Source organism: Barbus barbus, assembly GCF_936440315.1.
Source record: "Barbus barbus genome assembly, chromosome: 15".
Classification (NCBI taxonomy): domain Eukaryota; kingdom Metazoa; phylum Chordata; class Actinopteri; order Cypriniformes; family Cyprinidae; genus Barbus; species Barbus barbus.
Genome location: NC_136743.1, coordinates 30,359,526 through 30,471,110, shown reverse-complemented (window position 1 = coordinate 30,471,110; position 111,585 = coordinate 30,359,526). Strand labels below are relative to the sequence as shown.

Genomic DNA, 111,585 nt, shown 5'->3' with positions numbered 1-111,585 from the left:
AAATGTAAAAAAAAGATGAAAAACTGATTATATATAATATAGCAGCTGCAACTAAATATGACCAAAAAAAAGGTTCATTATATTTAGTGCATTTATTAATGCCGTCTAGTGTTTGTTTTTTGTTTTGTTTTGTTTTTACAACAGCCACTGGGTTCACATCTGGTCTTAATGAACATTTGGTTTAGATAAGTAAATAAATAGATAGATAGTATGCACTACTTTTTATCTATCTATCTATCTATCTATCTATCTATCTATCTATCTATCTATCTATCTATCTATCTATCTATCTATCTATCTATCCATCCATCCATCCATCCATCCATCCATCCATCCATCCATCCATCCATCCATCCATCCATCCATCCATCCATCCATTTTTTTTTTCATATTATATTATATTATATTAATTGTATTATATTATATCATTATTTTTTCCCATTTTTTACTTATTTTAGTACCAATACAATATATGCATTCATTCATTCCAAATGTGTATTACATATTACCAATGGCTGCTGTAAAGGGAGGGGGAGGGGCCTTGCTAGTGCTCGGTCTTATTTAATTAATTAATTGATTTACTTGTTCTTCTTACATCCTCTTCTTCTAAAGTTTAAAGGGGTCATGGGATTTACAGTATACAGTGTCATGAGTATATTTCTAGTCCAATCACTAGATGTCAGTAGGTGCACACTCATCTGTAAGCTGATGAAGTTTCCATGTGCAGACCTAAGATGGAATAAAGACACAGGTGAATTCAGTCAGTTCATCTGTAGCTGAAACACAGATCAGGAGAAGCAACATGAGAAAGAATTGTTGTGTGTGAAATATGAAAACACGGTGAAACTCACAAAACCGTGTCCAGTCTATGGCAAAGTCTGGAAATAAATGGAGTAACAGTGTCACTCAAACTGGACACAGGAGCGAAAGTCAATCTGATCTCTGAGCACGAACCAGACACAGACAAACAATGCTCAAAATGACAAAAAGGCTGTGATGGGGATGATATGTTTCATTGAACAGTTCATACCAAATTAAAAACTGGGAGAAGACCTGTTGTGAAAGACATAACCATATGGGTAACTAGTGCTTATATTTCTCAATATGATATTACAATATATACACTACACATTTGTATGAGTTTGATACACTCAATTAATTTCTCTTTCAAGAATTAATACTTTTACATAATGTTTACATAAAGCTGATCACAAATGATCTCACTTTATTGTTTGCATAGTTACATACTGTATTTCATTTATAAAAATATGTGTGATGGTATATAAGAAAAAAAATGTGTACGCAAACATTAAAATTTTAGATTTTTGGACAATTGGTTGTCTTGATAAAGTCAAGGCGACATGGTGGGTGGAAAATGAGATTTGACATTTATAACTTCATCGACTAAGTGCTTTATGTACCATATATAAATGCATTGATATATATCACAATATACTCCTCATAAATACATTTATTGTACATACATGTTGCCATATAAATATATGTGAGTACATATGTTCAAAAATATTTATATACAAACAGTACCATATTTTAACACGGAAATTAATACTTTCAGCAATAATTAATTAAATGACAGTAAAGACATTTATAATGTTACAAAAGATTTATATTTGATTTAAATGCTGTTCATCAAAGAATCCTGAGGGGGAAAAGTGTACAACTGTTTTCAACACTATATCACCTGTCACAGTTAAAGTATTACTATAGAAAGCATCAAGCAGGGAATCAGATCCCTATTTACTGCTGAATTACTGATTTGATTCTCCTCTCAAGCATGCTTTGTCCCTGCTGAGATCTTAATGCAGGGCTGGGAAACTCTGGCTCTCCAGATCCAATATCCAGCAGAGTTTAGCTCCAACGCTGATCAAACTCACATGCCTGTAGCTTTCTAGTGATCCTGAAGTCCTAGATTAGGATGGGTTTGATTAGGGCTGGACTAAACTCTGCAGGAAATTAGATCTTGAGGGTTAGAGTTGTGAACCCCTGTCTTACAGTTTTTGTTGCTTGCTTTGGTACTAATTTCACAAGTAAGGTGTACTTTTTCAAAACTATTAGTACGAAAATCCAAACTGATCACACTTGTAACACAGCTTGTCATTCTTTCAAAACCTGATGTAATGCTTTTATTCAGTTGCACATTGTCAGTCCACATAATCACCGTTTCAAACACAAGATTAGTGTAATATGCAATGACAACATTTGGTTTAATCATAGAAACACAACAGTATGATCTTTCAGTTTAGTACTTTTAACAATCAGTTCATTTAATAGCAAACAATACAAGATACGCGTTTCAAATCGGCCTTAGTGCTGAAATTAGTAATATGCTACAGTACTGTAAAAGACAGATTACACAGTTTTCACATTAGGCAATACACTTACATTACCCAACTTTTACAGAATCTATCATTTCCATAATATCTATTTTATGTGTAATCAAGTGAAGGATCAATGAAGACATCCTCTCCAATCATTTGGGCAAATTTGTTTTTATTTTTCAGATTGTAACATAGGTTTACCTTCAATAATGAAATGTACACTTAAATAACACAAAATAACTAAATAAAAAGAAAAACCATAACATTTAGTGCACACACATTACATTAATTTGGATCAAGCCTGTCTTGATCATTTGGCCATAGATTCTCGTCCACATCACAATGAATGTCATCATTGTTCATGCACCTTGGAAAAAATCTTCTGGCATGGCGAATCCATTCTTGACATTGGTCTACACTGATGTGATCACATGCCTCATCCATGGCCTGAAGGAGGGTGGTGCGCTCAAGGGGTTGGCGATCATAGACCTTCCACCTCCATGCTGAGAAAAATTCCTCAATAGGGTTGAGGAAAGGAGAATATGGAGGCAGGTAGAGGGTCATGAATCGCGGATGGGCCTGAAACCATGCTTGAACAACCTCTGCATGGTGGAACCTAACATTGTCCCACACAATTACATATGTGACCCCTTCACCTTGACAGGCCGGCTCAATTTCATTGAGAAACTCAATGTGCCTTGGATTTATGAGTTTTTTGATGATACGAAAAAATCCCGCATCCAAAGAGCACCGATTAATGGATTTTTTACACCCCAGCAGCAACTTTTTTGCATAATTGTGAATTTTTAAAAAGTAATTTACGCTTTCCTTTCATCTAGGCTGGACTACTGCTACTACTTTATTTTGGGATTAGCCAGACAGCTTTATCCCATTTGCAGCTTGTTCAAAATGCTGCGGCTCAACTCTTGAGTGGGGTTAAAAACAGGGAGCATATTACTCCTATCTTACACTCACTACACTGGTTGCCTGTTCGTTTTAGAGTGGATTTTAAAACGTTGCTCCTTGTTTACAAAGCTCTAAATGATTTGGCCCCTACATATCTCTGTGAGTTATTGATTGAGTATCAACCCACTAGATCCCTTCGGTCTTCCAACCAGGATCTATCGTTTACCCCTAAGTCGAGGCTTAAGTGTTGGGGTGATCGTGCTTTCTGTATTGCTGCCCTCAGGCTTTGAAACGCCTTGCCATTATCCATTAGACAAGCCTCTTCTCGTAATATTTTTAAGTCCAGGCTAAAGACATACAGTATTTATTTTCTAAAGCGTATGGCTGATGGGATATCTGCATGGTTTTAATACTTTTCTGTTTGTCTGTTGTATGTTTTTTTTTTTTTGATGACTTGCTGGAAAGTTCAAGTTGTAATTAATTGTGCTATATAAATAAATTGTCATTGTCATGAACTGAGAATCAGAAGAACCTGAAAGAGAGATAAAACTTACATTGTCAGGACAGAGGATGGTCAAATCAGATCAAGTCTTTTGAAGATATAATTAGCATATAATAATGAATTAATGTTGTAGAGTAGCCTATCTTAACACTGCTACTGTCAGTCACAGTCATTCACAGTGAACAGAAAAGAACAAGAAAAACAAAAAAGAGGAATTTTGAATCTGTTCATTATTACTGTGACTGAAATTTAAATAAAGACTGTAATTTTGAACAAAAAGTTTGATTTTTTTTTCAATGTTTGCATGGTATTAGTCGTTTGTGATCTTGAATAATTAGTTGTAATAACTTGTTTGTTCACATCCTTTACATCAGTGTTTTTAGTCTATCCACTAGATGTCAGCAGAGAAAAGTGAATTATAACAGTTTCTTCAATGGGACAAGAAATATTAGCCTACAATTCAATTCTTTCTTTCTCTGCTTCCTTCTGAGGGTTTTCTCTCTAGTCACCAGCCTTCCTTTATGCAAAGAAAAGATATTACCTCATATTTTAATCAGTATTTAAACTTAATGTATATTGAAAATATACTGAACGATATATTGTGTTAATATATTACAACATAAGGAATTGCTACATTTCATATTGAAAAATATGTGACAATGTATTTAATGTATGTAATTGTATATTCATAATATATAGATTTACATAAAATAGTGTACTGTGTGTTTTAGGATATTTGAACATATATGCAATATATGAGTATATACAGTATGTGGAAGAAAATATATATATTGTGATATAATATTGCAGTCAGTATATTAACTCTCGTTTTCCATCCACCATAGGAATGTTGAGCCGCTTACTGTATTACTGAGCTCACATCTCCAAAAACATTGAAGCAAATTTACAGCAAACGTTAACTTTATTAACAAACCACATATTTGAGGTCTAAACAAGTATATTCTCGCCTAAAAACTGTTAAAACTACATTTCATGACACAAAAACTGTATTATTCATACAATTATAGTGAATTTGGGTGTCTTTGCCACCAGCTACTGCCGGTTTTAGTTTCATATTTAAAAACACATTTCCCTCCCATCATTTTATATTTCTATGTTCAAAATGTTATGTTTAATACGTTAATCTCATAACATTATTTATGCATTTATAATTGTTATAAATGCATTCATGCCACCCAGTTTTATTTAGAGGTGGTTAATATAAAACAACACAAGTTAATATGCCTGTGATGGCCGAACCCGAGGCCACACATTGATAAGGGTAACTCTGCACTCATGCATCCATATAGGAAATGATGACAGTAGCTCTGCTGGTGGTCCGGAAATGGAAGATGATTCGTGTAGCAGGTTGGCAGGAGGGAATGAATGGAGGAAAGTAGACAGTCGGAAAAGAAAGAAAACTAATAGTCCACGATCATTTACGGATAGTGGAAAGGATGATCACGTGAGTAGGAAAAATACAGAAGAATATAAAGTAATGATGAAATTTGCAGAGCCTGGTATGACGATAAACCCAATTAAACTGACTAAATGTCTAAATAAAGCGTTAGGAGAAATAAATAGTGCAAAGACTCTGAGAGATGGAAACTTGATTATCATGTGTAAGGATGGAAAACCACAAAAGAAGGCACTAAGTATAAATTCGATGCTTGGATTCTCGGTATCATGCACATTGATGAAGATGAAGCCTTTAGAGGCGTAATAACTGGAATTCCTACTGATGTACATCCTGATAAAATTAAAGTTGTGTTGAAAGGGGGAAGGCAATTGGAGCAAAACGGCTACAATATGTGAAAAATAAAGAAAAGTTGGACAGTCTATCGGTTATGCTTCAGTTTGAGGAAGAAAGAATGCCAGAGAGGGTAAAAATAGGCTAAGTTGCCCAGTAAGACCATACGTACCTCCTCCACTTTTAAGTGCCAGAAATATGGACATGTTAGTGCAGTTTGTGCAAGATGTGGGGGTGATCATGCATATGGTAAATGTGGCGAAGGAGCGAAGGCAAAATGCTGCAATTGCGGAGGTGAGCATAGTGCTGGATTTGGAGGATGCATTGTTCACAAACATGCTGTCAAAATTCAAAATGTAAGAATTACTGAGGGGTTGACTTATGCTGAAGCAGCCCAAAGAGCAAAACAAAACGAGCAGATTCAGAGAGAGATACAAATGCAAGAATGGACTGGGAATACTTTGGCTCAGAGAAAGATAAAAGAGGATAGTTTGATGATCGGGAAAATTGAATTTGTTTCATTTATGGCTGAAGTGGTAAATTGCTCTGTTCAAACAGAAAGCAGAACGGAGAGAATTAAAATCATCATAAGAGCAGCTGAGAGATACTTGAAGGTAGCATGTGTGATGTTGGAAAAAATAAATGACATGCGAAAGACTCAATCTAGTTCTCAAACAACATGTGGAAGTGCATATAATAATGGTTTTAACGATTTTGCATTGGAATGCCAGAAGTCTTATTGCAAATGGACCAGAATTTTAAAAAAATGACCTACTAAATAAGAAACCTAACATAATTTGTGTACAAGAAACATGGTTAAAACCTAAATTAAATTTTGTCCTGCAAGGATATATTTATGGGGAAGTACTAATGATGATCAGAATGGGGATGTTGTAGAAGAAATAATAGACAGTAATGGGTTAGTTTGTTTAAATGATGGTAGAAATATAAAAATAGATTTGGTACGTGGTATTGGGTCAGCTATAGATTTAACATTGGTTTCTGAAGATATAGCTAGTAAATGTGAATGGGACGTTTGGGATGATAATAATATGGGTAGTGATCACTATATAATTGTATGTAAGGTGAGTGTATTAGAACATAAGGTGATTTTAGCTCCAAGGTGGAGATTTATAAAATAAGAATGAATTATTGGGTCAGTTTAAAGGGACATAAAGAGACTCATCCAGTAAAGGGAGTGATTGAAGAATGCTGGGAGCATGGAAATGAAAATATTAAAAGCTTTGGATGGGTTGTTAAAAGGGAAGCACAAGTAGTTGGTATTGCAGATTGTGAGGTGAGCCCAACTGTGATATTATCCAGTGTTCCACCATGGATCTTTCCAATACCAAAAGTAGATTTTCAAATACAAATAATAATTAAGAATGAGAAAGATACCCCTAAGAACATTATTGCACAGCAGTATTTAGATCAGTCTTATCCAGCATGGTTACATATATTTACTGATAGTTCTATAGACCCTATCTCTGGTAGAACAGCTGCTGCAGTATTTATTCCAAAGTTTCAAACTCGTATTAAGAAGAGAATAACTGTGTTATATGTATCCGTGTATAATGCAGAATTAATTGCCATGGTGGTAGCACTCCAGAGGGTGGAGGACGTAAAACCAAGGTTCTAGTTTAAATCAGTCTCTTTTTAATATAGGAAAACATGAAACAGGTCAGTGCATTTATTGTAATCAGGCTGAAACTATAGAGCATGTTTTAATAAATTGTAAAAAATATGAAAAAGAAAGGAATCAGGAAGTAAGAAATATAGGTGTTGAATCATTTAATTTGACAAGTCTTTTGATAAAGCATGCAAGGTCAAATATATGGTGCTATTATAAAATATATTAAAGAAATAGGACTAATCCGGAGAATTTATAATTATAATTTACTAATTACATTATTATTTTTTTTTTTTATTGTTGTTTTATTTATTGCCATCCGCTTTATATTGAGTTAAAATTTGTTTGACCTCAGTTACTCCAGTCTAGCTAGATTGTTTATTAGACCCAGTTGATTTACTTTTGTATTTTTTGAGACTTTTTCTTATTTTTTTTGGATAAAATAAAATTCCTTTTTGTTTGAATCCTGCGTGCTTCTGCCTATCTTCCTGGCATATGGTGGATTCCTCACAATACCCCTTATTTACCTTAAGTATCAAAATACATTTTAAAAGTAACCTTCCCAACCCTGTATACACACACACACACACACACACACACAGCTATACATATAGTATGTAATATATAGCCATACATGGTCCATGCGTACATTGCAATATACTGAAAAATATAAGCATAATACTAGTTTCCATATGGATATGTATTATGTAATATATCACACTATATTTTCTAGTATATTCCCATGTATTTTTGTTCTGTCTGCTGGTGTCTGACCTTCCTGCCTGCATCTGAATATTGCGTCTCAACCCCTCTTGTATTAGGTGCTGCTTCTGATTGATCTCCTGGTGCTGACTTCTGCCTAACTTTGACTCGTCTGGAGTTCATCCTGGGATTTGGTGGCCCGCCGACAGTTTGTATTCCCCACTTGGATATGGTTTATGGCTTATGTCTGGTCATTCTATCCCATAGCCCAGACATACGAAGACTGCAGGATATCATTGTCATACGCAGCAAGCTCATTTAAAGTTACTGTAAGTCTTTTGGCAGCTTCCTTGACAAGATTCCGTCTTGTTTTTTACATCAGCTTTTGACAGGTGCCCTGTTCTCTGGAACATTATTGTGGAGCCCCTTTGTTTCCACTTGTTGATAATGGCTTTCACAATAGCTGCAAAAAGAGGCTTTGGAAACATCTACAGTTTTCAAACCATCCTTTGTCCAGAAATTCTTCCCAGTTTTTCTGTAAAATTTTTATTGTAAAAAGGGTTTTCTGTACTAACATTACATCCATATTTTGTTGCGTTACTTGAAAGACAAATGCCCTTTTCTGGATATCCCTTGCCATATTTAGATTTAAACACCCACAGTAATTCTACTTACAGAAGCAAGAAAATTGCCTAGACAGACAAAAGACACCCCCCTCCCCCCAAAAAAATAAAATAAATGTAAATTTAATACCATTTCATATTCTTCGTTAAGTGTATTTTATTTGATCTTATGCACTTTATTTTTTTCTTCAACATAAAGATTTCTTGACCTGTGAATCCACCCTCTCCTGTCAACACAATCTAAAAATGTGGAGAGAAAAAAACGTATTTGTCCCTTTCATTCATTTAGATTTTCCTGATCTCCATACACCAACACAGCTCACAGGGTACATTCACATGAAAACTACTACTAAAAACTGGCATGTTTTTCCTTTTGCGTTTTTGAAAAATTCCACATACATACAATAACGTTGTCAAAAAGATCACTGTTCACACCAATCCACGAAAATAACCAAAAGCACTGTATTATGCATGCCAGGCCAGTAGATGGCGATGCCACTTTTTAAAGAAACACTACTCACCTGCACACATACTGTACCTGTGGACTGAACACATAATACACATGCGTATGATGTCACTATTTTGACACCGAGATGATAACGGTATAATATTCAAATCTTGCACTCTGAAGCCTGTTTTCAAAAGTTTGCATTTTCAGACCCCCAAAATGGTGTTGTCAAGTAAATGAACGGCCACAATGCACAAAAAGTTTTTAGTTGAACCTGCTGTTGTGTAAACACCCCACTCACTCTCACTTTAGGGAGATGATTAATCAAAAATCATTAATGTCTTCTTTTGCCTTGATATCATTACATCTGTGATGTTTGAAGGTCATCTCCTCCAAACTCAGCCACAACAGCAACTGCAACCGTCGCAGCAGTGACTAGAGATTTTTAAGCACTTTATATACAACGGATTCAGACATTGCTCCATATAATTCATGCATTTTCTCACCTGCAGAACTCCCGTTTGTCTTGTGTCAGTGTCGCAAGAGTCTGATGGCTGTAAGATGAATGGCACAGAGGATGGACCATAGATGCTTCTGAAAACTGACAGTCCATTAATATTGAATGATATTTATAGTGTTATTCTTTCTGTTCTCTCCCTCAGTTGGTGCTGCAGCTGCTCTCCTAAGTTAAAATGAACACACACTCCATCCTTGACTTCACAACTGTTTTGATATGTGTTGGAGTTTGCGGTAAAGGGGTGCCGGAAGAGATCAGGCAGTGGTGTTGAATGGATGGTGTTTAACCTATCACAAATCATTTACTGTCAGATAAATCTAGACCTTAAAGGAATAGCTCACCTAAAAACAAAAATTCTATCATTTACTGTTGTTCCAAAGGTTTGTTTAGTTTAGTTTTGTTTCAGTGTCCATGTGCACTGTGTTGAAGTAGTTTTCTATAAATGTGAAAACGTTGATTTAAAAGTAACCGTTAGTGTAGTGTTGGGGAAATACCCAAAAAGCAATCCAAGACAGAATACTGCATGCAAAAATTTAATATTATTTATTTCTTTCAGTCCAAATAATTGTTCTACATGAAAGACAAAGGACAGCAATGTGTGTAATTACATTTGATGTTTTCTTTTGATTAGAGTCTCGACTAGCTCTGAGGCCACGACTGAGCAACTGGCTTTGGTCCACAAACCTTGATGATGACACAGTTTTGGATTTGGTTTTGGTTGTTAGTCATTTATCTCCATCATTACATGACACCAAATTAAGCGTGTGGAAAGCAGAGCTGAGAGGAGAGGTAAATGTAAATTATCCATCTGACTCGGAGGACAATAATTGGCTAAATGTCACAGCGTTAATCCAATGGCCTGTCATCAAGGAAGCTTTTACTATTACAAGTCCAAATGTCTCCAATGAGACATATGCTAAAACTCAAATGTCTTTTAAAGTTCAGACGTCATGTCAGCAGAGTGTGGGATTACAAATTTCAGAATCTGAATCTTAACAATCCTTTCCAGTATACTCACCTATCTCACCATTCCTCCGAGTAGGCTGATTAATTAAGGATTACAATGTTGGTTGTGTGAACAATCTCTCTATGGAATATCGCTTTTCTATCTCGGGCATAAACTTTGATAATGGAAAGTCATGAATACCTTCCTCCTGTGAGCTTTGTTCCCTCTCCAACAGCTTTCTTGCAGCTTCTAGCTCTTACTCATCACTCAAAAAAGAACAAAATAATTTATCTTTAAATTTGCCCGACATCTGGACGTCTTCTCCTTTCTGCTATTCAACAGTAATTTGCAGTGCCTTTCAGTAAGGGAAGAAAAATTACAGTAGTACCTCTGAATCACAAAGAGGCGGAATGATAAAATATTCCTCAAAATGCTCAGCAAAAGCAGCTGGGTCATGCTCTTTCACAATGCAAAATTGCAGAAACCCTTCTTTCACAGGTAGGGCTTCGATAAGGAAGGTTGACTTGGTTGTACATGACAGGTTTTACTCCTAAATCAGAACAAAGAGAAAAAGAGGATGCACTGGGGTTGACATCAGAGTTTTAATTTGTTAATCTGGATATAAACAATCCACTACAGATTTTCCCAATTTCTGCAAATGTTTTGGGCTCGTTCACACTATTTCAATACGGAAAGTCAGCTTTTCTTCTGCTGACTCAGACTTGTCATCCACCTCTATCTGAAAGCAACAATGGAGCGTCAACAAAGAAATTACTGGTCACCAAGTATTTAGTGTCTTTAATACACTCTCTACAAACAAACAAAACAATTGTTTTATACAAGAAAATGTAGAGCTTTTAGGGGAAGCATTTACAAGGAAATCAGAAGAGGGCCTAAAACAGATCCTTGCGGTACTCCTTTGTGAGATGAGAGCACTGTGATAAGATGATCTCAACTTTTCAGGGTTTTCAACCTCTTTGTCCATTTCTGAAAATTAATAATTCTTTTCCACAAGGATTTTATTTAGAGTTGGCTGAGAACCTGGAACAAGCCATGCTTTTCTCACTGTCTCTATTACACGTCTGAATACTTTGGGCACTATAATACTCCGTAATAGTAAAGAAGAACACTGAACACTGTCTAGCCTTGTAACAGGCTTGCATTCCAGATCATTGTGTCCTAATTTATCTGCTGATGCACTGGTTCACAATCAAATTGATTTGCATAGACAAACACATTTTAAGCCTACAAAAATGTCCTAAAACTGAAACTGTGTAAAAAAGTTATTTCTCCGAACCAATAAGTTTGTGCTGCATAACAACAAGTGATACTAATGATTACTTCTTTATGCAAGCTACACATTTCAAGATGGAGAATGATTATATCAAACAAACAGCAACCTTAGAACTTCTTCAGAAATCATTCCATACTTAACAGTCCCTGACAACAACCACCCACTGTCAAAATTGTTGTAATCAGGATGTGCATAAAACACTAACACTGTCATCATGCAAAATGGATAAGACGACAACATTGTCAGCAGTTTGCATCCAGCGGTTAATTTGCCATCTGCTCCACCTGAAGGGTGATAATTACATAGAAATAGGATGAGATGGCTGCTTTTCCAAGTAAGAATGAGGCAATATATATGCATAAAACCCCGCAAAGCTTTTTGAAGGTGTTTAAGAATTTCATTAAACCTGGTGTTATGTCTTAAAAACATGCTGATAAAAGAGCACTGATGCTGGTTGCTTGTTTATAGGTCTCTTTTATGCATCTCATTCGGCTGATGTTCATACAGGCAGATTGTTTTGTTGCAGTTAGTACTGTCGCATTGGTGCACACCTGGGACAAAAGTTTTATGGATGTCCCATAAATTGGATAGTTAGGAACTCCACAAAATTGTGCTTTTAACCGACTATTTTTTTAGGGCTCTTGAGAGCATGAACCTGATTAAGTTACATGACAGATGTTCTAGGAACCAGATCCTGATTCAAGAAGTCTTGTCCTTGAAGGAAGTGATAGAGATGTCTTTGGCTGCTGCTTTGTCTTTTTAGGCATCTCTTCCTGAAAGCTTCTCTATGCAGACATACTCAAGAGTTTGGGACAGGGACTGTCTATAAGAGGCAGTTGCCTTGGCTCAAAATACCTGGTGCAAGTTGTCATGGTGGATAAATCACTACTTTTGCAGTATCTAACGAGGGCACATATATATATATATATATGTTTATTTATTTATTTTTACAGTCGTGGTCAGAATTATTGGCACCCTTGGTAAATATGACCAAAGAAGGCTGTGAAAATTAATCTGCATTGTTAATCCTTTTGATCTTTTATTTACAAAATTCACAAAAATCTAACCTTTCATTGGAGAATAAGATTTTAAAATGGGAGGAAATATCATTATGAAATAAATGTTTTTCTCTAATGCACATTGGCCACAATTAACGACACCCTTTTATTCAATACTCTTTGAAACCTCCATTTGCCAGTTTAACAGCTCTAAATGTTCTCCTATAATGTCTGATGAGGTTAGAGAACACCTGACAAGAGATCAGAGACCATTCCTTCATCCAGAATCACTCCAGATCCTTCAGATTCCCAGCTCCATGATGGTGCTTCTTCTCTTCAGTTCACCTCACTCATTTTCTACAGGGTTCAGGTCAGAGGACTGGAATGGCCAGCAGAAGCTTGGTTTTGTGATCAGTGACCCATGTTTGTGTTGTTTTTGAGGTTTGTGTTTGGATTATTGTACGGTTGGAAGATCCAAACATGGCCCATTATAAGATTTCTAACAGAGTCAGTCACTTGTTGATTTTTTATCTGTTGGTATTTGATAGAATCCATGATGCCATGTGTCTAAACAAGATGTCCAGGACCTCCAGCAGAAATATAGGCCCACAACATCAAAAACACAGCAGTATATTTCATTGTACACATGGGGTACTTTTTATCCCTGTGTTCACCAAACCCATCTTGAGTGTTTGCTGCTAAAAAGCAAATTTTTTAGTTTCATCTGACCATAGAAGCCAGTCCCATTTGAAGTTCCAGTCGTGTCTGATAACTAAATACGCTGGAGACTGTTTTTGGATGAGTGAGGAGAATTTATCTTGAAACCCTCCCAAACAACATGTGCTGATGTAGATGCTGTTTGACAATTTTTTTTTAAGGTTTTCTGATCCCGAAACTCAACCTTTCTCTGCAATTCTCCAGCGGTGGTCCTTAGAGAGTCTTTAGCCACTCAAACTCTCCTTCTCACCGTGCATTAGGACAATATAGACACACGTCCTCTTCCAGGCAGTTTCGTAACATTTTATGTTGATTGGGCATTCTTAAGTATTGCCCTGATGGTGGAAATGGGAATTTTTTACTTTTCTTAAAGCCACTTCACTAATTTGTGAATCTCAATTATCTTTTGCTGCACATCAGAAATATATTATTATTTTTTTCTCATTGTGATGGATGATTAAGGGAATTTTGATTTTGTTTTCCCTTCTATTTATATTTCTGTGAAACAGGAAGACATGGCTGGATAATTTCATGTTCATAATCCCCTTGGAGTGCTCAAAATTGTAAATATGAATGGGAATATACTTCACAGATATTTTACTCATAAGAATTTCTAGGGTTACCAATAATTGCGTCAAACGTGTATTTGAGAAAATACATTTATTTCATAATGAGATTTTCCCCCATTTTCAATTGTTTTAGTTCAATGAAAGGTTAGATCAAAATAATTAATAATGGATGTTTATTTTCAGAGCCTTCTTTGATCATATTTACAAAGGGTGCCAATAATTCTGACCACGACTACTGTATATAATTGGAAACCTGTGGCATATAAATGCTCACATCAACCAATCACTTTATTTGGCATTCACGTAAACACTATGCTCAAATTCATCAATTAGAATGATTTCATTCAGACTGAAGCAAAGAGTGTCCATGTAAACGTAGCTACTGGTTCCCAAACGTGTTCCTGGAATACCCTGGAGTACCTGCACATTTTGCATGTCTCCATCTGACAACCATTTCAGGTCTTGGATTCTCAACTAATGAGCTGATGACCTGTTTGATTAAGGAAAAATGCTAAATGTGCTGTGTTGGAGTACTCCAGGAACGTGGTTGGGAACCACTGGTCTACAATCATCAGGGAATGCACTCATATCCAACTTTAGATCTGGCACAGAATGTTGCTATCCATTTGTGCTGTGCACAAACCAGGTCACATGAATTGTTGTACAGATTTCCTCTTGCATCAGGGAGTCATGCTTGAAGAATGTAGGCTGCATCCTCAGGTGGTGTCGAGGGTTTGGTAAGTGTTTGTGGAAGCACAAGTGGATTTAAGGCTTAGAAACACTTAATTTTCCACATTCCACTCCATCTTGTGCACAGTCAAGCATACAGGCCTTTTAAAGTACACTCCACCATGAAAGGCAGACCTTTCTTTTTAAGCTCTCATTCAATACGTGGACATCAGCTGATGACAAAAATCCTGAAGCTGGAAAGGAATGTGGACAAATGAAATATACTTTTGGCTTTACCTGCATCAGCCAAGTAAACACATTATCTGCTTTGGTTCTCCCTGAAATTCCAAACTCCCCACAGCGGGGTTGAGGCTTTGACCTAAATGGCTTGAGTTGGAGAGTCATATGTTTTCTTGGCATTTCACCCTTAGCTTCCAGCTGTTGTGAGGAAAGGTTTAACTAATCCCTCAAAAACTGAATGATTCCATTTGGAATTCTGGGCTTTTCAGTACAAAGTAGCAGCTACTGACACAGTGTCTCAATACTTCATTCCTATTTAAGTTCAGCTGCACTTGCAATGTGTCTGCCAATATTTCACATATTTGCATTAAGTATGTTTATGTCCTTAGGGTTAGTAACGATAAAAGGCATTTGTTAACCTACGCACAACATGCAGGAACAAACAAGGTCATTTTGTTTAATATGTGGTCACAATTTTACTAAATTAATTCTTAATTTGTGACCACAATATATGTTTTTCCCCGATGTTATTTACATAACTCTGTTGTTAACACTAATTATAATATGGTGTAAAATATATAGAGCCTGGTTTATCCGTTTTAAGCACTGGCACTTAATGTGAACAAATCTTTTTTTTTTTTTTTTTTTAGTAAAAACTGAACAAATGAAGTAGATAAGAGTACATACAAGGTTACAGAATTACCTTATAATATTCAAAACGTTCTGGACATGAGGGATGCAAGTACATACGCTGACAAGCAGCTAGAACAGCCTATTGTAGTCCTCGGACCGAGGAATATGATTGTTTGAAGATGTTATGGTCCTACGCCTTCCACAGGTGATATAAATGCATGTAAATATGGGATGTGAAGAGACTTTCAACCAGCATAAGAAAAAATGTTTTTGAAACAAATCACCTACCCTGCCTTTAAACGTTACATGTTCTTAAGATAGTAATAACAGCAAATTATGCATAATTACATGCAATTACCCTAAACCAAACCCTAATCCTAATTCTAACCATATAGTAAGTACATACTGTTTATTTATTTTAGCAACACATACAAAAAAATAATAATAATACAAATAATAACTAGCAACAATTTATTTATATTGTAAATAATTCATGAGGCAAGTTATGAAGAGAGCTTAGGATATTTTTGATTTTGACATCTAATAAAATAGTTTGGCTAGTTTGATGCTTCACTGAATGAGAATGATATATCTGCAAACAACAAAAAAATCATCACATTTATTCAATATCAAACAAGAGTTGAATGTACATCTGCAACGACAATGGGGTCTTAAAAAAGACTGAAGTGAATATCAACAGCGTTACATCACACCCACTTTCGCTCCAACCCTTTTTATTTCATACTTCATATAATAAATTATTTAGTGCCAAATACTGAGATATGTTCTTAAGACATCGTGTTGACACGCATGAATGTTATTGATCCCTGACAAAGTCAAAGCATTTTTTTTTTTTTAAGTAAAACAAATGACATATTAGTCCAATTCACTCCAAATTTGTGCAAGACACAACTTCCGTTAAGCTAAAAAAATAAGGAAGCTCCTTTTTGTACATTTATGTTGGCAGAATACAACTTCCATGATAAAATCCATAACTGAACACATCATTCACAAGTGGAGATGTGGTGATTACGGGTTGAACTGGCTTCCTTTACACCTGGTACTGCAAAATATATTTTCTTTAGTTGTCATTCGTACAACAGTTATTTGTGCAATAGAGAAAATATAAGGCCTGAGTCTGGGATTTGAATTCATTCTTTTCATTTTCTGTATCACAGTCTTTCCAAGAAGGGAAGATTCACCTGCGAACTGGCTGGGAGAGTTTTCAAAAGTCCTACAAAAATCAGACATTGGCATGTTTATATTTTTATATATATACTGTACAAAGCTTTTGGCAGACGTAGATGATGCCAGTCTTGACACTTTCTGCTCACGTCGAGCAGTTTGATCAGTACGACAGAAAGAAGAGTTTGACCAGACCGTCAGAGTTCTGTTACTAAAAAACAATGCATTGTGCCGTTGACTTGCTGTCGTCTGTGGATGGGAGAAGCTAAAGAAGAAAACAAAGGAAAGCGAACATTCTTGGCTCAGAGGCTGGTGATTAGCTGCATCTGTCCGTCGCTAGCGGGGTCGCCCTCGGGGAGCCCGGGGCCAATGCAGCCCTCGCTAGTGCCTTGGCGGCTGAACTGATAGTAGGAAAGCGGTTGAGTCCCGTCTCCCAGGTCGGGCAAGCTCTTGTAGCACTGTTCCTCAGTTTCACTTTGGGCGGATGAGCAAGGAGAACCATCGCCGACAAGGTCGGGGGATTCGGAGGATTGAGAGTCTCTGAGATTGGGCATGCTTGTGTACAACGAGTCCCTGTTATTCGGTGAGGGCGCGTCGTCTAACACTTTCGCGCTTTCCTCATCTTCTTCTGCCTTTCTGCTGTCCTTCTGCGGCCTGGGGGCCTTTTGAGCGCTGTAAAGGAGAGAGTGAGTTCGTTGGGGCAAAAGCGGGGCCTCAAGGGCCCCCCGGTCGTTGGGGTGGAGGAGGAGCAGCTCCAGCGCCGGGTGGCTGGAGGACGGCGGCAAAGCGGAGGTGTCGGCAACTGTGGCATCATCTTCACTCTGGTTTCTATTCCCGACACCCCCGTCGAAGGTCTCCTGCGGACCCCGGTGGCTGCTGTCGGACGCCAGTTGGCATTTTGAGCTGGACAGGGTTTGCAGCGGCCGGCGAGGCCTCAGGTTGTTGTGAACCAGCTCAGAGATGATCATCTTCTCAAAGGCAGGGTCATCCAGATTCAAAGCGTCAGCAGGCGGGCAGCACAACGCGGGGTCTTCGTAGTCATCCTCTCGCTGTGAGTAGCTGTTGTTGAAGTTGTCGTTGAGAGGGAGCGTGTCCATGGTGCTGACGTCACGGCTGTGGGTTAACGAGTGCTGGCCTGAAATAACAACAAACATTCAGTACCGCAAAATTGTTGGAACTAGTAAGTGGTAGGACAGACGATACAAGGTATTTGTTACCATTAAGGACACGGGATTTCTCATCACACTCATTACATGCCATATGCCAACTAAAAATAATGTATTAAAACTACTGCTGTCAAACAATTAATCGCATCCATAATAAAAGTTTTTGTTTACATAATATACGTGTGTGTACTGTTTATTTATTATATATATATATAAATACACACACATGCAGTATATAATTTGAAAATAATTACATGCATTTTCATGTATATATTTACATAATTTATATTATATGTGACCCTGGACCATAAAAGCAGTCTTAAGTCGCTGGGGTATATTTATAGTAAAAGCCAAAAATACACTGTATGAGTCAAAATTATTGATTTTTCTTTTATGCCAAAAATCATTAGAACATTAAGTAAAGATCATGTTCCATGAAGATATTTTGTAAATTTCCTACCATAAATATATAAAAACTTAATTTTTGATTAGTAACATGCATTGCTAAGAACTTCATTTGAACAACTTTAAAGGAGATTTTCTCAATATTTAGATTTTTTTGCACCCTCAGATTCCAGATATTCAAATAGTTGTATCTCAGACAAATATTGTCCTATCATAACAAACCATACATCAATGGAAAGATTATTTATTCAGCTTTAATGTATAAATGTACAAATCTAGAAAATTTTGACAAATTGACACTTATGACTGGGTTTGTGGTCCAGGGTCACATATATAAATATATTTAATATACAAATTTAACCTATTTTTCTTAAATATATACATGCATGTGTGTGTGTTTATCTATACATAATAAATATACACAGTACACACACATATTATGTAAACAAAATCTTTTTAATGTAATTAATCACGATTAATTGTTTGACAGCACTAATTAAAACTAGGGCTGTCGATTTAATTTGGTACAATTAATTATGGAAAAATAATGTGTTAAAATTATTAATACAGCTCAGATCTGTACTGTCATCTTTCAGTTCATCTTTCTGTATGGGTTTGTCGTTTATATGATATAGTTTAGTAATATAACACGAGCAAGAGTGCTGTATTTTTTCCCGATCTGCATGATTGTGAATGTGACACTGATTATATACAGTAGTTCAATAAACAAGTTTCATTTTAGATACAATATTGTCTGTCTTTCCAAACAAAGAGCAGTAGACAGCAGTGTTTCGTTACTGAATGAATCGAGTGAGTCAATGATTCAATGACTCGTTCATCATTCTTGAATTAATCAGTGAATGGACTCACTCATTAAGACAGTGACTTGCTGCCACCTACTAGTGGTTAAGCTAAAACAAAAACTCATTTATTTTATCACTTTTTCCATTATTTCAGTAATATAATTTTAAAAGACAATACTGAATTATTATCATTATTTATGCAATGCGGAAACAAAATATTTCATATAACACAACAATGATTTTTGGAGGGTAATTTCTCAGCCCAAAACTTGTGATTAATTCGATTAATTAATCGGCACATCATATAACAAATTAGATTAAAAATTGTAATTGCTTGACAGCCCTAATTAAAACCTAAAATATTAAATTAAACGAGTAGAGATGCATGTTGCCAAACAGATACTGTTCAAACGAAATGTTCAATGTTTCATAAACTGATGTTTTAACACTAATAGCAAGGCAGACAAAGAACCTCTTGCAAAAACACAAAACAATCACTCTTTTTTTTTCCACAGAAATAGCATGAGCATAAACACAAAACATGCTGTTAATGTCTGCATCGAACACAACAGAGATGAAAGCGTGTTTATGGAGCGCACAGATGCCAGTGCACAGATCACAGAGCGAAGGCGAAGGGTGCAAACACTCACATCATGTGTGTCTGCTCAGGCTAGCTGACCTGAGAACTGCCCATGTGCCAAAAGAAAAAGAGTGAAAACGGCTTTTTTTAAAAATTGCAGCGAAGACAGAAAAGTGAGAAATCATCAAGCAGAAAGCTTACAAACTTCAAAAGGTCTGAATTCAGTCCATCGAGATCCACCACGCATATTTCATTTCACTCACAATTTGATCAAATAAATAACACGAATAAAGAAATATGCAAGAGTCTTTTTTAGAGTTTATAATTATGACAGCCTGCATTTCCCTAATCATTTAAGAAAGAATGAATATATATATTTTTTTTCTTTCTTGCACATCCCTATTTTTGCATCTTCCCAACTTCAATACAAATTCTATTCAGATTTCAATGTGTAAGCTTTTTAAATCCTTTTTTTTGTTGTTTTTGGTGAGCGAATCTATCAGAAGGCTGAATGCAGGATATGGCAGGAGTAACAGGTTTAGCACTCCATCTTTAAAAGAAAGAAAGAAATATTGGTCACACTTTATTTTGACTATACACTTTAGACATTCCACTAACTAGGTAGTGCACTAACTTAGCACAGCTACATGTCAACTAACTCTCATTACAGTATTAGTAGACTGTAAGGGTTAGGGTTAGTAGAATAAGTTGACATGATCTTGCAAAGTGTAGTCAGTAGAATGTGTTGGGAGCATCAAAATAAAGTGTTAGCAGATATTACAATCTACTAATACTCTAATGACTGCTAGTTGACATGCAACATTACTTATGTATAATTAATGGAAAATATAAATAATCAAAATAAAGTGTTACCTAATTTTCTGCTTAGGCCTACAGTATATGAACATCTCAAGTCATAATTACAAAGCAGTATGAAACAGCAGTATTTCTTGACTAATACAAATAAATTGGTGATAGAACTGAAAATCATACGTTTAATGAAATGCTGTTTCATGTGGAGCATATAGGATGGATTTAAAGTTCTGTAGTTTGAAATAAACATAAGGGATGTGAAAAACACGTCTGTGTTCTGCTGTGAAACAGGCATCAAAGAGTTGAACGGGAGGAGAGAGGGACCGAGGGGAGAAATGAAGGACAAAAATAAAGCAAACAACCATAAAACATCATCTCAGCCCAGATGATTTGCATTTGTTTATGCGCTGGCGATGGGTTTCATCCAGTCAGGTAGCCTACTGTCTGGAGAAGCAAACCGAATGCTGTCGGTCAAGCTGGAAAGCAGCAATTCTGGGAGAAAAGCCAGGCCAGATCTTTGATTGCTCAGCGTCGCAAATCTACAAATGCTTTTCCTGCTGCTGTTTGTCTAGAGCGAAGGCCTCAGTCTGAGCGAGCTGTTCAGATGCAATTAGAAGCATTTCTTTCGTTTACTTCTGCTTCAAGCATCATGCAGAGCGTTCATGCTGCAGTCAGCCCTGAGACACAACTATGAAGACATTACACTGCCACAATAAACCAAATATTTACATTCTATTACAGTGAAAACATCTGTATATATGCCTGTAAACAGCACTGAAACTGTCAGCGGTTCTATACTATTTGAGAGACTGACAATCATACAGTGATTATTCAATTTATTTGATTAAATTATGTGAATTTACATACTCTACCGTACTTCAACGTACATAAATAAAGGGAAAGCGGAAAGAGAAGGGAAGTGGTGTGTGGCCAGGTATGGTGACCCATACTCGGAATTTGTGCTCTGCGTTTAACCCATCCAAGTGTACACTCAGTAGTGAACATACACCCGGAGCAGTGGGCAGCTAATGCTGCAGCGCCTGGGGAGCAGTTGGGGGTTCGGTGCCTTGCTCAAGGGTCTCCCCTCAGTCGTGGTATTGGTATTGCTACAATATTTGTACAATTTATTAAATTCGGGTCTCCTTATTCTATAGTAATTCCACCATGCACTTGTTTTATGCTTGAAGTCACTTAAAATGTTGATTTTTAAAAAAAATATATAATACAGTTTAAAATGTCAAATGCTGACCGAGTCTACCCAAATTAATGAAAAAAGGCAATATAAAAATTATTACAATGAAAAGTTTTATCATGTGTGATTTGGTAAGATGGCTTGTTTCCTCGTTGTACATAACACAAAGATTATTGGAGTACATTTTACAAGAGCATACTATCTCAGTCTTTGTACTTCGAAATTTCACTTTTAATGTGTTGCTGTTGTTTCTTTTTATATTTTTTGAAAATATTTCCTACTACATTATTTTTCAGTGTACGCTCTTGATGAAAATGCATGCATGGTGATCGCTGGCTGTTCTCCTTTAATTTTAGGTGGATCATTAAGATATGTATACATTAAATTGAGATTAGGGTTATGCAACTTATGTCCACAAATAAATAAATACATGAGAGGAATAAATATAGCACTGATAATAAAATATAAGGCTAAAAATGAAATTAAAATAATAGATAACACTGATATAATGCTATAATTACAGGCATCCCCATGAACAATATACAGCAGGAAAAAAATAAAATAAATAAATGCTTGAATGAATGAATGAAAAAAAAAATGAACGTAAAAAGTATAAAAAGTGTTTGTGCCACCTTAAAATGTAAAGTTTGGTCAACTTAGTTATATTATTAATACAAGTTGTATAAAGTGACAACTTGGATATCTGTTATCTCAACAAATTAAATCTGGGAAAGTTCTTCTAATATATCATTCTCAAAAAGTCAAAAAAAAAAAAAAAAATTAAAAGGGTTAATAAATAAATTTCGAGGTAATGGTATAAAAAAGCAAGAGATTCATGCAGCTGAAAGGGAGAAAGGCTGCAGTAATTTCATTACAGATTCTGTCCTGTGTTAATTCCCAAACGACAGAAAGAGACCTGCCCCATAAAGCACCTGGAGAGTGGAAAGCTGGAGAAGCAGCGGTGTTGCAGACGATGGTTTCGGCGAGAAGGTTGTTATAGCGGGTGTTAGTGTCGTGAGGCCTGAGGAGAGGGTTAGTGAGCAGATAGTTGCCCGTCATTCCTGTTGAACAAATAAAGAGGAGAATGAGCGTGAACAAGAGAGGTTTAGAAAAGCAGAATTACGTTTGGTGCGACTGCTAAAGTGAACGGAAACAGCCACTCAGATGACATTGCTATGCGTGTGAAAAGCTGCTCTGAGTGGATAGAAGAACAAAATGTTGACCGATCACATATTTCAGATATGTGAACAGAATGGCCCACCAAGCAAATGTTTTACTTGGACACAAAAATATCTCTTATCTCACAAGACCTGATAAGACGTTCGACTTTCAGACACTAATATTTATAAATATGACTCCGTTTACAGCATGCATCTGTCCTGATACCAGATCACAGCTTTCAACACGTTTACATGAAAACTATTACTTTCAGTTCCCAATTTTAAGTGTACCAAAGCACACTGGGTAAGGCAAACTAGTCCTGCATCACACCTGAGCATGTTACGTTAGTATGACTCAAACTCACTCTTCCTCTCGCTCGGTCACGTCTAACGGCTCAAACTGAACACCAAACTCTCATCAGCAACACTCGTGCAAAGCCTAAATAATGAATCTTTTTTAAAAAGCATCCTGGTCGCTCCCTAACCTAAGCCAAAGACCAGTTTTATAGTGCTAAAATCAATATTTTCTTTGCATTTATATTTGTTTGTATATGCAATTTTCACAGATGCATGCATACATGCATTTTTAACATGTACATACTGTATGCATGAATATACACATAATTGCTTAATTTTTGGATGTAGTTATATAAATGTCTAAATGTCTTTCGTTTTCTTTATAATTCTGTGAAAACTTTATACCGTTTAGGTGGAGGCTTTAAATAAGCCATTTTGGGGTTTTTTCCTCTCCCTGCACTTTATATAAATTGCATTCTCTTGTTATTTTTTTGTACATTTTAAATAAAAAGAAGAAAAAGAAGGATTTCATGTAGAGTCCTAATGAAAAAAAGACAAAGAGGCTATTTGCACACAGATCCAACAGAACAGACCAAACAGCTCAACAGAAAAAAAGAAAATGATAGAGACGAAATAATACAATATCTGGCTATGCATTTGAAGCTACATGTTCTATTACTGATTTGTGCTTCTATATAAGAGTTAAACCTGTATGTAGTGTATGATGGAGAAAACCTAAAAAAAGCAGTGCTATATATATTATAGATCGATAAAATGGCTAGTAAGATGCATTAATGCAATGCATCATGGTCCACACAGCAGGACGAGATGCCACGGACAAACTGTGTATCACAACGTTTAAGAAAGAGGCATTGGTACACCAAATATGTCTTCATTACTTGTAACAATATATACAGTACAAATAATTTAATTCATATTTTAATTGAAAAAAATAAAATTGACATTTATTTTTATAAGACAACGCGTTCTCGCTGTGGATCTATATAAAACTATTTTATTTGCATTCCTATTATGAGCTATTTTTATATTAGATTCATCTTATTTTCTTCCTTTAGCGTGTAAGTCTGTGTAAATTGGTCATAGTTTCTTAATAATCTCCTGTATTGTTTAAATGTGTCCATCATTTTTCCATGCTCAGCTCAGGACTATATGAATATCAAGCTTTCCTGTACATGCGCTTGTGAACTACACTAAACGCAACAGATTCAATCCTGTGACACAGTAAGTTTATATTGAGTGTAGTGGCATCACTTGAACTGAATTCATCAAACTGAAACAGATCCCGAGTTTGTTCAATGCACTTTGTGACCACAGGCTGACCAACTAATAAATAAACAAATAAATCATGAATGCATCCAAAGGCAAACAGAATTTGTTACTATTTACGCTCATTTAAATGAAGACAGAAGGAGATCAAATAATTATAACTTTCACATAAACATCTCTGGAACAAGTAGAAAACCCCCATAGCATATAAACCCAGAGTAGCGTGTGCGAGAGCCCGGCATTTGATCTGTTACCTTGGTTTAGAGTGGAAGTGCTGTTGATATCTCCGGAGATGAAGGACGACTCTGACTGTTTCCTCACAGTGTCGTTCCACATCCTCCTGATGCGGCTCTGCAGCGACACACAGACACGTTCACTGATTAATGCGGCTAATATTCATGCAGCACCAGCTAACAGACTTGCAGTGTACTATTAACACCACATGTGGAATAAAAACGGCAAGAGAAAACATCTAAACAACACATCTGCTGCAAATTCATAAATCCCTCACGATAATTACAATAAAAATCCATGGAAAGCGCAAACAGTATTCTTCAATACTTACCAAATTATTACACTATTAGTATTAACGGAAAGTTGTAGTTTCAGTACAGGTTAAGCTCTATTAATAATTATTTGAGGTGTTTGTTTGTGGTGTAATGTTGACTACAATAGAAAATTGTGTTGAACTCTTCAGTTTTAATTTTCTGTAAAACTGCTTTAAATAATAGGCATTGTAAAAAGAGGCAAACAAATAAAAGTGAACTGAAGGGATTCGAAAAGCAGATGCTGTTACAGTAATGAACTTATCTGGAGCAAGACATCGTGGAAGGATTTATGATGACGCTTTATTTTTGTTAAAACACTAACAGTATAGCAACTATTTAGTTATTATTTGAGCTTAAAGTTGTATAAATCATCACTTTGAGATACTTTTCTAAGTGGATGAACATCTGGTTATGGATTGAAACATGTTAAGAATGAAATAATATACTTATATTATTTCATTCATTTTGAAAAATTTAGAAATAATTAATTTTAAATTAATAATTTTGAAAACATTTTATGGATTTAATCTCACTTTATTTACCAGCGTTTAAAAAATAAAAAAACAAAACAGCAAATCAATTTGGCATATGTCTGTGCTTCATTTTTCATGCTTTTTGCTAAATTTGAGTATTAAACATGCCTTTACATTATATTATATATATATGGTGAGTTTGTGGTGTGTCCTTTCAAAACATAATATCATACTTTTCTCTGCACTACATTTCATAAAAATGGTTATTCATTATTTAGCTGCGAGTAAATAGACATCCATTCAAGACACATAATCGATTTCTGATTCATGAGCGAGCTAATTCTTTTCACTGAATCTGTTGAAGTGGCTCAAATGTGACCGATACAACAGCAGCTGTCAGCTCATGTCAACAATCACTGATTTAATGATCTGTTCGGGACGAGTCTTCAGTTAACGACTCGCTGAATTGTTCATTTGTGGCTCAAAATGAACAGGAAGCTCCTCAGAGCTTTCTAAACAGATGATGGATTCTTTAACTTGTCCGTTTAAGGGAATCAATCATGAGCAGACAGCGAAGAGCAAACCTTGTTTACAATCAGACAAGAGAGAGACCATATCAATAAAGAAGAGAAAACATTCAGATTTCATAAGTTCATTCAGATGTACCTGTGTAGCAGATGAATATCGAGCGGTGGACCTGGAGGCGGAGGATTTGTTGGCGCCGTGAGGTCCTTCAGAGGGAAGAGCAGTGCAGCACTGAGACTGCCGCAGACACTTGCTGTACTCTTTACGCACCTGAAGACACAATCCAACAGCAGCTCCATTAACAGCCACAAACAATACACTATTCACACCAAAGGAAAGGCTAGGAGACATACAGTATATAACATATCATAAAACTCATTTGTAGGTTTTCTAATCAGGCACCCATTAAAAGTCTTTCAGCCGATGACATTGCTAGACAGTAATGAAATGTGACGGCCAAATTGATCAGAGCCTTTTGTGGCAATAACACAATTTGAAGACTTGTCCTCCACATCTGAGCATAAACCCAAGAATTAGTCCAGTAAAGCTTGCAGATTTACGAATACAGGCATAACCCTTTATTAGCAAGGTGTTTGCATAAAATATTCTTCAAATATTTATACTTTTGCCTTGTGTGAGATTTGCAATTTATCGTATTCATTTGTGGACATACTGTATTTACACTTAAGATAAGTACGGATTTAAAAAAAACTGTGTGATTTGATTAAATGATTCTTTTGGATTAGACTCATGCACTGCTTAAATACAGACAGATGCTGATTCTGCAACAGATGTTATTCGCTTATCTCACTAGCACAAAAACAAGATTTAATATTCCTTGAAATTAATAAAAACCCAGGAAGTACAAACACAGAACATCATGCATACCTGCAATAATGAAATGTTGCGTAATACAAATACACTTTATGGATTTAATCTCACTTTATTTACTAGCATCTTCACAGCTGGCCTTCGATTATAAAATTCAAACAAACAACAAATGTCTTTAAGGTCAAACTTTATTTTAAGGACCGATTCTCACTATTAATTAACTGTATTAACTATGACTTTTGCCTCAATAAACTAACTTGCTGTTAATTAATACTTAGTAAGGTAGTTGTTAAGTTTAGGTATGGGGTGGATCAAAGCATCTAAAATATGATTATGCAGAATAAAACATTAATATGTGCTTTATAAGTACTAATAAACAGCCAATGCTAATGATATGCATGCTAATAAGCAACAAATTAATAGTGAGAATTGGGACTTTAAAGTGTTACTGTCTTTATATTAGTTGAATATTTCATTTTTTTTATGTTTTTGCTGAAATTAGAGAGTTGAACTTGCTTCTCCAGTTTATTTTAATATCTGTAAAGGCATCCTCTATTGTACAAGTGTTAATTTGAAATTCGTTTTATTAATTTCGTACTGTGTATGGCATTAAAATGCCTGAAAAGTTATTTTTTATGTACATATTTTAGTGATTTATATGTAAATATTTTCAAAATATATATTGGATATGTGTGTATTTATATATACATAATAAATAAACAGTACACATACATATATTTTGTAAACAAAAACATTTATTTTGGATGCAATTAATCGTGATTAATCGTTTGACAGCAGTAATATATTTAAATTAAAAGCTAACTCCTCACATGTAATGCATTCTGTGTTTGTGTAAATAAATGACCTTGTGTGTGTGTGTGTGTGTGTGTGTGAGTGTGTGTGTGAGTGAGTGTGTGTGTGAGAGTGTGTGTGTGTGTGTGTGTGTGTGTGTGAGTGTGTGTGTGTGAGTGTGTGTGTGTGTGTGAGTGTGAGTGTGTGAGTGTGTGTGTGTGTGTGTGTGTGTGTGTGTGTGTGTGTGTGTGTGTGTGTGAGTGTGAGTGTGTGTGTGTGTGTGTGTGTGTGTGTGTGTGTGTGAGTGTGTGTGAGAACATATTTGGCAATAAAGCTCTTTCTGACTTCTGTTTAAAAGTATAATATAAATAACATATTCATATTAAATATGATAAATAATCATCAGCAAAAGCTGGCCAATTGTGTGTCTCACTGTGAATCACTTTAAATTGGAGCAAGAGAAGGTGAGCGATGTTATTTATGAAAACATTTTAAGAAATGCCTTTTTATGTACATTAAATGACCTTTCACTCACAGATGGGCCTGAAATAAAATTGCAAACTGCAACCACTGTTTCGTGTTCATTTTTATATTTTATAGCTATATTAAAACATGTAACACATATTTAAGGGTAATAACCTCTTAAAACAGGCATTTGAAAAAGTCAACCTTGAAATTGTCTCCCGACTTGACAAAAACAAAATCATCGGGCATAAGCTCAAAAGATTTGAGTTTAATTAAATACGACAAATAAACTTTGCAGCCAGAAAATGCATTATGAGCCAACACTTAGCACATCCAGCAGCCATCAATAATAAAGAATGTGGTGTCTGACAAACCGATTCCTTCAGTATGGCATGGGTTTACCTTCTTCTGCAGAAGACAGTGGAAGATGAAGATGAACATCCCTTGTAAGGTGTTGAAGATAGTGAAGAGGTACGCCATGATTACTGAAGAGTCGTTCAAGAAAAACAGGCTGAAGGACCACGTCAGGCAAACAAGACACAGCAATGCAAAAGCACCAAACACCCAGGACCTGAAAACCACAGGATTACAGTTATACATACATTTCATAGCCTTTTTTTAATATATCTACCCAGGCTCACTCTACCTACATTTCTGCAAAACTAAAAAATGTACCTAAACGTATGAATCACTGCAGTTTCCAGTTGAAATGAACACTAGAGGCAGTAAAGCTCACACAAAGTATCATTTACAGGGCCGGTTAATAGAATCTAAATAGAAATGTAGTTTCTATTTATAAAGCCACATTTTCACACAATTCCTTGCAGAATATGAAGTTATCCGAAACTATTTTAACATGCTGTGTGATTTGAAAACTGATACTGTTGAACGTTAGTGTCACATATTATGCAGCTTAATATGTATGTGTTTTCTAATTCGGTAGATTTCCTCTGTAATACTGCACTTGTGAGCTGAAGCCTGTCTGTAAGAGAAACTAAAATAGCGCAAATGCATCACTTTTGCTTTCGTTAACTTGTCATGGCACTTGCTTATTATTGCTCTTTTGTTGGATTTGATTGCTTCTATTGTCCTCATTTGTAAGTCGCTTTGGATAAAAGATGACTAAATGTGATGTAAATGTAAATGTTAACACTCTCGGGTAGGTTTAGGGTAGAGTTTGGCGTAGAGGGTTTGTTATTTTCCAACACGATAGAGCATTAACCTTTTAGCGACACTCACCAGACATTTGAATCCTGAACAATACGTACCAGAAACAACGTAATAAAAATGCAGAAATTGACGTCACACCCTTATAGAAACGAAGCTTTGCTCCACTGACCGCCAGTTATTTTTACGCAGATTGGATCAAGTAATAATGTAGTAAAACGCAGATATTAAAAGGCGAGATTCAGTGGACACCTTATTGATGATGTATATTTTGTACAGGCAAGAGGATGAAGTCAGAATATAAACACAATGTGCAAAGTTTCACATTAAATGGCTTCCCAGAAAACCATTAGAAGGAAAACAGTGAACCGTTAAGCGGATTGCGTTCATGTTCCGGCCTCATCTGCTTGCCTGTGTAAACTATGCATCATTAATGTGGTGATTACTGAATTTGATCTTTCAATATTACTGTTTTAAATATATTAAGGCACTATTAAGTGTTTGTACAACGTTTTGTTCAATACTATCAATACGTGCCTGTACCAACATAATAAAAACACCACAATAAGTGCCTGTACTAACGTAATAAAAACACGTCAAGGTAACGTATTGAATGCATGTTTTAATGCCACTCACTGGATATCTCACTTAGAAACTGCCACAATAAGGTACGTAATATCCGTGCAGCAGAAATGTCGCTACAATATCAATATCAGCAATATCAAACAATATCTGTTTATAAATGGCAGACTCTCAGGAAAGCCTGTCGTAATGGTTCTAAAGACAAATAAATACATGTTTACTTCTCTGTTAAAGGGGACCTATTATACAAAAATTTGAACACAGTTGTGTGGCCGCAGTGTGTGAAAACAACCAGCCTATAATGGTAGAAATCCACCCACTCATTTTTTTTATAATCTAAAAAACTCATAAACAGTCTCTCAGAACGAGCGGTTTCAGATTGTCCCTCTGTTCACGTCACCGAGGGCAAAAAGTCCCACCCATTTGTGACGCTGCCCTATAAGCATAGACACAGCCCTGAGTGAGAAGCAGCAGTCCGACTGAATACTTGCTGTAGCTGCTGGAGATATACAATGTCAACACCAAAGAGGCTTTTCAAGTGTTTAGGGATGCACTAACAAACATAGGGGTCTCCATAGACTCCCTCCACCTGAGCCGCTGAGGACACTGTGGTTAAGTTTCATTGTCTAAGTAAATGTCCCGGAAAAAAATCGGTAAAGGAAAGATCAATCAACATGTCAGCTCCAGACAAAGTAAGTATCACGTGTTTGTTTTCCAAATTGCCTTTCTGAAAGAGCTTCTTGGCACTCTGTAAGGCTAATGATGCTAAAGCTACCATCGTCTCTGTCTGTTTTCACTGATGCTGCCTTCATGAATGATCGTGAATAGGAATGTGGAGTCGATCATTTGAGTTTGTTGAGCTCATAATCGCGATCGAGTCTTATAAAGTTTGTGATAGAATGCCATGCACTATGAGACCAGCTATGTTGTTATTTTTATCCCGTCTGTGTAATTCATTAATGTGAATTTATTATGCACAGTATAATCAGATGACTGACTTTGAAACAGAGTAGCTTTCTGTAAAGATAACAGGCTTGTATTAATAGTGGATGTTTATTTGCAAAGGAAGCTCCGCCCTCTTCTCCGGGAGCACCAGCTCACTCGCATTTAAAGCAATATACTCAAATACAGAGCGTTTTGGCTCACACCCTAAAAGTGCCAATTTTAAACTATAAAAAAATTATCTGTCAGGTATTTTGAGCTAAAACTTCACATACGCACTCTGGATACATCAGAGACTTATTTTACATCTTGTAAAAAGGAGCATAATAGGTCCCCTTTAACATTTATCATCATAGCATAGAATATAATACTATGTAAGTCAATGGGTACCAGGAACTTTTTGGTTACCCACATACTTTAACATATGTTCAGCAAAATAAACTCATACAGGTTTGGAAAGACTTGAAGGTGAATAAATTATGTCAGTTTACATTTACTATCCCTTTAATGTCAATTAACAGAAGTTAGATTGCATTAGCGTTGTGTGTTTCTAAATTAGTTTATAGCTGTTTTATGCATTTATTAATCACATTGACATCATTGTTGATTATAATGACTGCATTGAGTCGGTGAGGTCATGCTGAGCAAAACGCTGCTGATTTGAGTGCTATTGAGCTTATTTCCTCTCCGTCAGTGAGTCAATTAATTGTCTCTGATTGGCTATTGCATTCATGTGCTGTGTTTTACTCCCAATACACAAACACAAATTAATCATTAAAGATAACCTACTCAAAATAATAATTTGTTTGAGAACAGGACATTCATTTACAAAGCAGACTGATAAAAAAAAACCACTAAACACTTTTATAAATTCAAGCCATTCCTACGATTAGACCACCCAGATACACACACAGCAGTGTATCACTGGACTCTTTCCCAATAGAGAGTCCAGCAGCTATTTCTGTGGCTCAAATGTCCTGAACGGACGATCCCTTCAAATGGACACGACAAGAGGAGATTTCAGGGCCCCCAGATGCAAGTTTAAAAGTAATTACGACTTTGGGTCCAATAAAACATCTTGCTTATACCATTGCACGGCCCATCTGGAAATATGCATCAAGGACAATGTTTATAAGAGGGTCAGACTGTGCTCTCACATTGCAGGAAGCAAACGAATTAGTTAATAATACAGTGCTTGAAAAGTTAATGTTTTCTGTAATTATTCCCATAAACCCCAATTAGCTGTATTTGAGTATTTACAGGTCCAGCTCCAGATGCAACCTCTACCTCGTGAAATGCAACGGCCACGCTGTTGTTATTAGCATCTTGCCACTTTGAATAAAGCAATCAAGATGATAAGTTGCGACAACAAAATAGCTGAGTTCTAAACATGAAAGAAAACGTCAGAACGTAAAGTTGCACAGCTGCTAAGTGTGTACGACAGTATTGGAGACCGAGCTTACCGTATGCTCTCCAGTCGGCTGGAATCAGGTTTCATAGACGTTGAGTGTTTTACCATCTTGTACATAGTCATCACCAGAAAGATGAGATTGAGCTGTCGGAAAATATAAAAGATGTTGAGAAGACCACACAGTCCTTGGAAATCACGTTTGCAATTCATCATTCAGATGGCAAATTTGTCAAACATCATTTCATATTTACATTCACATTCCTAAAAGCAGCGTGCAATGATCTTTCTTGGGATCTGTGATCACCAGGCTATTAGACGACTATCAATGGAATTCAAAAATAAAGCACCTTTTATGTTATAAAGCATAGCTTTCAATAATTCAAAAAGCAGACAGCAACCAAAAAAAAAACCCGTCAAAATGCAATAATGCATGAAATCTGCTGGGAGTTTCCAAGACGTCTTATAAACTGTGGTATTATGCATGGACCATTTGAAAAGGTCTTGACAATTTTCTATTTTTAATCATTCTTAACATGACAATTAAAATAGATCTTGGATGAAGATGTGATTCAAGTCAGTACAGAAGCTTGTAAGAATGTTGATATTTCTCGAGACATAAACTATCACCCAGAAAATAAAGTGCTACCATTTGTTCCTAATTCTGATCATAAAGATTATCGGAGACAAACTGCGCGTAGGCGCCATCGCAGACGAGTGTAAGTCATAACTTTGGCCCTGAAAATGTCTGCTTGCTGGCAAGAGCTTGTGTTTTTCTTCACCGCCCTGAACATGGGAATGTAATTCAGGCTGACCAGAGAAGACCTCTTAAAGAAACATACTTCAGGAAACAAAAAATGAGTATCATCTATATTAAATGTTTGGAACAAGAATAGAGCACCTCTATTAAAAGAAGCTCGTCTTTATTCAGTTGGTGGTGACAAAAGTTATTTTTTCCAAATTTCCCCCTGTATATAACAACAATATCCTGACTTTCTAACAAACTCTCAAAAACACAAGTCTAAAAGAGCATAAAAGTGGAAAAGTATTTTTAAACTATATATTTTTAAAACTGTTTTATTCCAAAATGTGGATCACATACTGAAAATGTAGCATTCAAGCACTGACTGTGTATAGGTTAGTAAAGCACGTGTTGTTAGCTTAGTATATTGTGTTTGACTTCAATCCAAAACGAGAAAACGTAAATTACAAATAAGCGAGTACATTTAGCTTTGCATACAAGAGAATGAAAAACACACATCTGGTTTATTTCTTGGAGGCACACACACATACACATACAGAATGCAGCTAGAGAGAGAAAAAGAATATGCTTTTTGAAAAGAAAGGCACTGAATTCTTTGCTTCGTCAATCATCAACACAAACCACATGTAAACACCAAAGAATTCAACTCAATTTTTTAAAGCCTTTCAAATAAGGAGCACCCGCTCAAAAACAGAAAGAATTACAGAAAGAGCAGAACTGGGGGAGATGAAAGGCAAAAGGCAAGAAAAAAGAAAAAATTTTTTTTAACAATTGCAAATTATTTGTTTAATACAGGTACATCTAAAACAATTGGAATATTGTGAAAAACTGCATTTTTTGCAACTTATTCCAAAAAGTGAAACTTTCATATATATTTTACATTCATTACATGTAAAGTAAGACATTTCAAAAGTTTTTTTGTTTTAATTTTGATGATTAGAGCTTACAGCTCATGAAAGGAAATTAGAATATTTCCTAAGATCAATCAAAAAAAAGGATTTGCAAAGCAGAAAAGTTCAAGTTCTTTAAAGTATGTTCATTTCTGATTTAAGGTTATTCCCCTGGACTACATGGTCTCTCGTGCTTCAGTCACGTCTCACTCTTTTCTGCATGGGACTTGTTCAGATAAACGTTTATTTTCCTCTTTTCTTTCACTTTTAATCCTTATTTTCAAATCCAATATGGCTAAAAAGAAAAACACAGTAGACCAGATATATTTTTACTTGTTAAAATGGCAGAAATCATTATGTTTTTCTAGTTCAGTAAATAACTTGTCGGTGAATTAGAGATTAATGGTCTGAGCGTTTGTACAGAAATGTTTTGTTGTGGATTTCAGTTTTTATCTCCTCACATTCAGCTTTAATGGTTTGTTTTTCTTAGGCAAGGTAAGGCATGTGAAGTTAATTTAGCGCATTTCCCACACACCAGTTACTCTGTTCGTTTTATATTTCTTTAGCCTTGGTGTTTGTAATAAATGATGCTTGTAGTGAATGCCACGGTAATTTGTTTATTTTATACTCATATTCTTCGTTCTTGTTTTGTATACAATATACATACAACCCATGTGATTTATCAGTGTGGTTTTTTTTCCCCTCAAAAATGCAATTTTGACTCGGTGCAGCTTATATTCAGATGAAAATATTGTAAACGTGCATATTTTATCAGCACATGCATTCCTTGTGATTCAAATTTATTGTTCCCTTGGTATTGCTAGCACCATGCTGTACTGTTAACAGTTATTTTGATTTAACCCAATTTTTGATTTCTATTATTAATTATTTCTTTGATAAGAAATTTAATTAAATTTTCAGTATATAGTGAAAACAAACATGGTTTTCCACATCTCTGAACTCTATTTGGTGCAGGTCCCTCATTTAATATTGGCTTTTTCACCCGTTTTTTTTTACCGCAGGGCAAAAATTGTATGTCTGAAATGAAATAGCACACCTCTCTTTATGACTTAAGGTATAATTCATGCATGCAGCATCCAAAAGTGGTATTAAAAACCGGCAATAGGAGATTAGAAAGGAGAAACTGGTCAACTGACACAAGGAAAAGACATGGGAGGATTCATGGAGCGAGAGAGAGAGAGAGGTCATGTATGTTAGATCATTGATTATGGCGCTGTTGAGTGTTGCTGCTGAGCCACCAGGAGCCGCTTTGCTCTGGGATGGGTGGAGAGGCCAGGAATACATTTATAACACAGCTGGGAGTGATGACACAGATCTGATGAGACGGCCAGGCACGGCACAAGACCAGCCGAAGCACCTCTGGGCCTCCAGCTCACCCTTCCATTCCCCAAAATAGACCCACAAGCACAAGTTTAATATAAACCAGTTTGTGTTCAGAGACATGTTTCCTTGCTAGCTGACTGAGCCTGTTGAAGTACATCTTAGCATTTCCTGTTGAAAGGTACAGGGGAGGATCTGCTTAAATGTCAAGACGGTCCTACACAAAGGGTTTTAGCTTTGCTTCTGGGGGTAAAATGTGACCTAAATATGCGATGCACCCATTTGTGTTAAATTCCAGGTTACAGAACGAGATCTCTCGGAGACAGGAGGAACATGGATGTATTAGGTGTAACCGTTTCTTGTTCTGAAAAGCCGCTGCATGCACATTTAAAGTAAGTGCATGTATAAATTAAACAGCACTGACTGCGCACTTCAGTATCTCTGCATTTCAGAGCATTTCATTTTAGACAATAGTGTGGATTTTTTTCTACCTTTCATTGTGAAGACATTCTCACCAAGCAAAATTATGCCATAATTCGTATAATTATAGTTACAACTTCATCTATCCACAGCTGTACTGTAAGTTCCTGTAGTCCCTACTTGTGACAGTGGAGAGCACTCCTTTCATTTTTCCACATTTTGTTATATTGCAACCTTAAAAGGCTAATTTAAAATGCTACTTTAAAATTATTACTGTATTTTACCCAATAACGATGAAGCAAAAAGCAGATGTGTGGTAACTTAATTAAAAGGCAAAAACTAAAATATGATATTGATATGAAGTTTACTTGATGTTTAGCTCAGGTGAATGCCATTTCTCTGGTTCATGTTGTTTTTACCCTTTGATTCCAGTCCACGTGTAGCAAATTCAATTGATTGGACATGATTTTGAAAAGCCCACACCTGTCTAAATAAGGTCTAACATCTGTAAATCAGCACATTAGAGCAAAAACCAAGCCATGAGGTCAAAGAAAATGCCTGCAGAGCTCAGAGACGGGATTGGGTCTAGGTACAGATCTGGTGAAGGTCACACATCTGCTGAATTGACTGATTCCAAGAGCACAGCAGCCTCAATAATTATTAAATGGAAGACGTTTCAATCTATGAATGAAATCTCACCAATGGTGGTGGTTGAGGAGAGACCCCCACATGATGGTAAAGCGCTTTGGGTGTATGGCAATACACAATAAATGCGCTATATTAATGCATCATTCATTCATTCAATGGGAGCACAGTAATCATAACGGGCCAACCAAAATAAAACAGCATTAATCATCAACCAATGGGAAGAAAGCATATAATACTGAGATATTTGAATGCAACATACATTACCAAGACATGCAAACAAAACATACATTCAGTTGGAACTGTACTAAAGAAGACACAATTCAACACATCCCAATGAACCACAACACCATGAAAATATGGCAATTGCATTAAAATTCCATACATTTAAATAAAGGTGTTCGTGGGAAATGTGAAAAACTTACCATAATGATGAACGTTACAGGGCCAATGAAACTCCAAATGAAATGATTATCAACCCTCAACCAACAGCTGGAAAGAGGAAAAAAAGAAAGAAAGAACCAGCATAGAAGCAATTACTTAAAGCAATGAACACACTGCAAAGTTTTGAGTGACAACCACTTTCATTGGAGGGAATGAATTCCCTAAATCAGTGTTTCCCAACCATGTTTCCAGAGGCACTTCACATTTTGGATGTCTCCCTTTTCTAACCCATCAATTTCAGGTCTTACTAACGAACTGATGAGTTGAATCAGGTGTGTTTGATTAGTAAGAGGTCGAAATATGCACTGTTGGTGTGCCTCCAGAAGCAGTGTTGGGAAACCCTGCCATAAATTATTGTTTTTTTTCTCATGGAAAGAAGACACTCCGGCTGCTCCAAAACTTGTGATGTTTGACAGTGATGACCACCGTAATATTCTGGAACTTTATTCAGAGATTTCATTGTTTAGAGAGATCTACCATTGGAGAAAGTGTTAACGGTCAACTTGGATGGTATGACCAAAATACTGCATTATCATAATGCAAGTAATTTTATTTTACAGTGACAGTATATATACCAAAATGTATTGATGAATTTAATACAATTTTGCTACCATAGCAAAAACAAGTAATTTAAGGACAAAACTCAAGTTTTCAATAAAGCAAAGGTACAAATAAATTAAACAGTGAAGCTTATCGGGAACCTAACAGTATCAAGTAACCAAGCAAATATTCAGAAAAAGGCTACACTTTATTTGAACTATTAATGATGACTTTTGCCTCAAAAAACTCCTTATTTGCTGCTCATTAATAAGGTAGTTGTTAAGTTTAGGTATAAGGCATATTGTCATGCTGAATAATGCATTAATATGTGATTTATAAGTACTAATAAGCAGCCAATATGCTAGCTAATAAGCAAGTAATTAACAGTGAGAATTGGCCCCTAAACTAAAGTGTTAACCCAGAAAAATTAATTAGAATTAACACTTTAATACTTATTAAAGCTGGTTTTCTATTGTCAACATTGTTTAATATTAACATCATTAATGGAGAGAGGCAGGTCTGTATCTGCATTTAAACTGCAAGCCGATATCAATAAACAACTTTACTCACGCTTTCCTCGTCCCGTAGCTCTTATAGTCGATGGCTGCCGAAATGCCAACCACCACACAGGGGAACAGGTAGCCAGATGCGTAATAGTATTTTCGTCTGGAGAATTCGCTCTCAAAGACCTCCACAAGCATGAGGAACAACTGAACGGCCTCCAAACAAATCCAAGCAAATGTGGCAAGAAAGAAGAAATGCAGAACTCCAGCAATCACAGAGCACACAATCTGAGCAGGAAGAAATAAGACGGGAAGAATCAAACAAACCTGCCTATGGTTTGATGCCTAAATATATAGGCAGCTCACTAGGGTTGAAATAAGCCCTCTTCACACCAATACCTGACACCCCAGAGTGCAAAAATGTACCCACCGGAGGTTCGGTCATGTTGATGCCCACAAGAAACAGAAGCTCTGCAATGAAGAGGTTGATGCAGAGGTTCTTGTGGATGGTGTTGCGATCACTCTGGAGGCCGCGGAAGAAGCAGAAGGTGAAGATGCTAATGGCAAGGCAGACAAGTGAAACGGCGATGCCCATTCGTGTGATGACTGTCAACAGGAGCTCGTGAACGCTTCCCGCACCCTTGAAAAATAAACATTAGCATTAACAGTTACTTAACCCGAACATGTTACTGGTCAGAATTTAATCCTTTTTGGTTTTTGAATGTGTAGAGACCATAAACAATGCAAAAAAAGCAAAAACGCATGCTAATCACACATACAGCATCTATCTTTTATAGGCTTTTCTATTATTTACATATTAACAACAAAATACTGTTAAATCTGTAATGTCAATGCACCGCAGTGATCACTTCCAGTAGAGAAAATTATTGACTCCAATGGAAGCTCATGTCTAGTATAGTCCAAGTTTTTGACAGCAGACGTCTTAAATCATGATATCTTAACTTCCTAGAGTTTGAATAATCTATCGTATGTCTTTGTTTACACATGGCACCAATACAGAAGCTAAAGATGTTTTAACACACATCCCCTGAACAAGAATAACAACAACAACAAAATGATACATTTACTGAAAGGCTGTATGCATGAAAGCAATATCCCTGTGGATCAGCATTGCATTCATTTAATGATGTCCTGATGCTGGGCAGAAGCTTTAAGGATTATATTGAGACACATCATCAGTTGTGTACCTCAGCATCCTTTACCAGTTTATCATAATACACCCTAGAGTTGTGCCGATAGATGATAGTATTGTGCATCAACGATAGTCAGAGATATCACCTGTAGCTGATGCCTTTGACAATAGTAAGATGATGATGATGATTATTATTATAATTATCTAATTAATATTAGGGCTTATTTGTTCCATTTTATTTATTTTTCCGCGTTTTTACAGTGTTGCACATTATAACCAATCACACACGATTCTGTTGAGTTTATGAATGCAATGGCCAATCAAAGGCATTCAGATGAGTCAATATACCCTCTCATGAGGTTTTCCCACCATGGGCTCTTTAGACCCTGATGTATGTCCTACAGCCAATCGTTCTTGATATCTAGTTGATCAATGCGACTTGATGTTTAACTGTTTCTGTGAGCAGCTGTGAGCTGTGAGCAGCAACACCTAATTTAGCAAGCAGTGGGCTGATCAGGGTAGTTTCCCAAAATCATTGTAAGTCTAAATGTATTTATCTGTATTTATATATTCTGTGGAAGGTGTAGGACCAAGAAATGTTCGTCCAATCAAAACGCTCTGTCTGAGCATTTTAATTGACTTTCCTACCTGCCTGTCAACGTATGTATTTGCATACCTCTGCGCACCCTGTTCACACAGACAGGATACGTCATCAGCACGTTCACGAACGCTGTGCAGACAGAGCGGGAATGGCAGGCAAACATCAACAACCCGATCTTCCTTCCTGGTATTGTAGTACTTTTACTAACTGTGCTATGAAGTTTTCTCGCCGGTGAATGACACATGATGTAGCCCAGCAGTTCCCAATTCCAGTCCTCGCGCTCCCCGCTCTGCATATTTTGCATGTCTTGCTTAGTTAACACACCTGAATCAGATAACCAGCTCGTTAGAAGAGAGCTACGTGCATGAACTGTGTTCCGATTGACATGCTCCCTACACAGTGTTCTTTGCTCCCTACTCCCTGAGCAGGGGAAATCCGTTGAAGTTTAGCTAGGACTGGAATTGGGAACCGCTGATGTAGTAATGAGCGTATGCGTTCAGGGGGCGTAGCTTTGGACGGCGATTGCAGGGAGGGTGCAATCAATTGCTTTCAGAGCTATCAGGCTAAAGTTAACATTTTCCAAGATCTCCTACTGCACCTTTAAGCAAAGATATCAGAAATGGATGGGTTGACTGGGCATTCTGAGGCATAGCACTAGTTGTTGTTCTTTGTGCTCAAGTCCAATTTAGATTTATAGGACAAGGAAAGACCTCATTTGTGGCACAGATGAGAAAACTCATTCTTCCACCATATTCCACGGGTCTTTGCAGGTAGTTATTTTCTTATCAATACCCTCCCATTTCACCCAGCTGTCTTGCTTGGTTTGAGATATGGCTTTAGTGATTGTAGACTTGTTCTTGATTGGCGCATCTCTTCCACCACAAGTTGGAGGCTGATGCTGCCATTTTACAAGGTGGGCTTGGCTCCCCAATACCCTTTCTTCCATGTTGTACTTGGCCAGCATTATCCCAGTGTCTAGGGGGTGACTTTGCATCCACTGAAGGTGGATTGCATTTCCGTCCATTACTAGGGTCTCTCTCACAATATCTTCGGACTGTTTGAGTACCATGTCTAACCTAGATTTAGCACATTTGTATTCCTTCATAAGGCTCGTAATTGGGAGTGAAAGAGCCCTCTTACCACACAGTCCTATCCGGCTGGCATATCTTGGTAATCCAAGCCACTTCTCATATGTGAGCTAATCAAATACCCCAAGCTTGCTGACCTGTGAAAGGGCAACTTCGAACAAGGTAATTGGCCAGAGAGACAGGCAGCTGAAACTCTGGTGCCTCCAATTTGGGCTGTTGCCTTTTCTTTCCTAGGAGAGCAGTACTGATTGATATGCTTGAGGCTAGTGATTATATCCTCCTTTATTTGTTGTACTTGCCTGTTGTTTAGGTTTACATCAGACGAGCATCCAAGGCTTTAAATTGGCTCCTCCAGCACTGCAGGCACTGGTTCAATCATTGGTTTGTTGAAAATAATGTGATATTTACTTGGCTTGATTTCCATTTGTGAAATCAATTATTTCCATTTCTACCTTACTAACAACACAACTTTTACAATCTTGTAAGTAGTTCAAGATTAGTTCATTTTTTTTTTTCAGGAGCACAGCAAATTGTGTGCATCATAATAATATTGTTTAAAGAAAAAGCTTTAGTAGAAAGGGAATCTTTTTTGTAATATTCGTGATTCAACAGGACAAAACACAATATCTATGTAATATGCAGGCAGAAAATAAGATTCTGCTGTCATAATGGTTATATATCTATCCACAGTTGCAGCAATTTGGTAAATTTGTGGACCAGGACCATGTAAACAGTTGCACAACAAAACCCATGATTTCCATATTCATTACCGCTTAAATGACAGTTATGCTATCATATCATATAATGTTTGGTGCTATCAGACAACTACTATTGATATGCCATATTGACAATTGCATTGTTCCCAGAAACCTACAAGTGACGCATTCAAAGTAGATTAAGAATTATATTAAGAAAGTGCTGCAATATATTAATTTGTTCTCTTGTAGAGATAAGCTGCTGTTGCTGTGATGAACACAAATGATGTCCAATGAATGTATCAGCAGAAGAAAATGACATTTTGGAAACTCAAGAGACTCAATACTCAACAATACCATGGTTATTTGAAAAGCAGAAAGCAGAAAATGAGTTTTGAAGAGTATCTGTTGACCTATAGTTACTAACTGAAGCATTATGTTGATTTCCTCTACCGGATGCCCCACCACAGGGCTGGACTGGGACCAGTTGATACTCACCGCATGTGCATCTCGATGAGCCATCAGGATAGCAAAGTTAGTCAGGTGACTGCAGGCGCAAGTGGTGTGAGTCTTGTTTGTGGCGAGGAGTTTGCAGCCTTGTGTTGACCAGTATCCTGTCATGCTCCGCTCAGAATAGTTCCAAAATGAGCAGTTTGGATTGAAGTAGTTCTCAGTCTGATAAACAGAGAAACATGTCATTTTATTTGATTGTGACAGCTGACATCTGCAAGGTTTAGAGGTTTAGACCTTTTATACCCACACATTGTTTTCCTTGATCAACAATCTCTATTAATAAACCAGGCAAATTGACAATAATGTTCTTTGATTTTGTTTAAGCATGGCTCTAATTTTAACTCAATCCTAGAATCAGAAGGCACTGATTACGTAATTATTCAAAATAACACGCCCCATGTTTTATGTTGCAACAAGATACATTCCAGGTACCAGTAATGCATTTTGATGGGAAAGGATGATGAATATGGAAAAAAACTAAAAAACGCATGCGAAAATTTCAGACTCCGTGTGCAAGGACCTTAAGACTAAGACTGAATTAAAGAGCTGGCAAAATTAACACTACTTTTAAACAACTTCATGCCATTTAAAAAGATCAGGTCTGGTCTAGTCCAGCTTAACCCCATTATTAATGGAGCATATACCTTTTCAAACAGGCTCTGTTGTTATCTTCTTTTTTGCATTAACAAATAACAATAACTTTTTTAAAACTGTATTTTGTGCTTACTCAGGTTGCCTTTCTGTTATGTTTTATGTTAGATTTTGTTTTTATTTCTGAATCAATTTAGTATGAGGCATACACAAAAACAGAAGAAATCAGGACGCTTACAAACCCTTTTTCACAACACTGTATTGAAAAAGAAACAAATACCAAAATATTAAATTGAAAAGAAGGAGAAACGTGTCTTTAATTAAGCTTTTAAATTCTTACATCCAAATGCGCCAGAGTGAAGACGAGTGGCTCGGACACAAACACGCGGCTGGATTCTTTGTTGATGGAGGCGGAGAGGATGTGGGAGTTGACAGTCAGGGTGTGGTTTCTGACTCCGCCCTCTCCCATCAGCCTCACTGTGGTGTTCTCCGTACTAAGGAAATGCCCCAAGTGCTTATAAAGGACAAAAACCAACTTGGCAACACCTTGAGTAAATAAATGATAGGAGAAGACCATTAGCACTTGCTGGATTTCGATAGAAAAATAAACTGATGTTATCGTTAAATGGCCTTAGGGTCATAAAATATCTATATATTATTCTTATTTTGAATTTTCTCTTTCAGGTTAACAGGTGTCAAAGTGAAGCAGCAGACTGAAGAGAACACTTTAGATCTTACAAGCATGTTTTTACTAGCAACCAGAATAACATCATGTGTCCTTGAGTACTGACATTTGTTCCAGCTACAGAAATGCAAGAAAGCATGTAACGTATGTAAAGCTTGCAATGCACTGACTAAGTACTTGAGCAGAGTGTTTATGTCCTACAGATCAGGAAAATCATTGACTTGATTAACTAAGCATCTGAAGTCCTTGCATTAAAGCATTTGAAATGACTACAAGCTTGCTTTTAATTACCGTTTTTACTGTTTAGTTTGACCATGTTTGCTGAGAGTTGAATCGTGGCTCCTCTTTTGCTGCTCTGTGGAAACCTGAAGTCCTGAATTTGGCCATCGGTGCTCAACACGTACACGTCCAACACTGAATGAAGAAAGAAAAGCAGAAAGATATGGATTCCTGTGCGGCATTTGGTGTCTTTTTAAACAAAACACGAGACAATGGCAGTTGCATAAATTGCTTCTCACATTCAGGTTCTCGCGTTCTTCTGGAACTGAAGGACTGGTTTCATTAAGCCAATGCGAGGTAATTTAATTAAAACGAGACATTGCATATAAAAGAGAGTGAATTGAGAAGATGGTTTCAAAGTTTTCTAATGCACCTCAGGCCAACAAACTCTGCAAAGCTGCATTTGAACCGCATCATATAATTTCCAAATGAGAGGCAGAGAATAATGTGTATTGTCTAATGTAATCACAAAATGTTTTCTCTTTAACAATGAACACTTTTCTCAAGAAAATGAACTTGTGCCATTAAAAAAAAAGAGAAAAGCTTATTCATTACCTTATACTAAAATAGGCACTTTTAAGTGAAACATGAGACGTCCTTTCCTACAGACGCCGCATTGAGTGTTGTGATTTCTGACATTCATTTCCCTTTTGATGTGAAAGCAAGAAATCTGAGAGCTAAAGCTTGACAGACTGCATCACTATTTGTTATCAAGCAGCCTCACATGTTATATAAGAACAAATATTAGAACTAAAAACAACATAACACACTCATGGGCATCAACTGCTTCACTAAGTACTTGTCGTCAGCTAAGACATAAATAATTGTTACCTTACGAACCATCGGTTTTCAAATCTACATCAATGTCTGTCAAAAAAATAACATGCACAATACAGTACAAAACCCACACTACTGGATGTTTTGACTGCATCACTTTCTGAAAAACAGGACAAAATTGCAACCTGAGTGGCTTCAACAAGCTGTCAGTCAGAGATGATAACATACATAATATATAATGCACATTAGCATTAATTTGTTCTCTAAAATTGACAGGTGATTTTAATAAAATCTTGGAAACACTTTACAGTAAGGTTCCATTTGTTAGCATAAGATAACATGAACTAACAATTAAGTTTCACTAGCGCATTAAAATCCAAAGTTACATCTGTTAATGTTAATTAATAGTCATGCATTAACATGAATTAACAATAAACAGTTTTATTAAATCACATTAACAAAGATTGATATATACTGTAACACATGTATTATTCATTGTTAGTTAATGCATTAATTAACAGTAACTAATGAACCTTACTGTAAAGTGTTACCAAAATATTTTCAGTTGTTTAAAAGATTAAGGCAATGACCAAAGTTTGATGAAATAAAAAACTTTTTTTGTTGTTACATATAATTAGCCCTTTGCAGATTTTGATCCATATACTACAAGGCATCTTTTTTCATATATGAGTTTGGAAAGAGTCAAAGATAATCAAAGGAATTTGTAAATTTTAGAAAAAAAAAATTCATTTTAAAATCACCAAAAATTAGAGCTATACTACGCAATTTAGAAATGATTCACGCTAAACAATACGACTGAGAACAATGAAAAATAGCTACACAAAAAGATTGAGAAGAAAATAAAGGGAGTCAAAAAGCACTGAGCCAAGGTTAAAAGGAAAAAGCCTGCAGTAACCCAGAGGCCTGTACGGTGAAATGACAGATGAGCGCACAAAGCTGACTTATATGAATGAGATCACATTACTAATAAATTCCACTGGCAGGGGCCTGGGCTCGATCCTCTCACCATTTGAATGGTTAAAGTCGCCACATGCTGAGACCGGAACTAAGTCTATTTGGTTTCAGCCCTTTCACAGTAATGAATGCATTCATAAAAAATTGCAGAACTGAACAATATCCACCTATTTACATGCACCCGAGACAACAGCTGTATCTAAATCATAACATTTTTGATTACGCTATGGATTCCACTCCTGATTCCTAAAAGCCATTCTAATTGTTGGTGAATCTAAAATTAAACCTGTCTTCTGATTTACAAATCAACCACTCTTGCTATTTAGAATAACATAGTAAGTAAACTCGCTCACAATAGTCGCCTCCAGATATACAAATTCAATCCATTTGCCAACACCCAAAATATTTCACTCTATCCACAGACAAGATGGACACGAGTACATTTCATTTATAATTTTGCAATCGCCTATAATGCTATTTTTTTGGTATCTCACAAATTGTACATGACCAAACCAAAATGCACATCCTAAATCCACTCTGCATGTCATCAATTTGCACAAGACTTGAATTTAAAACGGTATTTCACTCAACTTAAGATAAAGTCTCCTATTAAAAGTAAAGATAGAAAAACTAAATTGGTGGCATCTCAGTTTTCTTTTAAAGAACAGGTCTGTGATTGGCTTCAATCAGAACATGTTTAATAACTAGTAGTTATGAAATCTCTCATGTTTAGCATGACTTCAATCATGACTGGACATATCGACTGTTTATCCATCAATCCTGCTGCAGTAACATGAACATTTTTGATAAAAGACTTCATTTTTATGGCCATGCCAGAAGGGCTTAAAGAGGCATCATATGCACAAAGTCTTGCACATGTTAGGTTCTTCACTTACAGCATTTTTTATAGTGCTTATAACTTTTCACACTACTGTAGCTTTGCAGGTAGATTCTCCAAATGTCACAGCTCTCATGGATTTAGTCTGTCTTAGCCTTTTCTAGTCTCGTCATTTATTCCCAGCTGGACTGAAATCAGATCTCTGTGTGGATCATACCGTCTGTTGTCGGATTCCTCGTGCACACAAAAATCCCATTAGATTACTGCAATTAACGGCAGAAGGAATGTTTGGAAATGTAAACTGATATTTCCTACTGGCATGCTGTCTTAAAACTGTTTGCAGGTGAAAATCTAACATGCCTAAGACAGTACTGAATATGAAACTAAAAACCTTCCACTTCAACATACAGCAAAAAGATTTATGAATATTACATTTTATTTTCGCTTGTTCCAGTGAGGAGATACTTTTAGTATACTTCTGAACTAACTAGAATATTACGTAGAACTGAATAGGATTCATTAGTACCATATTAATATTAAAATACAATGAGAATCTATTCCATGGATTCTGTAAATCTAGTGGTCAAATGCTGTGTGGCCGCTCAGTTTTCTGTGTAATTTACTCTGTGTGTGCAATATTGAGTCTTTCCGAATGTATACAAGCAGGATGATTATTTAGAGTGGAAAATTAAATAATACATTTAGGAGAATAAATAATTTATGAAAATTATGCACTTTATTTTAAGGACCAATTTTCACTATCGACTTGTTTATTAGCATGCATATTGGCTGTTTATTAGTATTTGTAAACCACATATTAATGTCTTATTTTGCATGACCATATCATACATCATACCTAAATTTAACAACTACATAACGAACTATTAATAAGCAGCAAATTAGGAGTTTATTAAGGCAAAAGCTGTACTTAATAGTTAATTAATAGTAAGAATTGGGCCTTAAAATAAAGTATGATCAAATTATGAATGTTTTACATGTCTGAATACTATTTAATAATTAAAGAAATGAACTGTATTCTGACTGAGTATATTACAATTTTAAAAACTTTATTTTAAGGTGTCCTTGTTACACGTTACATGTACTTACTATTGTAATAACAATAAATTCTTCATAATTACATGCAATTAACCCTAAACCAAACACTAATCCTAACCATATAGTAAAGAACCTTAAAATGTAATATAATTTAATTACAAGTACATAATTTTTGGAATCTCAATACGTAATCCAGATTACACACAGTATACAGTGTTTTTGTAGAAACTAATTATACGTCGATTTTTATAGCTTGTGAACTGAATGAATGCTAAACCCTATAGCAAACTCAAGAAGGGCAGATTGCTACATTCAACAACCTGACTAATGCAACCGGAGATTGGACTCGTTCGCTGTAAACTCTTACACAGCCGTCAACGGCTCAGATTCCTGGGAGATTCTCATATCTGTGGCTGTAAATAGCAATCAGCACAATGATTTCTCGAGCCCAGATCGAATCTGCCGGGAAAGGTTCTCTAAATTAAGCAGCACGACGTTAGTGTTGTGTAGGATCGCGTTGTCTTTTCTTCTCTTTCCACGGACTCACCAGGAAAGCTGATATCTGTAGAGATGGACGTGTGTGGCAGCAAAAGCAGTGTTGGTTACTCTCATTTAAAGCACTGTTATAACCCACAGGGAAGTCAGACTGCCCACAAACACACATTCATTGAGACCTTGCTTAGTTATGATAACACGTCTGATGAACAATATATTCAATAAACCCGCAATAACCTTCATCATCTAAGCATGTACAAAATCGAGAGCTTTATGAGGGACAAAATGCCTTTTTATGAGCCAAGAACATCTATTGATTGAATAGCATACTGTTGCAGAGCTCTCCAGCTGTAGATGGGCACAGAAAGTCAGTAAAAAAAAATTATCCTGTGCCATTTAAATTCATACATAATTATACTCAAAAGCTCAGCGCTGAAAAAAGGTACATGAAACAGTAACTGGAGCGAATCTGCTACTGCAAGACCTGCTGAAGTTCTTCTGCTGCTTCAGTGTGTTGGATTTGCATACTGTCTTATATGATAGTTGCCTGATTAATTAATCATTTATCTGCTCTCTATAATATTTCGTTAGGATCTGCAGCTGAATATTTCAAATACTTAACTCTTCCAGCCGCAATGCAGCAATGTGCAAAAGACTACATCAATTTGCCAAATGTCCTACCTTCACCACAATGTCAAAGAAGCACGACTGTCAACAAGGCTGAAAAAATTTATATTTTTTCACTTCAATATTTCTAAATCTCAAAAGGCATTATTTCAGTAGTGGACATCTGATTTTTTATTATGGTCCACAAGAGAGTGCAATAATAAATATAAACCCAACAGCATCGTGTCAAAGTGTATTTATTATTACAAAGAAAAAAATGCATTTCTTCACCTAAACTCTCAGGCCAGTTCCAGGGATAATTTCACAAAGCTGTTAGATTGTCTTTAATGAAATTCTCGTATAAGTTTAGTCAATACTTAACATGTAATTTTTAAACTCTTGTTGTTATGGAAAAAGCGCAATAAGAACATGTTTTACACATTCTAATTAACTAGATTTTTCTTTATATATATATATATATATATATATATATATATATATATATATATATATATATATTTATTTATTTTTTATTTTTTTTCTCATGTATGTTTTAGTTAAAGCTGCAGTCCGTAAGTTTTGCCTCTTTGTCGCCATCTCTGTTTGAAAACCTGGAATTGCAGCTGTTTGCGGAATCATCTTCCATGCGAGGGGTTGTGATCCGGCACGGCTTCAGCGAGGATGAATCTAATGTTTTGAGGTGAATGTGTTGCAGTCACTCACTGCACCGGTGTGGATATTTACTGTGCATCGGAATGACAGATTCTAGCCTACGCCTTGGAATATATGACCAAAAAAATTATTTAACAAGTCTGCCAAAAAAGCATTAAAATAATTTGCTCTACCAATGGTGATTTAATCTAACGATCAGTTAGCTCATATCACATCAAACCGTGCAAATTAATGTTAACAACATCAGCATTGCGTGACTATGAGTATAGTGTGTATTAGCGTGTAGATTTCAATTTCTGTACAGTCTCATCTCTAATTGTCATTCCATTCAAATTTCATATTAAGAAATTATTTTAACCCAAAAGGCAAACTATGCTCCCTTCGAACTGGTTTTCTTTAAAATGCAAATCTTGTGTAATCCCATGCAGGCTATCTATAATCAGAACCATATTTAAAACTGGAATATAATTTAATTTCATTCACATGTTTCATAAACACAATCCTTTCTGGATTACAATCCGCCATCAAAATGATACATTTAATTATTCTAGCTGCTGTGAGAAAAGGCTATAAACGATCCGTCACCTGGAGGATACTAACATGCGATATAGCCTACTAGCCGGGACAACTTCTTTATGTTTACTTCTTTATGGTGACGTAATGACGCAGTGCCATGCTCGAATTTCCCACAAAAACCTACCCGTACCACTCAAATTAGAAAACATTATCATAAGCTTACCGTTGTGAATCGGGCTGAAGTAAGGCGATGGTTTTGAACACTGGCTGATTATGTATTTGCTCAAATATTAATTTCAGATAATTTTTAATCATGAAAAAGTTAAGGACTGCAGCTTTAAAATCAGTGAGAAGCAGTGCTTGCCATGTAAAATACGCAAGATAAAAAAAAAGATGAATTCAACTGGACAAAGCATGGCATTTATACCACAAACGTTTATATCACATTTCATCACTTACTAAGCAATAGATGTTCTGCAGTGAATGGGTGCCGTCAGAATGAGAGTCCAAACAGCTGATAAAAACATCACAATAATCCAAAAGTAATCCACAACACTCCAGTCCATCAGTTAACTTCTTGAGAAAAAGAAACAAATCCATCATTAAGGCATTTTAACTTCAAACTGTTGCTTCTGGCTAAAATGCAAGTCCATAATCCATAATAATGCTTCCTCCAGTGAAAAAGTCCAACTCCTGTTGTCTCTCACATCAAAAATCGAGCCACGTATTTGTTTAGAGCTGTTTTGGCTTGTAAATGCTGCTTGATCTGTGCAGATCTCTCTCCTGATTAAGACCAGATTTTGATGTGAGAGATAACAGGAGTTGGACTTTTTCACTGGAGGAAGCGTTATTATGGATAATGGACTCGTATTTTAGCCAGAAGCAATGGTTTAAAGTTAAAACTGTCTTGATGGATTTGTTTCTTACAAACATGCAGCTTTTGTCATCTCAAGATGTTAACTGATGGACTGGAGTGGTGTGGATTATTTTGATGTTTTTATCAGCTGTTTGGACTCTCATCCTGACGGCACCCATTCATTGCAGAGGACGCATTGGTGAGCAAGTGATGCAATGCTCTGATGAAGAAATAAACTCATCTACATCTTGGATGGCCCAAGGATGAGTAAATGTTCAGCAAACTTTCATTTGTGGGTGAACTAGTCCATTATCCTGGCATTGGTTTGAATTTGTGTGAACTGACCTTTCTACCTCTTCCAAGCATTCTTGCCAATTCGGTTTCTCTCTGCTTTGGTTTTCATACACAAACATTAGTCCTGGAAAACTCCATCAATCATAAGCGGCCGGTCAGACACGTGGCTCAAATCGAAACTTCATCATTTCCATCAAAATTTGCCGGCTAAGATGAAAGCACTTACTGATGTTCTCGGCAGGCACTCGGACGACAGCGGGCTCGATCAGGTTGTCTGCAAGGACAAAGGCTCCTTCCTCCAGGGTATCGAGTAACATAGTGGCGGCATGTGTTTGCTCTGTGGAATTCATGTCCTCCCAGGATTTAAGGGCTTCTGGCCTCAGGAGGTTGTCAACCGTGTCCACAATGGCCTGTAACCATGGAAACAAGAGAAATGACAGGCGGTTGATATTTTTCCTTTGCTTTCCCTGGGAAAAAAAGGATCCAGCACATGGAATACACTGGAGAGAAGAGAACCGAATGAGACTTGTGACACGAGACAACTAGAATGGGAAATTAAGCACTGTACAACTAGTGTAATTCCTGAAAAAATGTGTGTTGGGTGTGTTTCTGCCACCTTTCATTAGAGATCATCAGGACTGTAAACACATTTTGTTCAAACACATCAGGAATCAAAATAGCAAGATGCAATAGAGATTTGCGTTTGTTACATTTAAATTGACATTAACTTGATCTAGTTGTAAAGTTTAAGGCCTGGTTAAGATACTGACAAACAATAGAGTATCACTGGACTCTGACTCGATTGGTTAAAGACTTAAGTGGACTCGAACCCAACACTAGTTCTTACCCAGTTCCATTACCAATTATTCACCATTTCAAAACAGTGTCTGTAGTTCTCCAAAGATCAAGTTTCTCTGCTTACGAAAACTGCCTTCACTACTGGACATAAGAGTCAACTGGATTTCCCACAATCTACTTGATTGTCATATTAAATTTCCTGCTAGGGATCAATATTGTATGCGTTCCTATCTGTAATAGGATCTAACGGCCGTGCTGTCACAAAAAAAAATCTTTCTGTAAAGTAAAAAGCATTATCGGACTGGAAGTAGTTTGCAGATTACAAAGACTCCAGAAAACGGGATGTTCTCATTGGTATCCATTTCATTTGCATTGGCCTAAACCAGTATGCATTTCAATTAACCAATCCCAAGGCGACTGAGGTGCTTTTGGGTTTAAAAGAGGATTTCAATCTTGTAAAGTCTGACATATGAAATAATAGAATAAATAATAAATAAATATATATATATTTTTTAAAAGGAGCAATTTATTGAACCTTTCTGCATACAGTATACAGTAACACTTTAGAATAGGAAACACTTAACTACGACTTTTCCCTCAATAAATTCCTAATTTGCTGCTTATTAATAGTTAGTAAGGTAGTTGTTAAGTTTAGATATTGGGTAGGATTAGGGATGTAGAATAAGGTCATGTGGCATTAATATGCTTAATTACTACTAATAAATGGCTAATATGAATATGCATGCTAATAAGCAACTAGTTAAGAAACCCTAAAATAAAGTGTTGCTCTGTATTGTTTTATACTTTGTGTCATATTTGATGCATCAGGCTTTTATGGCTCATATTGTCTGATATAGTGAGAATATGGAGGAAAAAACAGCTCCGTTTTGTTCTGAGGCTCAAATTGAGTAAATATATGCAATTTGGTGCAGATGCTGCTATTTATATGATCAAATTTGATCAGATAATTTGTTTAAAGCCATTCTTATATATGCTGTAAAAAAACTTTTTTTTAGCATTAATACATGATATAATAAATTATTTTTATTATTTATACAGAAATTCATTCTGCCCATACATCATAAATGTGGCCCATTTTTCCACTTGAGTTTGTGTTTGCTTAGCATTACAAATAAATATATACAGTATATTTTTTAAATGTACTATATGTTTAATACCCGTCTTGGAAATAAATTCAACTTAAAATATTTTTAAAGAATTTAATATTGAAGTTTAAATTTAAATATTTAAAATGTTATGTTGCTAAACGTAATTGAAGATAATAAAACCTACAAAACAAAATTGAAAATTTAAATAATTTATAATAAAATAAATAAGGAAATTCATTAATTTTAACTTCACTTTGAACTTCTAAAGGACTTGCAAAGGCTCCTGCACTTGAGTCCCAGAGGGGTGACCTGTTAACTGTAGATATTGTGAGAGATTCATTACCACAGAGCCCTTGAATATCACGCAGCGATGGCAGGACACTTAACCCATGATTACTGCAGTGAGATTCCCCTGCAATTACACTACAGTAAGTCAAAAGCATCTGCTGAGCCACAAGTAGTGTTCACAGCCCTGTTCTCGCTGCTTGTCAACTTATTGCGGACATCCATTGATTGAGTGGCGTGTGGGCCGTCTGAAGTGGTGTGTGGGCCGTCTGAAGTGCGAGTGGCCTTGTGGGCTGTAAGATTTCTTTCAGATCTGACGCTCGGCTGAAGGCTTACGGCCAAACGCACTGCCGACATCAGCCATTACCATCAAATAAGTCTCAACACTCAGTTAAGTCTGTGAAGGACTTTAAATTTTAAATGTGTGTACAGAAAACAGAGATGGATTTTTCTCATTTTATCCAGGTGTCAGTCACTCAATCTCACCAGATTCATGCATTTATGAAGACTGATGCATATGCACTGTAAAAATTATTATTTCCCCATAAAACAAAGATTACTGGAGTACATTTTACAAGAAAATACATTTACATTTACATTTAGTCATTTGGCAGACGCTTTTATCCAAAGCGACTTACAATTGGGGAACACAAAAAGCGATTAATCTTGAAGAGGCAATCAGACAGAGGAAGTGCTCGTAACACCAAGTCTCAGTCATTGTTCAAATAAGTACAAGCTAGTAAGGGAGGGAGAGAAAGATATAGGGAAAGAGTGAGTTTTTTTTTTTTTTTTTTTAGTTTAGGATGAAGTCAAGTACTGCCGAAAGAGATGAGTTTTCAGTTGTTGCTTGAAGATTGACAGGGATCCGGCGTTCCGGATAGGGGTGGGAAGATTATTCCACCAGCCAGGAACGGTGAACGAGAATGTTCTGGAGAGTGATTTTGAGCCTCTCTGTGATGGTACCACAAGGCGTCGCTCACTAGCAGATCTCAGACTTCTGGAGGGGATGTAGGTTCGTAATAGTGAGTGGAAGTAGGAGGGTGCTGAGCCTGTGGTCGTTCTGTATGCAAGCATCAGTGTCTTGAACTTGATGCGAGCTGCCACTGGTAGCCAGTGCAAGGAGATGAAGAGAGGTGTAACATGCGCTCTTTTGGGCTCGTTGAAGATCAGTCGTGCCGCTGCATTCTGAATCATTTGTAGAGGTTTGATTGTGTTTGATGGCAGACCAGCCAGAAGAGCATTGCAGTAGTCTAGTCTAGAAACGACAAGGGCCTGGACAAGAAGTTGTGCAGCATGCTTTGTCAGTAAGGGCCTGATCTTTCTGATGTTGTGTAGTGCAAACCTGCAGGATCGAGCAGTCTTTGCAATGTGCTCTTTGAAGGTCAGCTGGTCATCAAAGATTACACCAAGATTTCTGACCGAAGTTGATGGGGTAATCATTGATGAGCCGAACTGAATCGTGAAGTCATGCTGTAGAGTCGGAGTGGCAGGGAAGACCAGAAGTTCCGTCTTTGCCAGGTTGAGCTGTAGGTGATGTTCTTTCATCCATGCCGAGATGTCCGCAAGGCAGCCTGAGATCCGTGCAGCTACCAGTGGCGGTCATCTGGTTGAAAATAGAGATAGAGCTGCATGTCATCGGCGTAGCAGTGATAGGAGAAGCCATGTGCATGTATGATGGGACCCAGTGATGTAGTGTATGTGGAGAAGAGGAGGGGTCCAAGAACCGATCCCTGAGGAACTCCAGTGACCAGTTGATGTGGTTTGGATACCTCCCCTCCCCAGGTCACCCTGAAAGATCTACCGGTGAGATAGGATTCAAACCAGCGAAGTGGAATCCCAGTGATGCCCAGTGATGAGAGGGTAGACAGGAGAATCTGATGATTGACAGTGTCAAAAGCAGCAGAAAGATCCAGCAGAATGAGGACTGATGATTTGGAATCGGCCTTTGCAATTCGCAGGGCTTCAGTGACTGAGAGTAGCGCAGTCTCTGTTGAATGGCCACTCCTAAAACCTGACTGTTTAGCATCCAGTTTGTTGTACTGTGAAAGAAACCGTGAGAGCTGGTTGAAGACAACTCGTTCGAGTGTTTTCCCTACGAATGGAAGGAGAGAGACAGGTCTGTAGTTTTCTAAAAGAGAAGTGTTTAATGTAGGTTTTTTGAGCAGTGGGGTTACCCGAGCCTGTTTGAATGCTGTGGGGAAGATGCCTGTGAGGAGAGATGTGTTGATAATGTGTGTGAATGCCGGTAAGAGTGTGGGAGAGATTGTTTGGAGAAGATGTGAGGGGATTGGGTCGAGAGGACATGTTGTAGGATGGCTGGAGAGGAGAAGTTTGGATACTTCTGCCTCGGTGAGGGGGACAGAAGGAGAAGATGGGAGTTAGAGCAGTGGATGTGGTTGATTGGAGGTCCTGTGGAGTTGAGAACTGGTTACTGATTGTTCTAGTGTTGTCTGTGAAAAAAGTGGCAACGTCGTCAGCGGTTATCAAAGTGGTGGGAGGTGGAGGAGGGGGACAGAGGAGAGAATTAAATGTTCTCAAGAGATTACGCATGTCTGGAGCGCTGTTGATCTTGTTGTGGAATACAATTTTAGTCTTTCCACTTCAAAATTTCTAAGAGTTTCTGCAAGTTTTATTAAGGTAAATTTAAGACTTTTTAAGACCATTTTTAGACCAATTAAAGAAATTTTAAGGAATAAACTGAAGAGAACACGATACATTCATGTTCTCAAAATGTAAATGTTTTGCATTCGCGACACTTCAAAGTTTGAAAGTACAATTGATGTTCATTCTTAGTAATTTTCTGCTCTGTAAGATGGAGCGCCTGCACAGTGAGGTGAACGCACTATGGCATGCAGTGAAACTACAGGCGGATATTGGGGAAGATCTACGAGCTGCTACTACGATCATCGAGAACAGAGTGTCCAATGTGGAGAGGCAGCTAGAAATAAATCGTAAAAGGAGGACATGGTCTGGATTCACTGTGTGAGCTTAAAAATGCCTGTGAGGGAGTAATGGCAGGTGCCCCCACAGTGGAATGTGATGTGGGCCTGGAGGTGATTGCAAGATCTTCGGCGGCTGAGGAGTCTACTTCCATGACATCGGAGGAGCAACGGAAATCATTATAAGAATGGAGTTTGGTAGTGAAACATGGCAGATGCAGGAGGAATTATGTGGATGGCCAAACACCTCCAACTAAACAGCGAGCTGGTAAAGCTAAACAAAGGATGTCTAAGTCTATTATTGGTACAGGGGCACGAGGGAACATAAGTGTGATGCCAATGAAGTTGGTAAGTGCGTTTGTTACCAAATTTACTCCAGATACTCCAGACTACCTTAAAGAAAAGCTTGGCCGAGATGTGAATTGCCAACGCATTGACACTATGAACAATAGATACAGTCCATTAAAAGTGAGTTCCGAGTGCATTTATGTGGCGGAGATGTACAACCCGGAGCTGTGGCTAATTAGCTGCCTCCTCATCGATTAGGTGTTTATCTTGATACTACAGACAATCAGTTCGGTTTAAAGGCTCACCATAGTACTGATATGTGTATATATGCTCCGAAAAAGTAGTAGAACAGTATAAAAGACAATAATATATATATAATAATTGTATATAATAATATATAATATATGTTATAATCTGCTTTATTGATGCTTCTAAAACTTTCGATAGAGTTAATCATCAAAAGTTGTTCAGTAAACTAAGACAAAGGGGCATACCTAATAGTATATTAAGAATTTTGACATATTGGTACACTAATCAAAGTGTGCAGATAAGGTGGGGTAATCGTGTCTCAGATTCAATTAGAGTAAGTAATGGAGTGCGCCAAGGAGGTTTACTTTCACCAGCTCTTTTTAATGTTAATATGAATGAATTTTCAGAAGAACTAAGTGACTGTAGGACTGGATGTATGCTTGGTAATATCACAGTCAATCACTATATGTATGCTGATGATCTAGTTGTTTTTTCCCCAAGTATCGCTGGTTTTCAACAGTTCAACATAATATATGTTCTGATTATGGGATTAGATATGCAAAAAAAGAGTGTTGCCATGATATGTAGAACCAAAGAACATAGAGATTTGAATTTCCCAGATTTTTATTTATGAGGGCAAGTTTTAAATGTATGTACTACTGCAAAATATTTAGGTCATATCATTAACAATGAAATGAGTGATGATGATGATACGTATAGGCAACGTCGTAAGCAAATATGTTGGTGAGAAAATTTTGTGTGTGTTCAGATCAGGTAAAGATAAACCTTTATAGAGCATATTGTACTTCTTTTTATACTGCTCCTTTGTGGGTTAAGCTTAAGAAAGAGAGCCTCTGTACGCTTCAGGTTGCATACAATGACTGTAAGAGGATCCTGCTGAAAAAAACAAGATGTTGAAGTGCAAGTGATTTATTCTGTAAATCAAGAGTACAATCATTTCCTGCTTTAATGAGAAATTTGATGTATACATTTATTTGTCGGCTGGACAATTCACATAATAATATTATAATGTTGTTGACAAATCCTAGGCTTACAGAAGGAAATATTGGCATAACTGTCTTTTTTAATTTACATTTATTCCATTTACATTTATTCATTTAGCTGACGCTTTTATCCAAAGCGACTTACAATTGCTATATATGTCAGAGGTCGCACGCCTCTGGAGCAACTAGGGGTTAAGTGTCTTGCTCAGGGACACATTGGTGTCTCACAGTGGATTCGAACCCGGGTCTCTCACACCAAAGGCATGTGTCTTATCCACTGCGCCATCACCACCCGTATACTGTAAAAAAAAAAAAGTTGAGCCAACTTAAAATTTAAGGCAACCAGCTTCAGCAGACTTTTGAGTTTTCTCAACTTGTTGTTTTAAGTTTATACAACAAAAAGTTGAGAATCTCCTACAAAAAAAATTAATTGAGAAAACGCAAAAATCTGCTGAAGCTGGTTGCCTTAAAATTTTAAGTTGGCTCAATTTTTCTTTTTTTTTTACAGTGTATGGTTTTGGTTTGTATTGTCTGTCTTTTGCTAATGGACCTTGAGTCTGCAAATAAAGCTGAATGAATGAATGTTGTCTTGTTTTCCAGTTCAAACGTCTAAAGATTCTTATACATTTTTTTTATATGGGTTTATGATTAAAACAAGAAGAAATCTACCAGTGGGATCAGGGAAAAAAAAACTTAAATCAAAGAGAAGTTTTCCCCCAATTGACAGATATTTGTTCTTATTTTAAACAAACTCAATTTTATTCAGTTTTTCAAGAATTTGCATTGAAGGTGTTTAGAGGAATACCTTTTTTTTTTTTTTTTTGCAATGCATGAAACATTTAAAGCAATGATTTTAAGATTTTAAGCCTTTTTGCTCTGATTTTTTTTACCTTTTTAAGGCCTTTAATTGTGGAAGTGTGAATTGAGGCCTTTTAAGACCCACAAAACCCACGATTTCTAGTTTAATTCAATGTTGCTGTGTAACTATTTATGAAATTTACTTGCAATTTCTGTGCGAAATGGTTTCAAAGTAAACCCTTTTTTTTCCTTCCAGTGTGTCCTGGAAAGCTGTCCGGTGGGTGAAATAACTGACAGCGAATGTTCTGTGGTAGTCTTATCAGATCCCAAAACCTAAATGAAAACGCATCACATGGACCAGACCAAAACAGTCTTGGGTGACAGATGGTGCAAAGCTCAATTTGTAACTCAAAAGTTGACAAAATTTGACTGAAGATGCCGCTGACTCATCTTGCACTCAGGCCCGTATCCATTTTTTGTGTTTAATAAAATGTTCTTATATCAGCAAATCATAGTCCACGACTGTGACAAAAACTAAAGCCTTTTGGTTGTTTCAGTATGTCCCACTCCAACTTCCTGTTTTAAAAGGAAATACATCAGCACATGAAAGAAAAAAAAGCAATAAAGTGACATTATGCTTTGAACAGCTGACTGGAATATGTAATAAAGAATGAAAACACAACAGCAGAGATATGCATAACAGATGAAAGAAATGCAAGAGGACGAAACCGCAGCGTGAACTGCTCAGACTGAAGCAGGTGAGGAAGAGAGCGCAAATACACTTTGATCACACGATCAGCAGACAGACCCCAGCGATCACGACTGCAGGATGTCAATTACTCAGACAAAGAATGACAGCAGACAGAAAGATGAGCAGAAACCAGCCAGAAGTCCAATTACTCCGAATCAACAGGAAAGCAAAGAAATAGTTCACACAAAAATCTCAATTTGCTGAAAGTCTGCTCACCCTCTCAGGTGGTAGATGAGTTTGTTTCTTCATCAGATTTGTAGAAATGCAGCATTGCATCAGTGTCTCACCAATAGATCCTCTGCAGTGAATGGGTGCCGTCAGAATGAGAGTCCAAACATCTGATAAAACATCACAATAATCCACACCACTCCAGTCCATCAGGTAACATCGGGAGAAGACAAAAGCTGTGTGTTCATCAGAAACAAATCCATTAAGTAATTTTAACTTCAAACCATTTCTTCTTGCTAAAATGTCCATAATCCAAAATAATGCTTCCTCCAGTGAAAAAAATCCATCTCCTGTTGTCTCTCACATCAAAATCCACACACATACTTGTTTAGAGCCGTTTTGGCTTGTATCGGGTTGTATCTTGTTTTTGTGCTTGATCTTTGCAGATTTCTCTCCTGATTCTGACCAGACGACTTTTTCACTGGAGGAAGCATGAATATGGACTCGTATTTTAGCCAGAAGCAATGGTTTAAAGTTAAAAATGTCTTAAAGCTGGATTTGTTTCAGGTTTTGTCTTCTCCAGATGTTAACTGATGGACTGGAGTGGTGTGGATTATTGTGATGTTTTTATCAGCTGTTTGGACTCTCATTCTGACGGCACCCATTCACTGCAGAGCATCTATTGCTGAGACACTGATGGAATGACACATTTCTCGAAATCTGATGAACCCATCTACATCTTGGACGGCCTGAAGGTAAGCACATCTTCAGCAAACTTTCATTTTAGGGTGAACTACTGCTTTGAGACAGACAAGCGGTAAGGAGGAGGAGAACAGAAAAGAGGAGGATGGTGAAAGCAACACAAAACAGAACAGAAAGACACAGAGGCAGAACTGCCCTAAAAGAGAGTTGCGTATCAGCAGAAAGACAGGCTCAGCAGGACAACAGACAGACGGACTTCCAGCCAGAAAAACAAGCTGCATGCAGCAGAGCAGGTGAAGGGAATTCTGGGATTGTGTCCATATATACCTTCATATAGGCCCTGCAAGTCCTCTCTCTTTTTTGACGCTTTTTTTGTTTCAAACACAAAGACGGAAGATTAGGAACAACACACACAGAGAGGGAGAGAGAGAGAAGAAAAGAGAAAGAGAACAAATAAGAGCCTATGTGTCAGTCATATCATGTATGTGTGTCGCTTCAACTACAGGCACTTTTATGTTCCAGTGATTGATTTTTGTGTTTTTTTTTTTTTTGTATGGCACATTAAATCTGTTTTTGTTTTTCATTTAAAATTTAAATTTTGAATTGTATGCTTAAGATAAAATATAATAAGGCAATGTAGGAAAAATCTATGTAAACAGAATTTTTTTTGCATGTAATTTCTGTAAAGCTGTACACAAAAGGTGTCAAAATACTACTTATTATAATACTGGTTATATTTAGAATACATAGAATGCAGATTATGAAACTGACCTTTACAGAGAGAAATACGCTTCCATATATTGTTCTGTTGTCATTGTTAATAGACAACTTACATAACCTATTACTGAGCTTGAAAAGTGTGTTCTTCATTTCTGAAAATCCACAGGGCAAAAAAGTGCCTATAGCTGAAGAAATATCTGTATATATTCAAAGCTGAGGTTATATAGAGTATAAAAGGACACTGTAGAGCACGTCCATTAACCCCACTTCAATTAAACATGTCTTTGAAGTGCATCTCTCTTCTATAAGGCACTGGCTGAGGAGGGAAATATGGAGATGGAAACGTTAGAGCATGCTTTCATATGAATCCAGAAAATCCATTAAACTCAACGGCAGCTTCCAGAAGAAGAAGAAAGATGATTTTGAGAACAAAGTTTAATATTTATAGTGATATTGGAATAATTTCATTTTCATAATAGGCCTTTTACTAGAATTAACATAATGAAGTTATAACATTACCAGATTAAAGCAGTAATATTTAAAAAAATAAAGTCAAAATGACAAGAATACCACAATAGCAATAAAGTTCAATTATAATTATGTGATTAAAGTCGTAATATTATAAGATCACAATAAGGAAAGTAACATTTAAGAAATGTTAAACTTTATTTTTAATACTCCACACTTTACTATATTTGAAACTACACATTTCTCTACATATTCAGTAACACTTTAGAATAGGGAACATATTCATTATTAACTATGACTTTTCCCTCAACAAATTCTTAATTTGCTGCTTATTAATAGTTAGTAAGGTAGTTGTTAAGTTTAGGTATTGGGTAGGATTAGGGATGTAGAATAAGGCATTAATATGTGATTGAGTAGTACTAATAATTGGCTAATATTCTAGTAATATGCATGCTAATAAGCAACTAGTTAAGAGACCCTAAAATAAAGTGTTACCACATATTCAATACACACACATACACACACACACACGTTGGTTTTTGTGGTTTATGGGGACTCTTCATAGGCGTAATGGTTTTTATTCTGAACAAACTGTGTGTGCTATTGCCCTACACCAACCCTACACCTAAACTTAGCCCTCACAGGAGACTTTGTGCATTTTTAGATTCTCAAAAAAACACCATTTAGTATGTTTTTTAAGCCTTTTGAATTACGGGGACATAGGCAGTGTCCTCATAAACCACCTTCATATTGTAATACCTCTGTCATACCCATGTCATTATACAAATTTGTGTCCTCATAAACCACATAAACACACACTCACACACACACACACAATTTTTGTGGAGCTTTGGGCCAAGCTGTTTTTGTAGGCCTGAATGATGCAATGATGCTGAATTTCACGGTCACCTCTGTTTAAATCTGCTCCCCACAATTTTCACATGAGGAAAAATGATTTGCTCAAAGGTTGATCTTTTATACATAAAAGTAACAGGTTTTCTGACATCCAGTAATAGTACAGAACTATACAAGAAATGTGGATAGTACATAATTCAGATAATTTGATCTTGGCAAAATGTGTAATGTGTAGAGAGCCTGATATTTGATTGAAGGCTTTGGTATGTTGAAAAATCTATATTCTATAAATACTTAACATCAATCAATATACAAACCTATATTCTACTATGCATAAAATTAATAAAATAAAATAAATTTAATTCAATTAAATATCAGCCTTGGTGGCAATGCTGTAAAGGCTTGTTTCAAAGTAAGAAATGACACATAACAACAGGGACTGGTATTCTCTCATTAATCAACTTTTAGTTTTAAAGCATAAATGAACTTTTGCTGCTCACTGAAGTTGCCATGATAAAAACATCTCCTGAAGAGATTGTCTTGACGTTTTTAGGACTTGAAGACTTTATCAAATCCAACAAAACAACATCCATAGATCACAGTCGCTGTCGCCGGGCATGCAGTGTACTGTACCTTGTTGAAGCTCCGTCCGGCCGTGTCTTTATCGTTGGGTTTGAGCTCCTGCAGCTGAGCGTCCAGTATATCCACCAGCTGCTCCATGAGCCGCACAGAGGAGCTGACGTCGCCCGCATACACGGGACCCTGAGTGTGACGCGCCAGCTCGTTCGCCAGATTCGCAGCGTTCTCACCACTCCGGATCTGGAAGAAGAGCCAAAATCAATCCTAAACATCCAACTGAATTCATACCAACAGACCCGTGTATCAGCCCAGAGAATATTTTTCATGTACAAATTGTCAGTGACTTTTTTTTTTTTGCTTACTATTGTATCAAAAACCCATTTACTGCCTTGTAAATGTACATTTTCATTTGGAGTATTAATAGACCAAAATATATCAGTCTGCTGCTTGCCCGATAATCATCAATCAAGTGTTAGTTCCTCTTTCATTTATTTTTTTGTAAATGGGTAAATACCATGTGAAAATAGTGTGTGTGTGATTTTAGAAATGTTATGTCTGTCTATTCTGCTATTATTAAACTGCATCACATCATATCACAATTATGTGACAAATTAAAAGTTGAATATATTGTGCATGCTTTACTTGCATACTTTTACTCGTGTACAGAATTATCAGATCGCAATAATTATTTTTTTTATGTTTTTGAAGGACGTCTGTTATAGCTATAAAGTTTTAGTTTTAATCAAATAATTGCAATTTTAGTATTTGATTAAAAAACAAAAACAGTAATTTTGTCAAATATTACCATTTAAAATAACTTTTCTATTTGAATATATTGTAAAATGTAATTTATTCTCATAAATCTTTCTCATATGCTGATTTGCTCCTCAATTATAGGTACTCAGTACCAATATTTATCAACGTCGAAAGCAGTTTTTGCTGCTTCACATTCTTGCGGAAATCATATAATCATATTTTTTTTCATCAATTGAAAGTTCATTTATAGTTGAAATGCATTATTGAATAAAAGTATTAACTTATTTTTGCTCCAACTCTTGAATATCGGTAGTGTATCTTCATTTTCCATAAAAATATGAAGCAGCACAACTGTTTTCAACATTGATAATAATCAGAAATGTTTCTAGAGCAGCAAATCAGAATATCCAAAATAGGATCACGTGACACTGAAGACTGAAGTAATGATGCTGAAAATTCAGCTTTGATCACAGGAATAAATGACAATTTAACAGATATTCACAAAGTCGCATAAATATATTATATACAACATTATTTGCATACATACAGTACACTCAATCAATTTTAACTGCATGACTTTTTTTGTTGTTGTTTACAAAATGCACCTACAGTATATAATCTGCTAAATGCAACTCTAGGGCATGAACTATGAACATTAACATGATGATTTTCAGCAAAGCTGCTTTGCAACAATGTGAAAAGTGCTATGGAAATTAAAGCCTACTTGCATTATAGCGCCTATTTGTGACTCACCTTCTGTGCCAACTGTGTCACCCAGTGAGACGTGCAGTTACTGAGATCAGGACCTTTGGGGCTCCAGATCCCGTCGGCAGACGTGCAGAGGAACAGAGCGATTCCTGGAGAACGACAGAAGGAAACCTGTTCAACACTGACTTTAAGGACAGCACAGGTGTGAAGGTCCTCATTTACATCATAAATGTATTCATTCATATCCATAGACAGCAAGGATACTATCACGATCAAGGCACAGAAAGCATGACGCGGCTGACACAGAACAGCATACATTATTTGCGTTAAGTGGATACTCTCCAAAATAGTGACGCGGAGGAGACATTGTTAAATCAAGTCGTTATTTTTGTTTTATTTTGCGCACAAAAAGTATTCTCATAGCTTCGCAAAATTACAGTTGAACCCCTTGATGTCACATGGACCATTTTAACGATGTCCTTGCTGTGTTTCTGTGCCTTGATCATGTAAGGACCCTTGCTGTCTACGGAGGGTCTGAGAGCTCTCGGATTTCATCAAAAATATCTTAATTTGTGTTCCGAAGAGGAACGAAGGTCTTACGGGTTTGCAACAACATGAGGGTGAGTAATTAATGACACAATTTCCATTTTAGGTGAATTATCCCTTTAATATCAGACAGTTAAGACATGTTAAAAACTGGTGTGTGCAAGAAAACGTGTCTGGAGTTTTGCATTATCAACCATACAGTACAGGTTCAGCCACATTACATGCGAGGCAGAAATGTTGTTGGCTATCATGAAAAGTATATGAATTGCAGCAATAGCAGTGTATTTAAGAAGAACAGTGTAATCGTGTAGTCTGACACTGCCAGAATTTGGTCAAATTTGATCGCACGGCCATTAATCAGCTGTTGGTGAACATGTCAAACCAGAGATGAAACACTACAGATTTTAGCATAGGATTATACAAATATTTTAGGATTTTCTAAATGTGTCTCAGACGGCCAAATCGTGGCCAAAATCGCACAGTGTGAGCTGGGCTTAACACTAATTTGCCCTGTTTAGTAAAACTGTCCCTAAAACTTTTGAAAGTGTTTAATTAAGACTATATCTGTTGGAGTGTGTAATAAAATATTTATGCTATCAAAACATTTTCTATTACAAACAGCACTGCATAACATTTACATATTAACTCGGCTGCGGAATGCAAATCTTGCAGATCATTTTGACGTCTCCATATGGATGCCATTCAAATAAGAAACGCCACATGCCGGATACCAGCACACGTGTCACTTCTGCACTAATGACAGCCAGATTCCTGACGCTAATTGCAGAAATAATTTAAAAGCCTGTTTCCAGTGCGGACGCACCTCGAGTTCCTCTAGGACAAGGCCGCTCCACCGTCGCTCCTCGGTGCGTCTGCGGCCAGGAGATTCCTCTCCTCTCTGTCCCGTCGCAGAAGCGTCTGCTGGAGGGGGGCGGGCTGACGGCGCTGGGGTCCGGCGGCGGGTCGGGGCGGTCCACTGCTGCCGGGTCGGGCGTGACTGTGATGTTGAGTGCAGGTCTCTGGGTGATGCTGATAGCGGTGGTCCTGATGGGAGGTGTGGATCTTCTAGGCTGCACCGTTGATGTAAGGTCATCAGAGACAGTCGGTACTGTGGGAACAGGAGAGAGATCATTTAAACAGGCAGAGAAGACAGGCAGTTCATTTTGCATTTTATCAACACAGACATAGTTTGCGGTGTAAACCCTCACAGGTGGTCAGAAGAGACAAATGTGAGACGGCCAGGGTTATTATAGTCAATTAAAACTAAAACCATAAAAGGCGTATTCCCACTCTCATATTGGCTGTTTATTAGTACTAATAAAGCACATATCAATGCCTTATTCTGCAGGACCATATTCTAGATCCCAACCCAATACCTAAACTTAACAACTACCTTACTAACTATTAACAAGCGACCAATATTGAGTTCATTGAGGCAAAAGTCGAAGTTAATGGTCAGTTAAAAGTGAGAATTGGACCTTAAAATAAAGTGTGACCATGAAATTATTAAAATAAAAAAAATAAATAAAATAAAATATAAATAAATAAATAAAATTGTTGCCAAAGCAACATTTCTCATTTTTGTTTAGTTACATTTGATATACTAAAACTTAACTAAAATTTAAACTGAAATCACAATTAATAAAAAAAAAACTACTAAAAACTAGATATATATATAAAAAAATAGATATATTTAAATTAAAATTAAAACATAAAAATTGTTTGGTTAAGTGAAATGAGCTGAAATAAAATATAAATATTAAATGGAAAAACTTTCATCCAATTAGAAATATTTAAACTGAAATTAAAATTAAAACTGAAAATATAAAATGCTAACTTGAAATATTAATAGATAATAAGTATATAAACATTGCTGCTACATGTTAGGCTATATGTTTTGGGAAATAAAAATGCTTTAATTTATTATTAAGTTTAATTATTTTATTTACTCTCTTATTTATTTATTTATTCCAAAATGTTGTCAAAATGCATAATATTGTGAGCCGAGCGAATTATTTCACCCCTAATGTTCTCCATGTGTAGGCTTCGGTCTCCTTCACAACCCAAAGATATGCAGGTGAAATGGAGATGATAAATTACCCGTAGACGTACATATGTGTGTGTGTGTGTGTGTGTATGTGTGTGTGTGTGTGTGTGTGTTGGACTTTTCCCAGACTGTTTCTCTGCCTTCAGCGCGGGACGCAGGCTAGTTCCCAGCACTCCCACAACCCCATACAGGATAAACGGCAAGAAAGATGAACGGATAGATAGATTTTTAAAAAAAAAACTGTCTTGCATTGTATTTAATCTGTAAAAACCCAAAGGAGTGCAAGTGCGGATATGAACATGTCCAGGAGTGATTCTGAACCGCTCTCATGTATAAATCCATGAGTGCTTTTGAATTCTCCTCTGTGTTTGTGTGCTCCTGTATCAGACAGAGCAGCGACTGCATGGAAATCATCCATAATAATGAATATCACAAGATATGAATGTGCTCAGAATCAAATATTTATGTTGCCTTTCATTTCAGCCACTGCTGAAGCCTGAAGAAATCATTGGCAGATGGTGCATAAGTCCCGCCCTTCACTTGTCTGTCACGTCAAGCATATAAAGAGGCTGCGCACCATCTTGTTCTCTCTGAGATACAAGGACAAATATGTTCTGGATGCTCGGTTGTCTTTTTGGTGAAGCCATGATTGAAGACACTGAGTCATTCAGCCTGACAGTCGACGGCATTCAGAGAAGCAGAATTAAACACATACAGTACTTGCCAAAACAATAAGATTTTTAAATGTTTTAAAGTCTCTTGTGCTCACCAAGGCTGCATTTATTAGATCACAAATACAGTAAAAGCACTAACAATGTGAAATATCATTACAATTTAAAATAACTGTTTTCTATGTGAATATTTTGTAAAATGTAATTTATTCCTGTGATCAAAGCTGAATTTCCAGCATCATTACTCCAGTCTTCAGTGTCACATGATCCTTCAGAAATCATTATGATATGCTGATTTGCTGCTCAAGAAACATTTCTGTTTATTATCAATGTTTAAAACAGTTGTGCTGCACAATATTTATGCAGAAACCACGATATACCACCAATTAAATGTGTGTATGTGCATGCTCTTAATATAAAATAATGATTTAATTCAGCAAATATGCATTAAATTGATAAAAAGTGACAAAACCATTTCTGAAGATCATGTGACACTGAAGACTGGAGTAATGATGCTGAAAATTCAGCTTTGATCACAGGAATGAATTACATTTTACAAAATATTCACATAGAAAACAATTATTTCAAATTATAATAATATTTAAAATTTTTGATCAAATTAAATGGAGCCTTGGTGAACAGAAGACACTTCATTAAATGCTTTTAAAATTCATAATGTTTCCAACTTCTGACAAGTGTAGCAAAAACAAATCACTTGACTTAGAATTCAAAGGAATTTGTGACATTGTTCTCAACAATATGCAAGCAATACATGTCTGTTAACATGTTAAAAGAATGTGCTTTAGGGCTTCATTCCCCTTCACGAGAAATAAAATGCAGCATGTTGTAATATTGAGTAGATTCAGTGCTCGTTCTGTACGGTGATCTATGATGAATGCTAATGAAGGAAGCTGAATTGTTTGCAGCATTGTAATGTAATCACAATAACAAAATTAATCATGGGCCTCTATGACCAAGGTTTCAGCTGTGTGTGTGTGTGTGTGTGTGTTATATCAAACATTCAAAAGCTTTAACGCTTCATTATGAGTAGATTTTAGAAAGCTGAGGACAGAGGCTAAAGTGTGTTTTGTACTAAATTTTAAGAACAATAATAGATGATTCAAAGCACTTTCCATCATTTTGACAGATAAAATAAATAAGGTTGGATCTGGTCTATTGTGTTTTTAAACTTTAGCAACACTCCCACAGCACAAAAAAAAAAAAAAAAACGCATGCCGAAGTACAAAACCAACAACCTGAAACACGACGCTTGATCAAACTAAAAGAGCTCTTGCCACCAAAGCTCTGGAATGATGTGCATGTCACAACACAAAGAGTACAAGTTACAATATTTACTGACAGATTAAAATCGAACAAGATGGCAAATGTTCACAATCAAAGCGCTTGATAATGAATGTAGCACAAACTACTCTCTGTGCCCAGCACCTTCCATGCAAATTAACTTGCAACAAAATGATTAAAAACCTGACAAAATGTACAACACTTACAGGTTACGCCATAACCATTATTTGCCACTTTGACAGACTGCCATGCTCCATTTTATCCATCAGTAAAATAAAATTATATTGTAACTCTAGTTTAAAAAAAAAACAGATTTAAAACTATTTTAATGCTTGTTTACTACTCAATATACAAGGCACTTTATTTTTTTTTATCTAATTTACCCTTAAAAATCTGTAAAAGGCAGACAAATGCAGTTAAAACTATTCTGTTCTTTATAAAAAAATAAAAAAATTTGATTAAAAACAATGCTATTGATCAGTGCTTTTACATTTACATTTATCCAAAGCAAATTAAATCTAAGGTACACGTTTACTCAGTTCTGGCTTTCGCTGGGAATCAAACCCATGATCTGCTTTACTGTTTGAGCTAAATGAATAACCAGCTAAAACCAGCTTCATTTTCAACTTACTATATAGCTTCAAAGCATACAAGTAAATAGTCCGTAATAAAGAAGAACAAATAAACACGAGTGCTTTGAGAATCTAACTGTAGAGGATTTCTTTAATAAAGCTACTAAAGTTTTCCAGACAAGAGCATTTTTTCTCTCATCTTTATTGCTGTTTGATTATTATTGATGACATTATAGACAGCAGCAAGTCTAATAGGCTCCATTTACTACACTAATGCACTAATGATCTATTTTGACACATCAGTAATTTTGTCCCATCTGTTTACAGTCCCTTAAATCATAACTGACTGTTTACAATCATTTTGCACTATACAAACACTGAGAAATGCAAAAGCATTTTTCCCAGTAACACGCAGTTGCATAAAGTCACACACTGTGGGTGTTCATCAGAGAACAGACGCACATATGCAAGTGAGCATTTAAAAGCAGTCACCCGTCAGCAGTGCTGGGCAGATTGTAGTCCGGTACTGATTACAAATTGCATGACACGAACTGTAGTTAGTAACAATCTGAATTACACACATTAGGTAAAGTAGTCTGATTACTCTTAGATTACTTGCATTTATCAGATACTTCAATGATTATTGTGTACCATACTGGAGAAAAAAAAAAAGAGAGAAAGAAAATATATTCCAATCTCTGTTTTCTATATCATAAAATGCATTAAACGATACATTACAGACGTAGAATCCCAACTGTTTTCATTACTGGAGTGTTTCTAAAATTACGAGCAGGAATTTTATAGCATTACAAATACCCCTCATGCATGGTAACTGATCAGACCATGAATATTTCTGAAACAGAGTCACATTAACAATTTAAAAAAAATATTACAAAAGCACATTTAAATACACATTTGATTCACAAAACTAAAACTTCTTCTGAAGACTACAGCAGTAAATATGGATGTGGGACCAGATTATGTGTCAACTGAGAGGGACAACGCTGTCCTGCATTGGCTTTCACACATTTCATCTTCTTTCTCGGTGGGAATATAATGCAACTTTATGAAATGAAACCCAAGAGAATCACTGCATTACAGTAATAAGACGATACGGCGGGGAGATTGTTCAGGAAATATGTACACAAAACTGGCTTTGAGGAAGATTTTGTGCTTATGAAAGTCTGGTGTGAACCCTTGCACCAAACTAGAATTTGAAGGAAGGATCCCAATGCTCACAGAAATACTGTGATTGTAATAGTGAAGTTAAATCAATGGTATTGAGCAGCCGTCTCGGTGAAGGTTTATGCACCCTTATAAATCAACCTGAGATCAGTCGTTCTTAAGCTCCTTGCACACGGAGTCCAAATTGTCGTATGCATTTTTTCGTACTTTTCGTCATCCTTTCCTATCAAAATGCTTGTTACGGATGCAAAAACGCAGAAAATCGAACCTAATGCAAATTTTTTATGACGGACGAAAGTTTCGGAGGCACGTGATTTTAAACGTGATTGACACAACATGAGGTCGTATTTATTTTTTTAACGAGCAAAACATTCAGACTCAGTGTGCAGTGACCTTTACTGTATCATAGACTGACGAAAAGTCTGTGTAAAAACAGCCTGATGCACTATGTTAACAATTTGTAGTTAACAAATGCATTTTTTTTTTTACTCTTCACTGTAAACATGATGAATGTTACAAATTTCAATATCGTTCTATGCATAATGCATAAATTTGATGGTTCAGACAACTCTGAAAACAAGGCAGTGCAAAAAGACAAGTAAAACATATCGAACAGCAAAATTAAAAATGCCTTCAAACTATACACGACACGAATGTTAGTGTTAAATAACGATTAGCTGTTGCTATTAACGTTCTTAATCTAAGAAGGTCAGATATTTCATAGACCTCGTTTCTGGTTGACATTTCAAAGTCACGCTTCATTTCTTCTTCATAAATAATAAGGCAAGACAGCATCTGTCCATCGATCTATATCAGTGTTAAATGATTCTATTTAAAAAAACCTACAGCAAATAACTCATTTTATATTGACTAAGAGCGTTTTCTATGCTGCTGGTGTATTCTTTTGACCATGGAAAAATGTTGTTGTGAAAATCGTATACATTCACACATGCCTTGATTCAAATATTTCTCATTTTCTTTTTGGAGTTGTTGCCCGAGTTACACATTTTGCATTGAACTGTTTTTAAATCTGCTATAACAGATTTTATTCATCATGTATGCCGGAAATCAGGGATTAAAAACAAAATTACTGAATTACATTCCACTTTATCTGCTTCCCTACAAATGCATAGTTTTTCCCATTTTAAATATAGTCTTTGATACACAAAACATCCTACTGATAGACTTTTTTTACTTTTGGGATCAAAATTGTTATTGAGCATTGATAAATCTCACTGTTACTGATACAACGCTACTTATAAGCCAACAGTTACACAAACACTGGACGAGCTTCCAAACCACCAATCTGGAAAAATTCTGGTTTTGTTTCTCCGTTTAAAAAAATCAGCTGATTATGATCCAGATATCTCTTGCCCAGTGTGCAACAACACCCAAAAAAGGAAGAGGACTCTGAAAACTGCTAAAACAACAGGAAAGTGTGTTCTGCATATGGTTGAATGAGACAATATTTGTCATCTCTGAAGTAGCGGACACAGCATAATTAAACAGGTTCACTGTTAATTAATGTCTTAATTTGTTGACAGTTCACTCACAATCACACATTTTTCAATTCACTAAGAAGTTCACACTGAAAAAATATAGGCTAAATGTGAATAAATATTGTTCCTAAAAAGCACCCTAGATTTGAAATAAAGCACAGTAGAGTGAAAACTATGTCAAAGGTACTCAGACAGTATACTATTTCTGGTGGATTTTCAAAGTATGCATCTGTGACTGATTTTTCAGCCAACCCTTGTGGTATGGAAGCGGTTCAGTTTGCAATGGTTTCCTAATTTGGTGCTTTTTTTTTGGGATGTTGGAGACGTCCTAACCTAATCTTTGGTTAGTTCATACTCCAAAAATGTTTAGTTTTTTTACCATTGCCCAAGTGCTGCAGTACTTAGTGTTGCGTTTTTTTACTTAGTAGGTGAACTAAATTTAGTGTAAATGTGGTGATGGGGTTAGTAGCAATTAAAGTCTAAATCTCAGCCAGTCATGCTCACTTATTCACTGTGAATTAACTTGTTTGTTACATTTCTTAACCATTCATATTCTCACATTTCAGTCCCAAACTCCAGCTGTGACCACTCTTTTGTGTTCCTAAACTGAAGAAACACACACTTACAACCCGCATCTCTGATAGACAACAATTCAGAAACATCAGAGGTGATTGAACAGAGCTGAAATGGCACTTCATATGATTTTATTTTATTAGGTTTTATTTTGACTTTGAAATTCTCATACCCAACACGTGACTTCGAGTGCCTAACCTGAATAATGAAATGCTTAGAATGTAACTACATGGAAACATACTCTCCAGACAGTCACAATTCAAGTTTTACGCATTTACCTCAAATTTTGTGACATTGGTTCAACTTTGCTTTATAAAATGGAAATGTAACTACTTTCGCCTTAATAAATGTGAGTTCAGTTATTGTTTTTAACTTGTATATAACTGTTAACATCTCAAAAAAATGTTTATGTGTCACGGTTACGGGCTCATGGTGTCATCCTCGCTCTGTTTGTGTGTGTGTGTGTGTGTGTGTGTGTGTGTGTGTGGGTGTGGCTGATTGAGGCTGATTCGCTCCAGCTGCGAGTCATTATCGGCACTATTTAAGATGCTCTCACGCTGTCCTGTGTTGTCAGATCCTTGGATGTGTATGCCGGGCATGGTCACTGAATTCTACACGCTCCTGTTTTGGATCCTTCGTCTCCTGACTCCAGTCGTTTCCTGGACCTCACCACCGGACACTTGGCCGCCCTTGCATCCCTGCGTTGCCAAGCCAGGGACGCTGTACATGCTTTCTCTGACTGTTGTTATCCTGACCTGTGTTTCTAAATAAATACTTATTGTTCCCGCAGCTTGAATCCTTCCATTTTTACGCCATGACATTATGTTGTTCTGTGAATTCCAGTCATTTCAGTAAGAATCTACATGTTTGGAAATTTTAAGCAGGGGTGGAATATTTTCCCAAACAGTTCTCATAGTGTTTCAATATTCTCAATTCCATCAAAATAAAAGTCCCACTTCTGGTATATCAGCCAAACTTAAAAAAAAAAAAAAAACTATTGGCCTACGTAGATAATAAAAAAAAAAGGCAAATATCGGCCGATATATCGGCCTTGGCAATATATCGGTGAACCACTAATGTCCATCGTAGCATCCTAAACTGTAAAATCTAAATAAAAACTATGGTTTACACAGCCATTCAAATAATACAAGTTTTGATGAAAAACAAAATGTACCTTACGTTTCATTTGAATGATTAGTTACACATAATTTATAACAAAACCGACAGATGGGCTGAATGAAAGTGCAAATTCACTCTCTGACAGTAGGTGGCACTTATGGAAAAGCAGAAATACAGCGTTTACCACTGTACACAAAGCAGTGCTGCGTTTATAAATACTACTAAGCATCATATAGAGGTAAGATAAAGCAAATGCCATCGAAAGCATGCTTTCTTTGTGAAACACCATTCAATTCTTAACCTCTCAGCAGCCTTGTAGCAACTGCACTCACGTTGTGTCCACTTAAATGTTCTTCTTTGGCGAAGTGGAAAACAAAGAGAGCGAACGAGTGAGAGAAAATAAATACAGAGGTAAACTGCTTGTCAATGGCTGAGCCTGCCTCGTTGCTTTATTTTGACATCTCCTGGCTCATACCTCTACAATTTTCTTTTTATTATGCCAGGCAATTTCACCGCCTGGCAGGAGGAGGAATCAGAGTATTGTCCATCAGTGCTTTCAGGAAAAGTAGCCTCAATTAGCTGTCATTTCAGTCGGTGTCACTGAAATCACCCTCAGCGGAGAAATCAGAACGCAAGGACGTATAGCCTATCAAAGACGAGAGCACTCAACAGTTCACAACGATTAAGAATAACATAACTCCAGAGAGAAGAGCAATCCTGAATGGTCTGCTGAGAAATTGGGATTTCAAGAGGAAAAGTGGTGAGATTGCTAAACAAATCTGTCACATAATTGACGCCGACTTGTGCTTATTACTGCTCTGGATGCTTCACTGAATAAAACCTGAAGAAAAAAAGACTGGCTAACAAGTGTCAGATCCTTTCTATCAGGTTGCCAAATGCAAATGTAGTCTTTGTCCAAAGTTTCCTCAAGCTGGAGTTTTCTGCTGGTTGCCATTTGGAGGTGGGTTTATTACATGCTGGTGGTGTCAGAACAGTAATTTAGGATCAGCGTGTGTTTTTGCTGTCTGGGGAGGACCAAAGTGCCAATTCTTTGGTACTTGCAAGATCTCAAGGTCTAAAAAAATAGAATTCCATCAAAACAGAACAAAAAGACCAACAACCACCAAGTTAAATAAATAAGCATGCAGAAGTGATTCTACTATTGGTGATTTTGTGTTGCATCAACATGCATATTGGTCTAAATGATCCCAGCTTTGGGCCAATATGAAAAACGTGGTTTGAATATACTTTTTTTTTCCCCCATTTCAGACACATTTACTGTACACTTACAATCAATAGTTTCTTCAAATGTCTCTTAGCCTGGCATTTTCTAGTCCATACAGCTCCTAAGAACCCTCAAGGGAGAGTTTATCTGTGGAGTTTCAGCTCCACTATTGATTAAATGACTGAATATCGGTTTCCATTGTTGACTGAAAGTCAACTTCCCTGACATCTCTAGCATTAATATGTGATTGAGACGGATGAGAACTCTATCAGGTCATCTGAGGGAAAAGACACTTCGCACAAGAGTATAGAGTTTTAGTCCATCTGGAAAGTTCATTTTAGAACCACTGACAATCACAGATGCTAAAAAATTAATAATTCATAAGGATGTGTCCAATCTTTTCCAAAGTTCTATGAAATATGTAGGGCTCCCCCCTTAATATTCAACTAAATGTTAGTCAAAGTGAAGAGGCTTAGTTGGCTAAAATTTTATTAGCCGGTTAAACTTGGTGATTTAAACTTGGTGATTTAAACTTGAATGGGCTATATATGAAATGCCCCCCTTGTATTTCATATGTATTTAAAGGAGTCATATGATGCAATTTCTTGTTTTCCTTTTCTTTAGTGTGTTATGTAGCTGTTTGTGCATGTATAAGATCTTACAAAGCTCATAGTCTCCCACAAAAGGATTTATTCTATCTAAAAGAGAAGGCTGATCCAGACCGAGCTAAAACGCCTCATTCAAACATGCCCTCACATGTCTACACCACGATGTTGAAACATTTGCGTAATGCCGCTCCAAATGTTCACGCACAGAAAGAAGATGTGGTTTCAGTAACCGCAGTAGTGTTGATGCAGCCGTGTCAGGGAGACGCTGTGTGTTTCTATGCAACAGCAAAAGCACTTTATTTGGCCTTCTGAAAGTAGACGCAATTAGGAATCATTGGTTAAGACTTGTTTACAACAGAACAGCACAACCCTAATGTTCGAATTTGTGCAACGCATTTTATGGACGACAGTTTCGTGAACCTAGGAGATTACAAGGCTGGCTGTGAACAAAGACTATTTCTAAAAACAAGAAAAAGGGTCAATTCCGACTTTGCCATGACAATCTGGCGCTTCTGAATCAGCGACTGTATGTTTAGTTTAATATTTGCTATTGACTGTTCAAATGCAGAGTTTTGCACAGTGTAGGGTAATGCGTCGTGTGTGTGTGTGTGTGTGTATGTGCGCGCGTGTGCTACTGCGGCTTGTGTCCAAATACATACGAGCTTCATCACTGTCTGTAACTCTGTTCCCCTCTCAGGCTTGAACTGATGGTAAAACTAACGACATTATTAACTGTCTTTATATTTACTTTGAAAGCTGAAGCTCGCGATTATGGTAAGGGGCATTTAATCTCCGATGCGTGCTTGTGGTGTTCGGCCAATCACAATGCACTGGGTCAGTTGGCCAATCAGAGCAGACTGCGCTTGTCGGAAGGAGGGGGTTTGTAGAAAACGACGCATTTGAGAGAGACGGAGCATAGATGAACTACAATAATGTATAGTATTTGAAAAATAATGTGTTTTTTGAACATTAAAGCATGTCAACATATTCACCAAATACACAAAATAAAGATCTTTAAAATAGCATCGTATGACGCCATTAAGTAATTAAATACATACTACATACTACCCCCCAGAATGTATTTAAGTAATTTAATGAATATAAACATGTGAATAGTTGACTAATGGCTTAAATTAATGACTATTAGTTGACTAGAAAAATCTTTAGTTGGGGCAGCCCTATTAAATATGCAGTTTATTATAAGTCACACAAGTTGCTTCAAGTGAGCGCGATTGCAATAGCGATGCTTAAAGACCAACAATTAAACTTCATTAATGTCTGTCTAACTGACTAAACCAATAGCAAAGCACAATTTGAAGTACTAGTCTCATCCTACTTAAGGGATCTAAAGCCTGCCAGATCCAGTCCAGATTGATGTCGCTGTCCAGCGTCTACAAATTGCAACCTGTGCCAAGCAACCAATGGGAAGCATTCAGTAGATTAACATCTGCATCTCTTCAGCCGTTGATAATAGACCACATACTGTAGAGATAAACTGCTACTGCTTCCGGATCTACCTGCACTTTATCATTCAATCTTAAATGGACCTCAAAACCACTTACACTCTAATTTTACAGTTCAATAAATGCTGTAATGTATCCACTTAATTGCTGACATTACATTTGGACTGTACTGCCAGACAGTGCCCCAACATTACAATTTACACAATCAGATTGCTTTTTTCAAGTAACGTGTAAAGTAACTTACATTCATTTTAAATTTTTGGCAGCACAGCAGAAAGGTTTGTTTGAGCTGCACCCTCTACAGTACAGATGTGAATTTACATTTCCTCCAGCCTGAGGCTTATTCATTTCACTTTTGGTGTGCAAGGGCTTTTACAATGGCCAAAAAATAGATTTTTTTAATTTATTTTGAAAACAAACAAACAAACAAACAAGCCCAGCCCAGATGAGAAAAAGTAACACAAAAGTAAACATAACACATTACTTTCCATAAAAAGTAACAAAGTAATGTAATTAGTTACTATTTTAGGGAGTAACACAATATTGTAATGCATTACTTTTAAAAGTAACTTCCCCAACACTGCTGCCAGAGGAGGACTGGCCTCCTGGTGTTTTTATTCTCCATTATCCAACATCAAATGCAGTTTTTTTGTTCCTTGCCACAGTTACCAATGGCTTCCACAACAGGAGATTAAAGATAGTATGTACTATGCACACCGTCTTTGATTTTTAATTAATGCCTGCTTAGGGGTGATGAAAATTTGCTGTTGTGATCTGTGATGCTCGTGCCGCAAACCGTTCCAGGCGCTTCAGTCTGATTTATGAGATGGTTCATCAAGGGAAACACCTGTTTTGTAGAATCTCTTCAAAGATTTAAAGCTTTAGACCCCACACAGGCATTACATTTCCACTTATCACCACAGACTAACAGGTGTCAAACGCTCCATTGCTAAACGACAGCATTAACAGGTTGACTGGTGAGTCCCTGTGAATAGCCGCAGGCACATAAAAACCAGACAGATTGGTGCCCAAGTCAGAGACTCCATTTAGAAACGCTGATGTATGTGTGCTAAAGACCAAAGAGAGTGGAAATGTGGCTTATTAACTTCGGGACTGACACTGCCTCTAGGAATACACTGCGAATGTGAAGCAGGAGAATGAAAAACAGGCAAACAGTGAGGAGGCGGAGGGGGGAAAAAACAGAACAATACTCCCTTTTTTCTTGCTCGCTGTTCTCAGTTCTGTTTGCTGCGAATGCTTCGATTCAACTCAAAATGTGTTATGCTGGAACTCAAAACACACAGAGGCACCCTTGTGAGATATTCCCACAGGACAGTGGCCTTCAAAACCACATTTCTTATTAAGCTGATATGCACCAAAACTGGCTTAAATTAAGCTATATTTTATGACTTTATGTATTAAAACAAAATGAAAAAAACAAGTGTCATTTCAGTGGTAGCTATAGGCTCTTTGTGCCTATAGGAACTATTCATATTACATATTTTACACTCAGATCAATTTATGTTCTGAGGGACATTACATTTCTTCCTCTTTAAATCTGAAAATTCCTAGCAATTATTGCCTCATCGGATTCTGGATTTTTACATTTTAAAGACAAAATGGTCCGTGTGCATCACTTAAAATGGCTTTAAATTGTCAAAATGAGAAGTTAAAGTGTCAGGATATGATACGATTAGAAAGAGCCATCAATGAGAGTTTAAAAATGCATTTGGTTCGTTTTGACTTGCTCTCATTTCTGAATATAATGCTTCACTGATGAGTCATGAGACTCTTTCGTTCTGTGCTTACAGTTAATGTGAATTGATACTCACAACTCATTTGACATCTGCATTGACTAACATATCATTCAACGAGGGAAAAAAAAAACATGGTTTAACAACTGTGATGTTGCATTTCAACAGTTCAATCTAGAAAAGTTTGGTTTACATTTTCATATTTAAAATAAAATTATGTATACTTCCAAGACTATACTTTGCAATATACTACGCTGGTATGAAAATACAGTTAACACTTCTGCAAGTGTGCTTATAACACAACAGCTGAGGGAGTGATGGCAAATTTGACATCTTTCTCTCATCAGACAGCCGTAATCAATCCTTCATGGAAAACACTATCACGGAATTTTTCTGTTGGAGAAAATGGGAATGCAGAAAAAATAGTCTCCAGTTCACCATTATAGACGTTTATGCAACTACGACGACTTCCAAGTTTGAGAATCCCGTAAATGTCCATTAAAGAGATACTCCACCCAAAAATGAACATTGTCTCATCTTCATGCCATCCCAGATGACTTTCCTTTCTTCTGTGGAATAGAAATGGAGTTTAATGGAAAAAAAATGCAATGGAAATGATGGTAATCCATACGTCCCCAATTGATGAATCAATGTCTTATGAAAAACATCAACAAAAATTAAATGTGTGACCTGTTAAACTTGAAAGCGATGGTTTATAGTTTAAAAACATATTCATATTTTTCTCAAACACACCAATTATTTGGCTTCAGAAGACATTTATTCATCAAGTGCCCTGCTAACCTTGTTGTCTGGATTTAGCTGGTCATAGCTGGCTGGTTTTAAAGGGGTTTTGACCACTTCTTTAGCTGGCCAGGCAGGGAGACCAGATAAAACCAGCTCCTTCCAGCTTAAACCAGCTAATGGGGTCATATGGATTACGTCATTTCTTTTTATGTGGTTTTTGAAACTTTAACTTTCAGGGATCCATATACTGACATTATATGGAGAATCTCCATTTGTGTTCCACAGAAGAAAGAAAGTCACATACATCTGGGTGGAGTTACATACATGTTTGGGTGGAGTATCCCTTTAAGGCCTGTCACACCAAACGTGAAGTGAAAAATGAGGTAGCTAAATGGCACACCAGAGTGGAACGAATATGCATCAGGTTGAAGGAAGCACAAAATTCCTGCTCGTACAATAGAGAGTGCAACATGAACCTTTAACCTATGACATAAGATCGGGACAGAACCTTACGAGAGCAGAAAATCCTCATTGCCTTCTACCTGCTGGATTTTGTAGATAAAATGTCAAAGCTGTGGAAGGCAGGACAGGAATTGGAATAATGTACTAATGGATGTAATGAACCCATCCAAACTCTACTGTGGAGTACAAGTCATCAATACGTTCACCAACTGCTCTGATATATGAACAAAAACTCAAATATTTTTTGATGGTCTTTTTTGATTTTTTTGATTTGTCAGTAGGCAAACTTTCATACGGTATATCCATATTTGTGTTTCATGCATTACTACTTTGCTTTGTATTAATATTCTCTCATTAAAAAGTGCATCTGGCTCCAAAAATTTGTTTGGACAATCTAGACATTTTTGCAATGGTGCTCTTCACTCGTTCCTCAAAATAAAAAAATAGACTGGAATAACAGATTTAGTGAAGACAAAGAGAATGTCAAATTAGACACACTAAGGTCCATTTGTTCTTCATTTAGCCCAATATAGTTTTGTCAGTCTTGATTTGAACAGACCTTTCAGACGCATTCAGATTTCATTAGCAAACAAATTTGTGTGAAATGACAGGAGATGACTTCTAGCTAGAAATGGAATATAAACAGAAATCTTGTTGTATATATTGCCAGGTTTGACACATTGGGAAAGCTTAGTCCTCTATTGTGGTTCGAACCACTTTTTCATAGCACGCTTCTCATTTCACACTGATTCCCTTAGAAATCAGACGTGTTTCATATCGGTCTGTGCCCTCATGGAATTATGAGAATTGTAAAGGAGGATTATTACGAAGGATTTAACACTCTCTGTTCCTCGACTCGCAGTAGCATTTCAGGGTGTTGTTACAGCAGTTAAAGAGCACAACGGTGACCCTGGTACTCTTTTAAAAACTGGAACATGTAATTACCCAGAGTACAACTCACAGTTGAGGCTTAATACGCAGCTCATAAAGTCTGGTAATGAGATTTAATGGCTCCCCTTGACGCATCTCGCGTCATCAGTTTCGGATGGTGTAAATTCTACGGATGCTTTGCGGGCAGGTATTGCTGTGGGGCTTCACTGCGTTCCCTGTGAATATTAATGCATGCAACTCATTTTATCTCTCCGCTCAAAGATCAGGCTTAGAGATTTCATTCCCGCTAAAGAGACACTATTTACATTTTCTTTAAGAAAAATATTTTATTGCAATCAACATTGAGAACTGAAATATAACAGATTAATATTGAGCAGTTAGAGAAGAAATATTATATATTTAACATTAAATTACCTGAGGTTAAATGGCAACAAACAAGTGCTTTGTGTATTTCAGCCCAAGCTCTCTGATGTAAAGCTATGCTACTGTGAACAGGAATGTCTAATTATACTTTCATTAACACAGCAGATGTCCTAGTTTAAGCTCTGGTTTTATAACCACAGTAGTGACGGAAATTAACATTCTCATTAAGGGACCATTTTTGTCCCTTTAAATTGATTTCCAGGGGCATTTTTTTACCTTTATAATGGCTTTTTATAACCTTATTAAAAGTATCCGTCATATGTAACATTTTCACATTTAATTTAAATCAATTAGAATAATAAAACACTATAGTGCTGCTACCAATGAAATAAAATCAGCATCAACAAAAGCCCTCTTTGCACTGCAGAGGCGGCACAGAAACAGCATCTGAAGGGGCATTTAGGTGCATTTACAGAAGCTCTTTAATGCAGCTCTGCGGTGGCATAAATTAACATTAGAAGGACCTCAGGGATCATCATAAAATAAAAAAGCAATTAAAGTCAAGGTGAGTCACTATCTTAATGGGTGAGACATTGAATCCTTCACCTGATTTATTCAAAATCTGTTTTTCACATTCAAATTTTTATTTAAACTACAATCTAACTTTATTAATTAATCTGATTTACATTTAGTAAATTAAGATTAGTAAAATTAGTATTATTATTATTTTTAGATCAACTTTCTAAAGCTTTCTAAAAGAAATTGTGGATTATTGGGGGAAAAAAGTAAACATGGGTATCAATATTGGCATTTACTGCAAGTATCATATAGGAGTCTGTGGTTCAGATTTTGTATTGTCATGTTCTCTGTCACTCTCAGACCCTCCACAAAGTCTCTTTGTTTTGACCAAGGGTGATTTCCCAGAGGTCATCGCAGGTTGCTGTGTATAACCATGTTAAATGCCAGCTCACTAACTAGTTCAAATTCTACACAACACTATTAATGTAGCAACAAGGTACAACCAACTCTACATCTACAAACGGGATATAGCAGCTGGACAAGTGTTTACAGACATGATGTAAACATGCAAGAATGAATGAAGCAAGCCTGGAATTTCCTGTGAAATTCGACCCAATATCTCAAAATTTAAATCAATACTGCAGACTTAACTTAGTAAATTGAAGTATGGCAAAAACAAACAAAACCACTGGCTTCTCAATGGCAATTCAAAACCATCCCAAATTGTCTGCACTGCCCTGATCACCCACTAACGGCAATTATGATAATTCAGATGTTAATTACATTTACATGCGACTGCCAGAGTGAAAATAGGCCGAACACATGCATTCCCTGTCATGCATGGTGGGCCAGTTAAAATTTGGTGTGTCGACTTAATTGTGGCTTGAAGGGGGAAAAGAGGATCTTGGAATTTCAAAGCTCGACCTTTGCATGCACACAGCTGAGGACAGCAGACAGAAATGGAAACAGTCAGACCTAGTCAAAAGGGGTATAGCTGCTAAAGCACAGCAGGCACCAGTGCCACCACTTACAATAGTTTTTATGGAGTTATGTTTGTGTCCCGAGGGAATATTTTGAGCACACAAAAGTATTTTACATACATGGGAACTCCGTTTTAAGCATTAAATTCTAATAGAAATGTTCTTCAAAAAATATGCTGATGTCCACATCTGAACACAATTCTGAGATCTCTGTGACTGCAGAAAATGTGCAAGATCTCTCTGGCTTTCTCTCCTCATACATACTCTGTGTGCTCAGAGCTTTCACTGCTCACATGCTCAACGGCGCATAGCTTTTGCACCAGATTTTCAGCCTATGAGGGATGAGGGGAAAATATTGATGACTAGGTACATATTTTAGAAACAAAGTGTCACATTGCCCTTCTTTGCATACAATAATTTTTGACACGTGCATGCCTTTTTGCACATAAAATATACTGTATATATATTTTATATATACAGTATATGCACAGGGTACTGGCACAAAAACAACAACATTGGGTTTATGTTCAATTATTCTTCTTGCTAAACAGAAGAATGTTGTCTAATGGCTCACAATCGCAATTAATGGCTCTTGGTGACTGATCTTTTCTCTTCTGGCAAGTCATTTCTCGAGCCTTGTTGTGAGGCAATGATACATGCATTTGTTCATGCAATGACTATTGTTTTAACACATTTCTGGAGAAAGCAAAGACAACTAGCTGAGACTATAGATTTTCTTAAGTGGGGTCAAAGCTAGGTTTATTGGGCAATTAGAGGTCTATGCTTGGTAGTGCTGTCATTCCTTGAGCCTTATTGCAGCCAATGATAAATGCATTTTTTCATGCACATGCTATGCATTTTCCTTCATCACACAATGATATTGAGATTGTCTAAATTTATTGGAAATCCCATTCTTTAGGTAATTAATCTGATACCAATTAAAACAAGATAATTTAGATCATTTTCTTCTAGGCTTCTCAGATGATTTTGTGAAACATGACAATTGTGAAGGTCCCCCTGCAGATCCCGGTCTGCGTTTACGGGTGAGATTTACAGGGTTACGGAAAAAAATAAAGGGGAACAGGACTGCAAAGACTCATCAGCCACTTGAGTCGAGCGAATGAGAGCTTTCCGCCATAATATGCCTTCAGAAGCAGTCACTGCGACAATCACACAAAACAATAATCCCATACACTTCAGCTATTTTGGTTTAGAGGACTCTCTACAGAACTCAAAATTAAAACTAAATCATCCATAACAGCCTACGCTCAGCTGACAAATCAGACTCCACAAAGACCATAATGAGTCTTACCTTCATCTGGATCGGGTGGCCCAAACTCCAGATTGTATCGCAGAATGTAAAAATTATTCCACACGTATAGCTGGTTATCCCTCGGGTTGTAATCCACAGCTGCGATGTACTGATACTGGTTAGGGAAGAGGATATTGACATACTCCCCTTGCCCCAGTTTGGAGTTATACACGTAGTCAATTTGGCTCTTACTGGCTTCGCTTTCATTCTCCTCATAGGTGGAACGGACCACGTGAAGAATACCGCACACCATGAAGGCATTGGAGGCTGAGCGTTTGTCGTAGACGGTCTCCCAAGTGGCCTCAAAGCGCAGAGTATAAGGATTGAGTTGGCTGAGAACGATACGTCCGTTATTCTGTTCAGTAGCGTAGATAACCCACAGTCCCCGTTCGTCAACCGCCAAGTCAATGTCCGTTTTTCCACCCCAGCGATACGGTGAGGTGTCGTGGTAGTTGGCATTAGCGACTATGGCCTCCCCACTCTTTATCCGAGTCCGCAAATCAAACTTGACGATATTTCGTGTGCGTTCCTTGTTGAAGAAGATGGCCCCGTCGTAGGCCACAAATCCGGTTCCGTCAACGCGGTGTGGAAGTTTGTAGGTAGTAGTCTGTCGACCGCTTCGCAAATCGTCCAGTGAGGCGTACTCTATGAGCGTGTCGGTGCGGTACGGAGTCCATGGCATGAAGTAGATCTTGTCCCCCGCCTGCAGGGGGTCTTTGCACCAAGCTCCAGATTGCTGTTCCGCCTCAAAGACAAAGGCTGGGTCTCCTACTGTTTTCAGAGTCCCAGGGCAAATAAAAACTGTGAAGAAAGGTCAAGAACTAGAGTTAGAAAACAAACCAGGAATAACCTACAATGCACTCCAAGACCTTATATACATACTTTAGGTCTGTTTCTTTGGGTATGTGTAAGTAAAACATGGATTTCAGAAGCTAATGAACCACATTTTCATTTTGGAAGTGTGATAACTGGTGTTGCGTGCATAGTCGAAAGAAAATGAGAGGTTAAGTGAGACTCTGTTTTGAGGTGGCCTTGCTCCCTGAGATTGTTCTCAAACAAGTTTAACTGAGAGGGAAAAAGAGGGCGGCAAAAAAGTCCTGTAAATGAAAAAAGATGAGAGAAGCAACGCTAATGGACAGATAACATTCATTTTGGAAAATCTACGTTCACGTTTTTTTTACGTCAACAGTATGGGGAGGGTTTGTCGGATTGGTCGCAAAAGCCATACCTTTGAAAGTAAACACACATACATGGATTATGTCTGAGGAAAGAACCAACAACACATGAGAGGCGGGAGGAAAGGACACGGAGGTCGAGGGAACAGGATGACAATGCTGTTCAGGACAGATAGGATGAGAGCCAAAGGGAAGAGTCTTCGCTGAGGAACGAATACGAGAGCGAGGCCTTTGCCAAACGCGCCCGTCTTTGGTTGGTGTTGAACCAGTTGGAAATGCAATGTCTGTGGTGAACAGCATATCACATGCAGATGGCTACAGACAGTCGGCCTCTCTCTCCCATCAATATCATTGAAGGAAACAGCCAAATAAAATTCAGCCAAAGTTCATTGTACATGAACCAACTGTGTCAAAGTGCTTATCTTACTTTAACATAAAGCGTGCGATTGTTGTGCTACTCGTGGCACTGAATAGAATGCCATTAAAAAATTTTACAAACAAGTTTTCAAAACTGGTTTTCCCGGTCTTAAAAACAAAAAGGTCCCACTTTAGTCTCACCATTGACTGAGTCAAAGTTGGGTTGGACTAGACACTTAGAAGTAATTTGTTGTTAGCCCCACAGTGTTTGCACTTTGCAGGGGATCAATTGAAAGACAGCTTACTTATAATTGACTCTGCACATTAAACTGGGAAATTAGAAAGTATTTCATCGTGAAAATTACACACATGACCTTGGAAAACGGACGATAATATACAATACAGACCATAGAAGATTTCTGTTTAATATCGGTGTGTAAAGTGTACAAAAAGAGGTTGATTTTTGACATTTTAACCTCCAACCCAACGTTTTCTGGGCTTGGGTTCGCTAGATCTTGTCCATCTTGATATCATGTAGGCGATGGTGTGGCGGGGGGAGAAGTGGGAAGGGTTCAAAACCATACAACACAAAACAAGGAGCTGAGGACTGAGAGCCAGAGCAGTCATTTACCTTTTTGCTCCACTTCTATTTTGAGCCGTGGAAAAACAAGAGAATGGAAAGAGCGTCAAGGGAGAGAAAAGATTAGAAGAGCCCCCCCCAAAAAAAACCTTACATTTACATATACAGGCCAATATGTTTACGTCAAAGAAGAGACCATCCAATAGGAACATTTACAGCATATGCAGAGAAAATAATGTTCAAAGTAAAACGCTTAGGAACAACACCTGTGTTACTGAGAATAAGGTTTAATTAATCATGTTGCTTTCAGTGGACACCTAGCAACAAAGAGAGAAGTTAGCGGTTAGAGAGCAGGAGAAAGAAAAACGAGGCAGACAGATATTAAAAGGCATTTAAAAAGGACACAAGCATACAATCTTTTCTTTTAACCATTAATTGACTAATATTCCATTATTCTCTAAGATTAGATAAGATTGCAGTTGAACAACACTATCGTAAAGAATATATTGTCACAAAAACAAACATGTACAGGCAAGTTAATGGCTCCCACTTTATATTAGGTGGCCTTAACTACTGTGTACTTACATTTAAATTAATCATTTGGTACAATGCACTTATTGTGCACGTTTTTACATTGTATTAATATTTTTTTAAATACCTATATGTAATTAATTTCTGTAATTACATTTATAATTACACTTTTGACCCATCCCTTACACCTTAACCCACCCTTAAACCGACCCATACCACCAAACGTGTCCCTAACCTTACCCGTATCCCTCCTCAATAGCAGCAAAAGTGTTTTGCAATACAATATCGCCACAATAAGTACATTGTACTTACGTTTTGATGCAAGTACATAGTAGTTAAGGCCACCTAATATAAAGTGGGATCAGTTAATGTATTAATTAACATATTTAAATGTTCATGATCTCGCATTAATATAATATGAATTTCAAAAAAAGTGACAAATGCTGAAAAGCAGGAATGAAGAAAGGGGCGTAGGAACAATCTTGGATCATGAATATGAATTAAGGGAGAAAGGAGGAAAAGGGAGAAGGATTAGTGCAGCAGTGGCCATCTATTCAATCCGCTGCCAAAGAAACAACCTTACTTGCAAGCAGGCTTCTGCTTGGTTTTTAAAGTTATCATTAAAACAAAAAGCCAAGTAAAGAGAAATAAAGTTTGGGGTATGTAAGATTTTATGTTTTTGAAAGAGGTCTCACCAAGGCTGCATGCTTTTGATCAAAAATGCAGTAAAACAGTAATATTACATTTTAAAATAACTTTTCTATGTGAATGTTAAAATGTAATTTATTCCTGTGATCAAAGCTGAATTTTCAGCCAGTCTTCAGTGTCACACAATCCTTAAGAAATCATTCTAATATACTGATTTACTGCTCAAGAAACATTTCTGATTATAATCAATGTTGAAAACAGTTGTGCTGACGAATATTTTTGTGGAAACTGATACATTTTTATCACAGGATACTTTGAGAAATTCCAAAATAGCATTTAACATCATAAATGCCTTTACTGTCAGTTTAATGCATCCTTGTTGAATGAAAGTATTTTCCACCATAAAGTTGAAAAATTGTCACACTTTAGTTTGGAGAACAATTCTCATTATTAACTTACTATTAACTATGCCTTTTGCCTCAAACTCTTAATTAAAACTGCTTATTAATAGTTTGTAAGGTAGTTGTTAAGTTTAGGTATAGGGTCGGGTTAAGGGATCTAGAATATGCTCATGCAGAATAAGGCATTAATATGTGCTTTATAAGTACTAATAAACAGCCAATATGCTAGTAATATATATGCTAATAAGCAACTAGTTAATAGTGAGTATTGGTTCCTAACTTAAAGTGTTACTGAAAAAGTTAATGTAATTACTAAAAAAAAATACAGAGAGAAAGAAATATTTGACTTCCAAAAGACAGTGTCTCTGAAACAATCAGAGCCAAAATGTTTGGTCACCCCAAACAGAACACGGCCCTCCAACATCCATCTGAAAAACTAGAGGCTTTCAATAGAGAGACAAACACAAGAAACAAAGCATCTGTAGAATAGATGAATATAGATAACAGAATATGTTATTCCTCAAGGACACAACGGCCATCAGCTGCAAAACTGGACACAGCATCAGAAATCCAAAAGCTGAGCTGAAGATATTAAACACAGAGTAAACACTTTTCCGTTTAATCACTGATGGAGAAACAACGGCCAACGGCCTGAAACAGACAGTGGCTCTGTTCCAAATCCTAATGAGCTGCTTATTGTATAGAGAGAGTATTTTAAGGCTTCATTGTTGCACTCAAAACATGCCAAATGACTGTCTAAATCTAGGGCAGCATTGCACGTTTCTCTCATGGATAAGGCAATCCCAGAATGCACTGAACTGATTATTTATATTCATTTTAAATGTATATATTATGTATGCATTTACAATATATATACACAAATATATGTAATCTGCCTGGACCACAAAACCAGTCTTAAATGTAAATTTTTCAAAATTGAGATTAATAGATAATCTTAAATCTGAATAAATAAGCTTTCCATTGATGTATGGTTTGTTAGGACGGGACGATATTTGACTGAAATGCAACTATTTGGAATCTGAGGGTGCAAAAAAATCTAAAATTGCCTTTAAAGTTGTCCAAATGAAGTTCTTAGCAATGCATTTTAATCAAAAAATTAAGTTTTGATATATTTACAGTACATTTACAAAATATCTTCATGGAACATGATCTTTACTTAATGTCCTAATGATTTTTGGCATAAAAGAAAAATCTATAATTTTGAGCCAAACAATGTATTTTAGGCTATTGCTACAAATATACCCCAGCGACTTAAGACTGGTTTCATGGTCCAGGGTCACATATATATAAATAAATGTATTAGTCTGTATTACACAGTAAATAAATGTAATATTGGGTTTGTGTTTTGTATTTTTGCACTTATTGTTTGATTTTCTTGGCAACGTGGTAACATGAATTGTGACTGTTGATAGAGTTGCAGTCTGAAATCACTTAAGATGTGTTTTCATTTAGGATGCTTCCTAAGAAGAGCAGCTCACTATGTCTTGGAACAGAGCTATGATTTCAGGATAAAACACTCAAGCTGTTAGTAAGCTTACTATGTCTGTTTGAAGCGGTATATTATGTGTGGGGTATTATTACTTATTCAACATCAAAACATGGGTCAAAGATGAAAACGGGCATCAAAACAATCAAAGTTTAATATAGCATTATTTTTATGTATTTATTTATTCAGTTTTAATAGACTATCACACATTTTTTCCATGATTTACCGAAGACACCACAAAACTGTCAGTGCCACAGTAGTTTATATAGCAAAAAAAATTTATTCAAAACACAAAAGTAGACACTTTACTAGCATTCAATATGCTTTTATGTATATAAAATCCCTTTTGTAAAAACCAAAATAGGATGTACCATCTTTGACCCACATACAGATGAAGTTTTAGGGTCGTTTTTCAGAATACATTTCAGAATTTCAAAAAAACAAAATACAGTAAAATAAACAAGATAAAATAGTTATTATTTGTTGGTATCATGTGCTGTATTTCAGAATATTTGTAAGATCACTTACTGTATGGCACACATTCATACTGGACCTCAAGATATTTGTATGTCCCAGGACACGGATCTGGAAAGACGTCCGAGCCAGTGATGACAACACACTGCGTCCGATTGTTACACCTGAAACATTCAATGAAATCAATTAATGGGCTAAACTTCTCAGAGAAGTGTTCACTTATAGCGATAGTTACCCAAAAATGTAAATTCAGTCATCATTTACTGTTTTGAAGATATTTTAAAAACACTTTCTGGTTCCCATTGAATTCATTGGGGGTTTTTTTCATACCATGGAAGTCAGTCAGGACCAATAACTCTGCATACACATATTCTTCAAAATATCTTCTTCGACACAGTTTTAACTTCACATTAGCACCTTACATGACTTCCACACTGCTACATTAGTTATGTGTCCATCGAGCTTATGAATATTTGCTTCTGCATGAAGACGTCTTGTATCACTTTTGTTAATTGCACCTTCCTTGCATCATGTTCTGCATGCACTGAGTGCTGCTGTGTTAATGCATGCTTACACATCTTCATGTTAACCACAAGACACTTTGTCTTTAGGCAAACCAGGAAAAAATTATTAATTAAGAAAAAATCATTAATTCTAACTCAAGGCCAACTGCAAGTTATTATGACGGGGAATATAAAACAGAAAAGAAAAAAAGTGCAGAAAACCCTAAAGGACTTTCAAATCCCCCAGCATTGAATATAAATACAACTTGAGAATTTACTCTGTGCCGTTCATAGGTAACAGTAAATGAAGACTTGTATTTTTGGCTGAAGTAATGCCATGCTGTTTTCTGCTAGTTAACTCAGAATGACTGAATGAGTAGCATTGCCAGCTGAAGCCCTGGCAGCTGAATAATGGATAGTTGGCTTCCAGTTTTTGGGCTTTTCACACTGTGTTTAACCTTGGGTTATTGTCTCTTTAAACCCTGACACTGTAGCTCCAGAGCAGGGTTAGCACCAGGGTTGCCAAGTCTGTGGTTTTACCGTGGAATTGGGCTTCTTTTAAACTGTAGCTGCTGGCTGTATCACTTCTCCCATGCAGGTTAAAAGTTTGACATATTGCATAAACTGTATTTGACTGAAATGATTGTATTGAAATCTTTAACCCATTTTAAATTCTAGCAATGCTAAAACTGTGCTGGATCTTGAGCTTTGTGAGGAGAAAGGCCACTAGCAGAGAGTCTCTGAGCTTCTTTATGAATATAGACAGTTTTTTATGATGATGACTAGCTTGTATAGTGATTTTCAAGTTAAAATATGATATAAGATATGGGTCTCCATGTGTTCACTCTGTCTGGCAGCCATTTGGAAAATTGTCTAAAAACTTTCACCAAAAGAGGAGCTCCTTCAATGTGCATTTTTAATATGTTTAAGCCTTTAATTTGGGGAAGTTTCACTACTTATTGTAAAATTAAGAGATTAAATATTTAGACTTTTGCATATTATAACCTGGAACTTGGATGTGGGAAATAATTACATTAGATCCTAAAGATAGTTTTAGCAAGACAGCCCAGATGCTACAGAACACAGTTCAGGATAAGATTGTGTGCTACGCTAACATATTACTCCACAGGCATTACTGGCTTTTACATCCATAATATTATAAATTGACAGTTTCTTGCTGGTCTGTGGTGTTACAGTGCTGTAATATTTTAAGGTGAGCTTTAAAGGGTGCACTACTATGAAAATCACAGCTTCAGTGTGACATCAATAAGAAAAAGTATCATTTCAGAGATATTGTTAACAAATATGTATGAATTTAATACATGACCTAGATTATTTATTTTAATAAATTACATGAAATTGCTGTTCCAATTAAGCTCAGTGTGCTCTCTTTAAGATCTTCCACATTGAACGTCTATGTAAATACTCCATAAACAGACTTGAAACATTAACTGATGGTTGTCACTTAAGTTAGTCTAGATGCTGCCGTGTGCTTAAATGACACTTCACTTTATATAACTGATCAAACTGAATACCTTGTTGCTCGATCTTAGTGTTGTCTTTTTGTTTAATTTGTGATTGACTTTGTACCTTCAAATAAAACAATTTTCAGGTATTCTTTAAAATTTTTTTTTTTTTTTTTTTTAAATAGACAAGAATTTTTAATAAAACATGATGTGAGCTTAATGGGAACAGGGGTGTGCTTACAGGGTACAGAAATGTACCCATTAACCACAGCCAGACTATTTGCATTTAATTAAGATTAATATTCTTGTACTGAAACCAATATCTTATGCACTCAAAAAGTCTCAATGTAGATTTTGGTGAGCTTAATAGGTACGTTTACCCTATATTGTATCCAAACAGCACCTTCTCAATGATTTAATGTGTGTGTGTGTATGGGGGGGGGGGGGGGGGTCAGTTTTCAATGTCAATGTTATTAAGGCATTTACTTTTTTATAAGTTAAAGGGGTGGTTTACTGCCTTTTTTCTTTGCTTGATTGTGTTTATGGGGTGCAATATAACGTGTTAAAAACGTTTGTTAAAAAAGCCTTATTTTTCATACATTTCTATTTTTATTGTAAGCCGCTTTCTCCTCTGTTATTTGAACGACCGGTTGACTTCCTGATTCTATGAAACCACGCCCTCAGAAACAGGCAATGGGCTCTGATTGGTTAGTTGGGCCGGTGTGTTGTGATTGGCTAAACTGCGTACTGCACATTGTCCGGAAACTTCACGCCCGTTACCTTTACCGGCGACAGGTGCATGTGCTCCGGTCAAATGTGAATAATGGTGTCAATATTGCCGTATCAGTTTGAGCCAGAATCAGACCCAGAAAGCGGTAATGAAGAGAGTCAACCGCAAACATGGCTCTTACAAAACGTTTCTGAATGGTAAATTTTTTTTATTATTATTCTCTCAAAGAATTTCGATACGCTGTTACTTGAAAATGCTACTGCTGTTTGTTAGCTTTTGAGATACGGTTTTCTCCTGATTAAACATTTAATATAACTGAATACATGACTGAGTAATTACATGAAAAATTACGTTATAAAGTATGCATGGAAAATAAACAGACCTGAATGCATCACGATGGTTAATCTTACTGTTATATAGTCCAGAAACTATGTCCAGGACAAACTGGGTGGAACAATCCGCTCCAAGAGACGAGCCTGTTATTTTAACAGCTCACATTTAAACATACAATGATGTGAAACCTAGAAACACGAATACCCAGTAACGGCCAAATGTCAAAAAAAAAAACATCCATGGCCTAAAAATATTGTTGGCAATTAAAATTGTAGAATTCTGTGACATGGATTTAAATGTAGTGAAAGTGTGTTAAACAGAGCTGGGAAAACTGTACTTTGTAGGTGAATTAACTGTAATGTAGAAACTTTCATTTTCTGTACAGCTGCCTTTGAACGACATGTATTGTGAAAAGCACTACACAAATAAATGTGAACTGAATGCACTATCAAAGTAGCCACAATATCTGGTTTGCTTTAGATATGCTTTAGCTTTAGATACTCATCAGTCTGTGTGTGAGTTCACACATTTACTCAAGCAAGAATGTCTTTAGAGAGCCACTAATATAAAGAGCAGATATTTACTCAGGACCGCAGGTCCACTGTCAGGCTCTGCCATTTCAAGTACATGACCACCTCGTGCAAAAGAAGAAATTAAACGTCACATTTAAGCCGTCCTGAAAGCAAAAGCATATGGTTCATTTTGAGGAAGGTCTTGAGTATTCCCTCAAATTCCAAACTAACAGAGACAGAATGGAAAATGTCAAACCCTAATGAGGTTTGGACGAATTAACACAGGTGGCGTTTATTTATAAAAGAACTCTGGAAGAATCTGAACTTGAGTTTGCATGTTAAACTGTACAGCTTCTCAGAAACAGCACACTAAAAGGAACAAGCACAAGATATCTGCAGAGCGAAATTCAGTATCTACAAGCGAAAAGGAAGCGAGGAAATAGCATCCACATTTGGACTACAGGCAATGCTTGGCAAACAGTCTTTTACCTTTGAGATACGATTTTATAGGCATCCGGGAGGTAGCAATTAATGTTTTCCATCTGGAAGGGGTCGGCGTCGCATATCTTGTCGTCTGTGCGGCCGTAGTTGGCGGTTTCGATCATGATGACATCACTCCCGGGGCAGCGCAGATCGATCGGGTAACCCTCACACGACAGCTCCCTCCGCACCAGACCGAACGGCAGCGCTGCACGGCTGAAGGCTGGAGGAAAGACAGGCAGATCACAGATTAGGCCGTTCCTGGTGTTAGGTCAGAGGATTTCAGCTTTAATGCCCCACCAACACTGAACACAGAAACACCACAAACAGTGCGTCCTTGTGAAAGACTTTGAGTGCCATGGTTGTGAAAATGGTCTCTTATTTGAATCGGCAGACACTTTTGCAAATCTTGCTTTCTGTTTTGTTCATATCCTTTTAAAATCTCATTTGCAATAAAATTAATGCATGTTATCTAAGTTAAATAAAATTAAATTTATTTATTTTAATTCATTTAATTTAAATGTTAAGTTTTGATATTTTGTTGTATGCATTTGTCTTTTGTATGCAAGTCGCTTTGGATAAAAGTGTCTGCTAAATGACTAAATAATAATAAACTATATCAGTAAATGTATATGTATATATATATATATATATATATATATATATATATATATATATATATATATATATATATATATATATATATATATATATGTATGTATGTATGTATGTGTGTATATATATATGTATGTGTGTGCGCGCGCGTGTGTGTGTGTGTGTGTGTGTGTGTGTGGTTGACGCATCAATGTGTCCTATGGTGTGATGGAAAAAAAAAACTCTTAACATTGAAGATAAATCTCTCTCATGTCTATTTGTAACTCTAGGAATTAAAATATTTTTTTTTCATGTTATTTAAAGTTTTTTGTTTTTACAATTTTACTGTGTCACACCATAGGACACGGTCCAATTTTTATTTGTCAACTACCCATATACATATATGCATACATAAAAATGCATGTTATCCAAATAAAAAAAAAGATTACTATATAAATACACGTGTGTGTGTGTGTGTGTGTGTGTGTGTGTGTCTGTTTTTAATCATGAAATGTGCTTTTTAACCACAAAAGCATTAATTACTGGGTATTTGAATATTTATCAGTTGTAATATAAATAACAAATGGCTTCCATTTTGACTACAAGCCCAGATATTTTGATATCTGCTCTACTAGACATTACCTTCTTGCATGATCTTGGTTTGGTGTCATTTCTAAAATTACAGACTGCACTTTTAGCATGCATTATGTCTACATCTCCCGCAGTAATGTCATAATATTATTCTTAAATTGCATCAGCATGATTTCCCGAGTCCTGTATAAAGTAGAAGGGTCAGCATATTTCTTTTGGGTGCAGCAAATTCACAATTTACCATATAAACAAGTCAACAAAAATAGAGAAATGTTGTTTGATATCTGCTGTTAATGCACATCAGACGAATAACTGAGACAACATTTGAGGATTTTCCCCATATAAAACTTACATGTTGATTTGTTTTGCATCCTCGCAAAAAGCCATCATACTATAAGATATGACTATTAAAGCCTGCCATGCAGAAGCTATGGTTATGACCATATGGTTGGTCATATTTCCATAAAATGCAGGGAACTTTGCGAAGTGTGGGAGGACAAAGTAGATATTACTGACCAAAACATAAAGAGGCGTTTTCTGTTGCCGTGCCATTTTTGAGATATTGTTATTCTGCACAATGAGGTTTCTAGACCACATGGTTTAAAATATGCAAGCAGAGACACGGGTGTGCAATATGAGCCATTAGTGGTGTTTTGGTGGTGGTTCGAGGTAGAGACGACAAATTTGCTGTGGATTACATTGGGACTGTCCTCTAACTGTGTGGCAAATTTAATTACTCATTACTGTATGATTCAATGAGCTGCCACAGACTTGAGGTCAGATTTCCTATCAGCTTGCAGAAACACAAACCCTCTTTTGGAGGTAAAAATTTGCAGGGGCTTCCCTTTCAGAAGAAAACTTACATAGTGCACGCTTTATGACAAACACAGAAGTCATGTATCATCTAGAGACTTTCATGAAAAAGTGTCTTCTGTGCTTGTTATAATGCATGCACTGATGTACAGTATCTGAATTACGCCACAGCGCATGCAAGGTGTCAAATGTCAATTGTCTGTCAATGTGCCATAATACACAGCATTCATCCCATCACACACTCTGCTTTTATACTTCAAATGTAAAGCAAACCCTGAACACCCACCAGACACACACTGCATTCATTTAAATTTAAGTACTCAAAGCTTTCGCTGCATGTCTTTACTCAAGTATTTGTGAGTGGAAATGAATAGAGAACATAAATCCCTGCAGTATGAAGTGTATTATTATTTATTTTATAGAGAGATTCAGACAGAAAGTTGGATTTCACAGACAGAGACTCTGAGGACTGAACATACTGCTCCGGATCCAGTCCAGGATTTCCATTTCTCACTCATATCCACATTCATCAGCCGGCGAGTTAGTGAAGCCACAATGCTCAACACTGCACAAACTGTAAACTTGGTAAAGTTGGTAAAGTTCACAATTTAAGGAAAAAGTTCAAAGAAACACAATACATCGATATGGTTTAATACACATTCATACAGTATATATATATTGAAAATATTTAAGTGTTTACATGCATACATTTATATAATATATAAATATATTTAACATACACATTACATATTTTTCTTAAATGTATACATGCATGCGTGTGTATTTATATATGCATAATAAATATACACAGTACACACATATTACGTAAACAAACTTATTTTGGATGCGATTTATCGCAATCGTTTAACAGCACTAATATATATGTTATTATCAAACTGCTGCAAGTTTTCAGTTGTAGCTAAATTTCACTGTGCATCCTCAGAACATCCTGCTGTCCATGCGTGTCAAACAAACAGCATTTCTCTGACTTTTGACGAAAGCAAGTGAAAAGCTACAGCATGAGCAAACTCAATGATCACAGCAGCATTTGATGTCAGGATCTATAGCTGCCAGTGGTGTTTTCAGCTCTGTTCCCCGGTTAGCCTCTCTCAGACTGCTGGAGTAAAACACGCCACTCTCTCATAATGCCATGCACTCACGACTCAGTCATGCACTACCAAACTCATTCAGCAGCTCAGCACTAATTACCCAGCTCACGCTCTGCACTGCATCTCAAACCAGCCGAATGCTCAGCTTTTACTCTACTTTTTTAAGCATTATCATCATGATGTTACATTTAATATTATTGAAGCACAAAAATAAAGTGTCTCAGAGCTGAAGTTGTAAGATTTTCTAATACAATCTGGGTCATATGAAAATCGTTGATAACATTTTACAATAAGTTTTAATTAAGGTTAGTTGATGCATACATTGAACATTAAAGTAATAACTAAAAATGCCCAATACATGTATTACAATATTTATTAATCCGTGTTAATCTTAGTTCATAAAAATACAACTGTTCTTAGTTTACCTGAGGCCCATTTAATAATATTAACAGATGGTAAATGTTAGAATCAACATTAAGACTAATAAATATTTTTAGATGCATTTTTCATTGTTCGTAACTAATGCACAAATGCTAACAACATTGTTGTAAACCAATTCACTTTATTTCTTCCATTTGTTTCCTGGACTTCATTGGAAGGGTAAAATTAAATGTTAATAATAATAAAAAAAATGTCTAATTAATTGAATTCATAAAACTTTAGCACTTTAAAACTAGAAAATTAACAGTTCCCTATGAGTTTTTTTGTTTGTTTGTTTTTTTCACCAGAAATTTTCCCTTTTTTCATGATATAACCCAAATTTATTATTAAAAAAAAATTGTGGTAATCAAATGAACGCATAATCTTTGCCAATTTAATTATTCTTAAATGTAAATTAACAATTTTAATTTTTTTGCCAAACAAACAGAGGTTTACCACTTAAATTTAAACATGGAAGAAAAATGTAGTGATATTTTGAAAAATTTATTTTTTCCAAAAATTTTATTTTAGCATTCTGTATTATTATTGATATATCTTTGAGAAGCTTGTTCTATTGTACATTATATATGTTCACTAATGCTGCAAATCCACCTATACTTTGCTTCACGAAAAACTAATACATGCCCAACTGTAAATATAGAAGAATATTACGCATGAGGTATTTCAATGGGCAGTTTTAAGAGAATGTGTTTGTGTAATATTTATGCATTTATGGCTATGTATTTATTTATTTTATTTATATTGTATCCAGTATGACTTGCAGAGACAACCATAAGTAAGGCATTTCTAAGCTGGCTGATTTAAGTGTAAATTTTGTGGTGGTCTCGAGACATTGAGCTCAGACTCAAGCCTCAGGGTTTGTTTCGCAAAATGACCAGCCGACTGTTCAATATCCCTGACTAATGTGATGCATTTCCGAGTGAAATGACGATACTTACTGGAAAACGATGTGGGACAGACTTCATTGTGTCCTTTGTAGTTTGGACATCATCCCGCATGCATGTGTCATTTCGCTGGCAGAGAACCAGACTTTATCTTGATAATGAACTTTTGTTGTTCTTTGGAAAGACATGCACAGATGAACAGCTCAAAGTAAGCAAGCTTTCAGAGTTGAGAGTTGAGTCTGAAAGATGTTGCCCCACTCACTGGCTCGCTAGAGTCGATATGCATTTCCTCACACCAGCAGTTTTTCAAACTCACCTTCTGCCAGCAGCAGTCGAGATTTACATCAAAGCTGGGAAGGGAGAGGGGAAAGCAGTAACAGTCACCCTAAACAAGCCTGCCAAAGCGTGTGCCTCTTTATCTCATGCTTTCTTTTAACTTAACTCATGTTAAAGGGGAATCCAATGCCATACATAATACATTAAATGCAATGTTCCATGCATCGCCATGGCAACAGTTCTAGCTGGATTGCAATTGGCTGTGATCCTGTTCCATTGCACTTGACTTGGAATTTTATCAGGAATTCTGGTCAGTGGCTGGAAAAGTAGCTCCTCTTATGCATCTTCCTGGTGTTTGCTGTGGGCTCAAGCCAGCATAGCCAATATCGTTGCACAATATACCCCATTTATGCTGCTCAACAGAACTTGAATTTATTTATTTATGCAGGTAAGACCTCTTGCAATTATTTTTTTATGTATTATTTATATTATTTTTATTAGTTATATTTTATTTTATTTTATTTGCAGGTAAGACCTCTTGACTATAATTTATTTATTTTTGTCCCCAGTGTTTCAGGGTCTCAAAGCAGCTTGGCTCGCAGTAAACTTTTCTCACCGACTCCATCTCTGTATGCGCTCTGAGTTTATGCATTTATGCATTATTTACACATTTGCATCATTTCCAACATTTCTGTGGACAGAAGTTTATAGAAATTCCCCAAAATAAAAGCTTGAGGATTTGAAATGTTAAATGTTCGAGGGCTTGATCATTTGAAAGTAAAGAACTTAAGGCATAAACATTGGTGAAATAATCTTTATAATTATCAATTTTTTTTTTTATTATTTAGCAGTACACCTGTAAGTTACAACAGTAATATATTCATGTCTCCATTATTATAATTAGATTTAAAAACTTAAAAAATAAAGGTCTTAGCTGAGATGTTTTTATAAATACAATACATTAACATAATTAAATTAATAAATAAAATGTAATCTACTGAAATATATTTTGTTCGATATATACATTTATATTATTTTGAAGTTACTGTACTCTGCTTTTGCATTGTCTGCAAAAAGTGAGAAGTCGCACCAAGGCAAAAGGCAGTAACTTCCACATTATCAATATTTAGTTGCTGATCACCATTTACAAAATCGTTACAGTAACACCTGTATAAAATCTAGTGATCATGGGCCATCTCATATAGACTGTTGCATATAGTAATGCGACTATTCATGGTTTTTTTTTTTTTTTACCATAACAAGCAAACTAAAAGTAGGCTAAAACGTGACCATTTTGCAACCAATTTATTTGCTATGCTCAGTAACGTAAAATAATGATAGACAGCATAATTGCTTTTATATTGACTTGAATGAAATAGTCTAACCTAAAAGAATGACTTGTGGATTTATGTGAACGCCAGCAAGCAAGGATAATGCTCAGAATGCTTGTGGATTGACGACGTTCATCGCCATGGATTGATTTTATCAGGTTACAAGAAAATTTAGGATATGGATTTAATTGCTAACTGTTAGTAGGCTACTGATTTTATGATTGATCATTCTACAGCATTCGAGTCCACACACGTCCAACTAGAAGCGACAGCTTGGTGAATAATCTGCATTATAAAAAGGAAAAAAAAATCTTTAAAAGGTTATTCACGATTACGTATTGCTGCCAAGGTATCTAGTCTTTACAGTGGTTTGTTATATGGAGCTGTTTGGTAGATCACCATCTATCTGACTCGTTTGTCTACACCGTAATTTAAATGCGACAGATTTTAATGGACAGTAAAAAAAAAAAAAAAAAAAAAAAAAAGGTGTTTTTTTCATTTTGAGCACGCACACACACACACACACACACACACACATATATACAATTTTTTTATTTTTTTTTGTGACACATAAGATTAAATATATACCTGCACGTCATTGGACTATTAACAAGCAGGTCATTTTTGTTTGTTTTTCCAGTTTTGTTAAAATTTTCAATCATTTCTAACTTTCCTTGTGGAAAGATCCCCGCTCAGTGAGCATTTAGGCAGAAAAGCAGCGTCTCTTCCGAGCGTGTGAGTGTGAGGGCCGGTTCCAGCAGGATTCCTGCCTGTCACTCTCCATTAATGCAAATTTGATTGGCCTTTGTGGCTTTAAGAACAGCAAACAGCTGCATGCAAATCCAACACACTCCCCCTCAACCGGCCCCCATTGTGTCCCGGACACCACGGGGGATTTCTCAGACAGAAAAATGGGTGGAGAGGAGAAAAGGATGGTGTCATCTTTAGAAAAGTATGAGAAGTCCCACAGTAGACTCAGCAGGGACTTCTTGAGCCTACTTGTATTTTCTTCCCTTATTAATGGACGCCAAGTAGCTTCAGAAGAAAAGGAAAATGTGCAAACTGCTCTCAAGTGCCTATAATCCAATACACAGAGTAATGCAGGGCTTACGGTGTTGTACTGTATTTTCCAAGAGGATTTCAGATGTATTGGAAGGGGGTTAAGCTTCTTTTAAAATGCGATGTTTGTCTTTTTAAAAACAAAAATATTCTCAGCACTTCAGCCTCTAAATTTCGCTGTTGTTCGAGGAATTCTTACCATCAGATAGAAAGCACTTGTGCCAAAATGCACCACAAGGCAAAAACAACAGTTTACCAAACACTACACACAATGATTTTGTGGCATCATCAAAAACTGCTCGGTTTATGTGAGCATCTAAAAAAGCCCAACACAGTGACTCACATCGAAGGCATGAGTTTGGGTCAGGACTGTCCAAAATAAGAGTTGAAAACTGGCATATGGGAAGTGTTTATGAAACTTTTTTTAAATGAATTATTCAGTATTTTTGCAATTTCACCAACACTTGGATTTGTGATGCTAGCGGCATAGAAATGTGGACCTCTGTTGAGCTGGGAAGATGCATGAGGTTCTAATTTGCATTATTTTAACATTGTTTATCATTGGAAAAACCTGCCTCTACCTACATGTCTGCAGAACTCCAAAAATGTAACTAAAATTCACTACAGTTTTCAGATGAAGTGAATATTAGTGTCAGTAAAACACCAACAACTATAATTCCTTTACACATAAATTACAGTTAAAGGAACAGATTATTGAACATTACTATGTTATGACCATAAACCCCTTCCACCATAGTGCAGTATTTGTAAACAAATACGTTTTGTTGTCGGCATCACATAACTAGCTCCATATGTATTAGGACGGGGCAATTAAAAGCATGCGATTGTCATGCTCATCTTGTCAGTAAAGCCGGTTCTGTGATTAGTATTAAATCTACTTCACGTGCTTTCAGATGGAGCGGCATTTAATACACAGAGCCGTAGTTCACTGACAAGCTACGCAATATCACGTTCATAATCGAAGGCGATTCATCTGTGATTATGAACGTAAACTTGCTCATTAGCTCACCTGGTACAGTACAGAGCGCACCAGTCATGTTTTAGAATTAAACTAATTTTCTCCACTGGCAAATTAATTTTTAACATTAACTGATAAACCTTAAAAGACAGACCTGTTATGAGCTCTGAGGTTGTGAATCGACTGTATTTGCTTTTGTTGAAGTGTGCCAAGAGATCTTTAGCTCCGCCCACTCCCATGAAGCAGAGCAAATGATTGAACCACCATTTTCCTCACGTAGTGCAACATCTCCTTCGTATAGAGTTGATCAGGTTGTCCACTCCTCTTCAATGGCTGTGCGAAGTTGCTGGATATTGGCAGGAACTGGAACACGCTGTCGTATACGCCGATCCAGAGCATCCCAATCATGCTCAATGGTTGACATGTCTGGTGAGTATGCTGGCCATGCAAGAACTGGGATGTTGTCAGCTTCCAGGAATTGTGTACAGATCCTTGCAACATGGGGCCGTGCATTATCATGCTGCAACATGAGGTGATGGTCGTGGATGAATGGCACAACAATGTCAATCTCGTCACAGTATCTCTGTGCATTCAAAATGCCATCAATAAAATGCACCTGTGTTCATTGTCCATAACATACGCTTGCCCATACCATAACCCCACCGCCACCATGGGCCACTCGATCCACAACGTTGACATCAGCAAACCGCTCACCCACAACGCCATACACGCTGTCAGCCATCTGCCCTGTACAGTGAAAACCAAGATTCATCCATGAAGAGAAAACCTCTCCAAAGTGCCAGACGCCATCGAATGTGAGCATTTGCCCACTCAAGTCGGTTACGATGACGAAATGCAGTCAAGTTAAAACCCCGATGAGAACGACGAGCATGCAGATGAGCTTCCCTGAGACTGTTTCTGACAGTTTGTGCAGAAATTCTTTGGTTATGCAAACAGATTGTTGCAGCAGCTGTCCGGATGGCTGGTCTCAGACGATCTTGGAGGTGAAGATGCTAGATGTGGAGGTCCTGGGCTGGTGTGGTTACACGTGGTCTGCGGTTGTGAGGCCGGTTGGATGTACTCACAAATTCTCTGAAACGCATTTGGAGACGGCTTATGGTAGAGAAATGAACATTCAATTCACGAGCAACAGCTCTGGTGGACATTCCTGCAGTCAGCATGCCAATTGCACGCTCCTTCAAAACTTGCGACATCTGTGGCATTGTGCTGTATGATAAAACAGTTTAGAGTGGCCTTTTATTTTGACCAGCCTAAGGCACACCTGTGCAATAATCATGCTGTCTAATCAGCATCTTGATATGCCACACCTGTGAGGTGGATGGATCATCTCGGCAAAGGAGAAGTGCTCACTAACACAGATTTAGACAGATTTGTGAACAATATGTGAGAGAAACAGGCCTTTTGTGTACATAGAAAAAGTCTTAAATCTTTGAGTTCAGCTCATGAAAAATGGGGGCAAAAACAAAAGTGTTGCGATTATAATTTTGTTCAGTGTATGTGTGTATATATGTAAAATCTCCTATTCAGGACAGTACTAAATAAAAAGTAATACACATTTTGTATAATCCCTCTTATTTTTGATCAAATTATTAACATTTTGTTGATTCCGCAAGATGAATGTAGATCAACTACATATGTACAAAGTGTGCAAAAAAAATAAGTGCAGTAGTAGTGCGCTACTTAAGGAACTGAAGGGCAAAACTAAATCCTGACAGACAAAACCAGGTTCCAGACTGTGACTAATCCACACCAGACCTGAAACACACTGACTATAGAGATGAAGAAACATGCGAGTATGGAAAAACAGTCAGGGACGTGTTTGACAACAGGTATCTTTATCATTGAAGACATTTTACTAAGAACTATCATGAATCAAAATAAGTTTTGATAGACCATACTTACAAATATCAACAAATTATATATATTTTTTTTTTTAGATATATAAACGAATGTCAGTAAATTAAGTATGAATTGTAAAACATCTCAAGAGGTGAGCGGGAACAGCGCTTGAAAGGAGTGATTAAAAATGCTTTAAACAAAGAGGGGAAAATCCTGTCGATTTGCTATAATACACAGTTTATCACTAACTTTCAGAGTTTATTACAGGCTTTCAAGTCTGCGTGTTTTTGGTGTCACTCAGTCTGATGGTTTGGCAGTACTGGAACTATTTTCATTGGTTGGAAGAAATAATTTGTCCTGAAGGACATTTCACACCAAGTGTGATTAATCGGTGCACATTTACACTGCAATGATGTTCTTGAATCAAAACAATAAATCCCTATAGAGCTATTCACATTGGGTGCGGCAAAGCAAGTTTTTTTGTTTTTTTGAACCAGTGTGCTAATGAAATGAGCTGTGCAATCAGATTGAGCTTTAGATCTCGTTCCCGGAGGTGCTGCTTTTGCAAATCAGTGCATTGGGTACATTGCGTAGCACTGCAAATACACATTGTAAAGAGAAACCACTGATGTTCCACAGAGCGCGAACAGAAGTACGTGCTGAAGAATTCGCCAAATATCCTATTTTTGCAGCCTCAACTGAGTGTGTTTTTTCTTTTAGTTTTGAGGCTTAGCACCCCGTAGAACCAGGCCTGGCTTCGTTGGCTTTGTGTTTCTATGCACCAACATTTAAGTGATTCTTCTTCTCAGTGGTCAAGAAGGATAGGCCGATCTGCTGACCAGTGGGTGTGCAAGTGTAAAATACATTTATAGTCAGCGCCACCTGTCATGCAGGCGTGAAAAATAATCAATCGTTTTCATGTTCAGTGTGAAAGCACCATTCGTCTGTGATTCGCTTCACTTTATTGTGTTACACTCAGTGTGAAAGAGCATTTCAGTATTTACTCCACAATCTTGTAAAAAAGCTATTTTGTTTAACTGTATAAGTTGATTAACTGTTGTTTCGCCATTACATGCACACACTGCTTTCACTTTTGCCTACTTTTGCCTATTTTGAGGTGTTCTAGATTATCGATTAATCTTAACCTTTTGATTATTACTGTTGCCTGTGTTGTTACTGTAGTTATTATGCATGCATTAAAGTGATTTAACTTGCACACCATTTTGGGTTCATTTTAACCCAGCAGCAATGGTTGATTTAACACAAACCAGCATTGGGTTCATATCTAGATTCACCCATCATTGGTTGTGCATTTGCAGATTGTTTTTTGCAAATCTAAATTATGTTATGAGATGTGAAGGACAACAGAGGTGAATGAACAGCGCTGAAACTCATTTCATGACACTTGAATTTTGCGCTGTTATCTGACCTCATGCATAATGCAGTGATTAGATGGAAATGAATAACGTGAAGAAACTCTCCGAATCTAAACGACGTGAACACTCTCCTACCAACAACAGCTCTTTATGTATATGCCTCATGTGACGTGTTTCAGCTGTGGGTTTTAACTGAAAATACTGGTAGTTATACTTGTAACAGTAGTTGTACTTATAACAGTAAATAAAGCACTTATATTTACATTTCCTTTTTTCCTGATTCAATTTAAAATAGTTTAGTCCTGATATCTGTTGTTACTCTGTTGTTAAACAAGCTAGGCACTCAATGATCTAAGACACTTTAAGCAATTTGCTCTTTTTCTCTAAAGTGTTTCCTTTCAGAATGTCTCCTGAGTCATTTATTGTTTGGCCTGTCATATTGGAATATAAAAATATGGAAGGGCCTCTTTTGAAGACTGCCAAGAGAAGGACCGCAAGCTGTGCGCAAGGAATCGGGCCACAGAAATCAGGAAAGGATTTTGCTGAAGCTTACAGTGATATAATACACTGTCCAGGGAGGAGCTACGGTTTGTATGGTTTGAGGTCCAGCAATGGTTTGCTGGAATTCAGCTCCTGATATTTCCCTCCGTCTGTCATGTACACCGATAAAAACAGACCAACACTGGCCTCACAATCTCAAATGAAGGTTCATATAGCCACAAGATCATCTGAAACAAATCTCTGCTTCCACGGACAAAGAATTACACTGTAAAAAATATATTTTCAAAGTTTAAATAAAAGATTATTGAAGTGCATTTTACAAAAAAAAAAAAAAAAACATTTCTGTCTTTTTACTTCAAAATTTTAACTTTAATTCAGATTTTCATGTTTAATTCAATGTGTTACTTGCAGTTTCTTTGTAATTACTCAAATTATCCAGTAATTTGAGTGAATTTTATATATTTATATATATAGTTTTTTTTTTTGTCTACTGCCCTGAAATTAGGACTGATGTAGATGTAGACGTATTGCTATCTTCATTAATGATGTTGTATTGAGTGGATCAATGCTCCCATAAAAATATTAATATTAAAGGGGTCATTGGTTGCCCATTTTACACAAGTTGGTATGATGATATTTACACTAAGTGCAAATAGCTATAGATTCTATTTACACTGTTAAAATAGCAAGATTTTCTGCTATTTATACTACTTATTGCAAATAGTGGCAATTATCTGCACCTCAGTATTGTAGTACATTATAAAACTGTACGCAATAACGTTTTGAGTGTAAATTACAGTTTTAATTCCAATTATTAAATGGATGCCACCTTATTGGAACAATAATAAACCTACTCTAACCCTATCCGATACATTAATTTTGAACTTTGTGATTATTTCCTTCATTTTTATTGAAAATAAATGCCTTTCTGATGCGATATGAGATTTGAAAAGGGAGAAAAAAAGTTCGGAAAAAAAAGGCGGGCTCGAACTCGTGTCGATCGCGTCAAAAAGCATGCGCCTTACTAGCTACACCACTGAAACTGATGCGTCATTTTTTTGTGTTGACTAACCCAATCACACGTTGGTGGGCGGAGTTAGTGTGAATAGCTTTTGCCAACAAAGCGGGCTATTTGCACTTAGTGTAAATAGACACTCCTCTTCTGTAACATACTGTGGTTAAAATTTCTCAGTGGTAGTGTAAAAAACACCTGTACCCTGTCAAAATCAGCTTTGTCTTCATGCTCATCTAGTCCATGTTGCTTTAAATGCTAATGAGCTCTGCTGACTCCGCCCCTCTCTTCCATGGAGTGACAAGCAGACCATAGATATGTGTAGATTCCCTATTCAACAGCTCCAGATACGTTGCCGCGTCAGCCATCTCACATTCACCATAATAATCAATGAATATTCAAAGATCTCTCACTTCTTCTGTAGATAAAGTTGGATCACGAATGATTCGCACGAACACAGATGCATTTATGTAGATCGAGGATCAGTGCATTGACTTCAAAGCGAAAGTAAGGTTAATCTTCTGCGTCTTAGCGGCTCAGATGTTGGGAGTAACTGATGACTGCTATATTCATTATTACATCCAACAACTAAACACCTCAATCACTTAATTGGAGACACCTTGTCTTCCCCTGCACCGGAGGCAGACAGTTCTCAGCTCTCTCAGGGCGGGTCTAAGGTAAGATGGACTTGTATATCAAATCTGGTGGGAGGAGCCTGTACAGAACTGCATCATTCTGACAGGAACCTCAGAACAGCCTGATTTGAGAAAGGGAAAAATAGGGATTTATAAACACTGGGTGGATTTTTATCATTATAGGATGGATGTGTACACACACATTTTGTTCAAACAACTTGTAAAGTGAATTTTGCATCCGATGACCTCTTTAAGAGTTTTAAACTAGAGATCTTAGCATTAAAATTAATATATAAAATAAGCTTTGTTTTGACAGACAGAGACACAACCTAGAGTTATCTTCTCTAAATAAAGTAAAAAATAAAAAACAAAAAAAGCTAGATGTGACATTTTTGGGAGTTTGTGACATTTGTAAAGTTTATTTAAATTAAAATCTGTTATAAAAGTGATGTTCTGTAAAAGTTCATAAATGATAAACCAAAACACTAATAATTTGCACTTTATACCTATTAAATATTATGGTTTTCAAAAGCCGAATGGCTATAATTAATCATTTGACCCTCAGAAATTGAACCAAATTTAAAATAAATTAAAAATCAATTTAGTTGAAGCATCAGTATTAGTACTGATGAATACTTAAATATTCATCTAAGGTTTTTAACCTTTGATTAATCATAAATAATCCTGATTAATGTCTTATATAGGCCAAATGACCTTTCAGCCACCTGCATCACAGGCCTGGTAAAGTGGGTTTTCCCAGCAGAGAGCTGAATCATAATGAATCATATACTCATAATCCTCAAAGGATTACAGCAGTAATCTATAATAAGGCTCATCATAACACAGAGGAAGAATTTACAATTACTGGACGTGTTCCAGGAAATGAGATGGCTTTAAAACTAATCGTTCAATCTTACTCTAGTTAAACTGAGTCACTTCGATAAGTTGTCCAAATTATGTGCAAACTTTTAAAATGATCCCTAATTATTCAAAACGATATGGAACGCTGTCTGACTTTGCAGAAAGTCGATTTAAAAGTGACAGTTTTAGCCTTCACTGGCAGTAACCTCATGTCTTTCCACTCAAAACAGAATCCATTCACTAGTGCTCTCTCCCTGCTACTGACAACCGGCTTAGATACACATTTGCCCACAGCTCTACTAATGGAACGAATCATTATCAAATCAACTCACATTTCCATTCTGCAGAATTATATCAAATAAATAAATAAAAACATACTAGGGATGCATATAATTAGCTCTCAATACATTTACAAGCGATTTCTGCATAATTTTTAGCAAGGGAACAAAACTTTGCAAATGCATCAAGACTTCTGCCACTTTGCAAACCAGAAATTTCGGAAAAACTTTCCAGGATTTTTTGGAAATATTTAAAGAAAATTTTCCACCCCTTTGCTACCATAGTTGAGAAACTTCAATGTACCCATCCTTTTTTTGTCAAAGATAATAAATAGTATAAATATAGCCATGAACAAACACATTCTACAACAGAATTAACTCTGTTATGATGCATTTAACACACATCAGGGACTTGTCTCTCTTTTGTATGCGAGTTGCAAGAAAATGACAGGGAAAGAGGTACAAATCTTAATTGTGACCCTGGAGCACAAAAGCAGTCTTAAGTCTCTGGGGTATAATTGTAATGATACCCAACAATACATTGTCTGGGTCAAAATTATTGATTTTTATGCCAAAAATCATTAGGATATTAAGTAAAGATCGTGTTTCATGAAGATATTTTGTAAATTTCCTACCATAAATACATCAAAACTTAATTTTTGATTAGTAATATGCATTGCTAAGAACTTCATTTGAACAACTTTAAAGGTGATTTTCTCAATATTTAGATTTTTTTTGCACCCTCAGATCCCAGATATTCAAATAGTTGTGTCTCAGACAAATATTGTCCGATCATAACAAACCATACATCAATGGAGAGATTATTTTTTCAGCTGTCAGATGATCTATAAATCTCAATTTTGAAAAATTGACCCTTATTACTTTAGTTTTGTGGTCAATGGTCACAATTAATTCTCACATTTTGACACAGGTCTGTCTCTTTCCACAGTTGGGAAAATAGAAAACTAAAATTTAGTTAGAATTTATTTATAAATTATGCATGTTATGAATATTTGATTGGTAAACATATTTATAAAAAGTGAGTAACAAATTAGATGTTTTTGGAGCTTGGTTATATAAATGCATTTTGTTTGTATGTGTGTGTGTGTGTGTGTACACGTATTTAACCTATGACGCGTGCAGGATGTTTTAACGGTACAAAGACCTCTTACATATCAAACAATGTGGGAAAATTTGATTTCTCACATCATGGCCCTTTTAGATTACTCTTCACTTTAGTAAAACGCTGTGATCTTAATTGTGGCATTGTGTCTGCTCACGTACTCATCAGATAAAATCAAACACAAACTCAGCTGAGGTTAATGGTTGAAAAGTTTGTAAAAAAAAAAAAAAAAGCAGTTTTTTTTTAAGCATCTCATATTTCCAGAAGTCATTCAGAACACAAGAAACTCACAGAAATATGCATCTCGCTGCTAGAAGATGAATGCCAGATGAGAACAAACATTGACGTACAAAGAGCTGAGTGCAGATCCAAACCTCCCAATTCCCAAAGTTATAAAAGATAAACCAAAATCAAAACATAAAAATTGATTATGTGTCAGCTGATCAAAGTGGCTCATTTTAGGGAAAGAAAACTCTTCTGAACTCTTCTTGGAGGGAAAAAAAATATTTCAGCTGCTAAAAATACTGCCAGTATTTAGAAAGACCTGCAAGACATTTCTGGACAATTAATGTAAATTAATATATTAGGACCTACATTAAAATCCATATCATATAAGCAAATATGTGTTGTTTTGAGAAACATTATTTCTGGCCAGCTTTTGTGGCTGGAGATATGGCTTGTTTCATGGATGACTGAAATTGAGGCGAAACCGTGTAAGATGGATAAATCATATCTCTGGTGTGCTTGACACTTTTCCCATGGCAATGCAGTGATAATTTATGATATCTGTGTCACATATTCATGATTCAGGCATGAGCTAGCAAACACTAAAATAAAAGACAAGCGCAGCATGAAACGGTTTCTCACACACAATAAGCCTCACCAAATCAGACTCATCAGGACTATGAGAACTGTCACTCCATTGGAAAAGATGCACAATACATGTAACACATTCTCAGAGTTCGTCAAATCAGCAAATCCAGTGAAAAATCACAACTGCAGGTCTAACATCTACACAGATTGCATTCTACAGCTGTTCATTTTTGGCTTTGCCAGTTTTATTCATAATATAGTAAAGCAAAATAGAGTAAGAAGAACAGGAAATGATGGGGAGAAAAGGGGGCAGCTAAACTAAAATAAAATGAGATATTGGCTGAATCTGAGTTATGCATAATTCCTTACTAACATGATCCCAAACATGATCCCTGCACGATCTAATGTGTAGCATCTTATTACGTCACTGTCATGCATTGTGTGCAACACATTTCTTCATGTTTCGTCCATTTTCTCCACTGCTAAAGAAACTCTTAAGTCTCTTAAAAAAAAAAAAAGCTTTCTGAATTACTTTTTTCTTTACTATGATATTTTCTTTAATTTTAAGAGGAAACGCCCACATTTCTAAGAATTTTCCTAGAATTTTGTTATAGCAACTCTTAGCACTAAGATTTTTCATGAATATGGGCCCTGGTGTTTTGAGTATTGAGTGAATTCTGACTAACTTAAACGACTCTGATTGCCATTCGAGGTCATGCGCTCAACAGACATGTCTACAATTTCAGTATTGACTATGCAGGACTATGAAATAACAGAATCAAGGCAGAACATATTCAATTTGCAAACTAAAACCAACATTTCAAACACTGTTATTGATCTGAACTGGCATGAGCTGAATGATGACTCTACTAATCTGAACAAATCTCCATTAACATGTTTAGCTGGAAGGTGCACTATATTCACTAAACACAGTTGTACAACATGATTACAGCAGGCTATAGTCTCTATAGAGATGGTCTTACCTTCTGAAGACTGTATCAAAATCACAGTTAACACAAGTCCATGCAGCAGCGGACATTTCCACAGTGAAGTTGCCATTTTGGTTATTCAAGAGCGTCTCCAGATGTTGGATAATGGTTTAGATTGTAAAGAGGATCTAGACAGTATGCAGGCCACGCAGACATCAGCAATCTGCTGTTCTCCACCTTTCACCATTCATGCTCCATCTGAAAGCACATTAAAGATTAAATAATTAGCGGTGTGAAATGGGATCACCAAAACAGAAATCATATCACATCAACATCAAGCTGTAAAAGCTCAAAAGACTCTACGTCTGTAATCGGATTGATGGCTCAATATGACTGAAAAGACCACAACTGATTCTGATTGGAGGTGGCGGCGTAGATCTGAAATCCAAACAAAAGGGTGGAAAATGCATGTAAATGCTTTAATCTGGCTATTTTCTCAATCCGATTTAAAAAATGTTACACATATGAACTCTCAGAATCTGAAGTCACACGAGTTATTAATTCCATGTCAACTCAACCAGAGGTCCCTGGCTCAAATTTTCTAAAGATAAACGTGTAGTGATGAAAGGCAAAATATTAAATGTTATAAATTAATATTTACTGAGTAATCCAATATTTTGTAGTCGAGGAGGGGTCAAAATGACAATTTTCACCTGAGATTCGGAGCCAAACTGCAGGGGTGTAAAAATGACTTCAGAAAGATTGTAGCATCATTAGATTATTTTTAGACAGAGACTGGTAGGTCTGTTAGTAAAATCTGATGACTTTAGCAATCTTTGTTGCATTATAAGCCAATGCTGACAGTTCAAAAACGGGAAAAAGCACTTTTCAAGTTTGGATGCCTGTAGCTCAAGAAGTATTAAAGTTATCTTAATGTCCTTTTAGATTTTGGGTCTTAAAATGTTTGGTTCAGTTACAGAAATATCGCAATCTCAATCTGGCAGAATGTGGGTCACTTTGCATACAGACGACACTTCTTTTAAAGAGGAATGTCTGAAAAACAAATAATGT

At 36.5% G+C, this 111,585-nt stretch overlaps 1 protein-coding gene across 2 annotated transcripts; it reads right to left on the bottom strand.

Moving 5' to 3' along the window:
• Positions 1 to 16,094: 16,094 nt before the first annotated feature.
• Positions 16,095 to 110,644, bottom strand: adgrl2b.1 (adhesion G protein-coupled receptor L2b, tandem duplicate 1; the record flags this gene model as incomplete). 2 transcript variants are annotated; one of them, XM_079434785.1, is made up of 20 exons in its annotated part: positions 16,095 to 17,803; positions 22,560 to 22,688; positions 24,626 to 24,722; positions 26,059 to 26,187; positions 28,408 to 28,576; positions 32,160 to 32,251; positions 36,589 to 36,655; positions 37,718 to 37,938; positions 38,081 to 38,290; positions 41,686 to 41,862; positions 42,632 to 42,837; positions 43,268 to 43,390; positions 50,567 to 50,750; positions 62,108 to 62,293; positions 63,563 to 63,666; positions 64,887 to 65,171; positions 83,353 to 84,153; positions 89,080 to 89,189; positions 93,059 to 93,272; positions 110,569 to 110,644. In XM_079434785.1, 20 exons carry the CDS (start codon positions 110,642 to 110,644, stop codon positions 16,971 to 16,973), a joined length of 4,413 nt encoding a protein of 1,470 aa, XP_079290911.1. In that variant the 3' UTR covers positions 16,095 to 16,970. The 2 variants fall into 2 exon arrangements, with proteins under 2 accessions (XP_079290911.1, XP_079290912.1); XM_079434786.1 differs by lacking the exon at positions 22,560 to 22,688.
• Positions 110,645 to 111,585: the final 941 nt, after the last annotated feature.